At 40.3% G+C, this 144,179-nt stretch overlaps 1 protein-coding gene across 2 annotated transcripts; it reads right to left on the reverse strand.

Moving 5' to 3' along the window:
- Window positions 1–279: 279 nt before the first annotated feature.
- Window positions 280–52,187, reverse strand: CCN4 (cellular communication network factor 4). Of its 2 annotated transcripts, none has more exons than XM_072603012.1 (5): window positions 51,888–52,187; window positions 23,156–23,435; window positions 15,359–15,616; window positions 7,381–7,574; window positions 280–2,643 (listed from the first exon to the last, which is right to left on the reverse strand). In XM_072603012.1, exons 1-5 carry the CDS (start codon window positions 51,969–51,971, stop codon window positions 2,344–2,346), a joined length of 1,116 nt encoding a protein of 371 aa, XP_072459113.1. In that variant the 5' UTR covers window positions 51,972–52,187; the 3' UTR covers window positions 280–2,343. The 2 variants fall into 2 exon arrangements, with proteins under 2 accessions (XP_072459113.1, XP_072459112.1); XM_072603011.1 differs by lacking the exon at window positions 51,888–52,187 and adding an exon at window positions 26,979–27,250 and having other exon boundaries at window positions 23,179–23,435.
- Between the last annotated feature and the right edge of the window lie 91,992 nt (window positions 52,188–144,179).

Raw genomic sequence — 144,179 nt, forward strand, 5'->3', positions numbered from 1 at the left:
GATGAGAGCCTGCATTAGGGTGGTTTATGTATCATCAGAAAGAAGGGGGCATATTTGAGAGATGTTACATAGATAAAATTGAAAGACCTTGGTAACAGATGGATTATGGGGGTGGTGGTATTTAGAAAAAGTGAAGAGTGGAGGAAATCACTAGCAGACAGATACGTTAAGTAACAGTTGGTCAGTTTTTACCGTATTCTACTTTAATCCTCAGTTTGAGATTTTTATTTATTTTTGACTCCAGAAACCCAAATGAAACACTTTGTACTGGTTCGCTGGTCATTTTGCTGGTGATTTATTATTTTCAGGAGAAAAGTCACAAACTCAGGACTGAAGTAATAAAAATCTTTCACTTTGGGTAAGAAAGGACCATACAATGATGAACAATGAAGAACATGATGAAACATGATGTTGAAACAAACCTCATTTTGCCCACTATTTGTAAATCCTGATAAATTTCTCTAGGCTTTAAAAATATCCTTTACAAAAATACCTCTGTAAGATTAAATAGTAAGTCACAGTTTGAAAATGATATATATTATATATATACATACACATACACATACATACATATAGACAAAGATATGCAATCAGCCATTACCACATCAGTTAAATGATTTTCACGATTAATGAAGCAAGGCATTGTTTACACATTTCTGTTCAACTAGAAACCTTTAGAAAAGTCAGAGATACAACTTTGATATAATGTTTTGGAGCTACATCACTTTTCTTACCACATACAGAGTAACACTGATGAAATGAATAAGATTATAAATGACAAAACCAAAGGAATCTAGTTTCTTTTGCCTCTACCAGGCATCCCACCCAATCTATTCCAATAGCATGAATACAAAACTGATGGGAGTTCTCCAGAGAGCCTTGCTTTCCAGGACGCACAGAGATGACATTTATGCATGGACGGAAGCCACAGCAAGTCACATGACTTACAGAAATCTAGTCATGACATCACCATGGGTTAGAGTGGATCACAGGTACCAGATTACCATTCCTAACTAGCACCAGGCTTCTGCCACCATAAGCTCTTAACCAAGAGTGGTCAATCAATAAAAGACTTCTTTAGGATTTTATTTAAGTTCTGCATCTAACTTGATATTTCTGATAGGGTTGAGTGACATCTGTGCCCACTAGTTAATGGACAGCAGATGTCTCATTGTTCCCCATGCTTCCTTCTAGAGCTTTTCATGAAGGGCAGTAGGGTATCATTTCCATTTTGGTTCCCAAGGCAAGGTCATAAGGAAAGCCATGGAGAAAGTATCCACAAGGACTGAGAAAGATATATAAAGGGACGTGGAAATATTAGCCATGAATTTCTCAAAGTCCTTGTGCTGGGGAGAGTTGATACTGCATTGTACCCCAGTTTATTTAAGACATGACCCAGACAGCAGAATGTGTCTTTTGTTATTTCTAAGATAGTTCACATTAATATAGCACCTTATAACTTTATCATGATTCTGTCTGATCTGCACAAAATTTTTGTGAGATAGACAGGGCAGGGATTATTATCTCCATTTTACAGATGAAACTGTGGTTCAAAGAATTTGCTGCTTCTCCAAGGTCATATCGATAGTAAGGGAAAGGGCTTGAACTTGACCCCAAATCCTGTGTCCTTACTTCTTCCTCCACTACCAGGCTAGAGTCTAGCCTAGACTGTGAGCTATGTGCAAAAGACATAATGGTTTGGGAGATCTGGTTAAAGAGACCCTGCTATGAGTTTATCTACGAAGTGAAAAATGCCCTTAATAGATCAGTTAAACGTTTGGCCTTTTGCCAGTTGGATTTTCTGAAGAGCAGACCCATTCATTTAAGTCTTAGGCAAAGAGAAAATTAAATACAAAGATATCAGATGGAGGTGTTTTGTAGAGAAAGAGCTAGAAGTAGAAAAATAACATGTTGCTTTATCTTCACCCTACCCTATCTCCCCAGCACTTTGGAAAGTGGAAAGAAAAGCCTGTTAGGAGTGATTACTTTTTCCTACATTACAAATGGTTGTTAGGTAACTATGAAATAAACAGTAACCACATTGTCCATTTAATAATAGCTAGCATTTGTAAAAAAATGTTTTAAGGTTTGCTATTTGAGACATTTGAGCCTTTTCTGCAAATAGCACCAAATGCTACATGAAGAAAGTTACCCTTGACTTAAGGGTTAAGGTAGAAAGTGGTGTTCAGCTAGGATCTAGATATGAGAAGCCAACCTCTTTTGATCAACAGGCATCTTGCAGCAGCCTCTGAAGAAAAAGGAATCTGTCAGTGTGGAAGAGAATGAAATTATGAGATGAAGTTGCCTTTGACCCCATGAAAGGTGGTCCTCCTAACCTTTTGCCTAGTTGGCTATTTCTACATAATCTTGGTATTGTTCTAGGTCTGCAAAGATGTCATTGGGGTTCCTACAGCTCAAGTTGCAAAAGCAAGCATTGATCCACATAAGTTTCCAGGAGAAGCCTGGGCCATCAGGACACTGGAAATCCACAACAATGGTCTTGGACTTGTAGGGGGTGCAGCACCTGTTATCTGTGCAGCTTCCACAGTACTTGGGCCTGTAGCTGTTGGTGCTCACACAGCCAGAGATGGTTAAGTTCACTGGAAGCTCTGGTTGATACACAGCCAAACACTTCTTCCCTGGCTAGAAGAGAGGAAAGTGAGATTTATTTAGTTTGGTCTTAAGAGTACTCTTTGGTTGACTGCCTACCTTCTTTTGCCTAAGTCTTTGGTCCTTCCTTTCAACGTAAGTGATCCTTCTTACCTTGGAATCATAGAATTTAAGAACAAGAGGGACTCAGTATACAGAATGGTAGAACTGGGAGGGGACTCAGAACATAGAATGTTAGAGTTGGAAGAGACTTTAGAACTTGGAATGCTAGAACACAGAATGTTAGAATATAGAATTTTATAGCTGTAAGTGACCTTAGAACACAGGCTATTAGAATACAATGTTAGAGCAGGAAGAGACTTTAGAACTTGGAATGTTAGAACACAGAACCTTGTAGCAGGAAGTGCTCTTAGAACAAAGATTATTAAAATACAGAATGTTAGAGCTGAGAACATCCTTATAATAAAGAATGTTAGAACAAGGATTCTAGAATGGCAAATCCCAAATGAACTTTAGAAATCATCTTAGTTGATCATTCCTCATTTTACAAATGAAGAAAATGACTGCTTCTTCCCCCAGCTGCTAGCGCCTTCCCTTCTCAGATTGCCTTCCACGTAATCTCTATACATCTTGTACAGTATCCAGTTATTTACATCATCTCCCTTATTAGAACATGAGCTTCTTGAGAGAAGAGACTACTTTATTTTTTGCCTTTCTTCTTATCCTTAGCGCTTACCTCAGCATCTGGAACAGGGGTGGGGAACTTGTGGCCTGGAGGCCAAACATGGCCCTTTGACTGTATCTTAAATTAAACTCCTTGATGGCTGGGACTGTCCTTGGCCTGTTTTTGTATTCCTAGGGCATAGTGCCTGGCTCATAGTAGGTGCTTAATAAATGTTTGTTGCTTGATTGAACTAAGGAGGGAAGGAGGAAGAGTTAAAAAGAGAATGAATCTGACTGAATCTACACTCAAAGGGCTGTACCCGAGGACCTAGAGGTGGCCACCTGTGGCCTCAAGGATGCGGGTTCCCCATCCCTGGTCTGGAACAAAGAAAGTACTTAATAGATACTTTCTTACTGACTAATCCCCAAACCAGGAAGTGATAGACTCAAGGTCACATAATGAGTTAATACTTGATTCAGCTCAAAAACCCAGGTCTCTTAGCTCTCCCTCATCCCTTTTCCATATCACTCTTTAAAAATTTAATTTCCCCCCTTTGACCCAGCAATATCGCTACTAGGACTATATCCCCAAGAGATCATAAAAATGGGAAAGGGTCCCACATGTACAAAAATATTTATAGCAGCACTCTATGTAGTTGCCAAAAACTGGAAGTCAAGGGGATGTCCATCAATTGGGGAATGGCTGAATAAATTATGGTATATGAATGTAATGGAGTACTATTGTGCCATAAGAAATGATGAACAAGAAGACTTCAGAGAGGCCTGGAAGGACTTATATGACCTGATGCTGAGTGAAAGGAGCAGAACCAGGAGAACTTCATGCACAGCAACGACCACAGTGTGTGAGAGTTTTTTCTGGTAGACTTAGATTTTTGTAATAACACAAGAACTTCTTACAAAAAAAAAAAAATCCCAATGGTGGATCTCAAGGCAAAATGCCTTCCACACTCAGAGAGAGAAATATGGAAGTCACTCACATAATGTAGCAGATCATGTTTGTGTATGTGTATGTGTTTGTGTATCATGTTCTGATTTGTTATACGATTTCTTTCATTTATCTTAGTCTGACTACATAGCATGACTATAGTGAAAATATACTCAATAGGAAAGTATATGTAGAATCTATACAGAATTGTATGCAGTCATGGGGAGGGAGGGGGGTAGTGGGGGGTAGGTGGGGGGGATAAAATCGCAAATGTATGGCAGTGATTGTTAAACATTAAAAAATAAAAATAAAAAAAAAGAAAAAAAAATGTAATTTCCCTTTTTTGTTATTCTTTTCCTCATTTCTGTCTTTCTACAACCATACTGGGGGTAAAAATATAAGTCCATATCTATTCCTTCATTGTGAGACTAAGCAACTGGGTGTTCAAAGACCTCCAGAGAAGGTAGCACCCCAATCTCCTCCAGTAACACATCATTTGATCCCCTCATCAGAGACGTGTGTGTTCATCCTTCATTGCTGAAGAAGACCATGCCATCAGAGAAATTATGACATGACTTGCACTTGACTTTGTTTTGAGTGAGGGAGGGCTGTGCAGGTCACCAGCCTCACTTGTCCTCCAGAGCCATCTGAATCCAGTGACCAGGTATTCATCAGGATGACTGGAGATGACCCAGGAAGAGGCAGTTGGGGTTAAGTGACTTGCCCAAGGTCACACAGCTAGTGAGTGTAAAGTGTCTGAAGTGAGATTTGAACTCAGGTCCTCCTGACTTCTGCACTGGTGCTCTATCCATTGCACCACCTAGCTGCCCTCATCAGAGACATAAAAGCTGGGCTGGAGGGACCAGAAAGTTTACTCAGTGGAACCATCCTGTTCAGTCTGACACATGAATTTAGCGATATTCCATTTATCAAAGTGTCTATGGATTAAGGCAGAGAGAGAGAGAGAGTTAGTTTGTATGTGGTGGGGGTAGGGTGGGAGGAGAGTGTTGACTGGGTATTCTCCAAGGCTATTCCTACAGAGCACAAGCTCCCAAGGGTTTTTTCATACTGGAAAGGCTATTCTGTCCTGGCAATAGACTTTATTATTTTTTTCCTCAGGATTAGACCAGCTAAGTATGACAAGCAGTCTAGACAACCCACCTCCTACCAGAGAAGTGATGAATTTGAAATTCAAAGAGAGATATATATTTTGGGGCATGGTCAATGTGGGAATTTGTTTTGCTTAACTATGCATTTTATGATGAGGATTTTTATTTTCCTAGTGGGGGTGTAGTAGCAGAGGGAAGAAGAGATTATAACTGTATATAAAAAGAAGTGAGTAAATTTGTCTTAAAATACAGTAACAAATTTTTTAAAAATACTCTGAATAATTGGTGATGACTTTTTTCTTTTTGGTCCTGGAAGCTGAACAGGATTGCAATGGCTCAACAACAACCAATGAAACAAAGATACACATAAAAACAATCTCAGTCTTGTGAGATCCCCTTCTGCTTCCACAGAGAATGATGGGAAAAGGGGGCAGAGGTGGTAGTGAGAAAAGTGATGATCATACAAAACTGATTCATTCAGGGACGTGCTTTTTATTAAATTTTCAGTGTGAATATTTATACCTCAGAAAAGACTACAACTCTGCTCTTGATTGGGTTTTTATTATCTAGATTTTAGAAAGTGCAAACTTTCTTAGCTTGATTAGCAAAGCTAAGATATTAATAATGCAGATTAAATGTGTTATGCATACTTTTTCCCCTTTGGAAAGCTGATTGTTAAACATTTACCAGCATACCCTTGCTGAGATCCCAAAGAAAATGCAATCAAGGTGGAGGAGAAGTCTAGGCAAAGTGCTAAAAGAAATTTAAGGAAAAGAGACATCACTTTCAGCTGGGGAATATTATGGAAGGAAGAGTTCATGGAAAGGGTAGTACTTGAACTAGATTTTGAAGGGAGGGAGGAATTATTAACAGCAGAAAGAGAAGGACTAAGTGATGGGTTGCTTGGACCCCAGTTCTAGGACCATATCTCTGGCAATAACTCATGAGTGGGCCCCAGCGAGGCAAACTATCTCTCCCTGTTACAAGAACAAGCTGACCTTTGTAGAATTTTCCTTGTATAAACAGGACTATCTTGTACCAGCAGAACTATCATGTACTTGTTCCCATCGTTTCCATATACAATCTGGAGATCAAGCTATAGACTCCTGAGGCTATCCTGTACAAACAGGACAGCCATGCCAGTAGTGAATGACACCTATGTCCAAGGTACAGAAACTATATGTTCCTTTAGGAGCAGACCATCCTTGATCCTACCCTGACCACCCATTTAGCATACTTGGCACACCATTCACTGTACTTTTTCCATATAAACTTTAGATTCACCTCTATTAAGTTATGAGTTCTCTAAGGAGCACCACCTACTTTATTAGCATTATAATACATTTTTTGTCACTTGACTGGAAGACTGCTTGAGTCCATCAATTCTTTCCAGATGACTTTGCCCCAGACCTTGATAGTTTGGGGGTCCCTGAACCCCTAGAAGCATATCATAAGAACTTAAGCAAAGACAGATAGAAGAAAGAGTCAGGTAAAATCAGGGGATGGCAAGCAGTCCTGTTGAGTTAACTGTAAAAAAACGTTACAAATCACAAGTTTATAGATAGGAAACTGAGTCCCACAGAAGTCAAGTGGTTTGCCTAAGGTCAGATAACTAATAAAAGGCAGAGCCAGAATTTAATCACAAAAAGAAAAATTAAACTCCTTGAGGACAGGGACTATTTTTGGCCTGTTTTGTACTCCCAGTACAATGCTTATCACACAGTTCCTGGCTTATAGTAAGTAGGTGCTTAATAAATGTTTATTAATTGATTGAAAAGAAGGAAGAAGAGGGAAGAGTTATAAAGATGATTTTAGCTCAGTATGAGATTTCTAATGAATGAATAAAAATTTACATGTGCCATGAGCTACAATATGCTTTTTCTAACAAGTCATCTAATAATAGAATGGCCTTTCTTGTGAGGTAGTGAGTTCCCTGACACTGAAAGTGTTCCAGGAGAAAACAAATGACTTGTAGAGTTAATTTGAGATTGCACAATACAACCAGACCAAATGTTGAGAGAACCTTCAATCTTATGGAAAAGTAGCTCCTACCTTGATGTGCTGGGTGATGTTCACTTCACAGGGTCTCAGGTTACACAGGCGACTCTCCTTTGATAATTGGCATTGTTCATTGTTGTTGGAGATTCTGATAGAGATTCCCATCCCACAACTTCTAGAACAGGGGCTCCAGGAAGATGTGTGGACAATACAATTCTTCTGCCATGACTCAATGTCTCTTTCCGAAGCTGTGAGTGACAAGGAGATCATACGGTCATAGATTTAGAGATGGAATGGACTTTAGAGACCAATGATGCCAACTTTATTTACTTTATTTTATCTATCTATCCATCCATCATCTACCCATCCATCCATCCATCTATCCATCCATCCATCCATCCATCCATCCATCCATCCATCCATCCATCCATCCATCTATCTATCCATCTATCCATCTATCTATCTATCTATCTATCTATCTATCTATCTATCTATCTATCTATCTATCTATCTATCTATTTGCCTATTATCTATCGAATCTATCATCTCCATCATCTTTACCTATCTATCCAGTTATCTAAATATTCTCTTTTATTATGAATATAATAAACATAAATATGTCAATGTACAAAAAACAGAAAAAGGTTTATGTGTAAAACTGAGAACTTTTGTTAAATAGATTTTTAAATTCATTTTAAATTTAACACGTGACAAAAAATACCCTGCTTGTCTCTGTTTTCTTCTGAACTTCCTTCTGTTATCTTTTGTGTTTTTTAAAAAAGTTTCTTTTCTTCTCCTCCTTCTTTCTTCTTTTCCTTCTTCTCCTCTTCCTCCTCTTCATCCTCCTGTTTCTCCTTCTTTTTCATTATCTAACCCTCTCTGCCTCCCCCATTCCACCAATAGGAGCACTCTCTTGTACCCAGTAAGTAGAGTCAGGCAACAAGTCAATATATTGGCTTTGTCTTTAAACATACATCTCTTTCTGCACCTCTAGTCTATCACCACCATGCTGAGAGGTAGGAAGGCCACCTTGTCACCAGTTTTCTGAAGTCATGATTGGTTATTGAACTGATCAGAGTTTTGAAATCTTTCAAAGTTATTTTCTTTTATTCTGTGATGGTCTCCATGTAAATGGTTCTTCCAGCTTTACTCAGTTCATACAAGTCTTCCCATAGCCCCCACAACCTTTTCAGATGAGGAAACTTGGCCCAGAGAGGTTAAGAGACTTGGCCAAGGTTCCAAAGGTTGGAAGTTGAAGAAGCAGAATTTGAACCTATTCCTCTGTCTACAAAGGCGGTGTTCTTTCCACTGTACAATACTACCTCTCAATGACACTAGAACCATGTTTTATGTCTAATCTCCTTTCCTGTTCTCTAACTTCTTCATCCTTGGGCTGGGGTAAAAAATCCTGATAAACTCAGAAAAAGATATTGCAAAGCAAATAATGCTTGGTCCTCAGCTGTTAGGCACAAATCCCTTATTTCAACCAATCAATAGGCATTTATTAAGCACCTACTATGTACAGATATTATACTAGACTTTGGGAATGTGAAGACAAAATAAAACAGCCCTGCTCTCAAGGAAATTATATTCGACTAGGAGAAACGAGCTCTATGTATGTAAGTATATAAAAACTGACACAAAGGAACCTTGGATGGGAAGACACTGAGTGAATCAGAAAAGATTTCAGAATAATAATAGCTAACATTTTTGGAATGCTCACTGTGTGTCAGACACTGGGCTGAATACTTTATAATTATATCATTTTTTTGATCCTCATAACAACCCTGGGGAGTGGGTGCTGTTATTTTTTCCATTTTATATATGAGCAAATTGAGGTTAAGTGACTTGCCCAAGGGTCACACAGCTAGTAAGTAGCTGAGTGTGGATTTGAACTTAGGTTTATCCTGACTCTAGACCTAATGCGCTATCCACTGTACCCCTTAACTGCATAATGTTCAAATGGATTCATATGAAGGATGAGCTTCAGGTGAGTTGAGTCTTAAAGAAAGCTAGGGATTCTAAGAGGTGGAGATAAGGAGGGTCAACCACAGACACAGAAGCAAGAGATGGAACGGTGCATGTGAAAAACAATGAGGGGCCAGTATTGTTACACCTCAAAGTGCATGGAAGGAAGTAATGTATAAGAAAACTGGAGAGATAGGAAGGGCTTAAATTATGGAGGGTTAAATGTCAAATAGAATGGTTTAAATGGATCCTAGAGGTAATAAGGGGTAACAGGAGTTTATTGTGTAAGGTAGTAACATGGGCAGACCTGTACTTTAGGAAAGAGCCTTTGGTGGCTAGGTGGATTATAGATTGGAGTGACGAGGAACTGGAAGCAGGCAGACCCATTAGGCAGCCATGGCAATAATCCACATGGTGATGACTATAACTAGAGTGGAAAGTGTATGAGAGGGGGGTAGCATATTACAAAGGTATTGTGGAAATAGTGACAATATTTGGGCAGCTGATTTGACATGGAGGGAGTGAGGAGATGAGGATGACCTTGAGGCTTCAAGCCTGGGAGACTCAAAGGATTAGGATACCCTGAACGTTAATAGGGAAATTCCAAAAAGGGGTAGATTGAGGGGTGAGGGAGAGGGAATATGAGTTCAATTTTAGACATGACATGTGGATTTGGAGATTCCTATAGGGCATCCACCTGAAAGTATCCAGCAGGTAAGTTGGTGATGTGGGACTGGAGTGAAGGAGAGAGACTAGGGTGAGAAAAGTAAAATTGGGAGTTATCTGCATGATAACGGAACTCACAATGGTTGGTGAAGTCACTAAGTGAGAGAGGGTAAAGAAAAAAGAGAAAAGGGTCCAGAACACAGTCATGGGTTCCATGGATGCCCTTTTCCCCCATCTTTGTAAACAGTTGTGAATTGACCTGATTTTCCCAGGAAAATCTCTACGAGTGTGAACTTGAAAGCTAGGGGGCAGCACTGAGCAAGTGAAATGAATACTAGTCTGAAAGCAGGGGAAGTAGCAGAAGGTTAGAAAGAAAGGCATCTAAGTGGTGCATGGATAGAGGGCTGGGCCTGGAGTCAGGAAGACTTCTCTCTGAGTTCAAATCTGTCCTCTTGACACTTGCTAGCCGTGTGGCCCTAAGCAAGTCACTTCATCCTGTTTGCCTCAGTTTCCTCATCTGTAAAATGAGTTGGAGAAGGACATGGCAAACCACTCCAGTATCTTTGCCAAGAAAACCCCAAATGGGGGCATAAAAAGTTGGACACAACCAAACAACAACAACAAAGTAGAATGAACAATGGCCTAAAGCCCCAACCCTGCCACTAACTGGGTGCCCTCACTGGACTTCAGTTTCCTCATCTATAAAATGGGTGGGCAGGACTAGATGATTTCTTAGGTTCCCTCTGGCTCTAATATTCCATTATCTTGTGTTTGTCCTTCGTTGCCGAAGAAGACCATGCTATCAGAGAAATTATGACATGACTTGCCCTTGACTTTGTTTTGAGTGAGGGAGGGCTGTGCAGGTCACCAGCCTCACTTCTCCTCCAGAGTCATCTGAATTCAGTGACCAGATATTCATCAGGATAACTGGAGATGACTCAGGATGCACTGAGAGACCTTGGGCCCTTTAGGCCAAGGCCTATTCAGGTACTCACTTAGGGTGAGGTAATGTCCATTCATTGAATAGGTCTGTTTAAAAAGTAGCCAGGGCATGGCCCCTTTAATGAGGTCAAGAAAAAAAAAAGACATCAGGCTGGGTGGGACACAGCAACAGTTACTGTTGATAATCACTCTCAAACTAGGAGAGTCCAGAGGAGCCCTCAGGCTGGGCCCCAGTGGAGTCCCAGTCTCAGAGTGCAGTAGGTTTAAGGTTTTGGGAGAGGACAGGACAGGGGACAGGAGAGAGGAAAGAGGAGAGGAGGGGAGGGGAGGGATGAGAAGAGGAGAGGAGAGAGAAGGGAAATAGGAGAGGAGCCAGTAAAACCCAAGTCAACTGGGCATCTTTTGGCCATCCAAGTTTACCTTCCAATGGAGAGAAGAAAGAGGAGAGCCAGGTAGATAGGAGAGGAGGAGGTGAGTTACCCAGCTAGCATTCAGCCAGATGCATCTACTCACAGGATTGTGTTTGTCTTTCGTTGTTGACGAAGACCGTGCCATCAGAGAAATGATGACATGACTTGCACTTGATTTTGTTTTGAGTGAGGGAGGGCTGTGCAAGTCACCAGCCTCACTTGTCCAGAGCCATCTAGACTGGCTGTGTGGTCCTGGGTAAGCCCTGTCTGGGCCTCAGCTATCTTAACTATGGATAACATATGCATCTCCTGCCTACACCCATAGGCTTTTTACAAGCATCAAATTAGGTAAGAGATGTGAGAGTGTTTTGATAGTGCATAAAGCATGGCATAAGACATCAGATGTTTGGAAACCTTTGACTTAGGAACTGCATAAAATATGGGTACATCTTCCTTTGTATCTGTAGGAGACAGTGGGATGAGATGGTCTGCTAGATAGAAAACAGTAGAAAGAAAAAAAAAACATTGTTCTTGGAGTTAGGAGAAGCTTGGGTTTGATTCCTGGCTTTGCCACTTAGTTTTTGAGTTTCCCTGTTGACAGATGTAGATAGTAAAGATAAGAATGTGGGCCGGGAGAGTGGAGGGCAATGACCTTTACATCTTCCATTGATTTTACTCTAGCTTGGATTCATTTCAATCCAAATAGGCTTCTAGAAGGGGGCTTCGTTGTTTAGCTTTCACACAGCTCTTCTGGGATTTCTTAGGTACAGCCTTCCCAAATGGGTATTAAGATATAAGACCACTGTAAGAGGTTAAAAATGGGAGTGACAAGGGATTTTTATCTCTAAATTAAAAGACTTGATTGTAACCTGGAAGTGCTCCACCTGGCTTTTTGTTCTGAAGGTCCCTTAGAAGGTGTGATGGCTTATAGCTTCTGGCCAGGAACTGTCCTCCTACGCCTTTATTTAGGGGAAACATTCTGATCACCATGCCCTGGAGGACAGGAGACTGGTTGCCTAGCTGGTGATCCCATAGAGATATATCTCAGAAGCTGGAAGCTTGAAGCAATGTTAAAGGCCAACTATGATTATTGGAATTACGTTCAGCAGAGATGTGACTTGCCCAGCATTGACCACCAGACCAACAAAACTACAGCATTCCTAGGGTAGAAAAAAGATACAGTGCCTAGAAGGGAACAGCTTGATGACATTGCCATCATCATCATCATCATCATCTTCATCATGACTAGTGTATCAGGGTATTTTTAAGGATTGAGAAGTGCTTTGAAACTTTTACTCCATTTTATCATCACAACAATGCTGGGAAGTAGGGTGCTATTATTATCCTCATTTTACAGATGAGGAGACTGAGGCAGGCAGAAGGTTAAGTGACTTGCCCAACTAGTAAGTATATGAAACTGAATCTGACATCAGGAAAATATATCAGTATTCATAGAATAACACAGTTCAGAGTTGTCCTGGCATGTGAATGCCTGGGCCACGTGTACTATGACACATGTGCCCTTATTCCATGAATTCCTTTCTGCACATCCTCTCTGGATTCATGTTTTCCCTACAAGTGTGCCCTTTTTGGTAGTTCCCTGATCACATGAATTTTCTGTGGGTGTGTCCTCTCCACTGGTATCATGGCAACATCTAGGAAAAATGTACTCAGTGGATGCATGGGGGAGTTTTCTTTTGGCACGTTATCGTCCATGTTCCTTAATTAAATATCTTTGTTTGGATTAATGTTTCCTGTGGCTGTCTGATAAAAGTAAACATGGTCTGGGACTCATGAGTTATGGTTTTGAATGGGTGTTAAGAAAGAACCTTAAACCTGGGGTAATTTCTCAGACAAACCATGTGTGAACCCCAGAGACCCCATCAGGAAATCTACTTCATTTCTCTAGGTCACGTTTTCTCCATCTATGACATTATAGGGTTGGGTTAGTTGATCTTCAAGAGTTTACATTTCTGAGGATGGGGAAGGAGGAGGAGAAAAAAAACAAGGAGGTGTTTTTTAAAGGAGGAAAGAAAAAAGATAGTAAGGATAAAAGTGAGAAAAATGAAAAAGGATGTGCGTGCATGTGTGTGCGTGTGTGTGCGTGTGTGTGCTTGTGTGCTTGTGTATGTGTGTGTGTGTGCGTGTGTGTGTGTGTGTGTGTGTGAGAGAGAGAGAGAGAGAGAGAGAGAGAGAGAGAGAGAGAGAGAGATTGAGCAATTGAGCTCAGCAGCCCTGAAGCAATTGGTTTGATATACAGGATACATGATTTTTGTTTTCCTTCTAGGTCACCATGGCCCTGGATCTTCAATAACCAAATGGTTTTTACTAGAACACGTTATTGACTTTCTAGCCTGTTTCAGGAGCAGTACTCCCCCACTCCCACCCCAACACAGATTCCCCCTTCATGGAATCATTGGCTTTGCAGAGAGCTGTTGTAGCTTGTCTCACTTACTCCTGGAGACTTGTATGTGATAAGACCATGGTTTCTTTTTGCTTATTTGTGGCAGGAACAGGCTCTGATTGGCCCCTCTATACTGACCTCTTAGAGTAGGTTTGGTGCTGTATTGGTAGTCAGGAGACCTGTGTTCAAGCCTCTGATCTAGTTATGTGACCATGAGAAAAATCACTTCATTACTCTTGACTGTCTGTTGCCTTATCTATAAAAATGGTGATAAGAACATTTATATCCCTGAGCTCATCGGGTTGCTTTGGGAAAGCACTCTGTAAACCTTAAAGTGTGAGAAGTTCTTTCTCTGTACCTGGCACATCGCAGTCATTTAATAGATGTTTGGTTTATTGCTTGCTTCAGATCATCTTACTGCCTGGCATCTCTCCCAGAGTCTTTGATCAGTGACATTGGCCTCCTAGCTGTTCCATGAACAAGACACCCTGTCTCTTGGCTTTGGGCATTCTCTCTGGCTGTCCCCTGTGCCTGGCATGTTCCACCTCGCTGACTTCCTTTAAGTCCTAACTAAAAATCCCTCCTCCTACAGGAAGCCTTCCCCCCCCCCCCCCCCTTAACTCCAGGGCCTTCTCTCTGTTAATTATTTCCTCTTTATCTTGTCTACATTATTTTGTATATATTTGTTTGCATATTGTACCCTCTTCCACCAGACTGTGAGTTCTTTGAGGGTAGGGATTATCTTTTGCTGCTTTTTGTATCTCCAGTGCTTACCACGGTACCCGTCCACATTGTAGATGCTTTATAAATGTTTATTGAATCAAAATGTAGCATTAAGTATACTGAGTTCCATCTCACAAAGTCCAGTATCATGTTATGGGAAGAGCATTGGATGCAAATCAGAGGACTTGAGTTCAGATTATGGGTCTCCTCTTTAATGTGGAGTTTAGATGAGATGATTTCTCTAAATCCTGTGATTCGCTGTTCTGATCTCCGTTCTGCGACTACCTTATTATAAGTCCCTGAACAAGCCATTTAATTTCTGCTGCAATCAATCGAAAAATGAGGGGTCAGACTAGATGATCTCTAATGCCCCTTTTGGTACTATCACCAATACGCCACTTTTGAAGGGGGGTAAGAGGAGGGGTACACCCGTGAGTTGACCTGTGTGGTGAGTTGTTGGAATGGAAATTCCCTCCACTAATATTGATTCACAACTCATTTGTAATTTGTAGTTTCTGAGTTGCCTGAGGCACTGAGAGATTAAGTGGTGATCTCACTGCTAATTTGAATCAGAGAAAGGACTTGAACTTTGCCACACTTGCTTTCAATGTCATCTCTCTATCCTCCACTCTAAGATGTTTCTCATCATTCTATCTTACTTTCTCTAATATATTGTAAACTTTGGGAAAATAGCAATCTTGCTTTAATTTCTTTTTATCCCATACAACACCGATGGGTAGAATACTAATCACATGGCAGACTCTCAATAATTGTCCTATCTTTTTTTTAATTGAGTGATTGGTTGACTAGCAAACACCGGACCATTGCATAAACCATTGTTAGAGTTAAAATGAAAGTTCAGATGTTTCCTAACCTGTCCATGCCAGGGCCAGGAACCTCCCCTTTCCCCTGCCCTTACCTGAGGGTGAGATGTGGCGTGGCAAGGTCTTCCGAGGTTTCTTTGAATCATCACAGATCCACTGCTCACAGCATCGGCCAGCCATCTTGATCCTCTTAGGGTTGGGACACCAGAGACGTGGTGGGCGAGAGTTGGTGCAGAGGGATATGCAACCCACAGCCCCATTGATGCAAGTACAGTTGAACTTGCAATTGGGCTGGAAAGATTGGCCATTCCTGTATCTTACCCCATCTAGGACACAGCCTACACCAACCATTTCTGCAAATACACAGACAAGACCACCACCAATAACAGGTATGGTTCTTAGCAGGGAAATTACTGTGGCACAACGGAAAGAGGATCTTAAACTCATCAGTTTGGGGGACAAAGGCACCATGGAGGGTGTTTGATCTCCAAGAGGTGAAAAGAACACCTGACTAGGGGTTAGGCAGAGAGAGAATGAATAATGATTGTACCTAGAACAAAAGATACTGGTGGGTGTGGAAGTGACTTGGTGGTATAGCTCAAGGAGTGGGAGTCAGGGGCAGCTAGGTGGCACAGTGGAAAGAGCACTGGTCCTGGATCAGGAGGACCTGAGTTCAAATCCACTCTTAGACACTTATTAGCTGTGTGACCCTGGGAAAGTCACTTAACCCAGTCTGACTCAAAAAAAAGAAGAAGAAAAAGTGGTCGGAGTCAGGGAGTTATATCCTAGGGAGTTATACCTTAGGAAATCATGAGGCTTCTAAGCTGCTGAGAGAGAATAAACACCTCCTGGATGATTCTACCCTATGAATTTTCTGCTTTGTTCAAAGTTCCATAGACCTCACTCTAATCACATCTCTGAAATCAAAAAAACCTTGGTTTGATTCCTAGATTTTTCATTAACTTGGTGTGTGGACCACTGACAAATCTTTTTACCTCTCAGAATCTCAATTTCCTCACTCATATAAAATGAGGATACAAATATTTGCACTATCTCCCTAAAATCATAGAATTTCAGTGTTGGAAAGGACCCCAACTAGTGTAATCTGTATCCCAGTGAAAGTCAATGGCATTTTATGAAGTACTTTATACAAAGTACTATGAAATAGATATAATATCTATACTATTAAAGTTAAAGAAACTGAGGCTCGTTGTAGTTAAATGACAGAGCTAGTAAGGAGCAGAGACCAGATTTGGACCTGATTCTGACTCCAACTCTAGGAATATTTTTGCTAGACCACTATATCTCCCTTGTAGCTTTATTGTGGGAACAGTGTACTATTATCATAATTAAATATGATGACAACTATTATGACTAATGATAATAAAACAGTTGTTATGATAATAACAATTCTTCCAGTAAAACCCTCCTGTAATGCCTAGTGATGGTATGTAAGTGATCCTGGGTTCTCACAGCCTCTGTGAGTTGAACACAAGCCCTGGCAGATCCTATCGATCTGGAAAGATGGGCTTGTAGCCCTTTGTCCCAGGACCTGGAATAATAAACACCTTCCTTCTAGCTGACACAAGGCTAAACCTTGTTCTGTCCCTTGTTTTATAGGACTAGAGAATTTGGAGTTGGAGGAGGAATTAAACACATCTGGTCCACAAATGGTAGCTAGATAGTGTAGTAGGGAGAGTGCAAGACCTACGGTCAGGACAACTCATCTTCCTGAGTTTAAATCTAGCCTCAGACACTTACTAGCTGGGTAACCCTGGGAAAATAATTTAACTGTCTCATTTTCCTTGTCTGTAAAATGAACTGGGAAAGGAAATGGCAAACTAGTGTAGTACCTCTGCCAAGAAAATCCTGGATGGGGTAATGAAAAGTTGTAGACAAATGGACAGTTAACTAAAAACCAACAAACAACAAGTGTCTGTCATCCCTCCCAGTTTTGGGTCATCTTAAAATTGGACAAACATGATACCTATGCATTTCCAATGGAGGGATTAAAAACCATGAACCTCCCAAGTGCTACAGGCTAATCTGTAGGTCATTCCACTAGAGATTTCCCTTTCCACTTGACACCTACTCAGTAGTAACTACATTTTGGGTCCCATCACAGAGTCACAGAATTTTGGATTTGGAAGAGTCTTCAGGGGCTATCTAGTCCAACCCATCCCTGAAAAAGAATCCTTCCTACAGTGGAGGCAGTATGGCACAGTGGAAAGAACCCTGGAGGACCTGGGATCAAATTCTGGCTTTGTTACTTAATATCTGTGTGACTTTGGACAAGGCCTCAGTTTCCTCAGCTGTAAAATGTGGCATGTGAGAAATGAATATTTCTCCCTTATGTTTAATAACTAATTATTATACTAGAGCCAAAGTTTTTTGGCTTTTTGGCTTCCTCATCCAGAAACCAACCAATGGGGGGAATCTCTCTTGGAGATTTACCCAGGCCAAGATCTAATTAGACAGTAAAAAAAAATCGAAATATGGACTGATGATATGCCTACTCATTGCACTTGCTCAGACAAGCCTGGGGAAAGGTTGATTCTCCCTTTTATCAACACAGGTGATATGGAAATGGATGTCTCTTTGACCAAGATTTGAATGACCTAGATCAAGTATCCTATGAGCTTCATTTTAATATTGCTCACACCTGTCTTTGTATTAATCAATCTGAGTTGATTGCCCTCAGGAACACCTCCTCTTTGAAAGGCATATAAACTATGACCCCACAATCTTTAGGGGTCTTTGCTCTAAGAGAGATAGCCAAATGACGATCCTTTTATTAATAACCTTCTGGCCTTATAAATAAATGATTAAATTATCCAGAAACTATGTCTCTTGAACCTGTTTAAATATCACAGGTTGTTGAACTAGATGCCCTCTGAGGTCCCTTCTAGCATATCTCTGACTTTTTAAACTTTTGGATAGGAATTGGTTGGAAGTTTTTCTCATTATCAAGCCTTAATTTACCTCTTTGCAATAAAGGGGGCAACTAGATAGCACAGCTGGGCCCGGAGTCAGGAAGATCTGAGTTCAAATGTAGCCTCAGATACTTGTTATCTGTGTGACCCTGGGAAAATCTCTAAACCTCTACCTACCTCAGTTTCCTCTACTGTAAAATGGGGATAATAACAGTACTTACCTCACAGGGTTGTTGTGAGGACCAAAGAAGATAATATTTGTAAATGTACTTAGCACAGTACTTGGCGCATAGTGGGTACTATATAAATTCTTATTCTCTCATGTTCTCTCCCAATACCTTCTATTCACTTCTATCTTTTCCTCCAAATACATACATACATACCTCCCCCTCAAATAATTATGTATGCATATAGGAGAAGTTGTAATAGTTTGTATTGCTTGGGCATCTAAGGTTTTAAAATTTAAAAATAATTTAAACATTTAAAATAATATTTTAAATAATTTAATAATTAGATGATTTTGGAAATTATCTCATATCAATCCTGGGAAGCAGGCAGTGCAAGTATTATCATGCCTAGTTTTCAGGTGAGGAAATAGAGGCTCAGAGATCAATAGATAGGTTTTGAAACCAGTTGCAGATGTCAAGTCCTTTATGCTGTCCACTCCACTCAACTATCAAAGCAGTAAGTCTGGTACTTAGCAAAACTGTGAGCTTTGTGAAGTTATAAAGTCATAGATTCAGGAATAGCAGGGACCATCATGGTCACTGAGTCCCTGCCTTTATAGATTATGAAGCAAAGGCACAGGAAATTAAGTAACTAGCCCAGGGTCATACAGATTGGAGGCAGAGTTTGAACCTAGTCTTCCTGACAAATTCAGTGCCCTTCCTACTACCATATTTCCTGACTATTGCTTTCCTTTTTCCTTTCTCTCTTTCAGTCTTCCATTCACCTTTTCCAGCTCATTCTCCTTTTCAAAGACATCAAAGAGAGCATGCCTTACCACTAAAAGAGTGAATCACAAATGGTGGACTTCCAGACTTCAGTTAGGGGACAGATTTTCTTTTAGGAATGGTTAGACATAATTTCCTTCAAATCACATCATTTTGTCTATCAATGACTGCCCAATTGGGCATCTAGGTGGTGCAGTGGATAGAGTGTCTGGGTTTGGAGTCAAGAAGACTCATCTTACTGAGTTCAAATCTGGTCTAAGATACTTACTAGCTGTGTGATCTTGGACAAGTTACTTAATACTTTTTGGCTCATTTTCCTCATTTGCCAAAAGAACTGGAGAAGGAAAGGACAGACCACTCCGTATCTTTGCCAAGAAAACCTTAAATGGGGTCATGAAGAGTCACTACTGAAATGCTTCAACAGCAACAACCACATTCTGGCCATGCATGGTAGCACATTTCTGTATTCCCTGCTTCTGAAGAAGCTGAGACTGATGGATGGATTAATCATGGGAGTTCTGAACTGCAGCAGTGCTAAGTCCAATCAGGTATCTGTACTAAGTCTGGCATCAATAGGATGAGCCTGCCTATGGAAGTGTGAGGCTACTCGCCTCCCTTCAGAAGTCAGATCAGAAAAACAAGGTAGATCAAAGTTTCCTGCTGATCAGTGCTGGGGTTGGGTCCAAGAATTGGAGCTTATCTCTGGGGGAGAAAAGGAGATCCAGCTTCAAAACAACAAATCAGCAAACAAAAAACCCAATCTCCTCTTCTCTCCACCCGGCCCCACAAATATTTTTCTGCCATAACACAGAAGAAGTTAAGAACTCTTTGCTATTTAGAGATTCTTTGCTATAGGATCTTTAAGAGTCTTTCTAGTTTTAAATTGGATGAGCTTCTAAATGGAACCTGGTAAGGGAGTGCACATGTGACACTTTGATCCAGTGACACTGGCCTTCCAGTTATTCCAAGAACAAGATCCCTCCATCTCTCAGTTTTGGGTTTTTTCCTTGACTTCTCCATATCTGGAATACTCTCCCTCCTCATCTCTGCTTACTGGTTTTTCTGGTATCCTTTAAGTCCTAGTGCAAATACTGTCTTCCACAGGAAGCCTTTCCCAACTCCTCTTCCCTCTGTTAATTCTTTCTATTTATTCTGCATATAACTTGTTTGTATATATTTGTATGCTTTTTGTCTGCCCCATTAGTTTGTGAGATCCTCAAGGGCAAGGATTGTCTTTTGTTTCCTTTTCTCCCTTCCTTCCTTCCTTCCTTCCTTCCTTCCTTCCTTCCTTCCTTCCTTCCTTCCTTCCTTCCTTCCTTCCTTCCTTCCTTCCTCCCTCCCTCCCTCCCTCTCTCTCGCGCTCTCTCTCTCTCTCTCTCATAGCAGGAGCTTAATAAATCTTTGTTGACTGACTCACTGACCAAGCTGGAGATAATCTGAGGAGGGTGGAGGGAAGCCAGAAGCATTAAAGGGGTCAGGAAAGGCTTCCTGTAGAAGGTGGGACATTAAGTACATTGGCTATTGTTTTTCTGTTGAGTTGCTTCAGCTGTATACAACTCTGTGTGACCCCATTTGGGGTTTTCTTGCAAGGATCTTAGAGCAGTTTGCTATTTTCTTCTCCAGCTCCTTTTATAGAGGAGGAAATTGAGGCAAAGAGGGTTAAGTGTCTTGCCCAGGGTCACACAACTAGTAGGTGTCTGAGGCTGGATTTGAATTGAGGTCTTCCTGATTCCAGGCCTCTTGTTCTATCCACTGCCACCCAGTTGTCCTATTAAGAATATGGTGCCTAATAAATGCTTATTGCCTGATTGATTGTAACCCAATTCAAAGATATCTATTAAACACCTACAGAGTCCTTTGCTAGGAAGTATGTTTAGAGAAAGTTTAGTTAAGGCCTTGAATTCTAGTGATGTATATAGGACTGTCGAGGACTCTGTCACTGTTCTGATCAGAGAAAGGATGTTGAAACCACAGGAAGTCTGCTCACCAGAGTTCGGGTCCAGACTTATTTATCCCCCTCCCACACCAGCAATTCCCTCCTCCCACACCCTATTGACATGCCTGTTGACATGCTGGCAAACTATTGGTCTCTCTGTCTCATCTTCTGTAAGGCTGATACAAACTCAGCTCCCTCCTACACACCTAACCATCCCTATCCATCAGAAAATCAGGGCCTAACCTGGCATCTTGCCATATATCCTGAGGCACCCCTCTCCTGACCTGTTTTCCCTGTCTTGCTCCAGGTCTCTCTCAAGAACTTTGGATTTGATTGTGGAACATGGGAGACAGTGGCACAGGACCACTCAGCATGGTATGCCCACATAAGAAAAGGTGCTGTGCTCTTTGAGCAAAACAGAATTGAGACAACACAAAGTACACACCGGATGCACAAATTTGGGATATCCACCCCAAATATTCAAACAGACTATCTGTACCCAACCTGTGGTAGAGCATTTCGAGCTTATATTGGTCTGATCAGCCACAGTAAGACACACTGAAATTTCACTTTACAATGGTGATGTCATTTTGGTCCTCTTCAAAGACGAAGGACAACAACCAACCAACCAACCACTTCTCATGGAAAAAAGGTGGGATAATCAACTGTCTTATGGTATGTATGGAGGACTCTGGGCTTCCCCAAACCAGAACTCCAATTTCTGGATAGGTATTGTTTCCTCTGAGAATGTACACTCATGAGGGCAAGGCCTATCTCATTTTGTATTTTCCTAGTACCTAGCACAGTTCCTGGAACATAGCAGTCACTTGTTATATGTATTCAATCAATAACCATTGATTAAGTGCTTATGTGCCTGGCACTGTGCTAAGCACTGGAAATACAAAAAGAGGTAAAAGAATGCTTATTTTTTCCCATAAATTAAAATAAAATTTTAAAAAGAGGCAAAAGACAGTCCCTGCCTTCAAGGACTCTAATTGGGGAGATAATATTCATTCGTTGATTCATCCATCCATCCATCCATCCATCCATCCATCCATCCATCCATCCATCCATTCATCTATCCAGGGCTCATCTAAGATCTCTGTTAGCTCTATTATTTTGTTTGTAATATAATGATTCAAATCCCAGTTCCAATGCCACCTCCTCTATGAAACCTTCCATGTTTCTTTCATGAAAAAAAGATCTTTCCCTCATCCTAAGTTTTGAAGCACTTAGCATTCCTTTCACGCATTAATAACAATTGAATGAGTATTATAGTAATTTTGCCACAGGTTCCATTTCCTCAACTATACCATAATAAGCTCATTGAGGGTAGAAATTATCTTATTTGCCTTCATGGGATAAACTTAGGGAAGTTTGCTTCCTATTATTTTTCCCTTCCCCAAAGAGCATGTGATAAATTCAGCAAGCAATAAGTTTGTTTTGCTTCCTTTTTAGTACTTCTTTTAAATACCTACTATGTGCCTTACAGTGCACCAAAGTGTTAGAGGTACACCAGTGTGTTAGCGGTACAACTGAAACTCAAGCCTTCCTGACTCTGAGGTCTTCCTCCAACCACTAAGCCATCTGACTCTTCAATAATTATAGTATTATGTACCAATAATTGTAGTAAAATCTGTTGGGGTCTGACAAGAAGGGGGAAATAAAGCACCATATGAAGTCTGAAGTGAGAGGTTGTTGCTGATGGGGGTGAGGCAGAGAAGTCCTTCTGGAAAGGGAATCCCTTAGTAGGGCTTTAGCAGATGTAAGTGTAGGGATTTAGTGGGGCAGGGCAGACATTCCTTTCATGGGGATCAGCATCTATAGAAGCAGAAAAACATGGGGTCCTGGAGAGCCAGAATTATCCTACTTTGATGGGAGCTCAGAGTACACAAAGAAGAGGAATGTTACAGAAAGCTAGAAAGGTGGGGTGGCACTAGACTGTGGAGGGCCTTGAATGCCAGGCAGGCATTCAGAAGCCATTGCAGGGTCTTGAGCAGAGGAGTGCATGGTTAGGATCTATTCACAGGAGAGCTAAGCCTAGCAGCTTACTGTAGGGATGTCACTTACGTGCACACACTCCTATTGCGTACCTCGGGCGGTCCCCACTGTAGTCGCAGTACAAGCCCCGGTGAGGGTCACAAGTGGCTGCCTCGGTACAATTGTCCCCGAGCTGCTGGGCACACACTTTGCAACACTCGCAGCCGTCAGTGATAAGGCTGATGCCAGGGGGACATCGGGGTGGGGTTGGGGGGCACTCACATGGCCACTTACAGAACTGAGGGCGTGATGAGGTGTCCTCCACAGGGACTGAGGTTTGGGGCATAAGAGTAGGAGACTGGATAAGGGCCTGCAGAGAAAAAAAGGGGAAACAGAAGGAAAAGTACAACTATTAGATCCCAATAAGAAGTTAGAGATCATTTTAGTCTAACCCCTTGTTTTATGGAAAAGGAAACTGAGGCCCAGAGAGGGCAATTGACTTGCCCAAAGTTAGACAGCAGAGTGAGGACTAAAATCTCCTGAATCCCAGTCCAGTGTTTTTCCTATCACTCCAGAACTATAGTGGTGGATAGCTAAGTGGTGCAGTGCATAGAGCAACAGGCCTGGAGTCAGGAAGACCTGAGTTCAAATGTGACCTCAGACACTTAATAGCTGTATGACCCTGTCACACAGGTCAAGTCACTTAACTCTGTTTGCCTCAGGTTCCTCATCTGCAAAATGAGTTGGAGAAAGAAATGGTAAACTGCTCCAATGTCTTTACCAAGAAAACCCCAAATGGAGTCATGGAGAGTTGGACAAGACTGAAAATGACTGAATAACATAAGTGCTAGTAGTGGGACCGCCTAACTGGAATCTTCTTCTAGTGCTGTTTCCTTTCTATTACCTTACATTGAATTGCATCTCACTGCATCCCACTGGATCCCATTGGATCCCACTGGATCCCTCTGCATCCCACTGGATCCCATTGTTTCCCAGTTGTTCCACTATATACCAGTGCATTCCATTGCATCCCATCCCATTTCATTTCATGTCTATTAAGCATCTATAATGTACACAGTACTGTACTAAACACCGGGGATACAAAGGTGATAATTTAACCATCCCTGCCCTTATGAAGTTTACAATCCAGTTGTCTAGTAGAGGGTAACAGGTACAAATAATTATAATAGGTCCCATGATACAATAATGAACATTTGAGAAAAGAAAGATCACTTATAGATGGGGAGATCAGGGACATATCCATGGATTATGTCCCTCCTGAGCTGGGCCTTGACAGAAGGGGAGGATTTCAGCAAACAATGAAAGGGGTGGGTGGAGGGCTGGGAAGACCATTTTGGGTGAGAGAAACAGGATGAGCTAAGGTACAAAGGCAGGAAAGGACAAGATTTGGCTTTGGCAAGCAATCCAGTTTATTTGGAATGTAGATTGTGTAAAGGGGTGACAAGACTAGAAAGTTATATTGGAGCCAAATTGTAGAAGGCTTTGTATACAAGGTTTAGAATTGGTATGTTATTTGGTCAAGCAATTGGTAAGGGGGAATTGGAAAAGAGGAGAGAGGAGAGTCAGATGGTTTGGTGGATGGAGGAAGACCTCAGAGTCAGGAAGTCTTGAGTTTCAGTTGTACCTCTAACACACTGGCTGGATGGCCTTGGTCAAGTCACTTAACCTCTTAGTCTCCTAGGAAACCATTTTAGAGCATTAGAATGTGACGTCCTTGAGAGCAGGGACTGTCTCTACTTTTTAATTAGTATCCCCAGGGCTCCTCACATAGCATATGCTTTATAAATTCTCTTTCATTTGTCCATTCATTCACTGGATTGTAAGGTGCAGAACAGATACTAAACTGAACTGCTTTGGTGCGGGGAATTTCTTCCTGGGAGTTCCCTAAGCAAATGAAACCACAGGCTTAGTAAAAAGCAAAACGAACTAACAATTATCCTTGTCTGTCCACCCTGGCACCCCCCGCCCCACCCCAAGACACTGTGCAGAGGAAGCAGTGCAATAATACTGCTACGTAAAGGTGTTATGTTTTTTCTGAAGAACATAGAAACACAAGCTCATAGACATGCAATAGAAAGGGACTTTTCAGGGGCCTTTTAGTCTAAACCTCTCATTTTATGATGAGAAAACTGAGACCCAGGGAGAGTAGCTGACTTGCCTGGAGTCCCGCATGGACTCAGCATCAGAGATCAGATTTGAACTCAGCTTCTCCGAATCCAGAGCTTGGGCTTTTTCCACTGAACTCGACTCTCCCAACCAGAGATCATCAGAGAAGGAAAGGACGTGAAAATCCATCTAGACTGTTCACCTCCTCTTACAGAGGCCCGGAGAAGCAGGAATGATCTGCCTAAGGTCACACAATGATTCCATGGCAAAGTCAGCCCCGGCCCTCACCACATTTCCCTTTCCATAAAGGTGGAGCTCTGTTGGAAAAGAAAAGATTGCCTTCCCAGTCCCTCAGGGCCTGAGCAGGCTCATCTAGAGTGTGTACTTTGGAAAGCTGGGCTGGCTGAGGGAGCAAGCAATGAGCTCAGCTCCTTTGAGATAATAGGCCGGAGTTCACCTTAGAGGTATTACTTTTTCTTTTTTTTTAAACTTTCTTGCCTAACCACCACAAATCCAGTTCTTTAGTTCCCAAATCTATGTCTCTGTCACTCCCCTGGACTTCCCCAGCTCCAGCAACAGCAGCACCAACCCATCTAAATTTGTTGGGGATGCAGAAGCATGAGTATAAAACTCAACAACTCAGAGGAGCCCAATAGCACTCTTATTTCATAGATAAGAACCCTAGGATCCACAGAAATCAAATGAACTGGCTGTGGTCACATGGGTGAGAAATAGCAGAGCCATGACCCCAGGTGTTCAGCACAGAGGAGGCACTAAATAAATGTTTATTGGATTGGACCGAACGAGGCCAAAGGAGAGATAGAAGGTTATTGTTGTTGTCCAGTTGTTTCTGTCATATCTGACTCTTCATGACTCCATTTGGGGTTTTCTTGGCAGAGATGCTGAGGTGGTTTGCCATTTCCTTCTCCAATTCATTTACAGAAGAGGAAACTGAGGTAAATAGGGTCAAGTGACTTGACCAGGGTCACACAGCTAGTAAGTATCTGAGGCGAGATTTGAATTCAGGTCTTCCTGACTCCAGGCCCAGCACTCTATCCACCGTACCATCTAAATGTCTTGAGATAGGACTAGGTGTTAATAATAAGGTTGATGATGATGATGGTTATGATAGCTGGAGGTCAGTTATCAATGATAATAAACATAATTGTATTGTATGATCCTCAAAGAAAGGTCTTTCCACTTCACCACTTAGCTGTCTTCACTTAATTTCTTAGGTCTTGTTTTCTTCAGCTGTAAAATGAGGGTGTTGGATTGGATGACTTCTGAGCACCCTTCCAACTCAACACCTATGACTATGTGAGCTTATGAAGCTTAGTTCATCATTCCATTGTGAAGGTCTTGTTAGATGCAGCTGTGAAAGTGGGGGACGATCACTGGGCTAGGAAGCAGGTAAAGATTAATGGAAGGAAGAAGGGCAGGAAGAAAAAGGAAGAATGGAAGGAAGGAAGAAGGAAAGGAAGGAGGGAAGGAAGAGAGGAAGAAAGAAAAAGAAAGGAAGGAAATAAGAAAGGGAGGGAGGGAAGAAAGGGAAAGGCCAGAGAAGGAGAAAAGGAAGAAAAGGTAAGGAAAGGAAGGAAGAGAAGGAGGGAAGGAGAGAAGGAAGGAGGGTGAGAAGGAAGGAAGGAAAAAGGAAGACAAAGAAGTAAAGAGGCTTTATTTAAGAACTACCATACACAAGGTATTATGCTAAGGCTCTAGATGTCAATACAAAAGCAAGGCTCTCCCTGTCCCAAGCAGCCTGTCTTCTAATGTGGAGGCAGCATACCCAAAGAAGTGGCGGCCAGGGAAAGGTGTTTTGGTCTGGTGAATCCTGGGGACAGTAAGTAGAAGAGTAGAGCAGCTGAAGGGCGTATTCTTTCTAGAAACAATGGTAGAGTTGATTTGATTAGTGGCCCCAGAACGGGAAGTGGAAAGCTGTGATGGGGGCAGCAGATGATCAGGTGGTACTCTAGGCATCATGGTGGCAGAATGGATGAGAAGACAGCTGGGGTGAAGTATTTTCAGATCTAAGACTGCCTTAATATAGTGGGCTCTTACCAGCCAGGACCAAGGAAGGAAAAAAGCATTTATTAAGTGCTTATCTTGTTCTAGGATTCTCACAATAACACTGTGAGGTAGGTGATATCATTATTCCCATTTTACAGCTGGGGAAACTGAGATAAAGATTGTGACTTGCCTAGGGTCACACAATTGAACCCTTGAGGTTCTACTCAAGATTCTGAGTCCAATGGTCACTTACCCAAACTCTTCATTGTGATATTTACGTTTTCATAATGCTTTTAGGTTTACCAAAACACTTTATTCTAGCACCTCTATGAAAGTGGCAGTACAATTATCGTCACACCATTTTACAGATGAAGAAAGGCACTTGCCAGCTGTCAGATATTTGGTAAATGTCAGAATCAGAATTAGAACCCAGGTCTCTTATTCCTAAAGACAGTGCACTCCTTGGGGTCAGGGAATATTCTTGTACTTCTTCAGCTGCCTGAAAGGGAACCCCATCAGTTGGGTAACTCAGCTTGTCCTCTCCCTCTCCCTCTCCTTCTCCTCTCCAAAGAAAGGTCAATTTTGATGGCTAGAAGCTACCCAGTTAACTTGGGGTTTACTGACTAAATTTCTTTCTCCCTTCCTCCCTCCTTCCCTCCCTCTGTTCATTCCTTCTTGCACAGCCCTCCCTCACTCAAAGTCAACTACAAATCACATTATCATCTCCCTGATGTTATGGTCCTCTTCAAAAATGAAGGACAAACACATTTGTCCCCATATTACCTTGCTCAGTGCTGGGCTATATAAGCAGATGATCAGTAAATATTTGTTGAATGGAATAATAATCAATCTAGCTGGTGTTTTTATAGTACCTGATGGTGCATACCCCACCCACCCAGACATGAGAGGCAGTGGGGAGCTGGCTAGAACACCAGACTGGGAATCCGAAAGATCTGGGTTAAATTATACCTCAAAAATGTCTTAGCTGTATGGTCAGGGGCAAGTCACTTTCTTCCTGAGACTCAATGTCCTATCTGTAAAATAATGAGGATGATGGTACCACACTGCTAACCTCAGAGAACTGTTGTATCAAGTCAGATGCTGCATGTAAAGTGTCTTGAAAGCCTTTGAGTACAATTATCATCTCATTTGTCTCTCATGTTAACCTTTTGAGGGAGACGGTATAAATATTGTCATACTTATTTTACAAATGAAAAACCTAAGGATCGGGTGACTTCATAGTTGTTCACACCACTAGTAAATGTCAGAGGTGGCCCTAAAACCTGGGACTCTTCCTTCCATTACACCATATTGTTGGCTCGTTTTTAGGAAAGCATGTCTGGAGTTTGGTTCATCCTCTTGTGGATACCTAGCAGATCATAGGATTTCAAGCTGGAAGAAACCTCAAAGATACTTTTAGACTCATATTCTACAGATGGGAAACTGAGACCCAGAGAAAGGAAGTGGCTGTAGGGCTCATGCCCCATGCCAAATGAAGAGCTGAAAGATTCACAGAAGGGCAGATCCTGATAGAACATGTGCTTTCCATCCAGAGAATCTACATGAACAAGACCTTCTCTCTTGGTGCCACCTAGTGGTGATGGATGATGTTCTTCACTTGTGGCTGGGGATACGTGTATGGATCTGATGTGCTCTTGATAGAAAGGAACTCCTTGGTGATTGTCTGATGTTCTGCCTTCCTTTCACTTCATTTAAACCCAGCACAATCCGCCACTCAGTTCTTAAGTCTGCTATGGCCAGGCTCTGTGCTAGGTGCTGGGGACATAAATATGAAGTGTCAGAGACTTTGCCCTTGAAGAGTTCTCATCTAATTAGGGGAAGCCTGGTGAAGCAGAATGAACACTAAGATCTGGAATGATCTGGAGTCACAAGACCCGGGTTCAAATCCTACCTCAGACACTCATTAGCTGAATAGCAATGCGCAAGTCATTTCATCTGCAAAATGGGGCATAAAAACATTTGAACAATCTACCTCATGGAGAGGAAAGCACTCTTTAAATTCAAATGTAACATACCTATGAAGTTTTTTAAATTTATCCCTAGGGGACAGAATGTATGTAACCAGGAGTATGACACCAGGTGAACTATGCAGGATGGTGCGCTGGGAAATGAATCTTGCATTTGGAATCGAAGGACTTGTGCTCACTTTTTGACTTGGTTCCTTACTATGTGTGTGACCTTGGGAAAGTCATTTAACTTCTTTGGGATTCAGTTTCCTCACCAATAAAATGAAAGGGCTGGAAGGGGACAAGCATTTATATAGTACCTTCTATGTGCCAGGCATTGTGCTAAGCATTTGATAAATATAATTTCATTTGATCCTCACAACAAACCTGGGAAGTAGGTGCTATTAGCATCCCCATTATACAGGAATGAGGAAACTGAGGCAAACAGGGGTTAAGTGACTTGCCCAGGGTCACGCAGCTAATAATAATAACAATATTAACTAACGTTTATGTAGTGTCAGACACTGTGGTAAGGGCAAGACATATAATTTTATTTGATCCTTACAACAACCTTGTAAGGTGAGTGCTATTAATATCCCCATTTTACAGATGAGGAAATTGAAGCAGAGGTGGAGTGACTTGCCCAGGATGACATACATAAGAAATGTTGAGGCTAAATTAGAACTTAGGTCTTTCTGTCTCCAGGTCTCTAGATGGGCTCCATGTTTTCTTCCAACTCTAAATGTATGATAAGGAAAAAGTGATCTCAGATAAAGTTCTCTGTCTCTATCTCTGTCTGTGCAGGTGTGGGTATAAAGTATAAGATGACTAGGGATATAGAGGTGGGTGCAGGTTATGAATGGGCTTTGAGGGACCTGATACAACTGTTACCTATGGAGACCAGCATGGATGCTACTGAGTGAAAGAGGAAGGAGGAATCTTATGTTCCCTTTCATCTGTAATGTGCTGTAATTCTATAATGAATCACTATCATCTTTAAAATGGGGATAATAATAGCACCTACCTCACTGGGTTGCCTCTCACAGTCCAAGATAAGCTAAGTAAAACAGCAGGGCATAAGAAAAGATCATAGATCTTTTCCCTGTGGGATGACACCTAGTTTTGAGTAAGAATTAGCAGAGAAGCAGATATACTCAGGCTTTTGTGAGGAAAAACTTTCTACAAGTTTGATGGGCTTTCAGTAAGGATAATGTTCCTGAAGTCCATAATGACTCCTCAAGGTACCTCAAGGAAGGACAAACGTTCACTGAAGAAACACAGGCAAATGCACCTATAGGTTAAAGGGCCGAGAGGACGGTGACCAGGCCTGAGTGCCTCCCTCGGCTTGGACTACGCTCTTGACCTGTGTCACAGATCACAGTCTCTTGCCCTAGAGGCCTCATACAGAAATCTCTAGTTATTCCTTCAGAAGCTGACTCCAAATCCTTGTCAGTGACCTCAGGGAGCTGGGGAGGCCCGTGCTTACTTGGGGGTTAGCAGGGGAAGGTTACCCTTCTCTGAACAGTATTTCCCGAGCATGCTTCCTGAAAAGGGAGGGGATTTGGGAGTTTGTACCGATGCAGAGTTCAAGGGAACCTTATAGAGAATTTCCTCTATTGTTTCACAAGGCCTTGCTCACCTGGGGGAGGCAGAAAGGTAATGGGGGATGGAATGAGTGGGGACCTCAGGGAACACATAACATCATCTTTCTTTTGGACTCATGTTGAAATACTAACACCCTCCTGGTTGACAAGAGCAGTGGATTTCCATTTAGGAGACCTACTTTTGTATTCTGGCTTTGCCACCCATGGGACCTTTTCTACATTTTTATGCAGCAGTAATGGGTGGGAACCATTAAAGTCAGTCTTCAAAGAAGCAGCTGTAACCTTTTATGCTTGTTGTTTCAGTGATGTCCTACTCTTAGTAACTCCATTTGAGGTTTTCTTGGCAAAGATCCTGGAGTGGTTTGTCATTTTCTCTTTCAGCTCATTTTATAGATGAGAAAACTGAGGCAAGCAGGACAAAGTGACTTGCCTAGGGTCATACAGCTAATAAGTGCCTGAGATCATATCTGAACTCAAAAAGAGGAGTCTTCCTGACTCTAGACCCAACATACCATCCACTGTATCACCTAGCTACTCCCAAGAATCAGTTACAGCCACCACAGCTGTCTCTGTAACCTAGGGCAGGTCAAGGCATTAAAAGGGAGTTCTGTTTCCAGCTAGGGGTCAGTGGTAAGAACACTAGACCAGTGAGTCCCCATCTTTTAAAATAGTAGGACTTTCTTAACAAAATTAAGGAATTTTGTCATTATTTAATGTGATAGTAGTGCCATTAGGGTCAATGATTTAGTGCTGGAAGGGACTACAGAGGTCGTCTAGTCTGTCCTCATTTTAGACACAAGGAAATACACGTCAGAGATGTTAAATGACATGTCTAGGATTGGACAGGAAGTAAATGACAAGCTCTGAGACTTGGAGTACGCTGACTCTAGACTCAGTCAGTGCTCTTTCCAAAATACTAGCTGCTTAAAGTTGCCTGGGATTCGGTTTTTGCATTTGTCAAATGAAGGACTTATAGCAGCCATACGATGCAGAGAATGAATACACAAATAACTCTGATGCAAGTACAAAAGAGGGTTCTGGGCAAAGTGACATGAGGAGATGAGATTAATCACTTCCACTTAAGAAGAGAAAAATAACTCCTCTTACAAGCTTCTGGCATGGTCCAGTTTCTCTTCATCCTCCCTAAAAGACAAAGAATCTTGCTAGCTCCAAGATACCTCTTTTCCACTAAGGTGTTAACATTTGGTAACAGTTCAGAGAATGGCATTTTTGCCTTCACTTCCTTCTTGGGGCATTGTCATTAAGATATGTATGTAACAAATAGACTACACCTTCAGCCAGGGGATAGGAGATAGATTTAGAAGCTTCAAGTCCTTCCCAAGGCCCTTCCCACATCTGAGATCAGCCCTTAGTTTTCAGATGACAGAAACCTGGGAGAATAGTTGACATGTTAGATAACAGAGCAAGGACACAAAAGATCTCAAAAAAAGATGGGTAAAATAGAATAAGATATCATGTAATAGGTGTAAATGTAAAGTCCTACAGGGGTTCAAAATGTAAATGTCACTAGTACAAAATGAAGGACATATGGCTAGTCATTTAGATATGCCCATGCCTGGGAAGCTCTCCCTTGTAATCCCCATTCCCTGGCTTCCTTCAAGTCCTAGCTTCTACAGAAACATTTTCCAATCCCTCTTGATATTAGGGCTTTCTCTTTGTTAATTGTTTCCCATTTATCCTGCAGGTGGCTTGTTTTTCCATAGTTGTTTGGCAGCTAGGTAGTGGAGTTGATAGAGCACTTGGCTTAGAATCAGGAAGACTCATCTGGCCACTGATAGTTACTAACCCTGTAACCACAGGCAAGTCACTTAATCCTGTATGCCTCAGTTTCCACAACTTAAAATGAGTTGGAGAAGGAATTGGCAAACCACTCCAGTATCTTTGCCAAGAAAACCTCAAATAGGATCATAAAGAGTTGGATACAAATGAAAAGGAAAGGACAACATTAAACGTAGTTGTTTACATATTGTCTCCCCCATTAGGCTGTGAGCTCCTGGAGGGCAGGGACTATCTTTTGCCTTTCTTGGTATCCCCAGTGCTCAGCACAATGCTTGGCATGTAATTAGTGCTCAGTAAATACTGACTGACTGACTGAATTTTAGTGGACTAAAAGTTCAATGGAAATCAATAGACAAGAAAACTAATATAATCATAGACTGCATTGAGAGAGGCCTGTTGTCCAAGATAGAGGAGACTGATGTTTCTTTCCTGGTCCGAAGACATTCAGAGTCTCATACTTAATTCTAGATATCAAGTGTTACAAGAATATTGTCATAGGAAAACTATCCTTTGGAAGACCACAAGGATGTTAAATGGGCTAAAGATTATGGCATAAAAGGACTGGTCAAACTAGGGACATTAAGGTGGAAGAAGTGAAGGCCCAGTGGGGGCAGGGTAGCAGCTTTTGAGGATCTGAAGGACTTTCAGGTGATAGAAGGATTAGATTTGTTCTACTTGGCTCCAGAAGGGGTGGAGCCAAGATGGCGGAGTAGAAGAATGGACCTGTAAAAGCTCTCCCCCCACAACCCATAAAATATCTTTAAAAAATGACTCTAAACAAATTCTAGAGCAGCAAAAGCTACAAAATGACAGAGTAAAAGAGATTTTCAGCCCAAGGTAGCCTGGAAGGCTAGCTGACAGGAAAGGTCTACTGCACTGGTCTTGGAGCAGAGTGCAGCCCATGGAGCCCAACCCAGTCTTGGCCACCTGGCAGCAGTGACAGAACCAGAGCAGGCCTCAGGGGGCAGAATCACAGGGAGCAGCTGCATTTCCCATATTACTCAACCCACAAATGCCAAAGATAGCTTCAAATGTCAGTGAGAAAGCTTTTTCACCTGGGTGAGAAGGGAATGCAGTCTAATCCTGGTCCCAGGTGGTGGCAGTGTCCATTTTTGTAGCCCTCGGCCTAAAGACCCTGGGGGAATAGAGTGGCTGATCTGGGTCTCAGCCCTGAGTAGTGGTCCTGGGGTGAGGAGGAGCACTGGCTGATGCAGATTCTGAACAGGGAATCCTACTTGCAGATTCTAAGCAGAAGCGAGCTTAAGGTTGCTACCAGACCAAAGTGCAGGCCAGGAGAGGAGTAAACTCCTCTCCCTTGATTGTGCCACCTTGGCGGAACTGAGAATTTACAGGTCCCTAGAGTATGCCCTCCTCTTGACAAAGGACACAAAAGTCAAGTAACTGACTGGGAAAATGTCCCAAAAAGGGAAAAAAATAAGAGTGTAGAAGGTTACTTTCTTGGTGAACAGGTATTTTCTTCCATCCTTTCAGATGAGGAAAAACAATGCATTCCATCAGAGGAAGACATCAAAATCAAGGCTTCTGCATCCAAAACCTCCAAAATAAATATGCAATGGTTTCAGGCCATGGAAGAGCTCAAAAAGGATTTTAAATATCAAGTAAGAGAGGTGGAGGAAAAATTGGGAAGAGAAAATTATGAAAAGCAAGTTAACAGCTTGCTAAAGGAGACCCCCCAAAAATGCTGAAAAAAATAACACCTTTACAAATAGACTAACTCAAATGGCAAAAGAGGCCTAAAAAGTCAATGAGGAGAAAAATGCTCTACTTGACTCCAGAGGACATCACCAGAGCCCATGAGTTGAAATGGCAGAGAAACACATTTTCTCAGGCTCCATGTAAGTAAAAACTTTCTAACAGTAGAGTGATCCTCCAAACAGAACAGGCTATCTTGGGTCATAGTGGGTTCCTCCCTCATTTGAGGTCTCTGGGAAACGGCTAGATGACTATTTGGGGGGATGATATAGAGGGGATACTTGTTCAGTTATGGATTACACTAGACGGTTGATGTTGCCTCAAACTGAGACCAAGAAAAGCCTTAACTTAAAAAGGCCAAAGTCTTCCATTGTATCCAAGGCCATTTCCAAACATCCTGATCTCTATCTTGCTGATAGTTCCAAGATGGCTCCAGAGCAGAAAATAAGAGACAACTCTCCCTTACTTAAATCCAATTTATTTGAAAGTCATGACATCACCTTCCTGATGCCATGGTGCTCTTTGAGAATGAAAGACGAACAATAACAACATATGAGATGGTTACTAAGGCCCATTTCCATCCTGAAAGCTTGTGGATTTGGGGTCTATTAGTGTTGCTACTTCTTTGCCAACCAGGCAACAACCAGAGTGTAGAGCTTGGAAGTCAGCAGACCTTGTTCCCATGCATGTTCCAAGGCCATGACTGAGCAAAAGAAAATCTTTTCAACTTTCAAAGGACCATTACCATACACTAAGCAGAGAGAAAATAAGCCTTTATCTGCATAGAATTATTGAGTTCCAGAGCTGGAAGGGATGTCCACAAAGTTCAATCCCCTACCTGAAAAAAAGTCTACTCTAAAGTATTCCCAATGGGTGGGGAGCTTTTAAAGTGGTTCATTCCACTTTAAACATAGCTCCAACTTTTAAGAAGTTTTGCCACCCACTGAGGCTCAAATTTTGTACCCTTGTGATTTCTACCTAATATTCTTAAATCTTCCTTCTCAGGATAAACAAAATGTTACTGAACCTCCTTTCAGATATATTCTGAAAGAATCTGAGGTGGCACAGTGAGTAGAGAGTCAAGAAGACATAAGTTCAAATTTAGACTCAGACATTTATCAGCTACATGATCCTGGGAAAGTCTCAGTCTCTAGACTTGTGCTTTCCTCAGTTTCCTCAACTGTAAAATGAGAATGATGATAATAACACTACCTCTCAGAGTTGTTGTATGGATCAGACAATTGTAAAGTGCGCAACACATTGCTCACCACATAGTAGGTGTGTGTTTGTCCTTCGTTGCCAAAGAAGACCATGCCTTCAGAGGAATAATGACATGACTTGCACTTGACTTTGCTTTCAATGAGGGAGGGCTGTGCAGGTCAGCAGCCTCACTTCTCCTCCAGAGCCATCTGAATCCAGTGACCAGGTATTCATCAGGATGACTGGAGATGACCCAGGATGAGGCAATTGGGGTTAAATGACTTGTCCAAGCTAGTGAGTATCAAGTGACTGAGGTGAGATTTGAACTCAGGTCCTCCTGACTCCTACACTGGTGCTCTATCCACTGCATCACACTTAATAAATGATTGTTCCCTTCCCCCTTTCATGGGACAACCTTTCAAATATTTAAAGACAACTATTACGTTCCTCCTAAGCCTTCTCTTTTACAAGTTAAGAACTCTATTCTTTTCAACAAATATTTATCCAGCACTTAACTATGTGCTAGGCACTGGGGATGCCAAGATAAAATGAGATAATAACTGCCCTCAATGAGCTTATATTCTACTAGGGGGATATAGCAAGTATACAGTTGAGTAAATACAAGGTAATTCAAGAATTCAAAGATGGAGGAATCAAGGAAGACTTCTTTAAATTGCTCATTTTATGACCCTGTTTGTGGCCCCCTCCACACTCTGGTCACCTTTCCTGGGGTGTACAACAGCTTATTGGTGACCTTACTAAAGTATCAAGACAGAAAGAAAAACATACCATATATATGGTCTGGGGGGCAAAGGCAGAGTGGTACTATTACTTTCCTCATTCCACATACTACACTTTTCTGAATCCAGCCTCAGATTACATTAGTTTATTATTTTGTTTTGTTTTGTTTTTGTTGAGGAGAGGGAGGTCACAGTATGCCCTGTTATTGTTTTTGCTGGTGGTGGGAGGTAGCTACCATTGGCCGCACTGTTAAGTCGCACTGAGCTTGCCATCCACTAAAGCCACAAGCTATTCCCTGGCACCCCCGCAAGAACTAACATCTAACTATACTTCTTCCATCCTATATTTGTACCATGTATTTTCTTAACTCAAATATAGATCTTGTTTCAACTTTTTTCAGTCTTGTCTGATTCTTCATGGTTTTCTTGGTAAAGATACTAGAAGGGTTTGTTATTTCCTTCTCCAGCTCATTTTGTTGTTGAAGAAACTGAGACAAACAGGGTGAAGTGGCTTGGGCAGGGTCACACAGCTAGTAAGTGTCTAAGGCTGGATTTAAACTCAGAAGTTGAGTCTTCCTGATTCCAGGTTTGGCACTCTATCTACTGTGCCACCTAGCTACCAGGTATAGATCAGATCAGATCTTATCCTTATGCTCATCTGCTCATTATCTGTCCCTAAAATTAGATTTTAAAAGATACAGCAGAAGATAGTGACAAAGGTGGGTAAAAGATCATTACAAAGGTGTGGCTTCATTCTCTAAGAACAGGGTCAGAAGTCACAATGAAAAGAGACAGGTGATGGATGTCAAGGAACACACACATGCAAACTCATACACACACGCAAACTCACATGAATGCAGAAACACATGCATAAAGGTGTGATAAGCTATATTGGGGACAAAACAAACATAAAGAGGGATAGAATGTGAGGTATATAGGATGGCAATAATGATTGATAGATAGAAGACAGGACTATTTAACTCTGTTTTCTCTATCAAGGAGAATGATCTTTAGCTTTGGAAGTTCAGAACCAGAAAAATGACATATGGGGAGTTAAAATTCAAGTGAAAAGATGGTAGTAGAGAACTTAGCTGCCCTCGTTGAAAAAAATGTGTGTTGAAGGGTGGAACCTAGTATGATTCCAGATAAACAGGAGATTTTATGAGCCCTGAATCCCTGGGGAAAGGCCTGGAGAAAAGGCATGGAAAATTGAGAAGGTGACCTTTTTTTAGCTTAGCATTCATGGCCCTCCATAATCTGCCATGGCTGTGCCTTTGCATAGAATCTAAGCTTCTTGAATTGAAGGATTACTCCTCTTTTTTTTACCTTTGTATTTTCAGCACCTAGCACATAGTGCCTAGCACACAGTAGGCAGGTATTTAATAAAGACTTGTTGATTGACTGTTTTGCAGCCTTATTCTAACGTTACTCCCTTCCAGGTGCCAAACTATGTGCTTGTAGGCCTCAAAAGTTTTTTCCTCATTCTTCCAAATCTCTGCCTACAAGAGTCCTATCTGGCCTTTAAGGTTCAACTCAGGAGGTCCTTGAGAGTAAAAGTCTATTCATCACCCAGTACCTAGGATGCTTTCTGGCACATAGTAGGTACTTAATAAAGGCTTGTTGATTGAGCTCCTCTGTGAAGCCTACTCCACACCTTTTTAGTCCAAAAAAAAAAAAAAAAAAAAAGAGAAAAGATCCTTCCTTTTTCAGATCACTTACAGCATGTTGTCTGTCCCTTTGGACTTGCTAAGTTTTATTTTGTATTATTTGTGTATCACTCCCCCTACTAGAAGGTAGGTTCCATGGGAAAGGTTTCTTATTTATCTTTCTATCTCCTCTAGCTTCCAGCACAGAGCTCTTCAAATAATAGGAGCTTAAGGCATGTTTGTTAAAATGAATTCAATTGAATTACTCTCTCCCAAACCTGGCTGCTTTTAAGCCCAGTGTGATGAATTGACCTTTGGCATTCCTGCCTCAAGCTGAGGTTCTTGGAGACTTAGACACTAGGCAGGCTGGAGTCTGATCTGAGATGTATGGGGATTAGGTTTGTGTCTTGGTGGGTTTAATTGGCTGCCGTGTTCCACCTTCGGGTTTGGGGTCTGTAGTTTAAAATGAAAAGATGATAGGTTGGGACTGACAGGAAGAGAAAGGGTGGGAGGGAAAGAAAAAAGAAAAATTTACATGATAACTATTATATGTTTAAAAGAAGTAGCAAGTTTTACGTAATAGATTTGCAGTTTTGTGTGCAATCTTCTTTTTTATTATACTATTTGATGGAAATTCTAGTTTTATTCCATAAATTAAAAACAAACTTAATTAATTAATTATTTTTGAAAAGAAAGGAGGATGAAATTTAGGAGCATCAGTCCTGGGCAGAAAAGCAGGTATGAAGGAGTGGTGGGGGGGATTAGATGATCCCTATAATAAAATCTTTTGAGGTCTCTTTTGTATTCTAACATTCCGTGTTCTAAGTTCCCTTCCCATTATAAAAGTTATGTTTTTAGCTAAATCTGAAGGTCCTTTTGTAATTTGATAGTCTGTGTTCTTTGAACTCTCTGTGTCCTAGAGGCAGCAAGGTGGTGCAGAGAGTAAAGTTGGTCTGGGAATCAGGAAGACCTGAGTTCAAATGTGGCCTCCGACAGTCACTGTATGTGTGACCCAGGGCAAATCATCAGACATCTGTCTCACTTTCCTCAACTGTAAAATCAGATAATAATAGTACCTATTTCCCAGGGTTGTTGTGAGAATCAAAGAGATAATTTTGGCAAAGTGATTGTGGCAGTGCATGACACATTGTAGGTGCTTACCAAATGCTTGTCTCTTCCCTTCCTTCCTCTTTTCCATCCTTTCCTTCCTTCCTCTCCTTTTCTTCCTCCCTTCCTGTCTTCCCTTTCTCTATCCTTCCCTGCCCTTCTCCTTCTTTTCCTCTTTCTCTCCTTCCTTTCTCCCTCCCTCCCTTCTTCCTCCCCTTTTCCCTCCCTTCCTTCCTTCCTTCCTTCCTTCCTTCCTTCCTTCCTTCCTTCCTTCCTTCCTCCCTTCCTTTCTTCCTTGTCAATATATTAACTCAATAGCCATCGTCTTGACCAGGCATTTGTAGGCTTAATTTCCTAACAAAATTCTTGTTCCAAGGGCTGTGTTCTAAATCAGCAAGCTCCCCTTCACTGCAGGCTGGATAACCATTTGCTGATGGGCCAGTAGAGTGCAATGGGGAGAAGGAATGCAGAGGACCTGTCTGAATCCAAATCTCAGTTCTATTACTTGGACATCAGTGTCTCCATTCATAAAATAAAAGAGATGGGCCTCGAGATGACTTCTAAGACTCCCTCCATCTTCAGATCCTGTGATTATAGAAAGGATCCCTTAAGCTCTGAGAGTCTCTGCTTCTGTAACCAGCTCGCCGCAAGAGGGCAGGATTGGGGTGTTAAATGGCCAGCTGTGGGGCCCCAGCTTGCCAAGTCTAACACTTAGCCCAAATGCTTCTACAGCCAGTTGTTTCATTCATCTTTCCTAAGTCTGGATATTAACTAGAAGCACCCAGGAGAATGAGGCCTGGGGTCAGCGTCAGCCCTGCTTTTGGGGGGCGGTGAAGGAGAAAGGAAGGCGGGAGGTTACCAGTGCCTCATCTAGAGCCCTGAAGATTTTTTCCTCCATTAAATACCTTATTGCAAAGCAATCAGTTCCATCCCTTTGAAGATAAATCTGCCATAAATAAGAGTTTCTGTGAGGTTTCTCCTTACCATGGAGAGCCTGCTTCTTTTTATTCCAAACCACAACAAGTAAATGAATTATTTCTAGGAAACAGCAGCCCCAGTGACTGATCAGGGATTGGTCCGATTTGAAGTAACGGAATGTGAGGTTTTTTTCTCCCTCCAAACCAAATTTCCACTACTTAAACTCACAAAAATGTAACCTTGTGAGATTATAAGATGAGATGCGGGGGAATCTTTGTAAAGAAATGCTGTTGGCTGTAGGGAAGTAACTGATTTCTTTCCAAAAAATAATATGGTCCTTTTTGCTTTTAAAAGTGCTTTCTACATATGTTAGCTCATTTGGTCCTCATGGTGACCCTGGGAAGGAAAGTCAGAATCAATGAATGTTATGGTTGGAAAGGAAAGCAGACCATAGACCATTAGAGCTGAAAGGGACTGAGGACATAGAATCTTAGAATCAGAAGGAACCTTAGAACCTAGAATGTTAGGATATGGAAAAAATTCTGTGTGATTTGAAAGGAACCATAGGACATAAAATGTTCTGTAAAGAACCTTAGATACCATTTAGTCCAGTTTAATGTGTGGAATTTCGGGGTGGGGGTCCATGAACTTGGATGGGGAAAAGAAAACATTTCTTTCTTTTCATTAAGCTCTAACTGAAAATTTAACAGTCATTCAATTACTTAAAAAAAACATCATTTTTTTTCTGAGAATAGGGAAGAACATTGATATATATCGTTTCCTCAATTAAATCATGAGTCCCTTGGGGGTCTCTTGCCTCTTTCTTGGTTTCCCCAGGACTTAACATAGCGCCTGGCTTTAGCAGGTTTGTATTAAACGCTTGTTGATTTGACCTGGAGGGTCCATAGACTTCACCAGATTTCCAAAGGGTCTACAACACACACACAAAGATGAAAAACCCTTGATCTATTCCAACTCTTATTTTTCAGATGAGGAAATTGAGGCCCAGAGTGGGGGAGTGACTTGCAAAAGTAGCTCCCTGTGTAATGAAAAACCATGCCAAAAATTGAGGTACTCAAATTCCCCTTCAGGGATGGACTAGTTGTGTGACCCTAGGCAAGTCACTTAACTTGTCTATTCCTCAGTTTCCTTATCTGTAAAATGGGGCTAGTAATAAATAGCTTCTCTTTCACAAAGTGAATTTGAAGATTAAAGTAATAACACAGTTCTAAACCTTAAAGCCATCTATCGATGTTAGCTGTTGGAATTGTGGCATTGTATTACATATTGTTACTGGTGACAGAACTCAGATGAGAATCTCATATGAGGCAGGGCAGGGATTGTTATCCCAATTTTATCACTGACCCATAGCTGAGCAAGGAACAAAACTGGAGGACACAGGATATTGAATCTAATGCGGCTTCTAATATGTCTCCTTGTCCTGGGGAGCCTGGGCAACTTCTTGTTGTATAGTGTGCATGATGGACAGAATCCTTTAGGTAGAGTCAGTCTGCTACTATGGTCTGTCCTTCTGGGCTATGCTCCATAACCCCTCTGGGTCTCCTGACCTGACCTGTGAAACAAAGATCCTTAAGATTCTAAAACTCTACCATTCCAAGAGTCCTCTGTGGTCTTTGTGAAGTTATTGCCTTGAGGATATCCTGTCTGAATCTTGCATCTCCCTCAGTGCCCAGCATAGTACTCTGGACATACTAGGTACTGAATACTGTGAATGTTTGCTACCTGAAGAATGGTCTGGTCATCTTTTTATTCTCCTCCTTCTTTTATAAGGAAAGGAAGAGGTCAAATTGTCTTAAAGAACTTGTGTCTGTGAATGAAAAATGACTGATGGGACCTTACTGTTGTAGAGGTGTTGGCCAAAGCTGTTTCTAACATGGAGAATAAACCACAAATTAAGCTTTCACGAGAAGAATGGACCTTAAGCCTGTGTTGGAGTCCTCTATTCAGTCCTAGGCTTTGGAGGACCTTAGGTTTTGTAGAGAGCTCTAAGGAGGGGTATTTGACTTGGGATCAGAAGGGAGTCCTAGCTTTGTCAAATAATATATAACCTAATCATATATAACCTAATAATATATAACCTAAAGTATGCCTCAGTTTCCTCATCTAATCTATAAAATCAGTTCTTTTGGGGGCACTGAACTTCAACTAAAACTGATCTTTCCCTTCTTAAATTTCTCCTAGAGGGATAAACTGGATATTTTCTCATAGCAATTTGTCTAGAGAGACCCTATCTATTCCATCATAGTGATTTGTGTACACATCTTCTTTCCAATTACATTGTAAGGTCCTTGAGAGTCAAGTTGGTGTCAGTTCTATTTTCATATTCCCAGGCTAAGAGCCATACCTTTATGTAGCAAGTACTTAGTATGTTTACTGAATTAAATTGAGCTTACTTAAGAGGAGAAAAAGAGAAAGGGAGGCTTCAGAAGGCAAAGAGAAACCTGAGAGTCACACATGGAAGGAAGGGTGCAGTATTGTCATTGGTGGGTAGTCTGATTCAGTACTGAAGGGGTGAAAAGTTAGGTTGGGGGTGGAGTATTGTGAAAAATTTGTTTGTTATAGTAAAGGGAGAGAACTCAACAAGAACACTGGATCAGTAGTCAGAAGACCTGGGTCCTAATCCTGCATTGTAACACTTCTCAGCTATAAAATGTCCTTTTCCTATGTGGGCCTCAGTTTCTCCTCTTATAAAATTAAACTAGATGTTCTCAAGGTCCCTATGAGCTCTCACATTGTGTTCTGCTGTCTAACGTTGTCTATTCAAATGTCTTTTCTAGCTCTAACAATTTATATTTTTGCATGGTTTTTTCCTGAGTTTTTTCAAGTCTAAAACTCTATGGCCTGTGTATTCTAACATTCCATATTCTAAGGTCACACTTACTTTTAAAATCTGGTGATTTTTAGACACTGACAGTTAGCATTTATATGCATTTTAAGGTATGCAAAGCTCTTTACAAATGTCTCATTTGATCCTCACAGCAACTGGGGAAGGAAAGTGCTGTCATTATCCTCGTTTTATAGATAAGGGAACTCAGGCAGATAAAAGTTAAGTAAAATTCCTGGGGTCACTAGTAAGTGAACTCAGGTCTTCCTGACTCCAAGTCCAGCACTTTATTGACTGTGCCATTTAGATAGCTGCTCTATTCTCCATCCCTTCCCTTATTTTTTCCTTTCCATTACCATATGGTAGTCCCACTACCTTCTCTTCCTCTCATTGGCTAGCTACCTAAGTCATTGGGCAATTGCATTATATAATAGTCCTTATAACATTTTAGAGGTTCTTTTAACTATGGCATTTAGAGTGATTGCTCCCTCCCGCTGTACCCTAGGGATAGCTTTGGGTTCTACCTAAGGGAAGATTATTTCTCTGTCTGTCTTTACTCTCAATGATTCATTCATTCATTCATCTACCTCTCTATTTATTTTTACTACAATAGGTAAAGGTAACCATTTATAAAAGCAAAACCTCTGAAATGTCAAGTGTTCAGCACTATGATCTCTCTAGTTCAGGATTCTCTCTCCAGAATCTCAATCTTAAAGATTTAGTCCAAAACATTCTAAACTGACATTAATAATGGGATAATAAATTAGTAGAATTTTAGACCTGGAAGAGACTTAATAGATAATCTATCATCCATGAATATGTAATAAGTTTAAAACAACAACAATAAACCTTGCAAATAGTCAGAAGAGCTCAGCAATGAAATGGACTGAGTTAGAGGCAGTGAGCTCTCCATCATCAGAGGTATTCAACAGTAGGAGCTCACATTTCAACTTATGACTTAGAAAGCATTTTCCTTACAGCATCCCTGTGAGATCTGAAGGATAATAAACTGATGTTCATGGCAGCTAGGGAGCACTAAAAAAGAACTTGTGGAGGGGATCAGGTGGAAAGAGGTCTCCTCCATTTCACATTCAGGACCCTAAGACAAAATTGTACTACTTTTGCCACTAATCAACTTATTGGGTAGCTAGGTGTTGCAGTGGATAAAGCACTGGTTCTGGAATCAGGAAGACTCATCTTCCTGAGTTCAAATCCAGCTGTAGACACTTAGTAGGTTTGTGACCTTGGGCAAGTCACTTAACCCTGTTTACCTCAGTTTCTCCTTCTGTAAAATGAGAAGGAAAGGACAAACCACTCCAGTATCTCTGCCAAGAAAACCCCCACATGAGATCACAGAGTCAGAAACAACTGAAACAACTCAACAACAACTCATTGTAGGACTTTAAGCAAGTCATGTCTCCTCTCTGACCTTGTTAAGCTTCTACATTCTGCAAGTTTGGGGGAATCAGTGACTAGAAGAAACTGAGATCCTTTCTAACTCTAAGACTTAATGGTTCTCCTTTGTCCATGGGGTGGGCCCTTTCCAGGAAGTGACCATCCTTTGAAGTCAGATATGTCCTTAACTAACCAACAATCAATCCTGACACAAGCCTAGAACATAGGCAACTGGTATTATTAAATTGAATTCATCTGTTCAAAATTTATAAAAGAAGTGCCTCAATTTAGGAAGCATATATTCTTAAATGCTCATCAACCAAATACATAGAATAAATACTAATTAAAAGCACTGGGGAATGATAGAATTGTAAATTCAGAGTTGGAAGGACCTTAGAGGTCATCTAGTCCAATAGCCTCATTTGACAAATGAGGAAACTAAGGCTCAGAGAAGTTAATTTGCCCAGTCAGTCAGGATTTGACTATAGGTCATCTTTTTAATGTAGCAACACTTCCTTGGGGTGTAGGGTGCATTCGGGGAGGACCAGTACCTTTGGTGTGATGGCTGCAGAGCCCTTTTTGAGGCTCTTTCCACCTTTGGTGTCCACCTGTTCCACCCAACTCTCACCTGTGGATCCAAGAAGCTGCAGCTTGGGCAGTGGCCACACCCAGTAAACTGTTTTGGCAGATGGGTCAAACCAGGTTGAGGGTAATCAAGGGTTCTCAAACCCATTGGTGAGTTAGGGGTTGTCTACCCTAAGATGAAGACTTTCCCTGGTGGAATGGGCAGATGAGAACAATTTGTTTCAATGGCCATGAAGGCATCTGAAGCAGAGTGTGGTTAGACACCAAAGATACCAAGGTCATCCACTGCATCCTGAGCCATCACCAGCTGTCTTGACTCTCTCCTGCCACTGGACTACGATGACTCAGGAGGAGAAAGGGAGGCCAAAAACTTTGTGCAACTCTACCTCACTTAAATCCAATTTATGCATGAATCAAAAGACATCACCCATCAAAAGCAACACTTCCTAATGTAGCAAGGAGTTCTAAAGTCAATTACCTTGTGTTGTGAAGAATAATTCCTTAGTGTAACAATACTTCAAAGACCTATGATTTCATTAATGTGAAACTCATTATACCAATCAATCCATAAATGTTTATTAGAACCTACTAAGTGCCAGGCACTATTCCTTAACCACTGAGATACAAAGAGGCAAAAGACAGTCACATCCCCCAAGGAACTCACAATTTAATAAATGAATCCTAATGAATCTACTGATGCAGACTGCAGTCCCTAACCTGTCTTAGCAGACAGCCTTAATGAGTTACTGTGGCCAAGAATATTCACTGACTGGTAGGAAATTCTCTAGTGGCTGCTTTGTGAATGACTAACACAGTATGTTGCCAGAGCTGTATTTAAAGCCTTTCCAGCATGGTAGAGCTCATCAGAGCTTGTACCCATTTGAATAGCCTTCAGAAACATAGGCTTACCAGCATGCCATGAAGATACATCAAAGATTGCCGGGGTAATAGTGATACTTCCTTTGTCATTTCTATAGAGCTTTGCATTTATAAAGTTCTTTCCTTCACTGTCATGAAGTTGATGATCTCATTTGGGTGTCCCACCAATCCTGCAAAGTGGGGCAGTATGAGTATTACTATCTACATTTTTTAAATGAAGGAACTGGTGCTCAGAGAGGGTCTCCAATCTGTCCAAGGTCACAGCCACTCAAGGGTAGAACTTGGGACTTGAATCCTGGTCTTTGGACTCCAATCTAATCAATCCTTATTTGTAAGCACAAGACAGATGTGTCACAAAGATGACCAGAATGGATTGATTGAACTGATCTGTGAAAAGATTCTCAATACTGCTTAAAGTTGTCACACCTGAATGCTGTCTTGGCAGTGACTGGTCAGCCTGAAGTTTTTGTCAGATAGTGGTGATCATACCTCATTGATTGTTTTGACTTCTAGAAGGGTACTCTGAGACAAATAGTTTCTCAAAGGTAAAAATAGCCTCTCCCTGAACTGTTCTCTAATATCCCTGATGAGAGGACAATCCAGGCAGGAAGGCTTGAAGGAGACAGAAGTGTGAGGGATGAAGAGAGGGAAGGTTTGGTCTAAAATGCTCACATAGACCAGAAATATATTTTAAAAGTACATCCTTTATTTGAGGCAGTATGGTGGTGCGGTGGATAGACTTGAGTTCAGATCTGGTGTCACCGATTTGCCAGCTGTGTGATCCCGGGCAAATCATTTTACCTCTGACCACCTCTGTGTCAAATGAGGGATAATAATTGCACCTATTTTACAAGGTTGTTGTGAGGACCAAATGAGATAAAGCAGTTTGTAAACCTTGAAGTGCTAGATACAAGAGAACAATTAGTTATATGCTCTTTTCTAGAGGGGTGTAAATGCCAGTATTTTGTGTCTATATGATACTCCATGGCCACAAATCAAACATTGTGGTATGGGAATAACTCAAATGACAAATAATTTATAAAAAGCAAGAGACCATCCTGTGTGTGTGAACATTAGTGATGATAGTGAACATTTGGATAGTGTTTTAAAGTTCACAAAGTACTTTACAAATATCATCCTGCTGAATTTTCACAGTAGCTCTGGGAGGTAAATGCTACTATCACCACCATTTTACAAGTGGAGAAACTGAAACGGAGGTTAAGTGGCTTGGAAATGTCTGAGACTGTATTTGAACGCAGGTGTTCTTGACTCTGGGTCCAGTACTCTATCACTCTCTATGTACCACTTAGCTGTCTGCTTGATGGTAAGGTCAAAGTGTATTGCATCCAAGATACGGAGACCTTAGACGACCAGACAGGACATAGACTGGTCATGTAAGAAGAGTGAGGGAGAACAGCTCCATTGGAAAATGAAAGTCAGCATGGAGTAGTGGATATAGGGTTGGACTTGGGATCATGAAGACTTGGGTTCAGCAGTCTGCTGGTAAATGTTTAACAACAGGCTCTCTGGACTCAAAAATCTATACATAACACATCTTTGGGTCTAATCTGTGTTATTAACATTTTTTTCCATTACGGTCTTAAGTTTACACAACTACAAAAAACTTAGTAAGTCAAGCCCTGATTTATATCATTTGCTGATTCACACTAAAAATTTAACAATACACTCTCTGGAACCTGTTTGAGCTGACTTCAACACACCCCTGTATGGGTTTAAATTCCACTTAGTTACTAGCTGGGTAACCCTTCTCTGGGCTTCATTTTCCTCCTCTGTAAAATGAGGGACATGGACTCAGTAACCTCTATGGTTCCTTCCTCCTCTCAATCTGGGGTCCTATGCCCATTGGTACCCACAGAGATTAAATAATCTCTGGCATATTGGGTGCATCTACTGTGAACGATTTGTGGAAAGGTGTGGGTGAGGATGGCGTGGACTGGGAAGGCCTGGATGTGTTGGGCTTGGTGCTCATGGAAGGAGCGGGCACACCACTGACATCAACCATCCATCAAGAAACAAAAACAGCAATTATTATCACTCTTATTTGTACATTTATCAAAAAATAAAATGTTATTTCTTTTATTATTATACATCCACCAAAGAATAAAGAGCTATTATTGTCATCATCATCATCATCCACCTATCAAAGAATCAAAATATCAGATGTTTTTACCACATAGCAGTATCCATGTCAGTCCATGAGTGAGCCAAAGACAATGATTCCAAAGACACGAGTGTGTAGACACACACCCATGTGTACACATAGATGAATAGACATTCTCCTTCTCCTGCATATCTTGGCTATCTTTCCAGGGAAAAAAATTACAGAACAACACAGAGTTCAGCCACTTTTGAGGCACATTCACTTAGGGTTGGGGGTGGGGAGGTTTGCAGAGGACAATGTGCCAGGGATTCAGTTGTACTACAGGGAGTGGCCTTCATTCCTCTGGATGCTTTGATTGTGGGGTAAGAGACCCTACAGAAGGGGGACTTTAGGGCATGTGATCTATCCAGGGAGGATCACAAGGTGAGAAGGAGCGGGGATGGGGGAAGAAGCACCCCTAGGGCAAGACCCTTTGGTCTGGTTCCAGTTAAGGATCTGGCATAATTAAGGTTCATGATGTGACCCTAAAGCACTAAGACTAATAATACTCTGGGTGGCTTATAGAATCACTGTCATTACTTCATAGTTTAAGTCATAGGATAGCAGCTATGGAAACAATTTTAGAGGTCATCTTAGAGGCAATGTAGTGACCAGGTGGCACAGTAGAAAAAACACCAGACTTGGAGTCAGGACAATTCATCTTCCTGAGTTCAAATCTGGCCTCAGACATTTACTAGCTATGTGACTCTGGACAAGTCACTTGGCCCTGTTTGCCTCAGTTTCCTCATCTGTAAAATGAACTGGAGAAGGAGATGGCTAACCCATTCCAGTGGTGTTTACCAAAGGTAGTTACAAAGAGTCAGACATAACTGAAAATGACTGAGAAACAACACAGGTGACAGAAAAAATGCTGGATTTGGAGTCTGAGGACCAGAGTTCAAATCTCAGCTGTGGCTCCTATCTCCTATATGACTTTGGACAAGGCCCTTCTCCCTGCTGGGCCTCAGTGTTCTCACTGTAAAATGAGGAGACTGGATTTAGATGTCCTCTAAGGTATTTCACTGAATCTAGGTGATCCTATAATCTACTCCAAAAGCTGAAAGAATGGAGTCCCAAAGAGAGGAATATGACTGACACATAGTAGGCACTATATAAATGTTAATGTTCTCATTACTTAATGTTGCCTAAGGTTTGACAGCTGATAAGTGACAGTCCCAACTTGAATGCAGTCAGTCAGTTAATAAATGTTTGTTACGTTCCTACTATGTGCCAGGCACTGGGAATATAAAGAAAGGAAAAATTAAAACCTCTGTTCTCAAGGAACTCATGATTTAATGGAAGAGAATATGCAAAGAGGTATGTACCAATAATCTCTAGAGAGGAAAAATTGATCTCAGGTGTTCTCACTCCAGTAGTGGTGAGGGGTGTGCTGTACACCCCAGGGAGAGCAAGGATACAGAGTGAGAAAGCTGGAAGCGTCCTGTGGCTGTGACCTGGACTACTTCATCTCTTGGAGGCTCAGTCTTTTTCATTTGTGTAATGGAGGAAAAAACCCAACAAGCCTATTTTTTGGTTTTTTGGGAGGATAAATAAAATCATGGGTCTGTGCTTCCTGCTTTCCAGGAAGGGGCTGAGAGGATGGTTCAGCAGGAGGGGCCATGTTCCTCGCCCTTACTGTCCATATAGCTTTACCATAGCTCATATTCCCTGGAGCTCCTGGAGCTGTCATGGCTGTCCTTTACATCTCACTCTCTTTCTCTCTCTCTGTCTCTCTCTCCTTCTCTCTCTCCTTCTTCCTTCCTTCCTTCTTTCTTTCTTTCTTTTTCTTTCTTTCTTTCTTTCTCTTTCTTTCTTTTTCTTTCTTTCTTTCTTTCTTTCTTTCTTTCTTTCTTTCTTTCTTTCTTTCTTTCTTTCTTTCTTTCTTTCTTTCTTTCTTTCTTCCTTCCTTCCTTCCTTCCTTTCTCTCTTTCCTTTCTTTTCTCTCTTCTCTCTCTCTCTCTCTCTCTCTCTCTCTCTCTCTCTCTCTCTCTTTCTTGACTCTCTGAAGCCTGGAGCCTACTCCATTCTTTTCTTGAAGTGAAGTGGTGGTATTCCTGAGGCTTTCCCCTCCCTCTTACACCTAATCCACTCTTCTTCTCCCTCAGCCTTGACATCCTGCTGTCACACAGCCTATAAAATGAGTCAATGAAAACTCAGCCCTAAACTGTGAAATAAAAGGCAGACTTCCTTTAAGCTGTCTACCTTCTTCATCTAGCATTCAACTGGGACCCCAGGGGAAGGACCCTCCTTCCCATGTGATGAGGGAGAAAGTACTCTAGATTTGGAGTCTGACAAGCTGGACTAGAATCCCCTATGACTTACAATCTGGTCAGGTCACGTTCCTATGCTGTCTCAGTTTCCTTATCTGTAAAATGAGTTCAGTCAGATCCATCCTTCCCCTTTCTTCCTTCTTTCCTTCCTTCCTTCCTTTTCTCTCTCACTCTCTGTCTTTTATTTCCTTTAAATCTTGTCATCATAGAATCACAGTCTGCCTTTTCCTCCCCACCCAAGGCTATTTCCCTTTCTCTCCCCCTTGTTTTCCTACCTTTCTTCCTCTCCTTCTCCTCCTGTTCCTCCTTTCATTTCCATCTGATCTTGCATCTTTAAGGCTCTCTGCTCCCTTGGGCTCTTTCTCCTGCCAAGGAGGGGTGGGCAGAACCAAAGGCTGTCTGTTGCTGCCTCTCCCCACCTCACTGCCTTCTTGTCCAGGATTTGACTTTGCTCTGTAGCCACCAGTGACTGATGAGCCCCTGCCACGTGTATCCAGATTATCTTCTCTATCCAAGGCTCTATCTCCATTGATGCCTTATTTTGGGTCCCCGACCAAGTTTTCCCTTAACCTTATCTGTCTGCCCTGTGTCCTGAGTGCATTTTCCCTAGAAAGCTTTCCTAGCTGAATAAGAGAAAGCGCCCCCCCCCCCCCCCCCCCACCAATGCAAAAGGGGTGAATGGAAAATCTTGCATTTTATTTTTGTATTGCTGTCCTGTGTCCCCTGGCTCCCAGTTGCATTGTTCTCCATCACACCTGGGATGGGGAGAGATTGGGTCTGGGAGGAACCATGTTATAATTGAGGAAATTAAGGTTAAGACAAAAGAAAGGTAGCGTGGTAAAGTGGGTAAAAGAGACCTGGAATTCGCCAACCTTGGTTCAAATCCCACCTCTGATGCTTACCACCTATGTGATCTCAGGCAAGTCACTTAACCACTCTGAACCTATTTCTGAACCATACATAAAAGGAGAAGGGTTGGACTAGATGGAATATAATGTCGGATCCAGCTCTAGCCCCAGGCTGCTATGAAGGATCTGACACAAGTGAACACAGCCATTCTCAGATTCCTAGTTTGGGAACGTCCAGTGAGGTGGACAATGAGTGAGTGTGTTATTGTTCATACTTTACAGATGAGGAGACAGACTCAGAAAGGTGAGGTAACCTGCTTCTCTTCTCCTATATCCCTTTCCCCATTTTAGCTCCTCATCATCCTGCACCAAGATAATCATAATTCACATTTTTGAACATTTTTCAAGAGTACTTTCCTCTGTGCAGTGAGTAATAGCTTCTGTTCACATTTCTATAGCACTTTAATATTCATAAAACACATTACTGGCAATAATTTTACAAGTGAGCAAACTGAGGCATCAAGAGTTTATTTGACTTGCCCAGTACAACTAGTCAGAATCAGGGCCAGAACTCTCCCAGGGCTGTCTGACTTTCATTACAAGTTTCTTGCAGGGCAAGCAGAAGTGTTTCCCCTTTATATATCAGGAAACTGAGGCTCAAAACATTTAAGCAACTTGGTCTCCTTCCTATAAAAATTGCCAACACTTCTATTGAACCCAAAGATTCCGGAATGAAGCACTTTTTCTTAAAATAATAACTTTATCTGTCTGTTTTTTAATCCTCCTGTTTTCAGCCAAGGCAAAGAGAGTAAAATGATTTACCCATGGTCTAGTAGCAGAAAATCCTCAGAGGTGGCTTCCAATCCAGATCCTTGTTCCCCCCCCCCCCCACATTTTTCTTCTCACTTTTGCCTAGAGTCCTTCTCCACATCACCCCCACCACTGACCAGAATTTGAGGTGCTTTTTCTCTCTGGGACTGCCTCCCTTCTCCTCCCAGCCTCCCACTCACCTTGGAAAGGCTGCTCCCTGCTGCTGCTCCTGCTGCTGCTGCTGCTGCTGCTGCCGCTATAAACCAGGGCAGAAGCCACCTCATCCCTGGAAGCCAGAATTAGATACATTGATTGAACCCAGACTCCGAGCCCAGCTCCAAAGGGAAGCACCTTTTGGGGAGGTTGGGACCAGTCCTAGACTGGCAGATACACATAGCCAGATATGCCTTTTCCCCCAGGTCCTTTGGGGGGTTTTTATTAAAGACAGATCTGACGTCAGGGTGAAAGACAAGCCCCACATTTTCCTCTGAAGAAACTTTTCCTGCCTTCTCTCTCCCTCTCCCTCTCTCTCTCTCTCTCTCTTTTTCCCTCCCTCTCTTTCTGTCCCCACCTCCTGTACTCTCTTGTTTTTGGTCTTAAAGGGGAAGTTACAGGGCTTTCATTTTTCACTTTGGGCTTAAATACCCAGGGAAGGAGGATCCCCCATCCCTAGATGTTAGGTCTTTCTGCCCAACAAGGTGACAAGAGCCAACATGAGGAGGAGGAGGAAATAGAAGATAAGATTACAAGGAATCATTTTCAAATAGCTCCCAGTTAGAGAACGAAATCGTCTTCATTCCTTAGATCACTCCTCACTTCTGGCTTTCATTTGTCATCCTTCATTCTGCTTAGCCTTTGAGATAGAATGAGAAAAACCTTTCCCACCAACTAAGAAAATGATAGGAATTCCCTAGAGCAGGAAAACCAGGACTCAGGAGAGACTGGACACTGTCTTGGAAAAGTGCCAATAGAGACATGATGTCACATCCTGACTTCTGCATTTTACTGGCAGTGTGACCTTGGCACTGTCCCTCCTCAATTCTCAGTTTGCTCATTTGTAAAATGGGGACAATCGTACTTATATTAACTATCTCACAAAGTAAAAGTAAAAGTGAGGAAAGTGCTTTGCAAACTTTTTTTCCCCTTACTAGACCTTCCAATTTCATCATTTCAGGGAACTCCAGGTAAGGAAATACCTTTTACCAATACTGATCAATAATTAATTGCTCTTCAAATTATGGCTCTAGAGAGTGGCTTGGGGCACTGAATGGTGTAGCGATTTCCTCAGGGTCTCACAGTCAAGCAAGAGTCAGAAGAGGGAGTGGAGAGGGTTAGTTGGGTTGGACTTGGAGTCAGGAAGACCTGGGTTGAATCCCATCTCAGACATTTTCCAGTCCTGTGACCCACGACAAGTTATTTAATCTCCCTGGCTTCCTTAACTGTAAAATGAGGAGGTTGTGCATGATGACCTCCAAGGTCCCCTTCCACTTCTAAACTGAAAGTCCTAAGAATCCTGACTCCTAGGCTTGTCCTCTTTCCTTTACTCTATGAAGTTTCTCTTAGTAAACTTTAAATGGTTAAAAAATGGCAGATATTCTTATTCAGGATCCAGAAAATGTCTCGCCTATTCAGAATCTAGAACGAGGATGAGGAACTTGTGACCTCAAAGTCACATGTGGCCCTCTAGGTCCTCAACTGCAGCCCTTTGACTGAATCCAGGCTTCACAGAATAAATAATAATAAAAGTTTTTATTCTGTAAAACTTGAATTCAGTCAAAAGGCCGCACTGGAGGACCTAAAAGTCTACATGTGGCCTCAGGGCCATAGGTTTACCACCCCTGATCTAGAACATCCTGATAATAAAACATGACTGAGACTTGGTTTTTATAGCAAACCCTTCAGAATCACAGAGAAAGTTATGCCTTTGACCCTTACAATCCCAAATACAGTCCTTATTTTATAGAGGAGGAATCAGGTTCAAGGATGCCCTAGTAAGTGACAGGAGCCAGACCCAAGTTTTCTGACTCCAGGTTCAAGGCTTTCTATCACTCAATAAGCATTTATTAAGTTCCTACCATGTGTCAGGCACTGGATAACACTCCATAGTTAGAATTACAAATGTAGTGTCTGAAACTTTCTATTTGTGCCTGACTCTTTATGACCCCCTTTGGAGTTTTCTTGGCAAATATCCTGGAGTAGTTTATCATGTCCTTCTCCAGCTCATTCTACAGATGAGGAACTGAGGCAAACAGGGATAAGTGACTTACCCAGGGTCACATAAGGTGTTAAGTGTCTCAGTCCAGATTTGAACTCAGGAAGATGGTTTTTTCTGTCTCCAGGCCCAGTGCTCTGTCCACTGGATCATTCTAGCTCCTTAATCCTATTTTAATTATATGTTTGTTGGGTGGGGGAGAGGAAGTGAGGCATCTTGGAATTCTTCCTTCCTTCTTTCTGGCCCCCAGGTGGCCTACATCTGTGCTTAGTGTGCTTTAAAGGCTCAAGGCCTTGTATGGTCTATTTTAGCAGCTAATTGAATGCCCTGTCCCGGTTGTCAACTTGGGACAAATCCCAGGTTGCCCTACACTAATCGCAGCTCCAGTGTGCACCCATTTTATCAAATTTCCCCTTCACCACAAGAATTAGTTATCCCTGTTTTATCAAACGCACAAGATTTAGAACTGGGAGAGACTCCAGGCTGTACTGATACTTCCTCTACAGTGTTCCCCATGCCCCCCACCTCCATCTCAACCCTCTTACTTTTTATGTATTGTCTTTTCCCATTAGAATATCCTTCTTTCTGCTTGTATTTATATCCCCAGAGATTACAACAGCACTTAACTGGCCAAAAGAACTTAATGTATACTTTCTGGCCAGCTGCCTTCCAACTCTGGTTTCTTAGGCCCTGAGTAGGAATAGTTTCCATGTTTTGTTGACATCTAATACTGATAGTTAAGGAAATTGAGACTCTGGGAGGTGAAAGGTCCAGTCCAAGGCCACACAAGAAGCAAATAGCAGTGTGAGGAATTGAATCCAGGATCCTTAACTCCCAACCCAGAGCTCTTTCTCATATATATCATTTTGATGTGGAAATTGAGTTTTAGAGAAGTTAGAAAGACTTACTCATGGCTCTTCTTCTAGTAAGTATCAGGGACTCAAGAATAGGTCTTTTGGCTCCTCTATCCACTAGATGGTAGTGCTTTGCTGACACTCATCATTGTTATCCGTTTGTGTAGCACTTAATAGTTTACCAAGTTTTTTCACATCCATCATATCATTTAATTCTCATGACAACCCCATCGGGTAGGTAGGTGGTACTTTTGTTTCCGTTTTATAGATTAGGAAATGGAGACTTCATGGAGGTTGAATGCCTCACCCCATGTAAGTTTGCTTTGATGCCAAAACCTTGGCCCCAAGTGTTCCTCTCTGAGGAAGGTTTCTACTTATCCTTCTCTCCAAGAGAAGGTTCAGTCCCAGTTTATACGAAGCATCAGAAAGCAGGCAGTTGAGGCATCTACACACAGTGGGTCTTCCTACTGGCTTTGCAGTCATGACGCAGGGACAGCTGCCCCTCTGCTCATGGTAGAAAGTTGTCTCTTGTGATACTCCTGAATTCAGCTTTCACAGATTCTGGAACAGTGGGGACCTGAGTAAGGAGATTCACTCAAAATCTCTCTAAATGCATCCCTAGTCTTTCCTGTATTGGAAACTACATTAACTTCAATCAGGTGTCTTTTTTTTTTGACAACTATGTTATATCCCACATGACAGCTGCCATCAGCTATACTCACATATGAAGATAAGAATAATAATATTTTAAAAGGGCTTTCTATGTGCAAGCCACTGTGTTAAGTGCTTTACGAATATTATCTCATTTGGGCCTCACAACAATCCTAAGAGGTAGGTGTTTTTATTACAGATGAGGAAACTGAGGCAAGCAGAGGTTAAAAGACTTGCCCAGGACCACACAGACAGTACGTGTCTGAGCCTGGACTTGAACTCAGGCCTTCTTGACTCTGGTTCTGTGTTGTACACATTGTGGTAACCTTAAATGTTAATTATGATGATCATCATTAGGACATCTCCTCTCTGTCCATGGGTGTGAAATGGGAATGAGCCTATGTTGGTGGCTCAGTTGTTCCATCATGACTGACTCTTTGTGATCCCATCTGGGGTTCTCTTGGCAGAGATACTGAAGTGATTTGCCATTTCCTTCTCCAGCTCATTTTACAGATGAGGAAACTAAGGATTAAGTGACTTACCCAGGATCACACAGCCAGTAAGTGACTGAGGGCAAATTTGAACTCAAGTCTTCCTGATTCTAGGCCCAGAGCTCTATCCACTTCACCACCTAGCTGCCTTAATTAGAATTAGTAACAACCAAACTCCCAAGGATCCCCTTGGTCCTCAGCCCATCATTCAAAGGGGGCCAGGGTCCCCTCAGGATGGGGTTTCTGCAGGAGGCCTTTGCTAGTCTCTTCCCCTCTCCTCCCAGGGCCTTTCCTCTGGCACCGCTTCCCATTTACCCTGTATGTATCTTGTGGGTACATAGTTCTTTGCCTGTTAGAACACAAACCCTTTGAGAACAGGGATCATGTTCTTGTTTTATTTTGTACAGAGCTTAGCACAGCCTGGAACATATTAGGTGTTTAATAAATGCTTGTAGTTTAACTGACTGACTACTGGTGCACTGAGTATGCAGGGTTCTGTGCGAAGATAGCCATACAATTGGATTCAGTTTAATTTGATTCCATTTCATTCCATTTATTAATGATCTCAAAGGTCTAAGTCACTGTTCGGGAACTATGAGGGATGTTGTTCAGTTGTGTCTCATTCTATGTGACCCTATGAAAGTTGTCTGTGGAATTTTCCTAACAAAGATAGTGGAGTGGTTTGCCCTTTCCTTCTCCAGTGCATCTCCATTTTACAGAAGAAGAAACTGAGGCAAATAGGAGTTAAGTGACTAGAGCAGAGTCATACAGCTAGTATATGTCTGAGGCTGGATTTGAACTCAGATCTTTCTGACTCCAGGTCTGGTGTTCTATCCCCTGCACTACCTAGCTGCCCCTGTGCAGATTATGAAGATGAAAAAGATTCGTCCCTGATAAAAAGAGGGGAGAGAAATGTCTGTGCTATAGGAATGAGATAAATTTCTCTTCAGGAAGATTCTTCTTCCTCTGATTTTACTGGCTGGGAGGGGGGGTGAAGCAAGCATGCCCAAGCAGGGCCTGGCACAAACCAACCTGTTTAAAGAAGACGGAGTGGGGGAAGCGTCTATATTGATGAACTCGTTAGACTGAGTTCCATGAGAGCTGGCACCTCTGATTTCACTCACTGGTGTTGTCTTTAGGGACTCTTTCGATGCTGTATGAACTCAGTGCTTACTGACCAGGCGAAGGGCAGGGGAAGTGGACAAAGTGAAGGAGAAGCTTCCTTCGAGTGCTGAGTGTTATCCAGCAGCATTTAGTGAAATAATCTTATTCTTCTACTTAGGAAGCAGCTTGAAGAGAGCTGGGATTTAAGGGAGGAGACTTGGATTTTAAGTTCTGGCTCCTCTATTTACTGCTGAGTGATCATGGGCAGCTCACTTATCCATTCTGAGTGGGGGTTCCCTCATCTGTAAGATGGGAATCATTACCAACCTCCCAGAGCTACTGTAAGTATATATATGTATCTTCATATATACATATATATATGTATATATATATATAATTTGTATATAGAAACATGAGCTACTAAGAAAAAGAAAGAGGCCAGTGAGAGTTGACAGAGACAGGGTCATAAGAAAACCTTTCCTCAACCCCTCTGACTTCAGGACAGATAGGAGAATATCTTGCTTTTAAAAGACCCCACAACCACTCATAGCCATCCAGGCATAGGATTATAGATTGAGAGCTGGAAGGGGATATTAGAGGACATTTAATCCAAACTCTTTCTTTAACAGGAGAGGGAACTAAATCTCAGAGAGGTTGTGACTTGCCCAGGGTTATATGAGTGGTATCAGAGGCAAGATTTGAACTCAGGTCTTTCCAAGCCCAAGTCTACTTGTGTGCTATGCTGCTTCATCAGTAATGAAGACTAACCTTGCTTTACCTAACTCTTGGGGTTATTGAAAAGATCAAATGGATATGAAGGCATTTTAAAAACTGTGAGATTTTCAGTGAAAAGGTTTTACAAATGAAAGATATTAATACTATTTTGGACAACTACTTGGCTCAGGGGATAGAGCACTGGGTCTAGAAGCAGGAAAAGTCATCTTCCTGAGTTCAAATCCAACTTCAGAAACTTCTTAGCTGTGTGACCTTGGGCAAGTAACCCTGTTTGCCTCAGTTTTCGCTCTGTAAAATGAGCTGGAGAAGGAAATGGCAAAGCACTCTGGTATCTTGCCAAGCATTCCGGCTTCTTTGACAAGAAAACCCAAAAGGGGGCACGGAGAGTCAGACAGGACTGAAGAGACTGAACAACAATGATGTGATTTTGAAAGGACATCAGTGGTCTTTTAGTGTGACCTCTTTGGCATCACTTCCCTTCTCTTAAGACTCAAGTTTCTCATCTATAAAATGGGAATATGACAGTACCAGTACTGACTACTTCATGGAGCTATCGAAAGAAAAGCACTTTGTAAACGGTAAGGTACTATAGAAATGTGCATTATTTTGATTGTTCCATGTGTTTGTGAATGCTCTGGGTCAAATCGTGGTTCTCCAAACAAAATTGCTGCCCCTTGACATTGTAAAAGGGTATAATAAGTCCTTCTTCTTTTCTACACCACCCAATCTTTGAAAAAAAAAAAAGATCTTTCGATTTTTTTTTTTCAGAGAAGTTAATGAATCTCATATACAGCCCTAGGTCATGTAGAGTTTTGGAGAGCATTCAACCATTACTCCGCTCAAAGAAAAATGCAAGCTTTCCATTTCAGCTCCTTGGTGGTAATTATCTCTCACTGGAGAAGGGAATCCCGAAATCTCCCATGAGTAGAAAACCAGCTGTCAGCCATTTCTTTAAGAATCTTGCTGAGTCCAGCATTCTGTCTGGACCAGAGTAATGCTGGAGAACAGGAAGGGCTATTAATCAGAGGCTCAGCAATAAAGAGTATTCAGAAAAGGGATGTGTGTGTGTGTGTGTGGGGGGGGGGGTGTAAGTAGTAAATGGAGATACTGATGTGGAAACCATCCCAGTGGGTGTTTGTTTGGAACTTAAGCAGTAGCAGATAAAGGCCTTTTTGAAATCAGAAAAACATGGGTTCAAATTCTATTTTTGACTTGTTGAGGGATCATAGCCAATCATATAGCCTCTCTGAGATGAACATCTGTGAAATGGAGATAATTGCATCTGTAATATTTACCTAAAAGGATTGTTGTGAGGTTCAAATGAGGTAGTGCATTTAAAGTGCTGGGATCTGCAGTGAACTATAGGACTTTCAAACATTCCTGATGACAAAAATTGGAGCTGAAAAGAGAAAAATAAACAGATAAATACAAGCAAACAATAAGAAGGGACTTTGAAGGATAAGCTGTTTATATTCTAGAGGGGGTGGGATGTTGAAAGGGTTATTTCAGAATCCTAATGCCACAAGGGGTCATAGAGGTAGTCAATTGTCAGAAGAACTATAATTTTTTTGTTTGTTTTGAAGATGCGGAAAGCAAAATTAAAATGGATGGGGGATGGGAAGGATGCACTAGGGAAAAATGAGAGGAAATATGGGGGAACTTGTTAACACATGTAATTTGGTATGCAAGTAGAACTATATTGAAGAAGCAGGATAAGTGGGGGTCACTTGAGCTGTACTTCCACCTAAAATGGTCAAAAGAGGGCAGAATGCATACACAAATTAGTGTAGGACTGCATTTCAATCTACAGAGATACAAATAGGAACAGGAAGAGAGGAAGAGTGAATATAAGAGGGAGGATAAAGGGAGAGGTCATTCATCAATAAAACAGGTCCTAAACTTGGAGAGAGGATAGTGAAATTTTAAAAAGATAAAAAACGTAACATCATACAAAATAGGATGGAGGGAAATAAATGATTAATTATTATAACTGTGAATGTGATTGGGATGAATTCATCCATAAAATGAAGGAATTTTGGAGAATAGATTAGAAAGAAAAATCCAATATGGTAGGGTTTTTTGTTTTTGTTTTTTTTTTGAGAAACACACTTGAAACATAAAATCTCACCTGGAGCTAAAATAAGGAGTTAGAACAAGGTCTATTAGACCTCCATCAAACATAAAAAAAGCAGGGCTAGCTATTATGATTTCAGACAAGGAAATAATAAAAATAAAATTTAAAATTAAAAGAGATAAAGAGGGAAACTACAATTTGCTGAAAGATAACATATGCAATGATTTCAATACTTAATATATGTGTACCAAATAGTATCACTTCTTAAAAGGAAAAGCTAAATTTATTATAAAGATAATAAGATGGTAAAACTAGAATTGTAGAGAATCTCTTTCTGTCTCTATCATCTCCATGTAAGTCTAATAAATAATAAATAAGAAAGAAGTTAAAGATCTGAATAGAATTTTAGACTCATTAGATATGATAGATTTCTGGTAATCATTGAATGGAAACAGAAAGAAGTATACATTTTCTCACTTATATATGGCACCTTTATAAAAATTAATCATATTTTAGGACAGAAAAACTTCAAAAACAAATGTGGAAACTTAGAAGTATTATTATGCATATCCTTTACTGGTTGCAAAGCAATAAAATTGTGTCAAAGAAAAGACTACGAAAAATATATGAAAATCAACTGACTACTAAATAATTAGGATTAATGATTTGGTGGGTCAAAGAACAAAGCACAGAAGTGATATGTAATTTCACTAAATATAACGACAACAATGATTTTAATATTTTACATTATATTTCACTGTGATTAAATGTAATCATTACAATTTTTGGGGGGGATACCACCAAAGAAGACCTTAAAAGAAATATTATATCTTTAAAAACTAATGTTAACAAAAGAGAGAAGAAATAGATTAATGAGTTAGGATACAGCTAAAAATATTAGAAAATAAAAAAAAACTTAAGAAGTTCCAATTAAACACCCAAATGGAAATACTGAGAATCAAAGAAGATATTAACAAAATTTTAAAAAACTCTTATTGATAAGCAAGAAATTTTTGGGAAAAAGAGATAAAACATTAGCTAATTTGATTTAAAAGGAAGGAAGAAGAAAACCAAGCAGTCACTTTGAAAAATGAAAAAGAACAATTCTCATCCTCAACATTTGATCATTTACCGTGACTCTGGTGACACAGCCATCCTATATCCTATAGGTGATTTTGGCACAGAAAGCCAAAAGCTGTTAACATAAGTTGATGGAAAGTATAAGTTTAATGGAAAGATTTTATTCATTCAATGCATATTTACTGAATAAACGGCTCTAAAGGTCTTCAAAGGCTACGAAGATTGACTAATGCAAATATATTATAATTTAGGAGAAATAAATGTAAAACCCTGTTTTGGGGATAGAAGAATCAATGCATAAATACAAGATATAGGAGACATTGCTAAATAGCAGGTCATGTGGAAAAAATATGTGGTTTTTAGTGGATTATATGAATCAGTTATGATGCAGATGCTGAAAACACTAATATGATCTTAACTTTTGCACGAATAAATATACTGTTCTAAAGAAAGAGTAAACAAAAAAAGCATTTATTATGTAAGACACTGTGCTAAGGGCTGGGGATATAAATAGAAAAGGCAGTCTCTGATCTCAATGAGCTCATGTTCTAATGAGGGAAACAACATATAGAAGGTTCATCTACAAGTAAGATAGAAAGAGCCCACAGTCCTTAGGGTACAGTTGCAAAACAGATGGTAATGCATCTTCATTTATGTTATTTCCACTGAAATATCAGTTTCTGATGTGAGGCACAGTTAGCCTTGATGACTGCTGAGGTTCTTTCTAATTCGAATATTCTGTGATTCTTTGGTATGTAAAGTGCTGATGAAAAAGATAAAGGGTAAAAAAAAATGAATATGACATAGTCCCTACTCAGGGTGCCTTGCAACTCAGTAAAATGGATAAGATGGCGTCTGAGAATAAGATTGCCATTTCTGGACTATTTCTATTTCTTAAAATACAGGAATGATAGATTTTTGGTCAGGGATAGAAAACACCTAACAAGGGCTAATAAAATACATACGTTCTTGTGGTTTTATAACTATCACCAGGAAATATTTAAACTGAAAGAGGATGGGGAGGAGGAAAATTGTCTATGTATGTTTTCCAAGTCAGATGCCGCAGAAAATAGTGCTACAAACCACGAAAAAGAAAGGCAGTTGAGGGACTGAAGAATTCGCAAGAGACAAATGCTAAAAATTCAGAAAGCAAAAAAACAAAGCAAAAATATCATGGATTCAGATAATAGGAGTGCAATGCAGAAGGAAAATATTGGAATCAGAAGACTTGAATTCAAAGCTTAGCTATGCCATTTACTACCTGAGTTACTCTGGCCAATTTGCTTAAGCTCTGTCTATTTCTTCATCTATAAAACAAAGGGGTTGGATTAGTTGATCTCTGATGTATCTTCTAGATGAAAATCTTTGATTCTGTGTTTATATATAAATGCACAAAATATAGATAAAAAAACTGAGTGAACTGGAGATTCTAATTCCAGGAGGCAAATTTGACCTAATAGCTATAAATTGGTTTTGATGAGATTGAACTTATGATTGGAATATGCCTGTGGATGTTTATATTTCCTTGAAATGGAACAGAACAGATATGAGGAGACTAATAGAGTGGCATCATATTTTAAGGCAAGGATAACTTGCTGGGCAAATTGTAGAGGAGATTTCTGTTCAAATACTGCTTGGACAAGAAGATTTTGAAGTCCCTGATAAATCTAAGATTCTCAGCTTGTCCATTAGTGTCTTTTTGTATTCTGTAAAATAATATTCCATTTATTTGTTTTGAGATGAATGAAAAAGACCAGGAAGACAGAGTTTCAGGGTAAATTAATAATCAGTTTATTAATTAGACTAGCTAATAATCAATAAATTTCTAGGTAACTGAAGACAAAATACATGGAGACCCTTAAACCTTTAAATAATCCTTAAAATGGAATTTCCCTTCACAACTGGAAATCAACTCTTATCGTTTTACCTTCAATGAGGAGGTGGGCTTCTCTTTAATGAGGAGACCAGCTCTTCCTGCTGAGAACATGGTTTGATCATGATACTCAAGCCTCTGTCAGCAATCTGGACAGGGGAATTGATGTCCATCCAGACCACTCTTGTTGTTTTTCTCTTTTATGAGCTGAGTCATTCTAAACTTCAATGGAGGGTTAAAATTATAGGGACTCATTTCCTCTCCATAAGAGCTCTTGACTATTCTGGATTCTGCTTATACTCTAAAGAGAAGTATTATCTTTTTAGTTGGGTGGGGCCCCATCCAAGATAGAAGAGTTATGTTCCTTGAGGGATAGGACAAGCTCATCAATCAGTCATGACCCTCAGAGACTGACTTTTTACAGAGTCCTTGAGTGTGGAAATAAAGGAGAAAAATCTGGTTCCCAATTAATTATTGGTTATTAATATAATAGTAAGATAATTTCAGTTTGCTGAACAATCTGTCTTATTTGTTTTTTATACCTTTTTATATCACTTTGATGTCCTTCTGTACTCCCTCTTTTAGGAAATCATCCTTTATAACAAACATGTTTTGAAAAGGAAAAAGAGGGGGGCAGTTAGGTGGAGCACCAACCCTGGAGTGAGGAGGACCTGAATTTAAATCTGGTCTCAGACATTTGATACTTACTAGCTGTGTGATCCTGGACAAGTCACTTAACCCCAAATGCCTAGCAAAAAAGAAAAAGAAAAAAAGGAAAAAGAGGATAAAAGAAAACAAAATTAACAGATCAATTAATAGATAAAATTTATTTGACATCATACACAATATTCTACACTGGTGGACTTCCCATCTTCCCATCTTTACAAAGGAGTAGTACCCATCTCGTTTTTGGAGACAAGCTTGTTCTCTGTGTTTTTGTAACATTCACTTTCAAATCAGTTTGTGGTTATTCTTTCCCCTTTTAAAAATAAATATTTATTGATATATTTTACATTTACATCACCTAAATTTCCACATGCTAGTCCTCCTCTTTTCCCTCCCAGAGAGTAATCTCAAAGAGTAAGGCAATTTTTTTTGAGAGAAAAAGAATAAAAACAGGAAGAATAGAAAAAAAAAATTGGTAAAATATCTCAATACATAGAAAAAAAAATCTGAAAACATATGCATTGCTTGACTCCCATGGATCTCCCACGTCTGCAAAAGTGTGGGGGAAGATGTCTTAGGAGCCAAGCTTGCTCTTTGTAATTCTGCAGTGTTCACTTTCAGTTGTTGTGTGGTGGCTGCTCTTTCCATTTACTTTGTGGTTGTCATTATATATAAATAATGTTGTTTTTTCTTTTTCATTTGGGTGCTATTTACTTCAGTTTTCATTAGTTCAAGTAATGAATGTATACTTCTCTGTATTCATCATAGCTTTTTAATAGCACACTAATATTCTATTCCAGTACGGTACCATACTTTAGCCATTCCTCAAGTGATGAGCATCTACTGTGTTTCCAATTCTTTACACCACAAAAAAGTGGTGCTATAAACATTTTGGGGTGTATGGCCCCTTTCTTTTTCTCAATGGTCTCCTTGGGATATATATGTAGAAGTGGAATCTTTGGGTCAAAAACTATGGATGGTTTAGCCACTTTACTTATCAATGTTATCAATGAACTCTTAATTGCCAAATTTAATGGCCTTTTCTCAGTCCTCACCTCTTCTTTCTGAAGCCTCTGGCACCACTGATCTACCCCTTCTCTTTCATGCTTTCTTATTTCTAGGGTTTGGGGATACTACTCTTTCTTGGTTTTCCTTCTACCTATCTGACCTCTTCTCAGTCTTCTTTGCTGGATCCTCATCCAGGTCACACTCACAAACCAGAGGTGCCCTATAGTCCTGGGCTGTCTTCTTTTCTTTTTCTATATTACTTCACTTGGTGATCTCATCAGCTTCCATGGATTTAATGACCATCTTTATACTGATGATTCTCAAATCTGCCTATCCTGCCCTCAAACTCTCCACTGACTTCCAGTCTTACATCTCCACCTGCCTTTCAGACATCCCAAAATGAATGTACAATAAACATCTTAAACTCAACGTATCTAAATCAGAACTCATTACCTCTCCTTAAACTCTCCCTGCTTCTTAACTTCCTTATTACCTTCTTCGCAGTTATTTAGGCTTCCAACCTAAGTGTCATCCTTGACTCCTATTTATGTTTCATGGCCCATCCCATCCCCACATCCAAAAAGTTGCCAATACCTAAAATATCACCTTTGTAACATCTCTCATATTGCAGCATCTCTGTATCTTTTCAGATACTGCCATCACTCTAGTGTATGCCCTTATCACCACACATCTCAGCCATTGTAATAACCTGCTGGTGCATCTGCCTTCTTGGACCCTTTAACCCAATTCATTTCAATTCAGACTTCAAGGTGATTTTCCTAAAGTATAGATTTATGAGCGCTTAGCTGTGATGTTCTTCATGATGTGACCCAGGACATCACTGGAACATTGGAACTCTTTAAAGACTCATTGTAATTCTAACTCCTATACTTCTGTCCACAAAACCAAGTGTATCCCTTTCCTTTGTCTTTGGAAATCCTTGATCCTGTCAGCCAGTCTAAGTTAAACCAAAAGGTGGATGACTTGTTTTGGAGAATGAGTTGTAGTATTCAGGTGTGCCAAGATGACATCTATTATATCCTTGCCTTCTATGTCTTTGTAGGCCAGGTACAGCTCCTATAGCTGTTTCTCTTCCTCTGGGTTCCTTTGGGTTAGAAGACTCAGCATCCAGAGAGCCATATCCCTCAGTTATCACCCGCACCACAGTTGTGTTCTTCTAGAAGAGAAGTTCCACAAAGGCTTTGTGGTTAATTTCAGTCAGTGCAAAGAACTTGGCCAGTACATATCTGGCAAAAGTGACTAATTCTTTACTTACCTTCTCAATGAGGGTGGGTGGATAGGGAAGAAGGGAAAGAATTTGGAACTCAAAGTTTTAAAAACAAATAGTTTTTACATGCAGCTGGGAAATAAGATGTACAGGCAATGGGGTATAGAAATCTATCTTACCCTATAAGAAATTGAGGGGGAGGGGGTTAAAAGAGAGTGGGGTGATAGAGGGGAGGGCAGACTGGGGGAAGGGGTAGTCAGAATGCATGTCATCTTGGGGAGGAGGGGAGAGATAGGGAGAAAATTTGGAACTCAAAATCTTGTGTTAATGAATGTTGACTAAAATAAACACATTAATAAAAAAGTGACCAATTCCTTATAGGCTCCAGAAGCTGGGTCACTAAATCTAGAGAGAAGAGGGACATCTGCAGAGCAAGGCTTCCATTTTGAGATCCTGGGCTAGCTGGCGTAGCGTCTTCACCATAGAGTGATTGGTATGGGGGCTGTTCTTCTAGTAGCTCTACAGTAATAAATAGTGCATAGACTCTGATAACATCTGATCATACAAATCATCTCAAGTAGTCTCGGAAGTTAAATTCCTCTTCCAACATCTGGACAGCTTGCAACACCTGTTTTTCTTCTTCCTCCTTACCTATTCACTCATGGGTCAGAGAGTGGAGAAACTTATATCTCTGGGGTTGGTTACAGATCAACAGGAGATGTACAAGAAGGACCAGAGGAAGACTGATTCCCAGTCTCCCGGATGGAAAGGATCCTCTGAAGGACTCTGACCAGGAGAAATCAGAGGCAGACGAGGAGGTGCAGAATAGTGAGGAGGATGAAGAGGGCCTAGGGGCAGAAGAAGTCCAAGCCATAGTCTACAGATCACTCAGAGCAAGGTCCTAGAATGGAGAAGCTGCTTCATGCCCCAGCATCCCCGTGTTGGTCAAAAACTGGAAGAGTGATCTAGGGTTACCAGAGGGAAAAGCTGGTAAGAAGTTATCAAGTTCTGGGTCCCAGAAACTACAACTACTAGACAGTGATGGGGAGCAGGAGAAGGATTAAAGCAAAAACAAAGATGCCCTGAGGATCTACCGGAGGAGGAGGTTTCTGACTGAGGATGAAGACAACTGAGAAGATGACTGTGTGGTGGACTTTGGTGTGACATGAGAGGATACCCCAGCACTGGTCCCCACACCTGCCTCCCAGGAGAAACTCTGAGATCCCTGGCAAAGGGGATAATGGGTATTACTCACTGAAGTTTTCACTTGAGTGGACTTTGTTTCAGTTTCCTAGGATAACAGGCCCTTTCCTTCTCTGGCCCTTGGTCACCTGCCCTGTCTTCCAGCTTTGGACCTTTGGGGTGAAGGTCAAAGGAGTGGCAGTTCTTGGGTATTTCTTGTTTTGTTTTTCAGTATGAAATTACAGCAAATAAAAAAACTAAAAAAAGTGTAAGTCCAAATCCTTTCCCCCATCTAATGAACTCTAATGACTCCTGATTGCTTCCAGGATCAAATACTAAATCCTCCATTTGGCATTCAAAGCCCTTCATAGCTCAACCTCTCCCACCCCTCACTTTTCCAGTCTTTTCACATATTGCTCTCACCATGTGCTTCTTGACCCAGTGATAATGGCTTTCTTGTTGCTCTTGAAATAAACCCTCTCTGGTGGTCCCCTATGCCTGGAATTCTCTCGCTCCTTTTCTCTCCCTCCTGGCTTCCTTGACTTCCTTCAAGTTCCAACTCAAATCCCACCTTCTACAGGAAGTCTTTTCAAAGTCCCCTTAATTCTAGTGCCTTTCCACTCTTACTTATTTCCTATTTATCCTTGAATGTAGTTTGTTTGCTTGTTGTCTCCCCAATTAGATTGTGAGCTCCTTGAGGGCAGGGACTATCTTTTGCCTCATTTTGTTTCCTTACACTTAGCCCAGTGCTTGGCATATGTTGATTTTGATCAGTTATTTCAGTCACTTCTGACTCTTTGTAATCCCATTTAGAGTTTTCTGGGCAAAGAGTGGTTTGCCATTTCCTGGTAGGTGCTTAATAAATGTTTATTGAGTTACTGACTTTATTTGCATAATTCTAAATTGCTTTCCAGAAGAGTTAGACTGATTCGCAGCTCCACTAAACAATGCATCAGTGTGCCAGTCTTTCCCTAATTCCTCCAGCATTGACCATTCATTCCCATTTTGTGTCATCTTCAGCAATTTGTTGACTGTGAAGTGAAACCTTAGGGTAGTAACAAAGAATTTTAAAATCGGAAATTAGCTTAAAGATTACCTGCTCAACTGCTTCCCTATCTTTAAAAAAAAAAAAGATAATGAACTCTCTGTTGTTCTGCACCGTGAAAAATTTCCCAGCAAGATGTTTCAAAGTAAACTTGATAATGTATTCATATAAAAGCGAGAAGAATTTCCAAGTCATTCAGTAGTAAGTAATTTGAAGGGCAAACATTAGAACAGTAGAAAGAATTCTGATTCTAAAGTTAGAAGATCTCTTCAAATTCCAGTTCTGTGGCTCACTACCTGAGTGATTTTGGGCAATTCCTTCCCTGCCAGGATCACAAAAAATCACATGTTTAAAGTACTTTCAGCTGAGAAAAAACAAATCTAGAACTGGAATAATTTAGAAAGAGGTTTATTAAGATGCTCAGCAGAAAGGGGGAGCCAAAAAGGTATGGCCCACACTCCTTGAGTGTCTGTAAGATACACATTTTATAGGATTCAAATAAAGCAACCAGGAAATAGTAGCTGATTGGCCAACATGGATGCAGTTTTCCACATAAGAAACATGGGCTGTTTGAGATGTATAATGGGGAACTCCTTGCATTCTTCACATCAATCTTTGGATCTGACTGGGTTTCTGGTCAATATCATCCAGGTCCTAAGTTAAGCATTAAATGAATCTGGTTTCTAGGCAACAGATTTAGTTTTTCAACCACTGGGGCTGGGTTCAAACAACGCTGTAAAGTTTTCCCACAGTACCTAGCACACAGTAGGACCTTCATAAGTGCTGGTTCCCTTCCTCTTTTCTATCAGGGTCTCAATTTCCTCAACTGTAAAAGGAGGTTGAACTCTGAAGTCTTTTCTTATCTCTGAATCTAAGATTCTATGAAACAGACCCCAAAAGATTAAGTAACTTTCCTGAAGTAACAGAGCAAGTTTATGGCAAGCTGGGGTTAGAACTGGTCTCCTAACTCTTATTTCAGTATTTTTGAAAACTGTTATACCATATTGCCTCTCACCAGGATGCCTACTAGATAACCTGTGATTTTCTCCCTTCCAGTGGTAACTCTTAAAGTCTGCAAAGCCTTCCCTAGCCCTAGGAAATCCAGTTGTAATGTTGGAATCAATGAGAGTATATGGCATTTTATTTCTTAAGGGTAAGGTTATGCCACCCCTTTCACCTCCCTAGTAATTTCTCTGGTTATCCTTTGGCTTAATCTGCTTCTGGACTCAGACTGTGAGAAACACTAGACATCATTCTGAGGGCAAATTATCAGCTGTTTCCCTTACAGTTCTTTGGAGATAGACATCCTTGCAAGGTTATAAAAAAATCCCAAAGAAAAGGAGGGAGGGAGGAAGATAAGAGAAAAAGATAGAGCATTAAAGTCAAATAATATTGATAATTATTTGACCAGTATCAGATGTAGGGAGAATTTCAGAGATTATGTTACACAAAGGTATTACTGAGGCATTACTTACATTTAAGTAGATGGGCTTTCTCTGTTAATTGCAATCATTGTCATCTTGGTCTTCATGAGAACCTGAGGAAGGGGGTAAAAAGGTGAATGGGCTTCCTCCTTCCTCTAGTCTTCCTGAGATTTTCATCCCATTGCTTAGGGGAGTCAGTTAAATAGCAACTTTCTCCATGAGTAAGGATGAGGGATTCAAAGAAAACTAATTTCTCTCAAACATTTCTATATCTTCTATGCCTGGAACATCTAAATGTAGCTTATACCCCAGGGAAGACTTTGTTGGCACATTCTTTCTTCTTTCCTCAGATCCTGAAAAATTCAGTTCAATTCATTACAATCCAATCCAAACCAATTCAGTTCTAATTACATTCCTTTCAACTCAATGGCATACATATATATATATATGTACATATAAAATTGTAGTCATCAGTCAACACGGTTAATTCATCAATTATGTACTTATTCATCAATTAGTGACAATTATGTACCCAACACTATGCTAGGAACTGGGATACTAAGACCAAAATGAAACAGTTGTTGTTTTCAATGAGCTCACATTCTATGGAGGATAGATAACCCATGTCATAATGTTATTTAGTTGTTTTTTGGATATACCTGACTCTTCATGATTCCATTTGGGATTTTCTTGGCAAAGATACTGGAGTGGTTTGCCATTTCCTTCTCCAGCTCATTTTTCAGATGAGGAAACTGAGGCCAACAGGTTAAGTGACTTGTCCAATGTCACACAGCTAGTAAGTGTCTGAGACTGGGTTTAAACTCAGGTCTTTCTGATTCCAGAGTTGGCACTCTATCCACTTTACCACTTAGCTCGCTCATGTAACAATAACAGCTAGCATTTATATAGCATTTTAAGGTTTTCAAAAATTTTACAAATATTAACTCATTTTATCCTCACAACAATTCTGTAAGATAGGTGCTATTAATTCCCCCATTTTGCAGATGAGGAAACTGAGGCAAATAGAAATTAAGAGATTTGCTCAGGGTCATATAGCTAATGAGACAGGATTTTAACTCTAGTCTTGTGGAATTTAATTCCATCACTCTAGTCATTGTTCCATCTAGCTCCAGATAATCAGCAAACATTTGTTTATCTATCTATCTATCTATCTATCTATCTATCTATCTATCTATCTATCTATCTATCTATCTATCTATTTATCTATCTATCTGTCTATCTGTCTGTCTGTCTGTCCATCCATCCATCTATCCATCTATCTGTCCATCCGTCCATCCATCCATCTATCCGTCTATCTGTCTATCTATCTATCTATCTATCTATCTATCTATCTATCTATCTATCTATCTATCTCCATCTATCTCCCTCCATGTGTCTATCTGTCTGTCTGTACATTGTAGTTTAGAGAGGGAAGACTACTAGGTGGGGTGAGGGGTGTGTGGCAGAAAGGCTTCATGTGGGAAGTGGTCCTTGAGCTAGTCTTGAGGAAGTAAAGGATTCTTTGAGGTAGCAGTGAGGAGGGAGCATGTTTCAGGAGTAGGGGATGGCCATTACAAAGGCCTAGAGACAGGAGATGGAGGTCCTGAATGAGGAAAATCAAGGAGGCCTGTGTGTCTGGTTCATAGAATATGACAGCAGGGAGCAATATCTAACGAGTCTGGAAAGGTAGTTTAGGGCCAAGTGGTGAAGGGGCTTTTTTTGTTTGTTTTAGTATTTTATTTTTTCCAATTACATGTGAAGACAGTTTTAAAAATTCATTTAAAAAATTTGATTTCCAAATTTTGTCCCTCCCTCTTTACCTCCCTTTCCCTAAAATGTAAGCAAATTAACTTAGACTATATATGTGCAATCATGTGAAACATATTTCCATATTAGTCATGTTGTGAAAGAAGAAACAGAGTAAAGGGAAAGACGTAAAGTGAAAATAGTATGCTTCGATCTGCATTCAGATTCCATCGGCTCTTTCTCTGGATGTAGATTGTATTTTCCATTGTGAGTCCTTTGGAATTGTCTTGGATCATTATATTGCTGAGAAGAGCTGAGTTATTCATAACAGATCATCACGTAATGTTGTTGTGACTGTGTACAATGTTTTCCTGGTTCTGCGCACTTCACTTTGTATCATTTCATGTAAGCCTTTCTAGTGAAAGAACTTTAAAAGCCTAAAGAGAAATTTATAGTTTATCTTACAGGTTACTGTGAATCATTGGGATTTATTGAGTAGCGTCAGCTCCACACTTTGGCAAAGTCATTAGCAGTTGTGTAAAGATTAAATTAGAGAGTAAAGAAACCAGCCTGGAGGACCAATTAGGAGGGTATAGTCTAGGTGAGAGTTAAGGAGAGTAGTGAGGTGAATAATGAGGAGACGGATGGAAAAAATGTTACTGGGCACATAGTAGGTGCTCCTTAACAGTCTGTTAGATGAATGAACCAGAAAACATTAAAAGACAACCTATAATTGAATGCCAGAATGTGTGGAAAATACAGTCAATCATATTGGAAGTCAGAAGAAGGGGAAGGAGTTATTGTGTAGGAGTTTTGTTGGAAAAGGTCTCAGGGAGGAAGTGAGATTTGCAGGAGGCTCTAACGATGACAGATTTGGAGCCAGGTCTTCTAACTCTAGAGACAACATTCTTTCTTTTGGGCTACATTTTCTTGCCAAAAGGAAGAAGAAAGGATCTGCATGGTCTTGAGTCACCTGAACCTGAGGAGAGTTTTAATATGAGTATTGTACCTTTGGGTGGAGGATTTTCTACTTTCAAAAGACCCTAGTTTTTGAATGTCTGACTGAACTGTTAGAATCATCTAGACAGAAACCAATAGAGCAATGCACTCCCCTGAACTTTGCTGCGGTGGTTCTATCAAATGTACTGTCCAGTGCTAGGAATAGCTGGAAGCCATAACCCCCATAACTGGAAGCTTGAACAGCTTGGTAGAATCTGTCAGGCTACTTGTTCTCCTCTTGGACTTTAAGAGTCTAGGGTCATCTCTGCACCATGATTAGACATCAGAGGAGGGAAATTTATGCACAGTTTGAAGAAACTGTGTATTTTTCCATGTTATCCAAAGGAGCAAACAAAAAGTGCCTTCTTTCATGTTTATCAATATTTTTTTCTGAATTGTGAAACAATTAATTTAATCATTAGTAATAATTCTCTTTGTGCTTGTTTGGTGTGAACCAAAAACTCAATGTTAAGTTTCAATCCTGAGACTGGCATTAAGTAGCCTTCAAAGGAGAGCATCTGCTATATGGAGACCTGGGCCTGTTTCGCCTGTGAAAAATGATCCACAAAAGTGATCTTACATTGTGTGAAATTCTCTTTAGGTAGTGGGACTGTCTTCTTGAGACTTTACAGCCACTATTGTGAAAGGGAAGAAAATGAAAAGTCACATTAAAACTCCAGAGAAATCGGAATAATTTTATTCAGTGGGAATACTATATCTATCTATCTATATCTATATCTATCTATCTATCTACACACTATACTATATATATTTATATACTATATTATATATTATATATGTACTATACTATACTATCCCTGTGTTATCTAAATCCCATCCCAGTGTAGCTATGGTTCAAATCAGTGGCATGAACTGCCTCAGTGTATGATCAGTTCCTCATCTCCTCAGGCATTCAAGCAGAGGGGGTTTATATCTATTTCTCGGGAATCTTGTGTAGGAGATTTCTCAGATTTATAACTCGAAAAGACCTGACAGATACTCCAGGTATGGAGAAACTGAAGGTCAACTATGACCTTGTGAGAGTCAATCCTTTCTGCATTGTAGAATCACAAAAAACAGCATTAGGAAGCCATCAAGCCCAAACTAAATTTTGACTCTCTTTAGTACGTTGCATGCAACCTAACAGTAGGGATAGAAACCAAGTTTAAGTTTAAAATGTCCCTCGACATCATGGAATCACAACAGATAGAGAAGTAGTTAGCATACACAGATAATCATAATACAAAGTGATACATAAATACCTAAGAGATGTACAAACCAAGCTCTCTGGGAGATCCAAAGCCATTCATTCATTCATCCAAAAATAATTTCAGGGATTACATAGTCACAAGCACTGTGCTAAACATTTTATAGATGAAGAGACTGAGGACAGAGAAATTAAATGACCTGCTCCAGCTCATGTAGATAGTAAATAGTATTAAGACTTTTAGAACATCACATGCATATATGCATGTGTGTCTGTGTGTATAATATGCAGATATGCTTATAAATGTATATATATATATATACATACATATTGTATTTTGTTGTTTACTTGTTTCAGTTGTATCCAAATCTTTGTGACTCCATTTGGGCTTTTCTTGACAAAGATATTGGAGTGATTTGCCATTTCCTTCTCCTTTTGACAGATGAGGAAGCTGAGGCAAATAGCCAGGAAGCGTCTGAGGCTGGATTTGAACTCAGATGTCCCTGAATCTAGCCCCAATGCTCTATTTACTGTGCCACCTAGCTGCCCCATATATTATATGAGTTTGTGTGTTTACACACACACACATACAAATATTCACATATAATATAAACTTATAGATGGTAAATAATGCTAAGACTTTTGGAATATCACACACATATACGTAGGATATATAAATATGACTTATGTATAATGACATAGATGGTAAATAGCAGTAAGACTTTTGGAACATCTTATATATATAATCATGTGAAATTATATACAACAATATATTATTATATTACTTCAAAAATTCAGTGCTATTTACAACCTAGGTGATTACATATATATATGTGTATATATATATATATATACACATACATATTATTTATTATACACACACACACACACACACACACACACACACACATATATACAAACAAAGAAAAAATGAGAGACAGTCTGGGTCTAGGAAGAAGGACCGAACATAATGATCTACTCTTTACCCTCAGGGGAGAGTGAGGAAACCTTGGCTCTAGGGTTAACAGAACAGGAGAATGGGCAAAGTCAAAAACGCAAACCCAGGGTAAGGGAATGAGCACAAGTGCTTATTTTGCACTGAAATGGAGGGTAGTGTAAAAACTGAGTCACCCACAGCAGGTTAGGGAAGACACGAGCTTCCTTTACCATTACCTCCACACCACCAAGCACTCTATGGTCTGCTTCCTCTTCTCATTACATGACATTTACTTTTCTCTTTCTTTTCCTTTACACAGGGTGTTCCATATGTAATCTGGACGCTTTTTCTTTTTATGTTTCGCTTTGGGAATATTTAACCCCCTTTTATATCTCAAATTCTACCTCAGATAGAATCCTGATCCCCCAGGACTGGCCCTTCCATGAAATGAACTTTGTCTTTATTCTAGATATAATATGTATCTACTTACCTCTACATATATTATTTTCCCTAAGTAGAATAAAATCTCCTTGAGGGGAAGCACTGTTTTATTCTGTTTTTTTTAAATCTCTAATACTTGACACAGTGCCTGGCATTATGCCATCCCTTAAATTATTTTGGGGTCAATGAATGAATGGTTTTGGATCCCACAGAGGGCTCGATGCACATCTTTTATGTATTTTTGTGTCATTTTGTATTATGATTATCTCTGTATGTTAACTACTTCTCTACTCTATTGTGATTCCATGATATCAGGGGACATTTTGTATTTAATCTTTGTTTCTCTCCCTACCGTTAGGCTGCATGCAGCCTAGAAGACAGTAAAAATTCAGTTTGGGTTTGATGACTTCCTAATGCTGTTGATTTTTTTTGTGATTCTGTAATGCAGAAAGGACTCTCTGACTCACAAAAAGGTCATAGTTGACCTTCAGTTTCTCCCTTCTTAGTCTTAATGATTCATTCTAGAGATAAAGGGGTGAATACTCCAGAAAGATTTCTCAATACTGGTTCTGCCAGAGAAGATGTGGAGGACTGCATGCTTGCAGTAAACTTTACCAGTGGCCAAGTATATTTATGGAGTGTATGAGAAGGCTGGTCCAATAGTTATATTTCTTTATTGTGCCTTGGTTTACGGCCATGTTTAAAAAGCAGTGTCAAAAATTAGAACTATTTTATCAAGAGTACTATTAAGAAAAGTCATTATAGGAAAGTAGGAAAACAAAAGAACTGGGCATCAGGAGACCAGGGATAGAATGTCGGTTCATTTACCTTTATGATCTTGGGCAAATAATTTCACCTTCAGGTCATAGTCACCTCAACTGAGGGTTGAATCATCTCTAAGGTCCCTCTCAATTCTAAAATTCTATGACCTATTTTGTATGCATTCATATTGCTTTATCATAATTTGCATGATAAATTTATTTTACTTCCTGTCCTGTACATTTTCTCTCTAGAAACTCTGAAGGATCAAATTCCAGAAGCATGGGATTTTAGAGTGATAAAGCTTCGCAGAACATAGAATAATGGAGCATAAAACATAAACTTAAACCATAAACAATAAAAACATAAAACTATTAGTGCAAGAATTGACTTTAGACCAATGTTGCCAAATTCAAAAGTAGAATGGGAGCCACTAATTCATACACAAAAGTCCTTACAGGTCACATATTGACTTAGTTTTCAAATCAAATATTATCTGTTTTATTATATCTTCATTTATTTTGTTAAATATTTTCCAATTATATTTTAATCTGATTCTGTTGCAGTCAAATATTTTAGGCCCAGATCAGATGTTTGACACCTCTGGACTAGATTCTAGTCCAGTCCCCTCCTTTTAGAGACCAAGAAATTGAAGCCTGGAGAAAAAGGATTTAACCAAGGTAACACAGGAAGTTAGTAACAAAACTCACTTTCCCAACTCTGAATCCTGCATATTTTCCATTCTATAGTGTGGGTTTTCCTTATGAAAGCAATTATTATCATTTTGTCGTTTTCAGTTGTGTCTGACTCCTCATAAGCCGATTTGGTCTTTTCTTGGTAAAGATTTGCCATTTCCTTCTCCAGTTCATTTTATAGATGAGGAAACGGAGGCAAGCAAGGTTAAGTGACTTGCCCAGGACCACACAGCTAGTCAGTGTCTGAGGCCAAATTTGAACTCAGATCTTCCTGACTCCAGGCCCAGCATTCTATGCACTGCTCCACCTAATTGTCCAGTTGCACCATCTACCTGCTCAATAGTACTTGCTTTAAAAATCTTGAGATAGTTTAATTTGAGAAATTAACTCTTCTATCTCCCACCTACTCTCCTCTTGGCCTACCCCTCCCCTCATTTTTATATGTTATCTTTCTCATTTAGAATGTGAACTCCTTGAGGGAATGTCTTTCTGTTTATATTTATATCTCCGGAGTTTGGCATAATGCTTGGCACACAGTAAGCGCTTAATAAATGTTGGCTGCCTGATAGCCCCTTAGCCCTATAATAGATAAGCAATGTAATGAAATTCTGGAAGGGTCCTGTCATGACAAGATCTGGTAGACTTTTCTTCTTTCCAAGCTTGAATCAAAGGAAAGATAGTCATTTGACTAGCTGGTTGGCTGGTGGTTGTCCTTTGCTCTCCAAGAGGACCAAAATGACACCATTATGATAAAGTCAAGTTTCAATGTGTCTGACTGTGGCTGATTAGACCAATTAGAGCTTGGGATGCTCTACCACAGATTGGGCACAGATTGTCAGTGTGAATATTTGGGGTCGGTACTCCAAATTTGTGCATCCTACATTTACTTTATGCTGTCTTGATTCTGCTTAGCTCATAGAGCACAGCACCCTTTCTGCTATGGGCACCCCATGCTGAGTGGTCCTGTGCCAGTGTCTTCCATGTCACACAATCAAATCCAAAGTTCTTGAGAGAGACCTTGAGAGTGTCCTTGCATTGCCTCTTCTGACCACTATGTGATCGCCTGCCCCATGAAAGTTCTCCATAAAATAGTCTTTTTGGCAAGCACACATTTTGCTTGTGCACTTTGCAAGTACACTTGACCATCATTAGCTAGATGGAGGAGCCTTGCCCTGAAGGAGCAGGATTTAATGTACTTAGGTCAGTTCACAGAACCACTGAAGTAGAACTGGATGAGACCTTAGAGCATGGCATGTTATTATGTAAAACAGAACCTGGGAGACTGGAGGAACCTTAGAAAAGAACATGTGAGACTTAGGCACAACTTCAGGGCATCACATAGAAAATATATATATTTATCATATGATTAAATATTATTTTAATATTAAATATCATGACAGCAAGTGTTATATTATAATTATTTATTTTTTGTTAATATTAATAATAGGCAGCAGCTAGGTGGTATAGCAGATAGGATACTGGGCCTGAAGTCAGGAAGACCTGAGTTCAAATGTGGCCTTAGATACTTAGAAGTTGTGTGACCCTGGGCAATTCACTTAACCACTCTTTGCTTCAGTTTCCTCAGCTGTAAAATAGGGATCATAAAAGCACCTACCTCCTAGACTGTTGTGAGTTTCAAATGAGATAATATTTGTAAAATCCTTAGTACAGTGCCTGAACCATAGTTGGTGAAATATACATTTCTTTCTTTGTCCTAGATGAGACTATAGAGATAATGTAGTGCAATTCCTTCCTTTTCCTGTAAGAAGAAACTGACCAAGTGCCTTTTTTTAAGTGGCGCCTGCCTGTTGTAACTGCCAACGCATATTTATGTGACTACCTCAAAAAGCAGACCCTGCAACCGCCCTCCCCCAGTCTGCTTTTATGTAAACTTTGAAATGAGTCCATGTTTGAGAAACACTCCAATAACTTTCAGGATTGTTATTTCCTCCAGGAAGCCCAATGACCTTTTGGATGGCTATAAAGCAGACCAAGATGTCCAAAGTTTTTAAAAGGAAAATGCAAAGATAAGGAAGGATGGAGTGGTATATTTGCGCTGACCTGGATCGATTGCTGTAGGAATACAGAGAGCCGACAGAAAAAAAAGGAGAAATGTAGAAATAGAGTTAAGAAAAAGTGTAGGGGAGCTGGGAGTGTGGGGACCTGAATGATCATAAATAACTTCTCTAACATGCATTTATTAAGCACTCATTGTACACAAGCACTCTCTAAGTGCTAAGGAGGTAAAGACAAAATGAAAAATAATTCATATCTCCAAGGAACATTTTCCTGGGAGAAAGTGATATATATACAGAGAAATGTACATATAGCCATGCTGTTTCTTCCACCCCCCTCTTCTCCCTTCCCTCCCCCATAGCATGGGGAAGGTGAGCACCTTAAGTAAAGGTGGCCTTTTATGTACTGGGAGACATCAGTAATGTCCCCTGCTCCCTGCCAAGTCTTTACTTTTTCAAGTTAAACATCCCCAATAGGTGCCTAATAAATTATTTATTGAGGTGATCTGAACCAAGCCTTACATGGTGTAGCTTCAAGACTCTTTCAGCAGCCTACTGACCCTGCTCTGGACACAATTCTGTTTGTTAATGTTGTATTTCTTGGAACTGGACACAATGACTTTTTTTTACTATTTTGTTTTGAATAAAGGAAATTCACCTTCTCTCCCTCCTACCTCTTCCCATTGAAAAAAGAGAGAAAAAAAAAAAGCTCCAAGCCCTTGTAATATAGTCAAATGCTTACAGTAAAAAAAAAAAATAATTTCTGCCATTGACTTTGTCCAAAAATAAATATGACTGAGCCTTCATTCTGATGGATGCTATGCTTAAGATGTGGCTTAATATGCATTGAGGACTGTAGGAGACTCACATCTTCTGTATTGGACTCTATGTTCATAGGAATAACAATAGGAACTAACATGTATGTAGTGCTGACTATGTACGTAACAGGAACTGTGCTAAGAGAGTTGAAATTAGTCCTTTGGACTGCTGACTCATACTGAGCTTGGGATCAAATACTTGCCCTCCCCCGCCCCAGGTCTTTTTCACATGAACTCATAAATATCAGATATTCTCTGCTTTTTACTAGTGTGGTTGACATTTTTTAAATCTAATGTTAGGAAAGTTTTCATGGAGCAAGTGGGAATTGAATGAGGCTTTGAAGAATGCATTTGAACTGGCAAAACAAGTAAGGAAGAGGGCATTTAAGGCTAAGGAAGGCACCATGGGTGTGCTACAGACTGGCAGTCTTTTAAAACAGAACAGAATATTGTACTTGCCTTCAGCTCTGAGGTTTAAAACAACAAAGTAAAACAAAACAGAAAGACATTTTAAAAGTAGTGTGGTCCAGAGTGATATTTCCATTCCTTCTAATCACATTTTATAGCCAAAGCAGTCTTAATCCTGAGGGTCGTAGCCTTTTAGCCTCCAGGTATCAAGCCCTTTGGTTCTAAGTCAGCATTGCTACAGTCACTGAAAATCTCCAAGCAAACGAGATCATGTATGCACAGATCAGTCAGACAATAAACATTTATTAAGCACCTACTATGTGCCAGGCACCCTGCAAAGCCAGGAGAACATAATTACCAAAAACCCCCAAAACTCCACAGAAAACTAACAACCAGTCCCTGCTCTCCCAGGGAAAGACAATACACAGAAGATAAGATATTAAAGCACTGTATGAATTTCATCATTATTAGGATTAGAACTGTTGCTTTCTTCAAGTGGAGTATTAACAACTGCTTACATTTTTATAGCATTTTGAGAGAAATGATTATTAAGTAACTAATTCTTAATATTGGGGTGATGCAGGATTTATCCCTCTCTGAAATCTTATTCTCTGCTAAGCTAAACCAACATCTGAAAAACATTGCTGATAATGAGACAGAGTTAACTTTGTCCTCAATCTTGTTCAGATCCCACCCTGGTGGGGAATTGACATTGTGTTCTACTCAGGTTTGGCTGGGGATAAATTCTTTGATTGGATTGCCCAAGACTGGGGAGCATGGTTTGGAAGTAAAAGACCTGATCAAAGCCACATTCCGCAAGCCCCTCATTAGAATATGTCTGCCTCTAGCTATTACATTCATTCTCTCTCATTATTTGCTAACCAATCAGAGTCAGTTATACCCCCAGGAACACTCACTCTTTCAAGGGCACATAAGCATTGAGTGAGTTTCCATGAGGGGTCTTTGTTATCTGAGAGTATCACTGACTACTTTTGTTAATTATATGGTAGCATGACTAATAAAATGATTAGTTACCCAGAAATAATTTCTCTCGCACTTTTCATACATCACAGATTTTAGGTTCCTCATAATCGCTATGGTGAAGGCTATCATGGAGGTATCACTTTCCCCATTTTCAGAGGAACAAAGTGAAGTCTGAGGTCACCCAGCTAGTCAGTGATGAAATTGAGTCACATCCAAATCCTCTCCTAGGAGATGGGTCTTTATTATACTTTAGGTGTAATGAGCTGCTCCTCATCTGGTCTTAGGGAGAGGGCATCATTAAACCTCCCCAGCCATCTCTCCACCTCACTCTCTCCCCTCTGTCCTGTGCCCTTCATGAATACTTGGTTCCTTTTAGTTAGAGCTGTATAAGTAAATGAAGACAAAACAAAGAACTCCCTTTTCTTTTAGGGGCTGTGATTAAATGATTCAGCCATAGAAATGGAAATAGCTCAGGTTGCAGCAGGAGACAACTCAGCACATTCTTCCTCTTGGCTTTGAGAAACAACAAGATTGCCACCTCCTCTCACCCTCCCCCCAAATCTCCGATCTGCCTGGTAGTGATATAGAGAAGTGTGGTAGAGGAGCAGATAGGGCCTGTAGCCCTCACACTGCTCTGGCTGCCCTGAAACTGAAAGTGGGTGGGAGGTTGTTTTGTTGGTGGCAATGGCCTATTTAGGATCCATTCACGTCAAAGGCAGAATTACAGACTGATGGAGTTGATAGGATCCTCATTTCCCATCTACTTAAACTTGAATTTGAACAAGAATCCTCTCTGCAGAACCTCTGACAAGTGGTCACTCAGCCTCTCCTTGAATACCTCTAGTGACAGGGAACCCACTACCTTGTATTTGACTTTTGATCGGAAGTTCTTCCTTACATCAAGCCTAAAACCAACTCTTTGCCATTTTTATCTATTTTCTCCTGCCCTTTGGGGCCAAAAAGAACAGGTCTCCTCAGATATTATGGAGAGGCAGAGTAGTAGAAAGGAAAGAATCTGAGAACCCATCTATTCACATTTCACCTTTGGTGCTTTCTTCCTGGGTGTCTTTGGGCAAATCACCTGCCCTTCCTGCCTCAGTTTCTTCGTTTATAAAATGAAGTGGCAGGCGGTATGGACTGCTGCACAGTGAAGTGAGCAGAACTAGGTAAAACAATTTCTACAATAACAACAGTGTAAGGGAAAACAATTTTGAAAAGAGAACTCTAATCAGTGTCACGACCAACGACGATTCCAGAAGACTGAGGATGAAGGATGGTTATGCTAGCTAGCCTTTATGCAGAGACACTGGGCTAAGTGCTTTACAAATATTATCTTGATAAAGAAGAGATGCACGAAAGATGCAGAACAAGACAAAAGATATGCAGACACAGTCAATGTGAAACTGGTTTAGCTTAATAATGCATAATTGTTATTGAGGCTTTCCTTTTTTTCCCTCAATATTTTGAGGAGATAGGGAGGAAGATAGGGTAGCAGAAGAAAGAAAATGGGGGTCACTGAAGTGTATTTTTAAAAAATACAGAGAATATGGAGCAGCTAGGTGGTGCGGTAGAGTATGAGCTGTGGAGTGAGGAGGACCTGAGTTCAAATCTGCCCTCAGACATTTATTTAGCTGTGTGATCCTGGGTAAGTCACTTAACCCTGATTTCCTCCCCACCACCACCAAAAATAAAATTCATGGAAAATCAGAAAAAAGCACTCATATGATCCGGGGCAAATTTCTTAACCCTAATTGCTATCTGTCTCAGTTTCCTCAACTTTAAAATGAAAATAACAGTAACGCCTACTTCCCCGAGTTGTTTTGAGGATCAAGTGATATAATATTTATAAAGCTTTTAGCATAGTGTCTGGCATACAGGTACTTGATATATGTGTATTTTTATGTACATACACACGTATATTCACACACATATGTTTCCTTTCTATGATATACTACCTTTTTCCTCCATATTTATATGGGAAAAACACTAATCCTGCCTTTCTGTTGAATAACAAAGCAGAGCAATCACTTTCTCCTGACAAATTCCAAATTTCTTCTTTTCTGGAAGAGAATGATGTGAGTTTTCATTTCTAGAGTCTCGTCTAAATGGCTGTCAATTGCTGGGAGCTCAACTTTCTGAATTCCAGTCTTCTTCACATCACGATCATTCTTTTAGGATTTTGCTTTCTGGTTCTCTAGATGCTAAAAAGAATTTCACTGATCCTGGAGTACACATTATTCTCATGGGGGAAGGCTATGCTGTCTTACATGTGAGAACATATCACATGAATTCTCACTATTTTACTCCTGTGAACAAGGAACAAAGTCACCCCTAATCATAGGAAGAGTAATGTTGTGACCTGGTATACCATGGGTGAAGGTGAAAGGAGGTTGGAAGAAGCATCAAAAAGGAAGCAACGCATCAGTTCTGAAGCAATATGGAAATGTCATCTTTCTATCAGCTTTGTATTACCCACTCCCTACTGACATGAGGACTCCAGGTATGCTTTGCAAACCTCATCCTTATCTGACTCATTTATACCTACTCTGGTGAAAACTGAAAATTTTTACATTTGGCTTTCTCCCAACAGTAGAAACACTTCCCTTAGTAAGCACTCGGACTAAGACATAAACATAGAACAGGTTTTATTTAAACAGCTGTTGTTATGGCTGGTTCTTTGATCTCAAAGAGGACCATGACATCAGGAAGGTGATGCCATGACTTGGAAGTGAATTGGATTTAAATGAGGCAGGGCTGCGCAAAGTCACCAGCCTCATTATCTCCTCCTGAGCCTTCTGGGTCCAGTCGTAAAATATAGAGCAGAATGACTGGAGATGGCCCCGTTTAAACAGTAAAAGACAAGGGAAGGACTCCTATTTGAACTTATAAAATATTGAGAAGTCCTCTTCCCTTTTTCAGCAGTTCCGCTTTGCCCTTATCTTGTTCTATACAGTCTCTGTGTGACTCATAGAACTAACGGGCGAAGGTATGACCAAACAGCAAATTTAGAGTTGATGTAAGGAAAAGAGACCTAACAATTAAAACTATTCAAAGGTGGGATAAACTGCTTCCAAATCTGACGTCTTGTGATTCTGAGTCAGAATTTAGAGCTAAGGGGCTCTCTCTCCTCATGGAACCCTCACACAGTTTCCTCCCCTTCCCCCATAGGTACAGTATCTCTTTTAGGAAGTGGCCAAGCTTGCATGGGGCAATAGAAAGAAGGCTGTTTTTGTGGTCAGAGAATGTGGCTTAGAATTCCATCCCTACCACTTGTTCTCCTCTCTCTTTTTTTCTCTTTCTGTCTCTCTCTGTCTCTGTGTGTCTGTCTCTGTGTCTCTCTCTCTCTGTCTGTCTCTGCCTCTCCCTCTCTCTCTGTCTCTCTGTATCTGTCTCTCTGTCTCTTTCTCTCTCTCTCTCATACCATGTAGAAGTCTTTTGAGGCCTCAGTTTCTTCCTCTGTTCAGTGAGTAGTTGAGATTAGATGATGCCCTGAGTCAGATGTTCAGAGTTCAGACTAAGGCGAGATCAGTGTAGGCTGGAAGAATTAAGGCAAGTTTCATAGAAGTAGGAACTCACCTCCAAATCTATGATCCTACAACTGAAACTCAGAGGGTCAGATTACAGCTATCAGGCTTCTTCCACAATATCATGGCTGCCCCTCATTCTTTTGTTCTTCCTAAAAAATAATTTTTCCTAACCTCCAGTCCTTTTTTGGGCATTATTATATTTGTGGCTCCCTGAGTAGCAGAAATGCAGAGATAAACTATGATGTGACTCAGTGGTTTTCGTAGTTGAAGATATTTGGGAAACTCCAAAGGTTTGGGCAAAGTTCAAGAAGAAGAAGTCTTTTGTGCCTGGAGTTTCTGAGTTATCTTGAGTTGAGTAGTGACTTTTGGACAGCTACTATGGTCAAACCTGGGGCCTAAATAACACCTTTGAACATAACAAATATCCTATATTTCACATTCTTTTGTGAACTAATTGTTGATAAAAAGTAGAGAGAGAGATCAGGAAATTATTCCAGTAAAAAAAAAAAGATCATTTAATCTGTCCTCCTGCTTCTGGTCATGTTCATGACCCCACCAACACTACTTCAGAAAGTCAGCTGCATACAATTTAATTACAAGTCTAACATACATAATGTTCTATATTTACAAAGTACTCTTCTTAGATTATTTCATATAATCCTGGGGTCAGCTCTGTGTTGGGGTTAGGGAAGATATTATTATTTGCATTTTATAGATGGGGAAATTTAGGCCCCGAGAAAAAAGGGCCAACTTTGAAATATTTCCCTGAGATGAACCCTAAATTCTCCCCTCTGGAACTTGCACTCCTTCTACCTAATTCTACCCTCTGAGGCCAAGAAGAATAAGCTTAATCCTTCTTCAGATACTTGAATAATATCATTCCCCATTCACAAGTCTTCCCACCATTTATTTTTTCACTCATTCATTCAATGCTTGTCATTAAAGACCTAATGTTTACAAAGAACCACAATTGCAGGAGACCCAAAGAGAATGGAAAGATGCATGATGAGTGTAAATAGACCACAGTTTGTTGCTATTGGTAGGTTACCTGGAAGAAGTGGCATAGAAAACATCAATCACATGTGTGTGGTCATGAAAGGAGGTAGGTCAGTCAGTGAAAGAGAGCAAGTGAACAAGCTTGAGTACTGTAGTAATGTCTATGAATTATTTTTTTAAAGGAACGTCCGAAATACATGGGTATATCCTACAAGGAATATTTATGGAAGGATATATTTCCTCACTGATAAAATAGGGAGCAATAAAATTCCTTCTTTGTGTGGATTGGACCAGAGAGATGATGGCTGAGGTCCATCTTTCCAACTGCCAAATTCTATGTTTCTTGGATACTGTGATTCCTCTAACTTCCTCAAAAAGTTATTGTGAAGATTGAATGAGGTAATGTACAGAAGATGCTTTGTAACCATAAATTGATATATAAGTATAAGCTATTACTATTATTATCAGAAACTGGTGTGCTGTGTTGGTCCTTCATTGCCGAAGAAGACCACGCCATCAGAGAAATGATGACATGACTTGCACTTGACTTTGTTCTGAGTGGGGGAGGGCTGTGCAGGTCACCAGCCTCACTTCTCCTCCAGAGTCATCTGAATCCAGTGACCAGATATTCATCAGGATGACTGGAGATGACCCAGGATGAGGCAACTGGGGTTAAGTGACTTGCCCAAGTCACTCACACAGCTAGTGAGTGTCAAGTGTCTGAGGTGAGATTTGAACTCAGGTCCCCCTGACTCCTGCACTGGTGCTCTATCCATTGCACCACCAAGGTGCCCCTGTCAGAAAGTAATCATTGATGAGCATACCCTAGAAGTAACACAGCTTATTGCATTGAAGTTGAAGTAGGCTAGGAGCCCATTATGGGTGTTAAATGAATCTTTGATGATTGACAATAATTGAAGAGCAGGGTGTGTTCCTATTGCTCTCCACAAATATAACAATGATATGTCCCACTTATATAGGGCTCTAAGGTTTGCTAAGCACTTTACACATATTATTCTATTTGTTCTTCACACCAGTCCTCTGAGGTTGGTATTTTATAGATGAGAAAACTGAGGCAGGAATAAATTAAGTGACTTGCTCAAGGCCACAAAAGCTACTAAGTATCTGAGGCAGGATTCATGCCTTCCTGACTCTAAGTACATTATGTCACCACTTTTTGAGTTGGGATTGCTATGAGGGTCTTGGCTATATATGGGTGTCATGAAAGAATCTACCATCAAGCTTCTGGGATACTGGACTTGGTAGAAAAACATTGGATGGAGATAATAGATATTAGAAATACTTAACAGAGGGGGTTTGGCTGAGAAGTAATCATGCCTGAGGAGATGGTTAACATCAAGAGAGGGAACAGAAGAGGAAGCCTTGAGTGTTTGCCACTCAAGATATTCAGCTTGAATGAATCAGTGGGAGCCAAGGGCAGCTGAAACCAGGGTCAGGCACCTCAGGAAAGCTAAAATAGGCATGAGCAGGGTAACACTGATTGACAGTCTGAATTGCTCTGGGGTCTCTCTGTATTTCAAGAACTTCTCAGATGCCCAGAGGGAGTATCGAATCTGATCAGTCATTTATACCTTTGTACAAATGAATTTGCCAGATCCTTCAGGGAGTGGGCCCTAATAAGCTTGGAGGGGATGGGAAAATTTGTGGGGATGCTCACCTTCCCATATATGTGTTTGAAGGGGAGGGTAAGGACAGGGCATGATTTGAGAGGAAAACAGAGGGCCTCTGAGAAGAAAAAGGATTGTGAAAATTTCTTTAAGTCTTTTTATTTTTTTAAGCTCACAATAATGTGAGTGGAGTGCAGGTCTTTCTTTCCTTAGATGTTTTAGGAAGAAATTCTGGATAATTTAAATAGATCTGCTGAAATGCCCTGGGGAGAATCTTGGTGGACTGAAAGACTAGGGGCCAGACTGTGGTGTTCTTCTGAACACTTGTTTCTTGGGATGACATCAGATAGCAAAAAGTCACCTTGCATCAACATAGAACTGAAGAGAGACACTTAGAAATAATGCTCCTAATAGGAACAGTTAGGTGGTGTAGGTAATAGAGAAGAGGGCCTGGAATAGGGAGACATGAGTTCTAATTCAGCCTTAGATGCTTAACTAGCTGTGTGACTATGGGCAAGTTATATAACTTCTGTTTGCCTCAGTTTCCTCAACTGTAAAATGGGGATCATAGTAGCATCTATCTTCCAGTGTTGCTGTGAGGCTTAATGAAATCACAACACCTGGGACATAGTAGGTGCTTAATAAATGCTTCTTTTCTTCTCTCCCAATTTCTTGGACAAACATCTTGCGTATGATGATGGGCATCAAGAATTGCAATATAAAAGAAAACTTCAGAAACAGAGTCACAAGAAGCTGTGTTGAAACAGATGTCCAGGGATCCTGGTGATAAAATTAGTAGCTAGGTTACCCTAGAGAAGTCAAATTTCTCTGAGTTTAATTTTCTTTAAAAAATGAAGGTAATATTGATCATCACAAGGTTCTTGTAAGTGTAATGGTGGTTTGAGAACTCATTGCTATCGTGGGGACTTGTAGTTTCAAAGGAGAGGGACAAGCAGTCTCCCCTTTCAACCTTGAAGCAAAGCCTACTTGACCCAACTTTAGCAGTGAATTGACCCAGGAGCCAAGACCTGGAAGCAAAGGGAGCCACCTGTCCATTGGCTTGTACCATCATGGCCTTCAAGGTTGAACTCCCCTTCCTTGGGTTGTCTGTTGTCATTATTTGTTCTTTGTTCTTGAAGAGGTGACATCAGGAAGGTAATGCCATGACTTGCAAGTGAATTGGATTTAAGCGAGGGAGGACTGTGCAAAGTCACCAGCCTCACTTTCTCCTCTGGAGCCATCTGGGTGCAGTGGCCAGATATGGATCAGGACGACTGGAGATGCCTCCTCTTCCTTGTGTATATTCAGGAGGGAGAATGTGCCTCACAGCTACTAAGTGTTAGAGCAGGTCCCTCTGACTAAAACCCTCATGTACTTAGCCTAACTTTAACCCTAACCCTAGGTACTTGTGTGCATCAGGATCTCTCTTCTACAAGGCTGTAAGCAGACTGAGAACAAGGAACAGGCAGGCACTTTTCTTGATCTTGATTTCCTTACTCATAAAATGAGGGGATTGCACTAAATGATATCTCTGGTTCTTTCTAGTTCAAAATCTATACTTCTGAAATGGTTTATCCAATCTGTTATTTCCCCAGTCCTGACCACAGCCCTTTTCAGACAGTAAGTACTTTATGTATGCTTGCCGAACTTGTTGAATAGTGGAAATTCTGGCAAGTATGTGCACTCCAGCCTCTGCATGGAGAGTGAATTCAGGAGATTGCCTGATAAAGGCTCCCAGGAGATTCTGTCCCTAGAACAGAGAAGTCAGGAACTTAAAATTCCCCCCAGAGCCCACAGATTTCCATTGTCTTTGCCCTGGGCCAGCCTGGCAGACTCTCTCTCCTTTGGCCATCTGATCTGTTTGCTCTGGAAGTCTCCAATGGGTGTCTTTGGCACTGGGGCCCTTCACACTCGAAAGCCAGATTCCACAGCAGGGCCTGGCAGTAGCTGGGGCCCCTGCCAGCCGCACTTGGACAAAACTGTTCATGGGTACAGTACAGCATTATTCCTGACCTGTATGGAAAAGGGCCAGGTCTTGCCCCATTTTGGAGGGATAATGCTGTGGTTTCTTATTTCTCCTGGAATAATGGGTTAGATAAATCTTCTTTTCTGCAGCTGCTTCTTTTTACTGGTTTGAGTTTCAGTAAATTTAGTCTCAGTTGAGGCTGCCAGGTAGATCTGTTCTAGCAAAAAGGAGGGTAATGTGTGTGGGAGTGCCTTTGTACACAGGAGAGGTTAACTCAGGCTGCCTTCTGGACATGTCATTTTGTTTTCTCTGAAAATCAGTTTCCTCATCTGTAGAAGGGGGATCAATATATACATATATATATAACGATACATACATATAATATATTATAATATCTCTACATAATGATATATACATGCATAATATATTATAATATAATCTATTATATAATTATAATTATATTATGCTATAAATTATAATATATTATAACATAACGTATAACACACATATATACTCATATACATGCATACACATATACATGCATATACATCATACATATATAATATACATATACACATGTATACACATTCACACCTAAATACACGTATATGTATATGCATATGTACGCATGTATGTATATATACATACATATATATGTATGTGTGTGTGTATATATATATACACATATATATGTATAAAATATATACCACCTGCCTCATAGGATTTTGGGAGCAAAGTATTTAGTAACATTTGAAGCATTAGGGAAGTGTGAGTTGCCTATGGGACATCAATCCTTCATAGCTGTGAACAAGGATAGTCCCAGGTTTGGTATTGGGTTTTAGTCTTAGCTGTCGAAAGGCATTAGAATGGAAATCAGAAAACTGGGGCTCTCATCTTAGCTTTGCTGACAACTCATCATGGGATTTTGGGTAAATTACTTCACTTTGATGAGTTTCAGATTCCTTATTTGTATGAGAGGATTACGCTAGTCAGGAGTTCATAATCTGGGAACTGTGAACTTTTTTTAAAAAAGTATTTTGATGAATAATGATAGGCTTTATATAAGTGCTTAAAATCTGTAAATTGCTTTGCACATTTTGCCTCATTTGATCTTTGCAATAACCCTGGGAGGTAAGATTAAACTCATTATTCATCTCATATATGGATGAGGAAACTGAGGTTGAGGGAAATTAAATGACTTGCCCTAGAGTCACATGGCTAAAGTGTTTGAGGCAGGATTCAAACTCAGGTCTTTCTTATTCTAAGTCCAGCACTCCATATAATAAGCTCCCTATTCAATACATTCCAGTGACACCCTATTATTTCCAGGATCAAATACAAATCCTCTGATTAACTACTAAAGCTCTTTATAACCTGGTCCCTTACTGCCTTTCAAGTCTTCTTACACCTTACTTCCCTCCCTGTACTTTTGATCCAGTGGCACTGGTCTCCTTGCTCTTCTATATGACACTCCCAGCATTTTCAACTCCTCTTCCTTCAGGGAAGGAAAGGCTAAAATCCTGTCTTCTGCATGAAGCATTTCCCATTCCTTAATCTTACCTTTCTTCTGATATTAGCTGTCATTTTTCTATCTCTACCTGTTCATCTATCTATCTATCTATCTATCTATCTATCTATCTATCTATCTATCTATCTATCTATCTATCTATCATCCATCTATCTATCTGTTTATCTCTCTGCTCGTCTATCTACCTATCTAGCTATTATCAACCCTATTTTTACGTAGTTGTTTATATGTTGTCTCCTCATTTGACTGTGAGCCCTCTGAGGACAAGGAATGTTTTTGTCTTTCTTTGTATCCTCAGCACTTACCGCAGGGCCTGGTACATAGGAGGCATTGAACAAATGCTTGTTGGCTGACTGACTGAGCTGATACAATTAATTAACTTTCTAATGGATTCCATTTGTAATCTTATTTTTTATGCATTTAAAAATAATATTCTGAGGAGTTCAGAATTTGCCAGATTGCCAGAAGGGTCCAGACATGAAAACAGCTTAAGAATCTCAGTCCTAGATGAATTAATTCTAAGATCTCTTTTTAACTTTAATGTTTTATAGTTCTATGTTTTAACAGTCTATGCTTTAAGATCTCTTTCGCACTCACTAATAGTCTCTGTTCCAGTATTCAGTGTTCTCTTTTCTATCTTAGGTATTCTGTGTTCCATTTTCTAGAATTCAGTGTCCTAAGGATTCCCTCAGTTTTTGTAAGTCTCTGCCTGCCTTTTAATAATAATCATGATAGTAATACTAGTTAGAATTTATATGGGCAGCGAGGTAGTGCAGTAGATAACGTGCTGGGCCCTGTATCAGGAAGATACCTCCAGTTAAAATTTGGCCTCAGACGCTTCCTAGCTATGTGAACCTAGATGAATCACTTAACCTTGTTTGCCTCGGTTTTCTTATCTATAAAATGAACTGGAGAAGGAAATAGCAAATCATTCCAGTATCTTTGCCATGGAAAATCCCTAACAGGGTCACAAAGAGTTGGATATCACTCAACAACAAAAAGCATTTGCATAGTATTTTACGGTTTGAAAGGTATTTTAAAAATGTTATTTCATTTAATCCTTACAACAACTCTGGGAGGGAGATGCTATTATTGTCCCCATTTTACAGATGAGGAAAGTGAGGCAGAGGCTACATGACTTGTCCAGGGTCACACAATTAGGTGCCTGATGCTGCATTTGAATTCGAGACCCAATGCTCTGTTCAGTCATCTAACTGCCTCTAACATTCCTTAGCTGTTCACTCAAACTGGTTACTATTTAGAAATTTTGCGAAGCATGACTCCAAGACTTCTGTAGAGTACCTACGATTTTCTAATGAAGAGGCAGAGACCTCTCTGTTCCATCATCTTCTTCGAAGACATCCTTATGCCAAAGTCCAAATTGCCAGGAATATTGCTGCCACCCACATTCTGGTTAAGCTGGTCCAGATGTGCCCTTCCAAAACCTGTCCCTTAACAAACTGCGTGGAGGGGAGAGGCCATGGTAGATACGATCAACACAGGCCAGCTGGGATGTGAGAATGGTATTTCCTGAAACCAAAATTATTTTACTAACCTTTAGGGTTTGGCAGGAGGCTCCCAGATGAGTTAAGATTTTGATTCTAGTAATGTTTTTGTTTCTCTGAGAAACTGACTATCATGTGTTTCTGATTTCATCCACTCTTAGCTCTAGAAAACACTATTGTGGAGTGGCAGAGGAATCTGGGGAAAGTAGAATCTGGGAGAAGGAAGGGGCTTCAGGCAAGGGTCATTCAGTAAGTCCCTCCCTGCAAGAGGAATCCCTATAGCAACCCCCTCAACTAATCCTTGTTAGTCTCTGTCTGAAGACCGAATACTTCAAGTGACAGGGAGCTCACTACTCCCTAGAGCAGATCCTTGCATTTTTGCATGGTTGGTAAATTTTCCCTTAGGTTGAGCTGAAATTTGCTTCTCTGAGATTTTACCCATTGACCCTTCTGTGGCCAAACATAACAAGTAATCTTTTTCTTCCACAAGAGAGTCCCTTAAGTACCTGAAGAAAGCTGTTATGTTTTTCCTGTGTCTTCTCCAGGTTAAACATGTGCAGTTCTTTCCACCTCCCTATGATGTGATAACCATTGTCCTGATCACCTGCTTTTAATCATATTCCAGTTTTTCAGTATCCTTCCTAAAATCTGATGTCTAACACTATTATCTCCCTGGCTAGGTCAGTACTGTCACCTCCCTTTTTTTGGGTTCTGTGCCAAAGATTACATTTGCTCTTTTTGTGACCAATTACACTGTTGACTCATAGTAAACTTGTAGTCACAGATGTCCCAAGTCTTTTACCCATGGATTGTTTTCTCATGACGTGTTTCCTTTATGTTTCTTGAGGAGAAGAATACCTTAAAAAGCAGAATTGGCCAACTGGAAAAGGAGGTCCAAAAGCTCACTGAAGAAAAAATACCTTAAAAATTAGAATGGAAAAAACTGAAGCTAATGACTTTGTGAGAAATCAAGAAATTATAAAATAAAACCAAAAGAATGAAAAAATAGAAGACAATGTGAACTCTCTCACTGGAAAAACAACTGGCCTGGAAAATAGATTCAGGAGAGATAATTTTAAAATTATTGGTCTACCTGAAAACCATGATAAAAAAAGAGCCTAGACATCATCTTTCTATCTTTCTATCTAGACATCTATCTTTCTAGAAATTACCAAGGAAAACTGCCCTGATATTCTAGAACCAGAGGGTAAAATAGAAATGGAAAGAATGTACCAATCACCTCCTGAAAGAGACCTCAAAATAAACTCCTAGGAATACTGTGGCCAAGTTCCAGAGTTCCCAGGTCAAGGAGAAAATATTATCAGCAATCAGAAAGAAACAATTCAGGTATTGTGAAAATATAAACAAGATAACATAGGGTTTAGCAACTTCTACACTAAGGGACTGGAGGGCTTGGTATATGATATTCCCCATATTAAAGGAACTAGAATTAAAACCAAGAATCACCTACCCAGAAAAACTGAGAATAATACTTCAGGGGAAAAAATGGAATTTCAATGAAATAGAGTACTTTCAAGCATTCTTATTTGAAAAGACCAGAGCTGAATAGAAAATTTGACTTTCAGATACAAGAATCAAGAGAAATATGAAAAAGTAAACAGGAAGGAGAAGCTATAAGGGATTCATTAAAGTTGAACCATTTACATTCATTTACATTCATTCATTTACATCCTACAGGGAAGGATGATATTTGTAACTCATGAGACCTTTCTCAGTATTAGGGTAGTTAGAGGGAATATATATGTGATGTGTATGTATATACATATATATACATACACATACATATGTATACATATACATATATACATACATGTGTGTATGTATAGGTATGCATGTATATGCATATATGTATATGTGAGTATATATGTATATATGTATGAGTGTGTATATATATGTGGGTGTGTGTATGTATGTATGTATAGACAGAAGGTACAGGGTGAGCTGAATACAAAGGGAGGATACCTAAAAAATTAAATTAAGTGTTGAGAGGAATGTACTGGGAGAAAGAGAAAGAGAGAGGTGGAATGTAGTAAATTATCTCACATAAAAGGGGCAAGAAAGAGCTTTTATAGTGAAGGGGAAGAGTGGGGAGGTAAGAGAGAATAAATGAGCCTTACTCTCATCAGATTTGGCTTAAGGAGGGAATAACACAGACTCAATTGGGTATGGAAATCTATCTTACCCTGTAGGAAGGCAGAGGGGAAGGAGATAGGAGAGGGAGGATAACAGAAGGGATGGCAGATTGGGGGAAGGAACAATCAGAAGCAAACACTATTGGTGGGGGACAGATCAAGGGAGAGAAGAGAATAAATGGAGGGCAGGAGAGGATAGAGGGAAATGTGACTGTTATGGATGTATTTTGCATGGCTACAGATGTATGACCTATATCAAATTGCTTGTTTTCTCAATGAGAGTGGATGGGGAAGGGGGGAGGAAGGTAGAGAATGTGGAACCCAAAGCTTTAAAAATGAATGTTAAAAATTGTTTTTGCATGCAACTGGGAAATAAGAGGTACAGGCAATGCGGTACAGAAATCTACCTTGCCATATAGGAAATAGAGGGGAGGGGAAAGGAAGAAGGAGGGTGATAGAAGGGAGGGCAGATAGGGGGAATGGGTGGATGGGGTACATGCTGTCCTGGGGTGGGGTAGGAGAGATGGGGAGAAAATTTGGAATTCAAAGTCTTATGGAAGTGAATGTTGAAAACTGAAAATAAATAAATTATATCTATATATGTATATATGACTCAGAAGAAGATCCAGCAATACCAATGTCAAGTGTGTATTCCAAAGAAATATTTTAACAAAGGGGAAAAGAATCTATTTGTACAAAATATTTATAGCAACTCTTTTTGTGGTGCCTAAGAATTGGAAATTGAGGGGATGTCTATCAATTGGGGAATGGATGAACAAGCTGTGGGACAAATTGTAATGGAATATTATAGTGTATAAGAAATGACAAGCAGACTAATTTCAGATAAACCTAGAAAGACTTGCATGAATTGATGCAAAGTGAAGTGAGCAGAACCAGGAGAATATTATACAGTAACAGCAATATTGTATGATGAAGAATTGTGAATGACTTAGCTCTTCTCAGCAATATAATGATCCAAGAGAATCCCAAAGGATTCATGATGAAGCATGCTATCTGCCTCCAGAGAAAGAACTGACATTGTTTGAATACGGACTGAAGCATGCTGTTTTCCTTCCTTCATTCTTGCCTTCCTGCCTTCCTTCCTTCCTGCCTTCTTGCCTTCCTGCCTTTCTTTTTTTTCTTTCCTTCTTTCCTTTCCTTTTTTCTTGTCTTCCTTCCTTCTTTCCTTTCTTTCTTTTTTCCTTCCTTCTATCTTTTTTCATTTGTCTTCTTGTACAAAATGACTGACATGGACGTGTTGTACATGATTGTACATGTATAATCTATATTGGATTGTTTACCATGTTAGGGAAGGCAGAGAGGAGGGGAGACAGGAAGGAAAGGAGGGGAGGAAGGGAGGAGAGGAGGGGAAAGAGAGAGGGATAGAATTTGGAACTCAAAACTTAAAAAATTCCAAATGTTAAAAAATTGTTTTAATATGAAATTGGGGGAATTTTTTTTTAAAGACAGCGCAAACATAGCCTTTTATATCAGGGATTGCTAATGTTTTTTCTGTGTATCCTGGATCCCTTGGGTAGTCAGTCTGGTGAAAACTATGGACCTCTTCTCAGAAGAATGCTTTTAAAGGCATAAAATGAAATATACCAGATTACAAAGGAAACCAATTACATTGAAATACAGTTATCAAAATGTAAAAAAAAAGTCCACTGGTCACAGATCAAGAAGCCCAGTAATATATATGAAACTGCTCTTTAGCTACTGCTCTTCATCCCAAACAACCTTTTAAGTCTTCTGTTTGTCCTTCTATACATACATATTGTCTCCCCGATAGAATATCTCCCCTCCTACCTTTTCAGCCTTCTTTAATTACTCCTGGCTATGATGCTTCAATCCATTGCCTCTGGCCTCCTGGTTATTTCACAAAGAAGACACTCCATTTCTTGTCTCTGGGCATTCTCTCTGGCTGTCCCTCATGTCTAGAATGTCATGTCTCCCTTCTCATCCCTGCCTACTGACCTCCCTAGATTCCATTAAATCCCAACTAAAATCCTAGCTCTTACAAGAAGCCTTCCAAAACGCCTCTTAATTCTAGTACCTTCCCATTGTTAATTATTGCCTATTTACTCAGAATGGCAAAAAACCATTGTCCCTGCCCTCAAGAAGCTCAAATCCTAACAAGAAAAACACCATGTATGTATAAGAGATACATAGTGTAAATGGGAGGTGAGCTCAGAGCAAATCCCCCATTGCAGGGGGAGTTAAGGAGGAAGGAGAGACCACTATAGACCTAATTTACTGTTCTTTAGCTCTACATAAAAGGAAAATGAAGTTAGTGAGGCAGGACTTATTCTTAAGGAACCCATACTGTCTCTTAGTGATCAGTTTTTTCTTTCCTAAGGGCTCACACACTATCCCTTTGACAAACTGTGTTTATGCTTTAACAGAAATTGATCCTTCCATTGTATGTCTCTGGCAGCTCCCTCATATCCTGAAGACATGCCCCGGAGGAGGCAGTAAATCTCCAAATTATTTAGGCAAGATTGAAGGATAGCTCTTGTCCCTGACAGGTGGGAATCACTTTTAACCTCTTTCCTGAGGTGAAGAGTGCAGACATATATTACTGAAGCCACCTAGGTGGAGGCAGCAGAGTGGATGGAGTTAGATCTGAAGTCATTAAGAGCTGAGTTCAAATCCTTTCTTAGCCACTTACTAGCAGTGTGACCTTGGATAGGCCACTTAACTGCTGTTTGCCTCAGTTTCCTCATTTGTAAAATGGAAATAATAATAGCACCCACCTTACTGCATCGTTGTGAGGAGCAAATGAGATATCTGTAAAGTATTTAGCACAGTGCCTGGCCCATGGTAAGTGCTGTATAAATGTTAACTTTATTATCTTTTATTCCCTTCCCTTCCCCTCTGTCTCCCAAGGTTGTTGTGAGGATAAAATGAGAAAATATTTTTAAAAAGTGTTTGTAAATCTTAAAACACTATAGAAATGCTAATTCTCCTCCTCCTCCTCCTATTTCCTCTTTTTTCACTTCTTTCTTTCCTCCTCCCCTTCCTCCTTCTCCTTCTCCTCTTCTTACTCCTGTTCCTCCTTCTATGAGCCGTGAGAAGCTTACTTCTCAGACAATCCCTTGTAGAACTGTAATTCAATCTAATCCTATTGAAAAAGCATTTATTAAATACCTATGACATGCAAGTCATTGGGCTAGGCTTTAGGGATATGAAAGCAAAACAAAGCAGTGGAATTTTAGGCATTTGGCAGGTAATAGAAGGAGACACTTTGGAGTAAGAACCTTTCTGGCACATAAGGGTCTGCTCAAAAAACTTGCATTGTGAGCCTTTGATTTACCCACTAGTCTTTATTGAATACTCATTGTGTCCCCAGCCCACTGCTGGGGCCAGCAGGGTGTACAGAGATATAATAATAACTCGTGTTATGCAGCTTATCTCAACTCTGTGGGGTAGCGATACCATGTATTACTCCCAGTTTGCCCATTTATTTCAATTCAATAAACACTTATTAATTAAGTACCTGATACATAAAGAGCATTTCCTAGGCTGGTGGAAATACAAAGTCTAGACAAGACCCCGATAATATCCTCATGGAACTAGTAGAGAGATAATATACAAATACAGATAACAGTAATATGTGATAAATACATAAAGATGTGTTCAACCAAGCACTTAGTGATGTGGAAAGGAGAAAGATGTGGAGCCATTTGGGGGATTTTGAAGAATTCTTAGGAATTCACATGAGGACACAGACTCTGAGAGTTGACGTGATATGCTCAAGGTCACACAGATCATAAGTGTCTAAGCCAAGACCTGAACTCAGGTTGACTCTCTCCAAGCCCAGGGCTCTTTCTAATAATGACAATAGCGAGGTGGCATAATGATAGAGCACAGGACTTGGAATCAGGATTATTATCATTTTTTACAAACAATAAATGGTATTTATATTATATAATAAAATATTATTGTAAATAACAAATAAATTTAAAGTAATAACATAGTGCTTTAAAGTTTGCAAAGCACCTTACAACTATCATCTCTTTTTAACCTTACAACAACCCTGAGAATCAAATGCTATTACTACTCGCATTTTACAGATGGTGAAACTGAGGCAGATTTAGTATGACTTGCCCAAGGTCACAAAGTTAGTGAGAGTCTAAGGCTGGATTGTAAATTCATGTCTTTCTGGTTCTAGGTCCATTGAGTCAACTAACTGACTTTGTTCTTTTTTAATTTTAATTTTTAAATCTATGGAATAAAATAAACATTTCCATAACAGTATAATAAAAAAAAAAGATGATTGCACATGGAACTGAAAATCTATTATGGACAACTTGCTATTCCTATTAAATATATAATAAAGTTAGCATGAAAATGTTTTTCTCCCTCCCCCCTCCCACCCACCCTTCCTGGCTATTATCCTTAATTCTATGATCTTAGTTCACAGAATTCCTGGCTAGAAGAAGTAAGTCAAGGTATAAGAAGAAGAGAAGGGCAGGGTCAGTAATGACTTGAAAGCAAGGCAGGCTGGACAGCTCACCAACTTGAAGGGAGTGCCCTGAGGTCTTTAAATCCTGGACCCACAGCTAGAAGCCACCCATCCTCTGTCAGACCTTGGTATGTCCCAGGCATACCATACCCCAACCAAAGTATTCAGGACAATACCGACAGCCCAAACCCCTTCCCGAGGGCAGAATGGACCACGTGTTCTGGTTTGTCCTCTGTGAGGCTTCAGGCTCTTCCACACGTGCTTTGCAGTCCATGTCTTTTACTGGATAATGATCCAGTCAAAGCAGAATTCTTGGTTAGCTCCTGGTGCCCAAAGCCAAGATCTGACCACAATTTGAAAGCTCCATTTCTATTTCACTCAGCATTTTAACTTTACTCCCACCAGCGCAAACTCCCTAAATATGAACATGTATTTCAGTTACTCATGGAAAAGGAGCAGATTCAACTTTCAACATTTTTAAAACATACAAAAAAAAGAAAAAGAAAAAAGAAACAAAGACATTGCCTTAGGGGTCGTCTTCGCCAATGCCTTCATTTAACAAGTAAAAAAAATTGTCTAGTAAGTTAACAATGTGGATGATAGATTTCTATCAACATGCATTTATCAGTAATAATAACCAGCATTCATATAATGCTTTAGGGTTTGTGAGATTCTTTTCTAGTATTATTTCACTTTCTCTTATAATAACCCTGGGAGTTAGGTACTATTACTGTTGTTCAGTCGTTTTCAGTCATGTCTGACTCTCTGGGAACCCGTTTCAAGATTTCTTGGCAAAGATACTGGTGTTGTTTGTCATTTCCTTCTCTAGATCATTTTACAGATGAGGAAGCTGAGGTAAACAGGGTGACTCACTCAGGATCACACAGCTAGTAAGTGTCTGAGGTCAAATTTGAGCTCAGAAAGATGAGTCTTCCTGACTCCAGGCCCAGCTCTTTTATCCATTGTGCGACCTAGCTCTCCCCAATGCTATTATTGTCCCCATTTTCAAGAAGGGGAAACTGAGGCACAGAGAGGCTAAGTGACTTGCCTAGGATTGCACAATTAGTCAGTGTCTGAGGCAATATTGGAACTTACACCTTCCTGACTCCAAGTCCAGCATTCTATACTGTTGCATCCCTTCGTTGCCTCTAATCAATCAATAAACATTTCTTCACCTCTATACATCAGACATTGATGGTAGTTGCTGGGATCCAAATGTACCATAAGGTGTACAATCTATTTCCCTTTTTTTAAGGTTTAGAAAGTACTTTCCTCCCAAAGATCTAGAAATACAGGGAGAATAAGTGTTAATAATTTTTATTATGAAAAATGATGAAAAAACTGAGACTCAGAGATATAAAGTGACTTGTGCATGATTGTGATGCTCTGAGAGCCAGAATTTGAGCCAAGATCTCTTGACATTCACATCCTTCCGCTAGACCAAGCCGCTTCTTGGTTAGGGACAAGCCTCTTTAGAGTTAAATAAGAAAGCTTGTCTAGACACTTATTTTTACACTGGAGACAAATGTAATCCCTTGGAGATGGGTCTGGGTTTAACTGTCTTTGCCTCAGACCTCCAAGAGGTTGTTCTGAGAGGTGGTAGAATTAAGTCTATTTTTTCTTCTATTCTCTTTTCTCCCACTCTTCCCTCCACTCCCTTCTATCTTTTCTTATTACTGAGACAATTCAGGCCAGTGTTAACATTATGCCAAAATTATTCAGATAATTTCCAAGCTTGCCTTTCACTTGGTGTCATGTAGAAAAGTGAAACAGCTCAGTGGAAGCTACACTGCTGTAGTACATAAAACACTAAACTAGAAGTCTTCATCATCTTCATCATCATCATCATCATCGCCGTTAGCATCGTTATAATCATAATCCTCATTCGTGTTGTCAGCAGTAGCACATTCATCATCCTCTTTATCATCATCATCATCTTGATAATTATGATCATCAATTTTATTATCTTTATCATCATCATCAGCAGCAGCAGCAGTATTCATATTTCCAGAACACTTTAAAGTTTAAAATTCCCTCACAACAGCCCTTTGAGGTAGGGAGTATTTTCACCCCTTTTGACAGAAGAGGAAACTGAGGTTCAGAGACATTAAAGTGACTTGCCCACTATCATATGATTTGGGTTCAAATTTCAGCAAGCCGTTTAACCTCTTGGGGCTTCCATTTTCTCATCCATAAACCAGGGCTGATAATCTTCTCAAGAGGAAGCAGTAGACAGAAAGCTAGTTTTGGAATCATGAAGACCTGGGTTATGCTCCCGTCTTGCACACAATATTGTCTGAGTATCTCTGGGCAAGGCTCTTCACTTCTCAATGTCTGAGGTAACTCTTTCTGATGATAAGGTGTGGAACAGTTGCCTATCTGCTTTGGTAGAGGGGATCTTCTCACTAGGAACTCCTTACACTGATGGAATCCCAGGTCTGTCCTCCCCCACTCCCTAGTACTTTATCCCCTTCTTGTCCCCAATCCCTGCTCTGCCTACTGCACAGGTTGTAAGAATGCACTTTTTAAGCTCCATCAGTCAACAAGCATTTATTAAGCTTTGACTGTGTGCCAGACATGGTGCTAAGTGCCAGGAACACAAATACAAGTGGAGAGACAGTCTGCTCTCAAGTGTGATGTTTACAAGAGTTCAAGAGACATAGTTTCTAGGGTTTTAATAATTTCATTAATAAGGCCAACAGGTTATTAATAAAAGGATGGTCATTTGTGATTTCTCTTAGACCAAAGACAGTCATGGCAGCAGACTCACAGTTTATATATCCTTCATAAAATCTGATTGGCTAACATGATTGGAGGTGGGCTATATTCAAACGAAGGGCCTAGTACCTCTAGGATTGGGAAAATATCGCTATACCAGACCACTCCCAGCCTTGGACTATCTAAATAAAAGGATTTATCTCCATCCCAACCCCTAGATTAAAATCCTTGCTAGGTTTGGTGGGATCTGACACAGATAAGGAGAGTCAATTCAATCTTACTCTTAGTAATGTCCTTCAAGAACATGGAACTTTTTAAAATGAGGAATTCAGAAAAAGGGGAGAGCCTCTGAATCTCCTCAAGATTTTGGTTATTAATAATCATTTCTTACACAAGGAGCTTACATTGAGGAAGTCCAGAGGAAGTCCAGCCTGAAGAGGAATAAGATATTGTTGGTCTGGGGTGGTTTTAGGAGGACCCATTCAATCAGAGGGAAAGGATGAAGGAAAGGGTGCTGGGAACCCTGGAATTCTAGGGCAAAAAGGCTCTGGTTCTGCCTTGAGAGAATTCGACCCAAGCCTCGTTTCAGTCAGAAACAAAGTTCATTAAAACAGATTGGGGTGGATGAGATTTCTAGTGAGTCTGCACTGTTGACCAGATTTTCAGAATCTGAGCCTTTGTGACAAGTGGTCCAGACTCTTAAGGAATCTAAGCAATTTAGCAGATGAGACTGACTTTTTTATAATGGTGAACAGTCTGAGGTGACTGGGAGATAACAGAGAAGGAGTTAAGAAGGAATCAAGGAGTAGTGGTCCAGGTTGGAGCCAGGTGTAGACAATGAAGGCCACAATGAAAGGGTAGTTGAAAGGATTATTTACTGGGAAGGGCTGGTGCTCCAGGTAAAAGCCAGGGAATGCGAACACTTGGGAAAGTGTTTTAAGGGTCCATCATTAATGCCCCATCAGTTCCACTGTGTGAATTCTAGGAATGAACTAAGGTTCAGGATGGAGAATTGGGGCATGACAGTGGAAGTTGGAATGCACTTTGAGAGGAACCTCTGGGCCTCAGTTTCCATATCTGTAAAATGGGATTAATAACATATACTAAATACATCACATGATTGTTGTAAGAAAAGTGCTTTGAAGTGAAGAAAGTCATTTATATTATACTCTCTTAACTATGATCTATCACGATTGTTATTTATTATTATTATTACACACGCCAGACAAAGGAAGGTTTGAAGCAATTATTAGGGTAGTCAGACACTTAAACCACTGTCACCTGAATTTGTAAGAGCCATGAGGTCAGAGGGATTTAGGGACTTAACTTCTCTCTGAAGGGTCTCCACATTCTGAACCAAGTGGAGATAACCCTCCTAGGCCTGCTGCAACGTGACCAGGACAGAGTACAGATGCTTTCTCACTTTAGTAATTCATTGCCCTTTAGTTCAGGGAATAAACCACTAATTTTTTCCAAGCAGGGGCTGTAAATTGTCATTATCCCATGACAAATGTTTGGGCTACTGAGCACATGCATGAACACATGCAGAACTGAGAGTCAAAAATCCCTGTATCAGCAAAGCACACTGCCTTCAACATCCTTCACCCCACCCTGCTGACTCTGGGAAGCCTCAGTCACCCATCTGAGCACAAGCAGACCTCTGAACATCTTTATTAATTTTCCCTCATCATCCTTTTGTTTTAAGTCTACTCTCAGAATCCTAGAGTTGGAAGGAACCTCAGAGGCCACCTTGTCCAACTCATTCCTGGAAAGAGTTCTCCTCCACAACCTGCTTGTCAAGGCTTCATCCAATGGATAGGCTACAGACTCTGGGAACCCCCTCGAACTGTACTTGAATCTTCCCCCTGGATCTGGCATTGGCCTGAAGCCATAAGCCTTCTGTTATCACTATGCCTGAATCTCTGTTACTCTTAACCTATCCTAGCCCTCCATGTCTGTTATCTCCAGGTAACCTTCAGCTATTTCCCACCCTTAGTCTCTTGGTTCCTGGTGTCTGACCTCTAGGCACACCAGCTACTAGCTACTCCAATCAAGACCCTCTCTGGATCCCTTCTCTAGTCACCCCAGACTACTTAGCCACTCCTAGATCCCTCCCACAGTCTTTCTGTATATAGGATCTATCTTGCCTCCATGAAGGTGCTCAGATTCAATCTGGCCCACTGGCATTAGTGATACAAATGCTCAGATTCCTTAAGAGTCTACCCAATATGGAAGATCTTTAATAAATTGTTTTTCTTTGGCTGAAAGAAGGGTTGGGTCAAATTCATTCAGGCAAGACCCAGCATGTTGCTATTTCAGGGTCCCAGTACCCCTAAACTTCAACACAACCAGTGCTTGAAGACCTCCAGTGGGATAGGAGGGAATCTGTAGCCTCCTCAGGAAGCCCATTCTACTTTGAAAGAGTTCTAATTGTTAGGAAGTTTTTTTTTCCTTGTGTTAAGTCCAAAACTGTTTCTTTGCCAATTCCATCCATTGTTTCTAGTTTTGCCCTCTGGTTCTAAGGGAAAAGAAGCCTAATTCTTCTTCCACAGGGACATCTCATCAAATCCCCAAAGATAGAAATCATGTCCCTTTCCTTTAAATCTCCTCTTCTCCAGACTAAACATTTCCAGTTCTTTTTATTGATTCTCATACTGAATGAATTCACACTTATTCACCATCATGGCTCCCTGACTCTGGATGCTGTTCAGTTTATCAGTGTCTTTCTTAAATCTTGCTGCCTGGAACTGAACATAGGAGCTAATCAATGAGCAAACATTGACTCAGAGATGGAAGGTGCCAGATGCTAAGAAACACAAGCACAGAAATGCAAAAGTTCCTGGCCTCAAGGAGCTTCTATTCTAAAGGTTGTATGACTGGGGCAAAATGCAAGCAGGACCATCACTGCCATTGTTTTGAAGAGGTAACCCACAATCACATCAGCTTTCAGACAGTAACTACTGGAACCAGGATTCAGACCCAGAATCCTGTGCCTCCAGAGGCATCATTCTTTCCACCATCCCATGCTGTTTTCCAAGACTACCTAGAGGAGGTGGACTTTGTATTAGGCTTTTAAAGAATGGGGAGGAGCTCAATGGTTGAGGAGGAAGAAGGAGTGTTCAGCCATAGGGAACACTTTGGACTCAGCATGGGATGGTCCTATAGCTGGTCTCAAGAAGGCAGGCACCTCAACTAACTTTGGAGAGTAGATGTCATATGACCAAACTGAGCCACAGGAAACTGAGATTAGCAGTCCACTTAGCCTGCTTTACCCAAGAGCCCCTTTTTCAGAAGCTTTAGTGATTTAAAAAAAATGGTATTTTATTTTTCCCCAATTACATATCAAGAAAATTTTTAGCATTCATTTTTGTAAGATTTTGAGTTCAAAATTTTTCTCCCTCCTTCCCTCTCCTCCTCCTCCTGGCAGGCAGTTTGACATAGTTGATTTTTTTATTTAAAAAAAAATTCAGCAAATATTCATTAAATACCTGCTGACTTCTTTCAAGACTCAGCTGAAATACTAAATAAAAGATCTTATCCAGCTGTTAGTGCGTCTCTCTGAGATTACCGTGAATGGGTAGATGAGAACATTTTGTTCCAGTGGCTGAGAAGGCAGCTGAAAGAGGTGCTTAGAGCTTGGAAAGAAGTCAAAGACAAGGTCATCCACTCCACTGGGGCCATTGTCAGTCATCTTGACTTTCGTCTTGTCTCTGGACTTCAATGACCCTGGAAGAAAGAGTGAGGCTAAAAACTTTGTGCAACCCTGCCTCACTTAAATCCAGTTCAAGAGCAAGTCAAGACATCACTCATTCGATGATCAACTCTAAATAACTCAGCTCTTCTCAGCAACACAATGATCCAAGAGAATTACAAAGTACTCATGAAGGGAAAAGTTATCTACATCCAGACAAAGAAATGATGGACTATTAATGCAGATGGAAGCATATTATTTCCTGCTTATTTTGTTCTTTTTCACTTTTTTTATGTTTCTTCTTTCACAACTGTGACTAATATGGAAACATTTTTTACATGATAGCACATGTATAAACTATATCAAATTGCCTCTCATTTTCAGAAGAGGGGAGGGAAGGGAGAGAGGGAGATAAATTTTGAACTCAAAGTCTTGTAAAAATGAATGCTAAAATTTTTCTTGACACGTAACTGGGGAAAACAATAAGGACTATAAAAAAGAAAATAAAATACCAAAAAAAAGTCATCATTCATTTGTAATAAATGGTCTTCTTGGAAAACAAAGGACTACCACCACTACCACCGCTACCAGCTCTGAATTGAGAAAGTCAGAGATTCAAATTGTCTTCCTTAGGGAAGGGAACAAGTCTTTATTGGTGTCTGCTATGGGCCAAACACTGTGCTAAGTGCTTTATAAATGTTATCTCATTTGATCCACATTATGACCCTGGGAGGTAGGTGCTATTATCTCCATTTATCTTCCAGATGAGGAAACTGAGGCAGACAGAGATTAAGTGATTTGCCCAGGGTCACACTGATAGTAAATATAAATTCTGAGCATTTTCTCTGTCCCCCATGCCTGAGTGTTCTCTGTTCTCATCACCAACTGGTTTCCCTGGCTTCCTTTAAGTCCCAATTAAAATCCCAGCATAGTGGATAGAGTGCTAGGCCTGAAGCCAGGCAGATGAATCTTTCTGAGTTCAAATCTGGCCTCAGATACTTATTAGTTGTTGACCCTGGGTAAGTCACTTAACCCTATTCCTCATCTGCAAAATGAGCCAGAGAAGTACTACAGTGCCTTTGCCAAGAAAACCCCAAATGGGGCCACAAAGAGTCAGACACAACGAACAACAGTAAGCCTTTTCCAAGTGTCTTCTCTCTTTTATTTCCTATCTATATATATGGATATATAAAGCTTTATATATAACAAGCTTTATATATAGCTTGTTTATATGTGTTTGGTTATTGTCTCACTGATTAGATTGTGAACTCCTTGAGGGCAAGGACTATCTTTGCCTATTTTTGTATCTCAGTCCTTAGTGCAATACCTGGTATATAGTGGTATATAGTAGTACATAGTACATGGTAAATGTTTATTGACTGACAGAGAAGTGTGTGAGGTCAGATCTGAACTTAGCCTGATTTCATTTTCAGTGCTCTATCCAACTACTCTGGGTAGATTTCACCAAAATGTAAAGAACTTCCTAATGATTAGAACTACCTAGACATGGAATGGAGTGTTTGCACCATTAATGAGTGTCCTGCTACAGGAAGAGTTCAAGTAGAGATTCTATAACCATTTGTCAGTGGGGTTTTAAAGGAGATTCATGCTTCAAGTAGACATAAGATGATTTCTTGTTTCCCTTCCATGTCTAGAACTTTATGATTTGACATAGTGTTTTATCTTCACCATATTCTTATGGTGACCAGAGATCATGGTGACTTGAACCAGAGTCCTGGTCATGAGTGCAACCCAGTCTAAAAGAAAGGAAGAAATGGTCACGTCACATGACAACTATCTATTTCAGGACCCTCAAATCAAAGACTTTCAGAGGTGGAAGGCACCTCAGAGGTCAACTAGTATAGCCCACCCAACAAGTGGTCATTGGCAACTGCTTGAAGACTTATGAAAGTGGCCATCTCACTAGCTCTAGCAGTTCATGTTGCTTTAGTATAGCCTTAATAATCAGGAAATTCATTATAGAGAAATGACATCTGTTTTCCTGTAACTTCTTACCATTATTCCTACTTCTGCCTTTCCAGAACAAGCAAAATTAGTATATACCTTCTTCCCCATGACAGCTTCTCGGCTATTGGTAGATCCTTTAAGTTTTTCCTTTTCCAGACCAAACATACTCAAGTTCTTCAACTGGTCCTTAACTATACTGTCCAGTCACTCCAACTATCTTGGCCATCTTGTTTACTATCTGTGTGACCTCGGGCAAAGTAATTTAGCTTGTCTGGGTCTCAGTTTCCTCATCTGTAGAAAGAGGGGGCTGGACCTTAAAAATCCCTTCCACTCTAAATCCCATGAAGACTTAGATCATCTAATCCGATTCCATCATTTTAAAGAAAGAGAAAATGAGGCACAGAGGGGGAAGGTGATTTGTCAAATACCTCAAAGTCAGTAAGAGGCAGATCAGGAATTTTTGTTAAGAATTCTGAATCCATTGTCCTTTCCTCTGTACCATGCTGGTTACTCCCACCATTTAGCAGATGAAGAAATGGAGGCTCCGAAAGGTGGTGACTTACTGAAGTTAACATGGCCAGTAAGTAGCTAAGCTAGGACCAGAGCCAGGTGTTCTGAAGCCAAGTCCAGCACTGCCTCTGTTTTGCTCAATCCCCGGTGTGCCGCCAATGTGGAATTCCATTTTTACTCAGCTAGGAAACCGTCCAGGATCTGGGATGCAGATCTCTAAGACACAAATCTTATTGAGAAATAAAATGCAGCTGTGCATTGTTACCATGGCTACCAAAGGCACCTGTTGACTGTGTGGAGTATGGAATTAAGTGAGAAGTCATCTTGACTATTTGAAGTTTGTAATCTAAAGTCCAGTTGCTAAATTTCATGCTTGCTCTGAGGAGTAGAGTGGAGCCAGTCACCAAGTATCCTTTATCCTGCAAAGTTGGATTAAATGTATCAGTGGGCACAGGATCAAAGGAAGTCAACCATCACTTATATGTGTAGATCAGTTTACCTATTTAAATCTCAGTTTTTTAAGCTACAAAATGATAACTCCCACAGTTGCTCACCAGAGTTGTTATAATGGTAGATCACAAAATGTTAGAGTTTGATAGTTTTCTAGGCCCTGCTCCTGAGCCTACTGACACTGAGGCTCCTGGAGAAATTCTTTCCCCAAGTTGTGTGGCTAGTTAATGGCTTATATTTCTACAAGTGACAAAGGATTTACAAATATAGTCTCGTTAATTCTGCTAACCTGACAGGTGACAAAAGTATTACTATTGCACTTTCTGATGAGAAGACTGAAGCCCAGGGAGGAGGAGTGATTTGCAAGGAGACATCCACTTAATAATTGGTAGAACCAGGATCGGCCCCCACATTTTCTGCCTCAGCCCAGTGTCTTTTCCACATCCCTAGTAGTAGATAAGTAACCTAATGGCCAGTCATTTCAAAGTGCATTTCAGTGAACCTGATCTTTGGAATAAGGACACACCCAAGACTGACTTTGGTAAGTAATAGTCTATGCCAATCAAGGTACTTCTTGAGATGGGACTAGAGAGGGGGCTCAGTCCTTTATTTCTCATGCCAGTGGCAGAACCCATAAAAAAGACTCTAAAGTTTCACTGGCTACAGAACGCCCTCCTCTGCACATCCCATTCCACCCCAGAAAATCAAGCTCTTTTTTTTCAGTCCTGGCACAGGGTCACAAAAGCTTCCAAACTGACTGCCTCTAAGAAAGAAATGGTTTCTGGGATCTCCTCAGGAAATTTCCATGGACCAGAGATGGTAGTCATATTCCAATTGGGAAGGACTGGGGGGGAGGGGAGGAGGAGCACAAGGGGAAGGGAATGTGATCACATTGGACTGGCAAAACAGCACTTTACGTGAGATCCAAGAAAATTTAGCACTGAGTTGTTCAGCCAAAGGGCTTTAGCCAGAAACATCTCTGGTTGGGTCCAAACAGGCCAACTAAGTTTTTGGACCACTCAAATATAGAAATAAATAAATAAAATAAAAAGAGAATTCCAAGTATTTGGTATTGTGACTGAAAAATGAATAAGCTTTTTAAAGAAAATTTCTATTTTTCATTTAAATTACACTTACATTTTCTCACTTATCCCTTTCATTCAATGGTTGGAAGTAGTTGGTTAGGTTAAATAAAGATTGAAAGTTAGCTAATCATTGGATTTGAAGCTAGGAGGATCTGTTGAAGTCATTTAGCTCGACCCCTCATCTTAAGGTAAAGGGCACAGAGACGGAGAGAGTTCAAGTTATTCATGAAAGGTCACACAGCTAATAAGTTAGCAGAGCTGAGACGTTTTTAACTGAAAAGAAAAATAAGGAAATGCATGAATCAGGGTTCGGTTTCCTTGTCTATAGTGAAGGATAAATCCTGTGGGCGTGTTTGAGGTAGATCCCATGACTTGATTCCAATCGTCCGTTGATGTAATGCTTGGACTGCTCCAGAGTCCCTCCCAGGAAATGCATACAGAAGACACGAGCATGTTTTTCATTACTCATGATACTTGAGTGGCTATAACCAAGGCAAAATCATTCACCTAAAAGAAATAAGTGATCACCAAAGGGATTACGATTGGGATTACATTAGGATTGTAGACAGAATCCTAAATCACAAATTTGTTCATTGTTCCTTTTTTCCCTCCAGATATTATCTGTTCTTTCTCACTCAGCTTTGCATTACCTGGAAAGTCTTCTTTCCCCTGGAGCATTTTCCACCCTGCTGCTGTTGCTGAATGTTTTCTCTCCTCACGCTTCAAATCAGCTTAGCTCTGGAAAGGGCATCTGTTTGTTCACTAACATTGTTTCACTCACCATTTTGCTAGACCCTAGATGGGGTGTCTCCCCTAGTGGAATGTCAGTTGAAGTCCAGGACTTTCTAGCTTTTGTATTTGTAGGTACAGAGTCTAGCATACTACTTAGCACAGAATAAATGTTTTTAGTCCATCCATCCATTCATTCATCCATCCATCCATCTATTAATTCATTCATCCATTCAGTTGTACAGATATAGCTTTAGAGTGTTGGGTATAGGACAAAAAGGTTAGTTGTCCTGAGCTCAAAATACTGGTGACATGAGAAAACTGCAGCATGTATAGAAGCATGCAGTGATGCATTTCTACAGTCCTTCAAGGGTTACAAAATGCTTTTCTTACAATGACTCTTTGAGGTAGATATCCCAAGTACTATTGTCCCCATTTGGTAGAACTCTGCAAGTTTAAGGGACCTGCCCATGGTGATACAAGTGTCTGAGGCAGGATCTGACTCAGTTTTTCTGATTCCGAGTCCAGCTTTTCTTTCTGCCTTCACCATGTAGCCCTTCACATAGTTCAAGAAGCATTGGATTAGAAACTAGACCCCTCCAAATTCCATGATGGTGCAGAGAATAGAATGTGGGATTTGAAATCTGAACTGGCTGCTTCAGACACTTACTAATTATGTGACTGTGGGCAAATCACTGAACTTCTCTGTGCCTCAGTTTCCTCATCTATAAAATGAGGATAATAATAGTACTTGCCTACTTCCAATAAGATAAAATTGACATCGACAAAATAGGAAATAGATAATTTTATAAAAAGAAATTAAATAACCCATTTCTTTAAACGTCTTTGCTCTTACTATAACAAGTAAACACATTGATGGAGGCTCTTGAGTTATGATTTTAGGGTACATAGATTCAAAGAGCACCTTGAACTTGATTTAGCCCTCCTCTGAGACACTTACCTGGTGAATTGAGGGTGTGACCCTAGGCACTCTCTCATAAGAAGTAACAAATTATACATGCATAAAATATGTAAATTGTTGTTATTGTTTGTGTCCAATTCTTTGTGACCCAATTTAGCATTTCCTTGGCAAAGATATTGGAGTGGGTTGCCATTTCTTTCTCCAACTCATTTTACAAATGAGGATGCTGAGACAAAAAGGATGAAATGACTTTCCCAAGGTCACATAGGTAGTAAAATGTCTGAGAATGGATTTGAAATCATGAAGATCAGTCTTCCTGACTTCAGGTTTGGTCCTCTGTCTGTGTGCAACCTAGCTGTCCTAATACACATGTGCACACACACACACATATACATATACATGCACACATAGTGTTATTCTATAAAGCCTTCACAAGTCTGTGAGGTATACAATAGTAGTAGTACTGTTGTCTCCATCTTACAGGAGGGAAAATTGAGGCTAACTTTAAGTGGTGTTCAAGATATCTAGTTAGAGGCAGAGCCAGGATCAGAACCCAGATGTACTGATTTCCAGTCCAGTGGTCTTTATAGTACGTTACTCATTGCATGAATGACCTTGGAGGCAGGAAGGCATTTCTTTTTTTCCACTCCCACCTACCAGACTTACTTACCTTACATTTCATCCTCTTAGGTCTTTGTTAGAAGTGATGAGACTTACTATTACTACTCTAATCCAACTTCAGAAATCTTTTGGAAATTCAGAAATATCCATTTAGAAAATATTATGAGACTTTAAGCAGGATAGGAACCTAATTTTAGAGACCATCTAGTTTACCACCCTGGCAGCTAGGTGGTATAGCAGATAGAGTACCAGGCCTGGAGTCAGAAAGATTCTGGCATCAGTGCCCTATGTGAACAATGGTCCCAATAAAGCCTTGGATTCATGGTGGTAGGAGAAATAGTAGGGCAACTAGGTGGTGGAGTTGACAGAGTACTGACTACATGAGTTCAAATCTGGTCTCAGACATTTACTAGCTGTGTGGCCCTGGGTAAATCACTTAAACCTGTTTGCTTTAATTTCCTCATCTGTAAAATGAGCTGAAGAAGGAAATGGCAAACCTCTTCAGTATCTTTGCCAAGAAAACCCCAAACAGGGTCATGAAGAGTCAGACAGGACTGAAAAACAGCACCCTCGTTTATCACCCTCATTTTACAAATGGGGAAATTGAGGCTCCAGGAGGTTAAGTAACTTTACCAAAGTCACATAGGTATTAGTGGCAAAGTTGGAATTCAAACCCAGTTCTCCTGACTCTAGAGCCAGGGTTCCTGCCTATACCATCGTACCACGACTGCCTCCCTAGATTTAAGCAGAAGGGGACAGAAGGCAGATTAAGCACCCTTCTTTGCTTTTGTTGGGTGAATAGAATATGAAATACAATGATTTGGAAATCTCAGCAAAAAAAAAAGGCCTGGCTCTTTCCTCTCCTTTTACATTTTCACTGTCTGAGTAAGTATCAGTAGTACTGGGAACTCTGCAGGCACCATAAGGCAAGACGCATAGAAATGTGGAAAAGGACCCCGGTGTCGCAGATGTTTACACAAGAGAGAACTTACATTTCTTATTTGTTGATGCTGACTCACACACAGAGTGGTTCTCATGAATACATACTACATACACATGCATTCAACGGTATGCATAAGACAGATTATATATACTCATGCACATATATACATGACTCTATGTATGCGTATACAGATGTATGCACACTCTGTATACAAACAAGTAGGGATACACTCATACATAGCTATATACCCATACCATTACACACATGCATACATATTCATACAGATACACATTAGTACATACATACCTGTAGTGTTATGTAGAGGCAACTAGGTGGTGAAATGGTTAGAGCACTGGACTTGGAGTCAGGTAGAACTGAGTTCAAATACTCCTTCAAGACATTAGCTATATGACCTTGGGCAAGTCACTGTTTTCCTTATCTCTAAAATGAAGGGGGTTGGACTTGGTGAACTCTAAGATCTCTCTTTGGGCAGCCAGGTGGCATAGTGCATACAGAAAGTGCCAAGTCTTGAGTCAGGAAAATTCATCTTCCTGAGTTCAAATCCAGCCTTACACACTTATTAGATATGTGACACTGGGCAAGTCATTTCACCCTGTTTGCCTCAGTTTGCTCATCTGTAAAATGAGTTGGAGAAGGAAAGGGTGAATCACTCTAATATCTTTGTCAAGAAAACCCCAAACAGGGTCACAAAGAGTTGAACATGACTGAAATGACTGAACAACAAGGTCTCTTCCAATTCCAAATCTATAATACTATGAGGCCTATCTGATTATAGAAACCAGATATCTGACCTCTTTTGGTTTATTTGCATAATAAAGAGCACTGGATTTGGCATCTAATACCTGGGTTGGGATCCTGGCTTTGCAGCTGTAATCTGTGTAATCACAGCTAAATCACTTCATCTCTTTCTCCATTTCTGTATCTGTAAAATGAACAGGGTGGATTGTAGATGTCCCATGGCCTCTCCCACCTCAAAATCCTTGAAACTATGCTTCAAAAGTATTAACTTTTTTGATCTGCAGCTTCAAGGAGTCAGAAGCAATTTGCCCTGAGACCCTGATAAAATGGGAGAGCACAGGCAAAGATGAACACCAGCAATGCTTTGAAACCAGTGCCTGACTCACCAATTACTGGATTCCCTTACGGAAAGTCTGAAGTTGTGCTAAGAGGCTTAGTGATGAATGACTGACAAAACTCAACCTGTTTTTTTCTTTCAAGAAAAAAAAATAAAAAGAGAGTAGAAATTTCTCTGGCAGCAAATGTGAGACAGAAACACGTGAGAGGGCTTCAGCCGCTGGTCCTGGCCACGGCTGCTGCTCTAAAGTTTCCATTTCATTGTGGTGACTTGCTTGGCCCCACGAAGGAGAACTGAGCTTCCATAATGAAGCCACCTCCACCGAGTCTAGGAATAGGAATTCAGTTGTGTTCTCTGATTATCATGTGTCACTCATGACAGGGATTTTAACCATCATAGAGTTTTGAAGGTCCTTTTACCTGAAGGTAGTAGGATTTGTTTGTTTCTTGACCCACAGCCAGAGGGTGGAGCTGGTGGATGGCAACACTTCACTGTGCTTGGGACCATGGTGACAGAGAGATGGACAATTCTGCATAAAGCTGGTGAAAAGAATAGTGAGCATTGGGCCCTGGTTTTCTCATCTGTAAAATGATATTCTTTGCTTAGATAATTTCTAAGGGTCTTTCCAGCTCTAACCTTCTAATGTTTTTTTATTATTATCATTAAATATTAGCATTTATTAATAATTATTTTGTATTCAGTTGTTTCAGTCATATCTGACTCTTTATGACCCCTTTTGGGGTTTTCTTGGCACAGATACTGGAGAGTTTTGCCATTTCCTTCTCCAGCTCATTTTACAGATGGGGAAATTGAGGCAAACAGGGTGACATGACTTGCCCAGGGTCACACATCTAGGTAAGTATGTTTGGCTGGATTTGAACTCAGGAAGATGAATCTTCCTGACTTGAGGCCTGGTACTTTCTCTATACACTGTGCCACCTAGCTGCCCAAAGAGAGACTTTAGAGGCAACCAAGTCCAACTCCTTCCTTTTAGAGATGAATAAAACAGTGACATGCCTAGGGTCACGCAGCTAGTCAATGTCTGAGGCCAGATTTGCACTCAGGAAGATGACTCTAGCCCCAGTACCCTATCCACTGTACCACCTAGTTGCCCTAATAATAATTGCTATAACAATTTGAATAATGGTACAGGTAATTCAATTATGCAATTGTATATAATAATAAGTAATATGTGATAATAATTAACATATTAAAATAATCTAATATTGTGCATTCTTAGGTCACTCGCATCTCTAACACAATGCCCTGTGCATTGGTGCAATATTAAGCATCATAAGGTTACTTCTAGTTCTAACACTCTGTGCACTGTCCATGGTTAATGATTGAAACCAAACTGCCTTGAATCTTCTCTTCTACATGCCCAAGGGGGTCTCTCTCTAATCTATGCTAATGAAGAAAGAATATGATGACTCCCAGATAATAACCATATATTAGAAATAAGAAGTTGAATGATGTATTGAAATGAATACTGGACTTACTCTCAGAAGATGTCAGTTCTAGCGCTGACTTTGACATTGTACAAGATGTTTGACTTTGAAGAAAAAATCATCCAAACTCTCTGGGTCTCAGTTTTCTCATATGTAAAATGGGGATAATGATGTTTTTATTTTTATGGGAAATACTTTATAAACCTTGAAGTGCTAGAGAAATGTGAATTTTTACTATTAACTGAAATGTCCCAGAGAGAAGACCTTACCTCTTGCTGCCTGATCTATTAAGTAATTTGAGTCATTACTCAAGTTAGTGGGGAGGGTTGTTTTGGACCCCGCAACTTGTTATTCACAAATCACCAATCACAGCTCACTGTGGACTCAAGCATACATGAAGTAGCCCTGCACTAGGAAACACAAATATTTTTATGTCCACTTTATGATTAAGACCCAGAGAGGTCAGAGCAAGGATCTGAACTCAAATCTCTTGACTCTAAGTTGAGCATATGTTCCTCCACATCGCCTTGTTGACTACCTAGTGTTTATTGATCTTACCAAGCATTTTCTTTAAAAAATATCCCATGAAGTACAAAATGCAAATATTATTGCTTTCATGTGTAGAACAGGGTGATCATAATGGTGATCAACAAGTTCAAACAGTGAACAAGCCATCCAAGCACCATTAAGGAAGCAAGTATGCTTAGCTGATGAAAAGAAGATTTGGTTGGAACATAATGCTTGTCTTAAGGGTCCAGAACCTATTAGTGCCACAAGGGATTAGACTTATTCTGTTTGTACAGAGGGAAGAAACAGGTCAACCTTTCAGAGGGGCAGCCTTCTTCTTGAACATAAAGAAAACACTGCCTAAGAATCAGAACTAGTCCTAAATGGATTGGCTTACTTCACAAGGCAGTGGATTCTCATCACTGAATTTTTAACCTTTCTTTCTGTTGCATGAGATGGAGCCTCATTGACACCTCTCTAGTGGAGTAGAAAGAGCATAGATGATCAGATCACACTGGCCACTCTCTATAGCCCTCTGATTTCCCTTCTGACCCTGAGTGTCTATCTCTTGAGTCATTACAGTAATGAATTCTCCCTTCCATTCAACTGAATTCATCTTATTATACTTTTTAAAATTTTCTTTTAATGAGGAAGTCAACAAACACAAATATTCAATATACAAAGGAGAAGAAAAAAGAGAATTGCCTATGCAACTGATTTTCTGTTGGGGAAGCTTTGTTTCTTAAAAAGGGCTAAAAATCAAATTTGACAAGGCAGTGACAAAATTGGCCCATTTCTGTCCTTTTCAGAATTGATGATTCCTTTCTACGGTGTATTTTAAAGTGTTTTATTGATGGCCTCAAAAAAAATTCTCACAACTTCTTACCTTTGTGTCATCACCCACTAACTTACCTCCCTCTTCCTTTGAAACAAATAAATAGAGTCAAGAAAATACTTCAGACACTGGCCACATTTAACAATAATGATAATGATGATAGGGCAGCTAGGCGGTGCAGTGCATAGAGAACCAGTCCTTGAGTCAGGAAGACTCATCCTTTTGAGTTCAAATCTGGCCTCAGATACTTCTGAGCTATGTGGTCCTGGGCAAATCACTTAATCCTGTTTACTTCAGTTTCTTCATCTGTAAAATGAGAAGGAAATGGCAAATTACTGCAGTATTTTTGCCAAGAAAACCCCAAGTGGGTCAGAAAGAGTAGGACACAACTAAATAACAACAAACATTTATGGAACACTTGCTACGAGCATTTAACAATTTTTATCCCATTTGATCCCTGCAACAACTCTTTGCTGTTGGGAAGGAGGGAGGGCGGTACTATTACTATCCTCATTTTACAGATGAGGAAACTAGGGCAGACAGAAGTTAAGTGACTTGCCCAGGGTCACACAGCTAGGAAGTATCTGAGGCCAGATTTGGTCTCTAGGCCTGGTCCTCCTGTTTTGCTCCATCATTTTACTGCCAAGAGGAAGGAGACTTGCTTCAGCATCTGTCTTCTGAAGTCATGATTAGTCAATCCGTGGATCAGGATTCTGTAGTCTTTCAAAATTGTTTTCCTTAAGACAACTGTGATCTTAACGTCTTCTTTTTCTTTTGGTGAGGCAATCAGGGTTAAGTGACTTGCCCAGGGTCACACAGCTAGGAAGCATCAAGTATCTGAGGCTGGATTTGAACTCAGGTCCTTCTGATTTCATGGTCACTGAACTATGCACTGCACCACTACACCACCTAGTTGCCTCCATCTTAATGTCTTCTTAAATGATTTTCACTTCCTGAATAACAAAGTTGACTTCTGAACATATTGTGTGCTTCTTATACCAGGTACCAAAATGACTAATTACCGCTGTGGGTTCCTAAGTTTTGTAAATGAGTGTGTCACTTCCTCATTCTTGGCCTCAGTTTCCTCCTCTATGAAATAAATATGTTGAACTAGATGATCTCTAAGGACCTTTCTGGTTGCGAATTGTAGAACCCCTCTGAGCTAAAAGACGTCACCTAGAAGTCATATTTTCCCCAGGGCCAGTAGTCTACACGGCCTATTTCAGCCTCGCTTCTCTGCTCTCCCTTGAGTCTCACTCTCCTCACCTGCACTCAAAGGGCTTCTTCTTCTTCTCCTCCTCCTCCTCCTTTTTTTAAAACTATTTTTTAATTGATGTTTTCTGTTTCTCACCTCACCCTTATATCCAGTAAATCCCTTCCTTTTCCCCTCCCCCTCCTGGAGAGCCATCCCATATGACAAACCTAGTGTTGTTGTTTTTTAAGAGAAGAAAAATAAATCAGCATAACTGGTTAAGTACATTGAGAAAATCTGAAAACAAGGGCAGAGTCTAACATCTGTGAACCACCCCATCTACTAAGGGGTAGATTGGGGGTGTCTTCCCATATCTTTTTATTCAAATTCTACTAAAAGCTTACATTTTATTATACAAAAAGCAACATACAAAGGAGGCTAAAAATAAGGGATGAGGGAACCCAGATAGAAGAGAGGAAATCCTGAGACTGAATCAAAGGATGAGTGAGATGACATATACCTGGGGCTCTTACTACAATAATCGTCCTAATAAGGGAGTATCTGTATAGACAAATTCAGGCTGAGTGAAAGGGAGAAAAATGTCCTAAAAATTAGAATTGTCCCTAAGTAAATTGGGGAGGTAGTGGATTTCCCTCCCCTAGAGGTGTTCAAAAGGAAATGGATTTTTTTTTAATTGGAACATTATTTTTAATCTGTGGAATAAAACAAACATTTCCATAACAGTACATTTAAAAAGATGATTGTACTGCAAATCTTCTATGCACAATTAGCTATTTCTTTCAAATATACAACAAAATTATCATGTAAATTTCTTATTTTTCTTTGTCAAAGAGGTTTCTTTAGTCATATTTTGTGCTTTCCAGCTGCAGGATGCTACGATTCTGTAATTAAATGAACAAATGAACCTTTTCCCCAGGCTGGAAGACAGCATTTCCACTTCTTTCACTCCTGCTGCCCTTCTTCCTGTAGCAATGCTACCTTCCACCCGGTAAGTCATGGAAGGAGGGTACAAATTGATAATAGGATCCCTAGATTTAAATCCCAATGTGAGCCCTTATTAGCTGTGTGACTTTCCGCAAGTCACTTCCATCTTCAATGGGGAAATGTGAATAAAAGTCTATGCTTTACCTAATTCATAAGGCTGTTGCATATTATAAAATGAGAAAACAAGTGAAAAGATTTTGTAAAATTGAGCTTTTATTATGAAGATCAAAACAAGGAAAGGGAGCTCTATTAATTGTGTTTTTACATCTTTAGAAACATAGAATTCAGTACAGTTTGGAAGTAGCAAAAATAAAAACTAATTTTCTAACAAAAAAGGAAAAATGAAGTCATTTAGTGCTATAATATGTTTCTCTGTATACAGGTGTGTATTTGTGGGGTGTTTTAGGGGGTGGGGGTCAGGGACAAGTAAAATCTGAAGAAAAGGAGTCTGGTTTCTCCCTCTGTTTTGCTTTTGTAATATAAGTATGCTGTCTCCCATTTTTGAGAAAATATTGCACCCACTGTATCTACCTTAATAGAATGTAAGCACCAGTAGGGGCACAGAATGCTACAATTTTGTCCTTGTTAGGCACATAGTAGGCACTTAAATTATGATAGTTTTATGCATTTTCTTGTCTTCTACAATAAAGGAAGAAAGATCATAGGAGCATTGATTTGGAACTAGAAGATAGTTTGGAGAACGCCTAGCACAAGCAGAAGGTACAGAAACATTAAGTGATTGGTTCAAGGTTACATAGATGGAGGAGAAAAGATCCTGGTCCTCTGGCTCCAAATCTAGAGTTCTTTCCACCTTACCATACTGCTTCTAAAACAGTTAGTGAATGAATGAATGAATAAAAAGGCATTTATAGTGAACTCAATACATGTAAAGCACAGTAGTATGTGCTGAGGATACAAGTGAGCCAGTTCCTGTTCTAATAGGAGCTTACATTCATAGAGGGAGTAAGTGAGAAGTCACAGAGATGGTGAGAGGAGGCTTCTGGTTGGTGCTATTTAACTGTTTTAGTCATGTCCATCTCTTCACGATGCCATTTGGGGTTTTCTTGGCAAAAATATGGGGGTGGTTTGCCATTTCCTTCTTCAATTCATTTGCCCAATGAGGAAACTGAGGGAAATAGAGTTAAAGTGACTTATCCAGGGTTCCTCAGCTAAGATGTGTCTGAGACCAGATTTGAACTCAAGAAGAGTCTTCCTGACTCCAGATCCATCACTCTGTCTACTGAGCCACCTAACTGCCAGAAAAAAAGTCACAGAGAAGTTGATTGACACAAGCTTCAGACTAGTAAAGGCACTGTTGATTTAATTAAGGTTCCTCCTAAGAGGAGGGGATGTGATAGAATTGCAAGAGTATGCATGATGGGCAGGTCAGATCTTAAGTAGATGGCTGGGGAGAAGCAGAACTGGGCAGGATACATATAGTAGACATACCACATCTTTACCAATCAGAGCAGCATGAGGAGCCCCCAATGTGAGAATTTCAGAAGGAAGAGGATGTTGTGGGCTAGGAAATTGGTAGAACTGGGGAGATGTTGACTAACTCTCCACATCCTCAGAACACCAGTCAGAAGTCTGCGTTGAAGCTGTTGGTACAGAACTGCGGCAGTTTGGGTTAATTTTGCCTCCAGGTGTATTAGCCTGGGCCCCAGCAGTGGATCATTTGGGCAAGAAAAAGAGTAGTTTTTATGATTTTGCAGGAAGCACCTCAGAACCCAAGAGACTTCCTTGCTGACTACTCTCTTTGCCTATCGCTTTTATCTGCTCTGGAACTAAGGGACTGCTTTTACCTTGGGGTATTTGAATATACATTTATTAAACGGATTATTTGTTGGAACCCTCAGGACAGAGGGTTAAGTCACTGAAGGCATAGTCTGTGGCCCAGAGGGTGTGGTGGCTCCGGAATGCATCATCATCATCATCTCATCATCCTTGAAAACAGAGATAGTCTAGTATGTGATATAAGACAGCAATGCAAACAATTGCAATGTAAGGTAGAATAGATAGCACAGGGCAGCTAGGTGGGGCAGTAGGTAGGTCACCAGTCCTGGAGTCAAAGAAGACTTATCGAGTTCAAATTCAACCTCAGACACTTACTAGCTGTATGACCCTGAACAAGTCACTTAACTTTGCCTCAGTTTCCTCATCTGTAAAATGAGATGAAGAAGGAAATGGCAAAGATACTGTAGTGGTGTGCCATTTCCATCTTCAGCTCACTTCAAACCATTCTAATATGTTTGTCAAGAGAACCCCAAATGGGGTCATGAAGAGTATGACAGAGACATGATTGAAATGACTGAAAAACAATTACAAAATTAGATGTGTTGTAAAAACACATTGTTATTTAAAGGAGAGAGGAAAGAGGAGGAGAAGAAGAGAAATCCATTAGGAGGAAATCAGTGATTACTTTCTGAAGGAGGAGACATTTGAATTGGGTCTTAAAGGATGGAAACATTTCTACAAGTAGAGAAAGTGAAGGAAACAATTTCAGGTACAGAAAATAACAGCATGAGCGCAGAGATGAAAAAAGAGGGCATGGGGCCTGTGTGGACGAATGAATGAGAAACCCATTCTACCTCAAGTACACAAAGAAAAAGTTACACTGTTAGTAGCATTAAAAACAGAAAACAAATAAAATAGCCTAGAGCCTTTAAGAATTCTGTCAAAATTAAATTTTAAATGCTTTTTGGCTGAGTTATGATTTGGAGTTCTCTTCCATCCTTGCCTTCAGAAACAGTGTGGATGACCACCTGGCCTGTCTTGCTCCAGAAGACCATTGAATAGAAATCAGAGGCTGACAGATTTCAAACAAAGTAATAATATGTTATCAGCTGGGATGGAGCTTGCTAGGCGGTGCAGTGGGTAGAATGCTGGCCTTGGTGCCAAGAAGACTTGAGTTCTAATTCTATCTCAGACACTTATGAGTTGTGTAACCCTGGGTAAGTCACTTAACTACTCTGCCTCAGTTTCCTCATTTGTAAAATTGAGATAATAACAATAGCACCTACTTCCCAGGGTTGTTATGAGGATCTAATGAGATTATAATTGTTAAACATTTAACAGGGTGTAAGAAAAGTGAGGTTTTTTTTTTCTTGGAGTTTAGTTTCCCAGGCCCATGCTAAACTGTAAGCATCTGAAGGATCAATCTCCTTTGAAACTTGGTAATTCACAGCTATGCTGAGTCATATAGGTTGGATGTCTTCTGGCTCTGACCTTATTAGTTATAAACTATACATACTGAGCAGTTGGTATGTTACTTTGGGGCTCACTCATGAGGAGAATGTTTGTGATATGAACAGACAAGTCTCCGTGTAGTGGTTGTTAAGGGGCCCCTTGGCTTTGTGAACCTTGATGTTGGTGATAACCTGGTCTTGTGATTATGTATCTATTACTCTGTTCAGACAGTTGGAGTCTTGTCTATTGGATTCTTTCCTGAATGCTTACTTCTACTAGGGGCAGCTAGGTGGTGCAGTGGATAGAGCAGCAGTCAGGAGGATCTGAGTTCAAATCTCACCTCAGACACTTGACAGTCACTAGCTGTGTGACCTTGGGCAAGTCACTTAATCTCAATTACCTCATCCTGGGTCATCTCCAGTCATTCCTGATGAATATCTGGTCCCTGGATTCAGATGGCTCTGGAGGAGAAGTGAGGCTGCTGACCTGCACAGCCCTCCCTCCCTCAAAACAAAGTCAAGTGCAAATCATGTCATTGTTTCTCTCTCAAGGTCTTCTTCGATAACGAAGGACAAACACATACATTTCTTTCTGCTTATATATCTTTCTCATTGTTTGATTAAAGTAAGATTATTCACCCCTTCAAAGGTATCTTTCCTTTAGAAAAGCAGATCAAGAACCTATGTTAGCAGCCCTCCTCTGTGCTGTGTTATTGTTCTTATACCCCACAACAGCTGCTAGTAGCATTCCTGCTACACAGTGCTTGACACAGTAAGCAGTATATCAATATTAGCTATTATTATTAGCTATCATAACAGAAGTTAAGTGGTATGCTCAGGCTCATGCACTTCAAGCTAGATTTAAATTCAGATCTGTTTGGCTCCAGGTACAGCACTCCTGAATCACTTAGCTGCCTTCTTCTCAGTCAAAAGATCTATCCTCTCATGCTAGAGTACCAGCTCTGCTCTTAACTAGCTTATGTGACTGCTGACAAGTCCCTGCCCTTCACTGGGCTTCAGTTTCCTTCTCTTTAAAGTAAGGGAGTTAGACTTGGTGACCTCTGAGACTCCTTTTTAGCCCAAACATTATGTAGGAAACCTTACTTAATTTCTAAGGCTTTGGCCATATTCTTAGTAGGAACCTTTAAAGGTACATAAGGTTCATGATTCAAATCAGCGTAGGTGTTTTTTCCATGATGCATTCTTGTTAGCCAGCTCAAAAAGAAGGGGAAAAAGGAGGGGAAGGGAGAGCAGTTGCACAATGGATTTTGTCAAGGGTAAATTTCTCAAGAAACTTACAAATATGTATATGGTCTGGAGGGGAACATAGGATCTTTGAGAAGGCAGCCTGGGGAAAAGGACCATAGGATGGCTCATGGATTCAAATATGCATAACTCCTCGTTTCTTAGTGAGTCAAAGAACCAGACTCTTGACTGTGGCATTTCCCACACCCAGTCATATGGGCTGTCTGCTCAGCTGCTGGCCAAGCACAACGCCCAATCTAAAACCACTGATGAACTGACTCTTCCCTTGGCCTCTACCTCTGAACAAGCACAACCTGCCGTGTTCTATGGGATATATGCAGTAACAAAGGAAAGAGTGCTGTATGGGCCATATTGTACATGGATGTAAACAGAGAGCTAGACAGCAAGGGGTAAAAGTTCATGGAAATAAATAGGGATTAGACAACACCGCAGCAAAACGCTTCAGGAAATAGACTGGTTACTTTGGCTTCATAGTACAGAAACACCTCACTTACTCATTCCTTTAACAATCTCGGATTTGATATAGAACACGGAAAGGAACAGAAGAGGCCTCCAAGAATTCCAAATTAAGAGGAAAGTCTATTCATTAAAGTCTCAACTGCCATTCTCATAAGAGAGACCCTCAGGACTTATTGGCTTTTATTTTATACACTGTTTTAATCAATTTGGTTGTCTTTCAAACTGTATTAGAAGCACTATTGGTCCTGCTCATTCTGTTACACCTAGAGACACTTAGAGGCAGGTTGTGGTCAGGACTGGAGGTGAAGGAGGCTTCTCATGGCACCACTGGAGATTTCCAGGACCATTATGGCTGAACTGAGAGGGAAATGAAGCCATCAGTGAGCCGATCTGACTTTCTGAAGGACAAGAGACAGAAAGGGGCAGGCTGTAGGTTTATATTTACTGTATAAGATTGGACTCAATATTTTAAACACATACAACGTTCAGCAACAGGGAAGATCAAAATCAATCAATCAATCAATCAGTCAATCAATCAATCAATCAACCAAGCATTTGTTAAACTCTAGGAACCCTTGATAAGTACTTGGAATACAAAGGAAAAACAGTCCCTCCTTCAAGGATCTTACATTCTAGTAAAGGAGAAAATGTGTTAGTAATTAGGTACACAGAAGATACACAGAGAGTAGATGGCAGGCCATTGCGGAGAGCAAGGTTTCTTTCTGCTTCCCTGAGCCAGTGGTAGCTGTGTTGGACAGTGTGGGGCAATAATAGAAGCAGACATATAGACAGTAATGAAAGATTAGTCTGAGTATTAGAGAGGAGAGAGAAATGTTTTTCTTGTCCCACTTTCTTTTTTCTTTTTTTATTAATTAATTTATTTTTAGTTTTCAATATTCATTTTCACAAGATTTTGAATTCCAAATTTTCTCACTATCACTGCCCTCCCCGCTACCTGAGATGTCATATATTCTGATTACTCTTTCACCTAGTCTGCCCTCCTTTTTTTATCATCCTCCCTCTAAGCCCCTTCCACTTTTCTTTCTTGAAGGGCAAGATAGATTTCTGTACTCCATTGCTTGTGTATCTTATTTCTCAGTTGCATGTAAAAGCAAATTTTAACATTTGTTTTTAAAACTTAAAAACTCCCTTCTTCCCTCTCCACCCATCCTCATTGAGAAGGCAAACAATTCAATATAGGTAATACATGTGTAGCTACGCAAAATACTTCCATAATAGTCATGTTATAATAGACCAACTATATTTCCCTCCATCCTATCCCATCCCCCACTTATTTTATTTTCTCCTTGGATCCTGTCCCTTTTCAAAAATATTTCCTTCTGATCTCCCCTTCTCCAATCTGCCCTCCTTTCTGCCACCTCCTCCTCTTATCCCCTTCCCCCCTACTTTCCTATAGAGTAAGATACCCAATTGGGTGGGCATGTTATTCCCTCCTTAAGCCAAATCCTATGAGAATAAGGTTCACTCACCTCCCCCCTTTCCCTCTCCATTGTGAGACCTTTTGCCTGTCTCTTTTATGGGAGATAATTGACTCTATTCTATTTCTTCCTTCCTCCATCTCCCAATATATTCCTCTCTCACTCCTTAGTTTCATTTTTTAGATATTATCCCTTCATATTCAACTCACCTATCTATCTATCTATCTATCTATCTATCTATCTATCTATCTATCTATCTATCTATCTATCTATCTATCTATCATCTATCTATCTATCTATTTCCTCCAACTAACCTAATACTGAGAAAGGTCTCATGAGTTACAAATATAATCTTTACATGTAGGAATGTAAATAGTTCAACTTTAATGAGTCCCTTATGGCTTCTCTTTCCTGTTTACCTTTTCATGCATCTCTTAATTCTTGTATTTGAAAGTCAGATTTTCTATTCAGCTCTGGTCTTTTCATCAAGAATACTTGAAAGTCCTCTATTTCATTGAATGACCATTTTTTTCCCCCTGAAGGATTATACTCAGTTTTGCTGGGTAGGTAATTCTTGGTTTTAATTCTAGCTCCTCTGACCTCCAGAATATTGTATTCCAAGCCTTCTGATCCCTTGATGTAGAAGCTGCTACATTTTGTGCTATCATGATTGTATTTCCACAGTACTTGAATTGTTTCTTTCTGACTGCTTGCAATATTTTCTCCTTGACCTGGGAACTCTGGAATTTAAATACAATATTCCTAGGATCTCTTTCCAGAGACAATCAGTGGATTCTTTCAATTTCTATTTTTACCCTCTGGTCCTAGAATATCAGGGCAGTTTTCCTTGATAATTTCTTGAAAGATGATGTCTAGGCTCTTTTTGATCATGACTTTCAGGTAGGCCAATAGTTTTTAAATTATCTCTCCTGGATCTATTTTCCAGGTCAGTGGTTTTTCCAATGAGATATTTCACATTGTCTTCCATTTTTTTCATTCTTTTAGCTCTGTTTTATAATTTTTTGCTTTCTCATAAAGTCATTAGCTACCATTTGCTCCATTCTAATTTTGAAGGAATTATTTTCCTCAGTGAGCTTTTGAACCTCCTTTTTCATTTGTCCAGTTCTGCTTTTTAAGGCATTCTTCTTCTCAATTACTTTTTGGGCTTCTTTTGCCATTTGGGTTAATTTTTTAAGGTGTTATTTTCTTTAGTATTTTTTGGGTCTCCTGTAGCAAGTTATTGACTCATTTCATGATTTTCTTGCATCACTCTCATTTCTCTTCCTATTTTTTCCTCTACTTCTCTTATTTGATTTTCAAAATCCCTTTTGAGCTCTTCCATGGCCTGCAACAAATTCATGTTTTTCTTGGAGGCTTTTGATGTATGATCTCTGACTTTGCTGTCCTCCTCTGGTTGTATGTTTTGATCTTCTTTGTCACCAAAGTAAGATTCTATAGTCTGAGGTTTTTTTATTCTATTTACTCATCTTCTCAGTCAAATACTTGACTTTCTAACTCTTTGTCAAGATAAGACTCTGCTTCCAGTAAGGGTGGGTGTACTGTCCGAGGCTTCAGGGGTTTTATATCAGCTACTTGATCCCCCATTGCCTGTGGGTCCAGAGCTGCTGCTACTATGCCTACTGCCCTGGGGCTGGGGCCAGACCCTGGACAGATTGAGTCCTTCTCTTTTACCCAGGTCCCATAGTTTTCTCACTGACCTTTTTTCAGTTTGTGGGTTGAGAAGTCTGGAACTGCTATGGCTGCTAGTGATTCAGTCCTCTGATGCCTGCTTCAGCCCATGTGTGCTGGTGCCACGTATGATGGACTGTGCTTTGCTCTGTGCCTGGTGTGATATAGCCTTCTTGTTGACTTTCCAGGTTGTCTTGGGCTGGAGATTTGTTTCTTTCTGTCATTTTGTGAGTTCTGCAGCTCTAGAATTTGTATAGAGTCATTTTTTACAGGTATTTGGAGCGCTTTGTGGGAGAGCTCAAGGAAGTCCCTGTTTTTACTCTGCAATCTTATCTCTGTCCCAATGTCCCACTTTATATAGAAGACAACTGGATTCCCCTATCTTCATCTGCATTCAATTTATTGCTATATGTTGTTTTGGTTGAAGTATATGAAGAAAATATTGTCTTACAAGTTGGAAAAGGGAAGAGTATACTAATAGGCAAATAATGTCTTAGTATTATTATAAAATAGTTTTCAACTCATGACCCCTCTAAAAGGGTGTCAGGAATCCCAGATCATTCTTTGAGACCTACTTACTGCCCTCAAGTGCCTCAGCCTCTTCTGGGTGCCCAGAATATGCTTGCTGATAGACTTGTCACCAAGATAATAAAGTCAGCAAGCTGAACAGAGTTAGGTTTTTTTAAGGGTCTCTGCCTCCTGCCCTTTGACTGACAATTCATGAGATGTTAATTATAGGTACTTGTTAAAATTCAAAAGTGATTTTGACCCCTTATTTTTCTGGGAAAACCATTGAGAACATTCTCATTTCCTTTCCTTCTTTGAATATTTCTGGATCATCATACAAACTTTTCCCTCCCTGTAGTCTTTGAAGATGAGGTTGTGTGTCTCTCAGTCTTACCAAGGGTACTCTAAGGACTTAAGTCCAGGTCCATTTAATTCCAGCCCTGATCTCTACCCATGCTATCTACCATACTGCCTTTCCTGATGACAGCTACATATTTTAAGGAATTAGTACATGAATAGTAGTGAGGGATCCTGAGCTTGGCACCATTGATCTTTTCCCTCATTGATATAAGGAGCAGATATGAATGGGTCAGTGCCCCAGGGTTTAAACATCCTAGGGCAGTGGAGTCACTTTTCTAGACCTCTCCTTCTTAGGGAATTCATTTAGGGAAGAGATGGTGTTTTTGCCTTTGTATCCAGAACTTTTTTGGACAGTTCCTTGTACATAACAAATACTTAATAAATGTTTGTTGATTGTATTAAGATTATGAGCATTACACAATCTCTCCTGTAGTTGAGATCATACTTTTCTTTGTAACAATCCCCAAATATTTTTGCCCCAGGTGCGTATATTCCTAGTTATAACTCTGCCTTAGACTCCAGTTACCTTCAAGACCTTATTTAAAAAAGGAAAAAATCACTTCCCTCCCTTTTTACTAATTGTCTACCTGCACACTGACTTCTTCTCTTTAGTCTACAACCATGTTCAAGACTCTCTCTTTCTAAAAGAAACAACAGAAACTAGTCTTCTTTTCACCCTTGCTAACCTCTTAAACCATCATCTATCATCATCACCTTCACTTAATTAAACTCTAAGAAATTGTAATTTACACTCAGCTTTCTTTACTTACTCACCTCCTATTTACTCCTTCACCTCCTCTATATTGGCTTCTATCCCCATCATTCTACTGAAACTGCTTTCTCTGGGCTCATCAACGATCTTATTGGGCCAATCCCAGAACCTTTATTCAGTCCTCCCATGGCCTTTCTTTAGCACTCGATATTGCTGATCTCTCCTAGTTCCCGCTTGTTAGATTCTCTCTTCTTTGGTTTCTAGAGTGCAGCATTTCTCTGTCTTTCCAACTGTATAATCATGCTTTTCATTCTCCTTCCCTGGGTTCTCTGCTCTCTACCTCCCTTACCTAATCTATTCCTGGACTTGAAGTGTCCTTTCTATGCAGGTAACTTCCAAATCTCCATCTCTAGTCTCAGACCTTCCTTCTGACCTTCAGACTTTGTTTTCCATCTAAGACTATGCTCTGCACACAATCTACTTTTAATAAATATTTGTTAAATAAATGTTAAGCCTGTGATATAACTGAGAAGCAGACTTATTCATCCAATATTTACTAGGTTTGGGATCACCAACAAGTAATTGAATCAATTGATCACTCAATAAGCATTTATTGTCCCTAAACACTGAGGAAATTGTAGCTGTTTTCTCATCTTTAAAATGGGAATACTGATATTTTGTGCTACCTGAGAATTTTCTTCATTCCAGTTGACCCTCAAATTCAACAGTGGCCACTGTATTGGAAAAGATCAGTTTATGTCCCAATCCTAAAGAAGAACATTTCCAAGGAATGTTCAAATTACCAAACAATTGTACTCATTCACATGCCAGCAAGACTATGCTTGAGATTCTGAAAGCTAGGCTTCAGAAATATGTGAACCAAGAATTACTAGATGAGCAGGCTGGTTTTCAAAGAGACAGAGGGACTAGAGACCAAATTGCCAACATTTGTTGTATCATGGAGAAAGCCAGGGAGTTCCAGAAAACAAAACAAAACAAAACAATCTACTTTGCTTCATTGATGACACCAAAGCTTTTGCCTATGTGGATCACAACAAAATGTGGCAAATCCTCAAAGAGATGGGAGTACCAGATCATCTTACCTGTTTCCTGAGTAACCTGTAGGCAAGCCAAGAAGCAACAGTTAGAACTAAATATAGAACAACTAATTGGTTTAAGATTGTAAAAGGAGTATAACAAGGCTGTATATTGTTACCTTATTTATTTAACTTATATAGAGAGTATATCACGTGAAATGCCAGGCTAGATAAATCAAAAGCTGGAATTAAGGTTGCTAGGAGAAATATCAACAGCCTCAGATATGCAGATGATACCACTCTGATGGCAGAAAGTGAGGAAGAATGAAGAAGCCTCTTGATGAGGATGAAAGAAGAGAATGTAAAAGTTGATTTGAAGTTTAACATAAAAAAACAACTAAGATCCTGGCAAGTGGAGAAGAAATGGAAATAGTTTCAGTTTTATATTCTTGGGCTCAAAGGTCACTACAGATGATGACTGCAGCCACGAAATTAAAAGACAGTTGCTTCTTGGAAGAAAAGCTATGGCAAATCTGGACAGCATCCTGAAAAACAGAGCTATCACCTTGCTAACAAAGGTCTGTATAGTCAAAGTTATGATTTTTCCAGTAACAACATCTTGAAGAATCAGTGCTTTTGAATTGTGATGATAGGGAAGACTTTTGTTAGTCTCTTGGATAACAAGCAGATCACTTCAATCAATACTCAAAGAAATTAACTCAGGCTATTGTCTGGAAAGTCAAATACTGAAACGGGAGCTTAAATACTTTGGTTACATAATTAGTAGATGGAACTCATTGGAAAAGACCTTGGTGCTGGGAAAGATTGAAGGCAAAAGGAAAAGGGGATGGCAGAGGATGAGATGGATAGACAGTGCCATATAAATAATAAACATGACCTTGGGCTGACTTTGGGAGATAGTGGAAGATAGAATGGCCTGGTATGCTGCAGTCTATGAGGTGTGACAGTAAGTCAGCCATGACTGAACAACAACAATTATCACACAGGCAATTGACACTATAGCCTATGACTAATTATAACACAGTAAAGTGAAATTACCAATTGTCTGTCAAGTACTTCCCTCTCATAGAAGGCTTTTCCCAAGCATCCCCTCAGTATTGGGAGAGATTAAAGAAGGTGTTTAGACTCTGAAAACAGTGGAAAAATAGAAGGTAGGCACCTAGAACTGTGGTTGATTTAATCAATTTCTGAGGTTTCATGGAAGTTGTCATTCTAGGCCCACTCAGTCTCTTCCTTTGCTCACTGATCTGTCTAGTCTCCACAAAGCCTTAGTCTTATCTTTGCCCCAGAGTCCATGCTGTCAGCATTCTCTGAAAAGCATGTGAGCAGCAGCTTTGATCCTTGCCTTGTGGATCGAAGTCCACCAATAAAAGTTCGGATCCACTGGTCATTCCAACAGAAACACCAAGGATCAAGAAGCTAGGGCATGTGTATGTATGTGTGTATGCGTACGTGAGGACTGTGATTCATCCCTCCAACTGCTCTCCATCTTTCTCCTAGTATTCTGGCTAAAGGGAGAAGACTGGGATGAAAATGAGAGCCCATACAGTCTTTCCCAAGGGCAAAACCAGTGACCCGATTAAAGAAGGAAGGGATAATATGCAATCACATGAAAAAACCTTAGGTCTCAACCTCTTACTTTGCTTCATCTCTCTTCTAAATTCTCACTCAGACAGTATTACTTTCAATGCTCTGCTGACTCAGTTTCCCTACAGCAGCTCTCAGAACCCTTCTGTCTTCCTTAGAGATGAAACACATTTCAGACTTCACTATATAGTCTTACTGTTGTTTTAGTAGACTTCTTCTACACTTAACAAAATGTCAGAGATGATTCTACCACTCTCTATGTGCTCTACCCTTCAGTCAAAATGGATAACTCTCTGTAGCCTCTCCGCACTCCCACCTTCACTCTCCATCAAGCTTTGCCCATTCCTGTCACAAAGTCTAGCCTTTATTCATGCACTTCTCTCTTCCTGGAATGCCCTACCTCTCCCACTTCCCCTGAAGAACTCCTGCTTATCTTTAAAAGCATAGCTCAACAGTCACCTTACCCAGGAAGTTTTCCCTGAGCCTCTTTGTCCAAAATTCTTTCTGCCTTAGACTACAATAGCCCCTTATTCTATACCTCTGTAATGAAAGATTTGTACAATATTATTGAGGGCCAGGGTGGAGTGCTGTTGACAAGATCAGGATAGACCTTCAGGGAAACTGTTCTGTGAAATTGTGATCATTATCATCTGGAATAGCTCTCCATGCCCCCCAGATGTTGCTGTCTCCATGAGAAAAACAAAAGAATTACAGAAAGCAAGAGATAAGTAAAATAGATGCCCTCTAGACTTACAGTCTTTAAGATAAGACTGATTAAATCACTAGGGCAGGAGACAAGCAGAATGTCACATAGGCTTGCAGTTTCTGTCTATAAATACCTTGACCCTCAGATCAATAAACAGAGTTGGTCTATCTTCTCTCACCTCCTGTGTCTTTCTTCTTCACCACATCACCAAGCTGGGTGGGGACACAGGCTGTCCGTTACACAATATTGTGCATCATTGCAATTTGTATTTATTTCATATCTCACAGAAGACTATATCCACTAAGAGGTTAGGGATGGCATTTAATTTAAATTCTGCATCTTCCCTAGTGGCCCAGTACAGTGTACTGTATACAGTTAGGTATTTAATCAATGCTTTTTTAATTGAATTGGAAAAAAAAAATCTTAGAAGTAATCTTTTTGATTCTGTTAGTTGCATGTGTAACAAGGGTGTTTTTCTCCATTACACATGAAAATGATATTAAAATGGAGGTTGTAACCTTTGTTCTCAGCCCTCTGAATGGCTACTGCTCCAGTATAGAGTCTCTTCTTTGAGTATAGGTCCCTGTTTTGACTGAGGAAGGAAATGAAAATGATGTCAAAATGGGGGGTGTAACCTTTGTTCAATTCTCTGAGTGATCACTGCCACAATTTAGAGTCACTTTTCTGAGCATAGCTCACTTCTTTGTCTGAGGAAGGAAACCCTGGGGATCTATTTTGTTCTTTGGAACAAGTTGGCCATAAGGGTTCAATCATTTCTGCTTTGGTATAGAGCAGTTTAATAGCCAATATTTGTATGTGGCTTGGAACAGACTAGTTCAGATGTAAGAGAAGGAAGCTCTTTATTGGAGAGACATCCTGGTGCAGTGAAATGGATCCTGGATTAGGAGCCATTAAGTATGGCTCCTAGTTTCAGAGTTTCCTCTAACTAGATATATGACTTTGGGCAAGTCACTTCAGCTTTTTGCAGCTCTAATTTCTTTTGTAGAGTTAGGGAACTGGACTAAGCTGTTTTGTCAATTCCTTATACGTCTTGTGCTACATATTCTGGAATGTTCAATGTTCTAAAGGCTAAGATGTTGTGATCCCAATATCTCTTTCCAGCTCTAACATTTCATATTCTAATGTCTCTTCCATCTTGGAAACAAGTGAATGAGAAAGCATGTATAAAGATCTTACTATGCAGTAGGTACTGTGGTAAGTGCTAAGCATACAAAGGAAAAGCAAAGACATCTCCTCCTCTCCAAAAATTTACATTCTATTGGGGGAGACACCCTATATAAGGCAGTGGTGTTCAGGGAGGGGTATTTTGTTTTGGAAAGATACAAACGATCCATATGAAGAAGACAGACGTACTTTCCCAAGAGTATTGACAGAATTGGTTTCATTATGGTTCCAAAACTGGAAAGGGGGGTGGCAGAAGGTATGGTTCCAGAAAGGAAGGAAGCCAGCAAGAAGATGGCCAGGAATGAAGTTATGTTTGTGCTCTAAAATTCTTTCCTAAGGTTCCTTCCAGCTCTAATATTTCATGTTCTAGCATTTTACATTCTAAATTTCCATCTAGAGCTGATATTCGATGTTCTATCATTCTTGGATTCTATGTTCTAAGATGTTTTCTATGTTCTATAGTCTAACGCTCTAGCTTCCTATGTTATATAGCCTAACATCCTATGAGACAAAATCCTTTCCAGCTTTAACATTCTGTTTTGTAGTCCAAGGTTCCTTGAATCCAAGGGTATGTTGGAGTAAGCTTGTGCTGGCTCACAAGAGCCAACTGATGAATTTTTCAGTGTGAGCATTTATACCTCAGAAATTGGTAACAGCTGCAAACCAGGGTTCAGTTTGTTATTTTATTATTTTAATTCACTTTAAAAAGAGATGGAGAAAATGTTAATAATGCCAAATAAACTTAAAAATACTAAGTGAGTATATCTTTTCATTTCCAGAGAGCTGGTTATTAGGCTTCTGCTTCCATCTTGAAATCCCTGCCTTAGGGAATATGGAACTTCTTTTCTGGAACCCAAAGGAAGTTTGTTGGAGGAGACATCATTGCTGAGAAGTTTTTTCATTAAGCAAGACTGCTGCCCTTTACTCTCTTAGATGACATCCTTAGAGTATGTGGGAGGGTGGCTGAGTTTAGCTTGATGTAACTGGTAGTCTCTCCCACACAGTTTCAACAAAGCAGACTGAACTTAGCTGAGCGATTGAAACTGTTGTTTGGCCAGGCTTTCCCCAGTGAGGCTCATTCTCTGCCTTGTACACAAATACTACAAGTAGTCCTCCCCAAGGGCCCTCCTGACAAAAGAAAAGTCCCCCCATTCCTCTAACCTAGGGCCCCAAAATTCAGTCAGTCAACCAGTACATACAAATGTATGCCAGACTGCTATGCAGTGGAAAGAATGTTTGGGAGTCAGAAGACCTAGATTCAAACTCTAACTTCTCCCATAATGCTCTGAATGGCCTTGATCAGTTATTTAGCTTCTTTTGAGCCCAATTTATTCATTTATGATTTGGCACAAAAAAAAAAATCATGATTCCATCTTCCATTGATGAAGATCACAAGCTATCCAGGCCAAGGTCAATGGTTTACATGAGGCACTGTAGCTAAAACAATTTGATGAAACTTCTAGGAATGGGCCTTCTTTAAGATGGCCAGGCTGGTTGTCAGATAACAGTAATAGAATATATTGTTGGGCCTGTCCTCAAATCCATTTCATCTTGGTAGGACTAAAAGTTGCCATCTGAAGACATAGCCTCTGAGAGTACAGGGTCACTCCAATGTTTGATAACGCATTGGAGGCATCAGAAGAGAATTTTTCATGATGTTATCTAAAATAGGTATAATAATCCATTATCTACCTACCTTTGCCTTATTGGAAAGATCCAATGCTACACCATATAATTATAATGATGATAGTATTAATTAATATTTACACAGCACTTACTGTGTACTGTGCTATGTGCTTTATAAGTATTATCTCATTTGATCCTCACAATAACCCTGAGAGGTAGGTACTATTACTATCCCCATTTTACAGATGAGGAAACTGAGTCGATCAGAAGTCGAGTGACTTGCCCAGGGTCATACAGATAGTAAGCATCTGAGACTGGATTTGGATACAGATCTTCCTGACTCCAGACCTAGTGCTCCATCTACCGTACCATCTAGCTGTCATATGCAGAGCCTTTTGTAAAGTGTGAAGTGCAACGTAAAAGTAAGGAATCTTATTAGATGAGATGAAGAGATCCAAGTTGGATTCAACTCCTCAGCCCCCTTCTGAGGGAGAAATTCTGTGTTTATTATTCTACATTTGTTTTATGTTTGGTACTCTTGCTGTCCTTGCTTTTCCTCTAACAAGATACTCCATCTCCTGATTCTCTGCATTGCCATTGGTTGCCCCCAGGCATGGAATAGAGTGCTTTGCCTCCTCATCTCTGTCTCCTGGTTTCCTTCAAGTGCCAACTCAAATCCTTATTTTACAAGAAGGCTTTCCTAATACCTCTTAATGCTAGTGCCCTCCTCTCTTGATTATCTCCAATTTATTCTGTATATATCTTCTTTGTACACGATTGTTGGTTTGCCCTGCTCCTTGACATCTGGGATTGCCCCCCCGCCTTTTTTTGTACCCCCACAGGTTAGCACAGGGCCTGGCACACACTTGGTACATGCTTGTTGATTTGACGTGAAGCAGTAAGTAGTGGAGCCAACATTTCATCTTAGGTCTTTGGGCTCCAAGGTCGGTGTTCTTTCTGGGGCAACCTTGCCTCTTTTCTCCAAATCTGTTGCCTCCAGGAGTTTAGGCAGTGAACAGTAAAGGGAGAGGGAGGGGGAATCTGGGCCTGAAGGGACGGGTCTGGGGATGTGGAGAGAACTCTTTAATCATAAACAACCCAGACTTAGAGCTGACTAAGTAGGGAGGAACTGTTCAAGGGCTATGATATCATCCCACCCCTGCCCAGTCTCTCACACTGTGGTTATGATGTTATCTGAATACTTTGCTGTGACTACAGTAACACATTGGGAAGACATGTTTTCCAGATTCCCATAAGAAGCCCACCCTCTACAAAGAAAACCTGCTCACACACAGAACCAGTAATACCATCCAGGATTTCAAATTTGGAATCACAGGATCTGAGTTCCAATCCTGGCTTAGGCACTTCCTGTGTGACACATATGCCTATGTAACTTTGTCACCTCTCTGAGACTTAGTTTTCTCATCTATAAAATGAAAGGGTTCAGCTGGATGGCCTTCTAGGTACAGGTAAAATTTTAGGATCCCAGCTGACTGCCAATTCCTCCAGCCCTGACACAGTTACTCCTTGGAAGCCTGGAGTTGGTGAGCTAGATGAAGAGTCAAACATCTGGGTTCTCTGGCTTCATGGAGTTCTAGAATCATAGATGAACAGAAGATTAGAGATAGAAAGAAAGTTGGGGGTTTTCTAGTCTACCTCATGCTCTGAAAAGTGTGGCAAAGTTGAAAGCGTACAGGACCAAGAGTCAGGACAAATTGGTTCGGCCTAACACCTAATTAGCTGTTTGTTTTCCGACAAGTCATTTCATTTCTGTTGGCCTCAACTTCCTCAAGTTAAGAAGGAGTTAACTAGTTGGTCTCTAGTGTTTCTTCCTGTTCTAAAATATGTCAAGTGTGTCCATTTCTGCATGTTTGAATTTCTGACAACTAATCCTCGTTCTCTGCTTAAACATATCCAGGGATGGAGAGCTCATTACTTCACATAACAATTAGGACAATTTTTCTCATACCTGCTTAGCAGAATCCTTCAACATTATTCCCTGTGAGGTGTGTGTGTGTGTGTGTGTGTGTGTGTGTGTGTGTGTGTGTGTGTGTGTGGTGGTAGTGGAGCAGGAGGAGGAGGGGGAATAGAAAATTCTGACTAGCAAAATTTTGTGGAAAAAATGGAGTAACTGAAGTTTGTGGCTTTGACATTCCAAGTAGGTAGAAGAACAAGGTTGTCTCTTAGCAGGATTTTCTGCTTTGTGTCTTTTCCTTTTCCTTCCATTTCATCATCCTCTCCTAGAAGGCTACATTGTAATGGCAATGGACATTAGAGGTCATTTTATCTAGCCTCCTTAATTTGTAATTTAGAAAACAGATGTCCAAGATGAGCTAAGTGACCTGTAGAGGGTCATATAGCTAGTAAGTGAGGGGCAGGGATTTGAATGTAGGCCTCCCTGCTCAGTGTTTTTTTTTTTTTTTCCCAATGTACCATAGTCATCTCTTTGCTCTTTGAGACTCCAAGCTTTTTCCATCTTCCAAGGACCCTCTGCTAGGAAGATCCTTAGATTTCAGATGTAAAGTTCAAAAGTTCCAGTTCCACTGAAAAAATCTTTATACTCTTTCATATATCCCACTTCCCAGGGTCCTGCTTTTAATTAGAGAACTGACTGAGGAATTGGTATGAATGGCCAATAATGACTTAACATGTTGCTCTGTCGCAAAACTCAAATGCTATTACCTCTGGTGAACCTATAATACTACCGTTCTATGCCAAACACAGAATTGCAGAATTATAAGTGTTGTTTGGGAGAAACCTCAGAGACCCCCCTTCCGAGTATCCTTGACAGATGGTCATTTAGCATTTGCTTGAAGACATCCAGTGACAAGGAACTTACCACCTCTTGAGGCAGACTATTCTACTTTGGGATAGTTCTAATTTCTGTAAGCTCCACTTCACCTTTTTGCAAGTTCATTGTTTCTGGTTCTTCACTCTGGAGCCAAGCAAAGCAAAGGTGATTCCCACTTCTACCTGGAAGCCCTGAAGTTCTTTAAGAGAGTCATGATGGTCCTCTAGGGTCTAAACCTTTTTATGTAGTATGGTTCCGTGGGCATTCTCTAGATTATTAATGACCTTCCTGAAGTGTGCCACTTAGAAGTGAGCCCCATACTTCAGAGGTTGTTTGACCAAGGCAGAGCACAGCAGGACCATCACTTCCCTTAGCCTGGATACCATGTTTCTCTTGATGCTTTATAAAAACCACATGAGCTTTTTCTGATTTCTATATCAGACTGTTGACTCATGTTGAGTCAGGACTTTCCCACACATATTGTGGTCTAGCTGTCCCTTCTCCTTCTTGTATTTGTGAAGTTAACTTTGTATAACCCAGGTTTGGATCATTCTATTAGGTTTCCAATTTTTAGATTTGGTCAATTATATTTGTCCCTCCAGATATTTTTGGATCCTGACCATCATTCAGTCTGTTTGGTCTCCTTCCCAGCTTTATATTACCTGCAAATATGATAGGTATGCCTTGTATGGGAAGCTAGGTCCTGGGCCTGAAGTCTGGAAGACTCATCTTCCTGGGTTAAATCTGGCCTCAGACACTTATTTGTTGTTTGACCCTGGGCAAGTCACTCAACTCTGCCTCAGTTCCTCATCTGTAAAATGTGCTGGAAAAGGAAATGGCCAAACCACTCCACTATCTTTGCCAAGAAAACTTCAAGTGGGCTCACAAAGTCAAACATGACTGAAATGACTCAACAACGACAAGAACATGCCTTGTATGTCACATGACACATTGAATGGTATAATACCAAGGACAGATGTCTGGGGTACTCCATTAGAGATCACACTCCAAGTTGATATCAATCCATTGATGATGCTTGTTTTTTTAAAATAATTTTTTTTGGAGGGGGAAAGGCAAAGCAGTTGAGGTTAAGTGACTTGGCCAAAGTTGCACAGCTAGTAAGTGTCAAGTGTCTGAGATCATATTTGAACTCAGGTCCTCCTGACTCCAGGGCCAGAGCTCTACTCACTGTATGACTTTGCTTCCCCTGTTGATGATTCTTTAGGTTCAGTCACTCAAGCAATTATTGACTTTAATCCCACCCACATCTCCCCATCTCATCCACAAAGAGAGTGTAAGAGATATGGGCCGGTATAAATCTGCTAGATGGCATGCAGTAGTGGCTAGAACTGTGGAAGATAGGAAGGTTCATCAGTAGCCTCTGATGTGTCTTAGCTATGCCATGATAGTCAAGTCATGTCACCACTTTGAGTTTCATTTCTCATATGTATAAAATGAGAATGATAATATTTGTAGAGTACCTACCTTATAGGGTAGTAGGGAGATTCAAATGAGATAGATAATGGATGGAAGGTACTTTGTAAGCATCAAAGTGCTATATAAATGTCATTTACTATTGATTGTTGGGGTGTCCCTCATTTTCAGCACCTAGACTAGAGCCTGCCACGTAGTCAATGATCAATAATTGCTTATTGATTTGAATTGAAAGAAAGAAAAAAAGAAATGGGAGGAAGGAGTAGAGAAAGGAGAGCTATCTCTCTTTCCACCAACACCTTTGTGAGAAAGCCTATATTTCCATAAACCTGGAAATTCCCTCTTGTTCAGCTCAGGTATCTATCTATCTGACTTTGACTATTTGAATTTAATAGGCCCATATAAATAGATCTCTCTCTCTATAGCTTTTCCATTCTTCTTTAGTATATGCTAAATCTAGAGTCCTAGAAATATATTCTTTTCCTTTCCACTTTATCTTATGCTTACCCTGTGGCTTACGTCATATGATTCAAGGAATCATACAATTCCTTGTATGATCATACAATCATGTGAGGAATCATACAATAGTTCCCTTTGGCTTCCTTGCTGATACTTCAGTAACCATCAGCAGAACTTTACTTTGTAAGCTCTAGAGACTCCTCAGTTAAAACCAGAATTACTCAGTCATTTAGACCCTGTTAGGGATAACCTTGCTTCCTTTCTTGAAAATTGAAGTTGTTGGGAGTAGAGTTGGAAGAGCCCGTGTGAAGGAACTGATTGACTCAGTTCATGTGGGGAGATAGTCATAGTGGCAGGAGCGGGAGAAGGGAAGAAAGCGAAGTTGAGAACCACACTGGTCACAAACTCATTCTCTGAGGGCACGTACAACAAGGACAATGCCCTGTATCTTTACTGCCTTGTCAAGAATTGGAATACCACTCTGAGCTGGGCAGCAGCTCCAGCTTCCAGAATCTTGTCCAGAGGCCTGGAGAAAACAGGTCTATGCAGACTTTTTGGGAGTTTAGTGAGAGGAACGAATGCAAAGGATCTCTCCCCAGGGCTTAGGCCTCACTGACCTTCATTCAATCTCCTGGGCATCAGCTCTCCTGAAGGGAACAGATCCAGGAGACTTGCCTTTGGTCTTCTGGTCTTTTACTACTCTCTGACTACAATAGCCCTGAGTAAGGGGGTTGAGTCACCTGAACTTCCTGGCCTCTGATTTGGCACATTAATTATAGATATGGCAGTGGAGTTGGGGGAAAAGCACCTGCATTTGAGATCTGTTTGACCTTGGGCAAATTGTTTAATTGCTGTGAGTCTTAACTTTCTCATCCATAAAACGAAGATAATGGAATCACAGAATCTTAGAATTGTAAATGACTTCTGAAGCCATCTAGTACAGCATTTTAACTGAGCAGGAATCTTCTCTCCATTCTCTCCAACAAGGGGTCCTCCACCCTCTCAAAGAAGATAGATTTGCAGTTTCATGAGCAATCATCTTTTTAAAAAAATTATACTATGTAATGAAAGTGCTTATTTTATTCCATAAATTAAAAATAATAAAAAAAAAAGATCTCCCATGAAGGGGAATCTCTTCCTCTTGAGGAAGCTCATTAAGCTTTTGCATACCTTTGATTTCAAGAAAAACAGCTAGGTGGTGCAGTGGACAGAGCAATAGGTCTGGAGTCAGGAAGACTCATCTTCATGAGTTAAAATCTAGCCTCAGACACTTACTAGCTGTATGACCCTGGGCAAGTCGCTTAATCCTCTTTGCCTCAGTTGGCAAACCACTTCAGTATTCTTGCCAAGAAAACCACGAATGGGGTCATGAAGAATCAGACAACTGAAATACAACACATTTCAAGAAGTTTTCCTTGAATCAGTCTGTCTCTCTAAATCTTCCACTTAATGTCCTTAGTTTTGCCTTCTGGGACCAGTCAGGATAAGTCTACTATCCTTTCCACATGATAATTCTTGAAATATTTAAAGATAGCATCATTCCCCAGTCATTCTCCCCCTTCTCTGCCTTTCTTCTCCTCTCCAGAACAAACACCCTCAGTTCCTCCATTTTTTCCAGTCTCCCTACGATCCTGGACTTACTCCAGTTGGTTCCTGTTCTTTCTAAAATGGGAACAAAATGCTCCCTATGAGGATTGTGACCAATACTCTAATAAGACAGATACTAGAAAACTCATAGAGTTTTTGGAAGGGTAACTTGAAAAGCATCTTCCATTTCTAGAGGAACATGGACTATCATCATTCTTCCTCTGTCACTGCCCCTGGATTTGGGTGTGTGCTCTTGTTACTCATTTCCTGTTGGTTTTTTTCTTCTTTAGACCACAAAAGGACATAGTCTAGGCAGGAATGGGGAGCCTGCAGCCTGCACTTGAGGACCTAGAGGGCCACATGAAGCCTCGAGGTCACAGGTTCCCTACCCCTGGCTAGGGTCTATTTGCAAAGATGAGGAGACTGGTATGGTGAATAGAGAGCCAGCTGGAAGCCAGGGAGACCTAGGTTCGAGACCTATCTCTGCCATCTACTGGCTGTGACCTTGGGCAAGTCACTTAACTTCTGTTTGCCTCAGTTTCCTTAATTGTAAAGTATGGATAGCACTTACCTCCTATGATTGTGGGAATCAAATGAGATAATATTTCTAAAGCACTTAGTACAGTATTTGACACATAGTAGGCATGCTGTAAATAATAGAAAATAAAATATAAAACGAATATAAAAAGATAAAATAATAATATAAAAATATTAATAATGCTTATCCCCATCTGTTCCCATAAGTTTATGACTTTGCATGTAGTAGATGGTTAATAGATGTTTGTTGAGTTGAATTGCACTTTTTGAAAGAACTTCATATACTTCAAATTTCTATGCAATAATATTATCATTATTTTTATTCTCATTCTTCTCACACTTTGATGAAGTTCTGACAGACATGGCCCTGGGACAAGTCCTTATCCTATGACTGTTCTTTTGCATTTAATAAAGTATGTGCTATTTTTTGATAGCTGAATAAACACTGGGATATGATAATTATGAATAGAGAAAAACATTTATTAAGTGACATATTTACCATTTGTCAGGTACTTTGTGAAGTCCTCAGACTACAAAGACAAATGAGAGATAATCCATGCCCTCAAAGAGTTTATTTTCTAAGAGAGAGTGGACAATACCTATGGGGAGGGGTGGTCAGGGAAAAGAATCTTGGTCTGGGAAGTCATCAGTTGGGGAGTGGAGCCTCAAGTGAATCCATCATCTTGTCTTTACCAGAAGCAAATGGTAGTAGTGAGTTGATCACTGCACTCTGAGCAAAGGTGAAAAAATGTGTGGGCTGGGTGAGGAAGGGGGAATGAAATGACTGGGGTGGAGCATGCATGGGGTCTGAGGCTGCCTACATACAATAGATTCTCACCAATCGGGAGAACATGGCTCCAGGGTGAGAGTTCTAGCAGGAGCAAAAGCAATAAGTGTGTGTGTTCATCCCTCTTTGCCAAAGAAGACCCTGCCATCAGAGAAATAATGACGTGACTTGCACTTGTTGTTTTGAGTGAGGGAGGGCTGTGCAGGTCACCAGCCTCACTTCTCCTCCAGAGCCATCTGAATCCAGTGACCAGATATTCATCAGGATGACTGGAGATGACCCAGGATGAGGCAATTGGGGTTAAGTGACTTATCCAAGGTCACACAGCTAGTGAGTGTCAAGTGTCTGAGGTGAGATTTGAACTCAGGTCCTCCTGACTTCTGCACTAGTGCTTTATCCACTGTACCACCGAGCTGCCCTAGCAAAAGCAATATGGTGGCACAGAAGGAAGACAGCTAGGGTAAACCGTGATTGGAGTCAAGGGTCCACTAGATAATGAAGATATGTAATCATTCAACAGTAGGGCAGGTAAGAAGCATTATTAAATTATTAAGTGTTTACTATGTGCCCCCTGATTACCCCATCATCTAGTGCAACCACAGATTATGGTAAATGTTCAAACATTTTTAATCTCTTTGTTTATATATATATATATGTATGTATGTATGTATGTATGTATGTATGTATGTATGTATGTATGCTTAATAGGAACTCTGTGTGCTTTGTGGTCCTTGGCAACCCTGAGGGAGAAAGAGGTAGTCTCTATTGTAAGCAACCTTTTCCACAAAGTCCAGGTTTACTTAACAGAATCATTGGAGAACTATTAATTGAATTGCTTTACAAAAGGCTTTACTGTGAAGTTCTTTTAAAGAGCAAGATTTTCTGGTATAGTTAATTTAGGATTAAAGCGTTTTCTATGGGATTACTCTACCACATAGAACCAAGAACTGACTGACCACAATGTTGTTTGTTGTGGTGAAACGATGTTCTGCCTCAGCTTGTTGTCATTATTTAATACAGAATGAGAGAGTTAGTGTATTGTAGTGGATATAAGTCCAGATTCAGGATCTACCAAAACCTGAACTAGACAAAGTGGAAATGAGGAAATTGGGGAGATACTATGGAGGCAGAATAAAATTTTACTTTTCTTTAGTGTTTTAAAGTTTACAAAGTTAATTCTTCACAACATTCTTGTGAGCAGTGTTGTATAATGATTAGAAAACAGTGATGTGGGGTCCAGGACTCAAGTCCTATCTGGGATACATTGGCTGTGTGACCCTGGGTGAATCACGTTAGCCTTCTCTAAGACTATAAGATGTAGGTGCTGACCAACGCCAGTAGAGGAAGTAGACTTTGTGTCCTCTTCTTTTTGTACCTTCTCTGCCAACCACTTCCCCATCCTGAATAACACTAGTCCCCATTCTCCAGATTAGTAATTGTTTGCCCAGACCACTCTCTTAGAAGCAGATTTAGTCAAACTCTATTTCACATCTGACTCAATTGTAGATTCTTCTTCATATTCCTTCTAATCTTCCTCTACTTTGACAGCTTCTTTGGTCCCCATTGACCCCTTTTCCCTGTAGTTTTTCAGTCTCTTCTTTATACGTTGTCTTTCCCTATTAGAAACTCCTTGGGGATAAGAATTATTTAATTTGCTTGTATTTGTATCCTCAGTGCTTAGCTCAGTAGTTGGTATACAACAAATGCTTTTTTTATTTATATCGATTTGTCTCTTTATCTCTCCACCTCTTTATCTATCTCTCTATCCATATCTCTTTATCTGTCTCTCTTTATCTATCTTTTTAATCTATCTTTATCTATATACCATATATCTAACGTAATGAAATTACAAGTTTAGTCCCTCTCCTTGTGAGATAAACAGTGTAATGATTATTATCTCCATTTTGCTAATGAACAAATGAAGTCTAGAAATATAATGGGACATGGCCACTGTGTGGGTATTAGAGCTGAGGTGTAAACCTAAGTCTCCTGTCTCCAAGTGAACGACCTTTACTACAACACCATGTTAGCAGTAGGGATATCAGGGGTAACTGGCTAGACTGGCTAATATTACGTAGGGTTCAGTAGATAGTCTTTTCTATTCTCGCCCTTGTCACTGAGAGATTTCATGAAATTCTCCAGTCTTCTCACCTATCATAGTCCAGCTTAATTGATACGATTGAATCTTCAAGAGCTTTTAATTAGTCAGGTTCCTTGTTCTTAATATATCTCCTCACACTTTGAGACTGAAATATGTGGGTTAAATCAAGAATCTGTAGGAGATTGGCATCAGAAGCCAGGTTGACAGGGAAAGTGTCATAGCATGATGGTTTAGAATAATGACAACTCAGGTTTAATGACGAGATGAAGGTGAGGTTTGGGTTATTCTAAAGGCAGATAGGTGGGGTCCTGGATTTTATTTCAACCCATTTAATATAATCCAAATTCAACGAATATTCATTCACTATGTGCAAAACCCTGAGCCAATTGGAAATGACAAATTTCCCATCTTTTAGGAGGTTTCAATGTATTTGAGAGGTGGGGAGCTCACAACATAACATAAGGATAATATAAGATGGTTTGTATTTCTTCATTACCCCTATCACAGTCTATGTACTGTTGAAAAATGTGGGGAGTTCAAGATCATTTTCAGGTAAGGAATAAGGAGAAACAGAAAAAGGTGGTACCTGAGTAGATCTTGAAGGAAGAGAAATATTTCAGTAGGTAGAGATTTGGTAAGAACTCATCGCAGGCATGGGGGACAGCCTGCATGAATTCAGGGCAGGATGACATTAGAGTCAAGTGGAATAGTCTGTTTTGGTTGGAATATAGAATATATGAGAGGGAGTAGTGGGAAATAAGGTTAGATCTAAATTTTGTAGAGCCTGAAGTGCCACTTAAGGAATCTCATTCTGTAGGGAACAAGGACCCAGTAAAGGGTTTTCTGCAAGAGCATAATAGCCATAGGTGAGAGGAATTATTTTGTCA

Source organism: Notamacropus eugenii, chromosome 4, assembly GCF_028372415.1.
Source record: "Notamacropus eugenii isolate mMacEug1 chromosome 4, mMacEug1.pri_v2, whole genome shotgun sequence".
Classification (NCBI taxonomy): domain Eukaryota; kingdom Metazoa; phylum Chordata; class Mammalia; order Diprotodontia; family Macropodidae; genus Notamacropus; species Notamacropus eugenii.

What these genes read in the sequence shown, in the direction of transcription:
- CCN4 (XM_072603011.1), bottom strand. Translation starts at nt 27,172, where the DNA reads ATGATGCCTAGAGTACCACCTGATCATCTGCTGCCCCCATCACAGCTT. An exon ending in TACAGTGGGGACCGCCCGAG is followed by an intron (nt 15,617 to 23,178) that starts GTACGCAATAGG and finishes GTGTATTTGCAG; the next exon opens with AAATGGTTGGTGTAGGCTGT. An exon ending in ACATCACCCAGCACATCAAG is followed by an intron (nt 2,644 to 7,380) that starts GTAGGAGCTACT and finishes CCTCTCTTCTAG; the next exon opens with CCAGGGAAGAAGTGTTTGGC.